We start from the raw sequence: 106,869 nt of genomic DNA, 5'->3' as shown, positions 1-106,869 counted from the left end.
TTTTGAATCATTGGAAAAATTCCCGAAAATGTTGGTACACGAGTGAAATTTGTTTACATGTTTTTTTCCACATTCCGACTTCGAAAGCACATGACCACACCAAAGTTGGAACAGCGACTGCACAACTGGGGAAGTTGGACTTTCCGAGGAGCACATGAGTGCACAGACAAACAGTTGCCTCACAATATGCAAGAGCTATTTTTGGAGTCTGGGTTAATACCATTCTGTTAACAATTGCCGATTCTCTCTGGATGTACAGTACATGCATTGTGTTATAGGCCGCTGACTGTTTTCTGCCTCAGAGCTGAGCACACATCTTCAGTTGTATTTTGCCTCATGTGGCTGCATTTTACCGGGTTGACAATGCTCCTGGATCCGTAGGTGCTTTAGTTGAAACTGGTCTGAAGCATTAAGAAGCAGGATATTGTTGTCCTTGCACCGGAGGTTGTATGTGTTGCTGCAACCAGAATCTATGAAAGAGTCTCCATCCACAACTGTTTGAGAGAAAAATATGACATCATAGACACGTGTGATCCCTGCATTTATTTTCTACTACAAATGAAGGCTAAGTGGGGAATCATGAGACTGAGGCACCTTACCTGATTCAGAAACTTTAAACAGAGAGAAGTAAACAGCTGATTAGATTTTGGGTTATATTATATAACAGCATTGAAAAACAACAAGAATTAGGTGAAAATCCTAATAAATATAACACCACATTCGATATGTTATGTATAAATGCAATAATAATATCTTATTCACCTCCTGAAAAAGAATACAAGTATGAAATCGCTTTTACCATCAAAGTAGAAGGCGTCCACGCATGTACCATGAAATGTAACAGGGGAGCAGTCATTGGCAGCCATCATGGACCTGGTAAAAAACAACATATCCACAGCTACTGTTGAGTGATGCAAACTTTTTAAAATTATTGCAGTTGTGAGGAAGTGAGGAAAACATTTTAACCGTAACAATGTTTCAAATCATTGCTCAAATCTGATAATGAATGTTTTACACCGTTTTGCCACAGTTCTGGGATGTTACAACCTACACCCTCCCTTAGATGTAGTTAGATGTCAGTAGAGTATAAAAAAGAAAGAATATTATAGGCCAACATCATTATAGCTATTTATTATTTTACATCTATCAAGAGATGGAGATTTCATGACCAGGAATTTTGGTTACAATTACAATTACAATCCAGTTTTATTGAGATTTGAACAAAGCTGATGTTTGCAATAGATCAATAAGAAATGACATAAGTAGAAACATGCACATTTAGAACCATAGCCAAAGCTTGTGGGTCAGTATTCATGTCTGTGACAATGTCCCAGTGAAAAATAGGTTTTACACAGAAAAGTTGGCAGAGTCTTATTGACATCCCACATGGAAGTGAGGGGCCATATATTCTGTGGTCTCCTCACTTGTCCATTTCGCTTTCAGCTCAGGATTTAAGTTCAAATAAAATCGAACAAATGGGCAAAGAACAAGATTTGTTGAGTGCCAGTCAGAGACATAAACCACAGCATTGCAATAGAGCTTGCCTGTCATTTATTTCCCCTGGTGCGTCTTTTCCATCATGCTGATCAGAGCCGATAAAACCTGTTTCTGCTGCTGAGTCATTTGACCCTGGAGGGAACTCTGATTGTATCCATCCTCATTGTAGACAGATGTTATCAGGTGTTACTGGATTTTTTGACCAGTGGAAACAGTTTTTTTTTTTCATCAAGATCCATGAATTCTTCGCTGGGAAAACGGTGGAAATGTTTAAATAATGCAATGTTGAAAAAACTGAGGAAAAGAAAACAATTCTGGATCTGCCCACACATCCACATCTCAATTTGTGGATCCTTCCACTAGGTCTGGTGGTAATCCATTCAGTTTGTGTAATCTTGTATACAAACTACAAACCAACCACCAAACAAAGGCGTGAAAACGTAACCTCCTTAGTGAGATCGTAAATTCCGTTGAGTGCCTCTTATCTTTAGCCATAAGAGCTTGTTTTGTGTTTTGGCTGCTAAGGCAGGTTTGATGAGTTTAAATCCAATACGGGTTCACTACTTATTTTGTCCAGCAGTTCTGACTGTGGATGTTTGGGTTCAGTAAAATCATCAGATCACATTTAATTTGAAAAAAGGCAACAAGGTCCTTCCTGAGGCTTCACACACTAGACATCATTAGCTAGCAGAAGAGTTTAAACTGGATGTGAAGAGAGATGTTGGTGTAATAACATGGTTGTGATGCAGCTGCACTGAGTTAATGATGAATAGACAAAACATCTGGAACTTACCTGTACAGATGCAAACTGGTGAGCTTCTTTCAGTCCTCTGCACGTTCACCTTCAAACTCACCTTTACAAAGAGAGACAAATCAAGACTTTCTGCCAAAGAGCCTTCAAACCAAAGTTATAGTGTGTGGGTGTGTCTTTGTGTGTTTATCTCCAAGTGGCTGTGAAATGCCGACATACTGTTTAATTATGCTTTCTCCTGGTCTTTGAAAATAGGTGTGAGAGACCTGTGACACTCATTGTGGTTAGTGTTTCCTGCCACTCCTGTGTGTGTGTGTGTGTGCAGTTTGTAGTGGAGGCGGGAGACGAACCCACGATTCCTCATCTGGTATCAGGTGAAACTGTCTCTTCCTTAATTTTCTGTGAAAAAAGTGTCCTGTTTTTTAAATCTGCCTATTCTCTCACTTCTCATGTTTCTCTTATGTTTTTTTACTTCTATACATTTGTTTATAGTGTGATAAAAAAAAGAATTAATGATTAACTAATGACTCCATATTGTTCATTTTAATTTAAAATGTATTTTGAAGTATCCACCCCTTTTCCTCTTATTAATTCTGTTTCAATAAAAATAACTTTATTTATACAGCAATTTTATATAAATATCATAAAAAATAGAGTTGCAATATGCTGTGCAAACATAAAAACAGAAAAAAGGGGAAAAGACAGAGAAACGGAGCGAACCAGAAAATAAAGAATAGCATTTATAAAAATCTATAAATTCAGTTTTGGCTCTGACAGTGCTGCAGTCCGCCACCAGAGGGCTGAAATACGCTGAGGGAACTAACACAGTGGGCTCTACACCTCCCTTATATTCTTTAAATGTCTTCTGAGCTAGAACAAAAATAAATGCCTGTATTGAAATGGCACAAATACTTAAGTCCCTTTAAAAGCCATTGGTAAATGGTTTTGTATTTATATAGCGCTTTTCTAGTCTTGAGGACCACTCAAAGCTCTTTACAGTACAGTTTTACATTCACCCATTCACACACACATTCATACAGTGCATCTATTAGCAGCACTTTGTTGTTCTATGAGGGGCAATTCAGGGTTCAGCATCTTGCCCAAGGACACTTCAGCATGCAGATGGGGAAGACTGGGGATCGAACTGCCGACCTTCAGGTTGGAGGACGACCGCTCTACCCCTCAGCCACAGCCGCCCTCATATGCATCAGCGCTCCATTGCTGTGTTGAATTCATTATTCACTGTTTTGTTCTGATATTGTTTATCTGATATTATTTGGCAAGTATATATATACGTGTGTGTATATATATGTATTATTTTTCTTTTTTCTTACGGTATTGCTCAAGTTCCTCTTTGTGTTTCTATAGTTTCCCATTGTGGTCCCTGTTGTTTAAAAAACAAATAAAGATGCAAATTCCTGTTAAACTACATCAGGCTACATTTTGGAACCATCAGGCTGATGGACATGTATGTAATGTATTAAAACTCTATGTATCGGTTAATTTGTTTTAAATGTTTCTTTGGATTCACTCAAATCAACCTGGACAGCTTTTGTAACAGAGTTTTTGCTACTAATTACTGACAATTACTATTTTATAATAACAGCGTTCTTTAATTAACATCAACTGTCTGTCTCCTCATATCTTCACGTCTATGGAATGGAAACCGATGAACATAAGATATTTGGTTGAGAAAGTGGCATCAACTGTCAGACGTTGAACTCCACAGTGTTAGAGTAGAGCATCTGAATGCTTTGGGGTTTCATATGGAGCACATTACCTCATCTCATGGGTAGTGAGGCCTGATGCAAACATCCAAAAGTAGCACAGCTCCCGTTCTATCTGTGACAATTTTCCTGCAAAAGCTGAAGAGGCTGTGACCCTGAGCCTCAGAAAATAACTGAATGAAGTTAGGGCAGAAGACGTGTGCACTGATGTCTTTATTTTAAGGGGAAAGAGACAGATCAGTTGGTCACTCAGAGATCAGACTTCCTAACAGGATGTTTGGAGATTCTTCTGAGGACAGAGCAACTTTTATGAAACCACCAGTACATCTTTTACACTTTCACACTGGCACAAACAAGAAAATAAGAAAAAACTAATGTCTTCATGTTAGTATGCTAATTAAACTCCCAGCGTTTGCACAAAAAGATGATGACGTTGCACCAGTGAGAGAAATATCAGCTCTTGAGTTCAGGGCGAAGACTATCTTATCAATGACATATTATAATCTCTAACACCTTGTCAGACAGTGGTTTACCTCTGTCTGACTTCAGCCATGAGAGATAAGAAGCCCCATAAGGACAGTCACCGAAAATTCAAGGGGTCATATAGAGTATGGTGAACTGGTACTGACAGAGGAAGTTCCTTTTCATCAAGCGTTGCTTCATGAAGCCACAGGGTTTCAGCGAGGTCTGGCCTTCAGTGAATCAGCGCCCTGCGGTGTGGTCCTGGATAGTGGACACTGCTGACTCTGATGCTTAAAGAACCAATGACCCCTGGTAACGTCATTGATGTGTGTGTGTGTGTCCCAGCGCACCCTGAGATCTATAACACACACCTCTGTTTTTGTGCAGAAAACCAAAAGATAAAACAACTACTTTTTATCATAATAACCTTAATCTAATTTGAGAGATAACTCTGTGCAAAGGAGGCATTTTACAACCAAAATGTCAGAAAGGAAAACACACCTGTAACCGTGATAACAGTGTAATCTGTCAGGACAAGTTAACCATACCCTATACGACCTCTGGAATTTTCACTGACCTGCTTTATGGTTTTCTATCTCCTTTGACTGAAGTCAGCCAGTTACGTTGTTATATGACTCAGAAATTGTGAAACAAACCTCAAAGATCCACCAGCAGCTGGTTCACAGTGAAAATCTTTATTCACCTGAGGGTTCAATATTTTCAAACCACAGCAGGGGAAGTGATTCAGGGGGGGCTGATTTTATTTTAATACATCCCAGCTGAGAACAGGAGGATCTGGGGCTGTACATTTTTATGAAACTATTAATAAACCCTGTTATTTTAATTGTGTCGAATTTCTATCCCTTTCGGGCTCCAACCTGCTCTCTTTATCTGCGTGATGAGGTTCCCTCTGGTGGATGGGGACAGAATAAGGCTCTGTTGTACAGACGGGTGGGATCAGGAGCAGCCAAGAGCCTCTGCCCCTGTGCTAAATGTCCTTGTTGGAACATTTGTGAAATATTCCTGTCATGCTTGATTTGTTAGGCAGTTTTTACATCTGCATTGCAGCTTAGGGCTTTACTGGGACCAATTGGGACTGCATGCAGTCCTGGCTTTTGATTGGTTAAATGGTTAACGTGCTACCTGTGTGTGTTTCGTAAGTTTTGTTGAAGCTACGGAGCAGAGAGCACATCTGTCTTTGACTGTGTTCCCATCCATGGTCCTTGAGTGATTACTGAACAAATTTTGTTTGCTAACAAATTATTTGCCAATAATATGGGTAGAGAAAAGTATTTGGACAAAGGATGCAAGATAATGTATTCTGTATTTGTGCATATGTATATGGAGATATGAAATAAATGTACATATGTATACGCAGGTATAGCATACAATATAATGAATTTAAAAATAGTATATGTAGCCGGTCTGGCTGACACTACAAACGCTGCGTTGAGTTGTGACTTGCGGTGAATAAAACCAGCACAGCTGCTCTCTTGCCAGCCATGGGAGGATTTATTTTCTGTTCAAAACACTAGGTTTTCAGTACAGCAACTTCACAAAGCGCAAACTTTTTTATCACAAGTCTTCATAATATCCCTTTACATCTATTTTCCAACTCCCTAGCGGAACGGTTTTATGGATTTATATTGAAATGCAAACATGATTTTAAATATACGGTGTGTATAAAAAGTATATTGTTATAAAACAACTGTAAAAATCTAAATTATTAACACAGATCAAATTGACATGACAAAATAACAAAAGGGGAGCACACATACCTGTGTGAATCACAAGGTCTCACATAACCAGGTTTCCATGCACATCTTTAAAGGAAAAATGAACCGCACGAAAAACCATCTGTGCTCGGCTAGCCTATAGCTTCAGACAGCTAACTAGCACGTTAGAAAAAAGTGCTGTACACGGTATAATAAAGACATACACACACTGTGTAAACAATGACCAGTTCTGTGACCTGTACGGAGTAATATATGTGTGCCTCTTTTGAATTCAGCTCGGTTTCACCACGTTTGAACACGCGATTGGACCGAGCAGGCCGTCCTTACCTCCCCTCAGCAGCACAGGGCGCGAACTGAGAGAACTAGCGCGAATCGACAGGAAATGGCGTCACGAGAAGCAGAACATGACTTAACAAAATAAAGCTCCCCACAAGAAATGTACATAAAAACAGATATATACATGAAAAACCACAGCAAAGCATGAACTAAAGTGGATTTTTGGTGAAATATAAACTAATTACATTAATACATTGGTTACACCTACATAGGTATCATTTCATAATAATCGACATTCATATGGAATAACAAGTGTATATGTGTATATGTAATAAATATAAAATATACAAGTTTACTACTTGAAGGAGGGCTGTTTTTGCAGGGCTGTTGGATTAGACTGTATTTAAGAGCAGTGCTCCTGATGAACTGTCAACAGAGTGTAAATGTCCAGCAGCTGTTTATAGGGTCAGATTTAAGATCTCATGATAAAGCCAGAACACAGATATTGATATTGACCTTCTTCACCACAACATCAACACTCACTTTTTAAACAAGAAGGTAAACCACGAATGTTTTCTCTCACCGCACCAGCCCTCGATACCCCCAACTCACCATCTGACTGCTCACAAACACGAGCGACAGTGTGTCATCGAGCCATTGTACCCTTGTGGTTAATGGAGGCTTGTAGCACTGGATTACCTAACCTTTATGGTGGTCACACATAGTGGCACAAAACCTAAGCCAACACTGAATTCAAAAGTTTGGGCAGGTTGAAGATAATACGTGTTTAGAGTATACTGGTGTGGCGGGGTCTCTCTTAAAACTCCTCAAAGAGTGAGACAACACAGGCGTAGTCGAAAAATGTGGTGTTTTCAATTTATTCACAGCCGGCTCCCCAAGGTGCTCGTGGATATATTTACAAAAATATAAAACAAAATAATTTTAAATCAAAACGACAGGAAAAATTCTTGTCTAACTCTCCGACTTTATCTCCTCTGTAACCAGATTCAGACTCATCCTTGCAAGGGCTTGAAGCTGCCCTTTTACACCTTTAGCCCCTCCCACTGGGCTTAATTACTAATTCAAACAATATTATGGGCAAAACCAGTGCTTGGAAACAAAAATAACAGGTTACAATGACGTCTTTGCATGTCACAAAATATATCCTCTTTAAACAAATCATTACTTTTGTGAAACAAAAGGTATCAACTAGAAACAGTCCAACTCTAACTAATTATCATTAAAAAAAACCCACAACATTAAACTATTTAAACTGACAGGAAGTTATGCCCCTGTTTAATCCCTCGAACTTTACACTGACGGCGAGACGAAGGTGCAGCGTCCCCAAACCGCTGGTAAATCAGCGTGTGTGTGTGTGCGCATGTGTGTGTAACCAAAATGCGGAGCTGACGAGTGCGCACCCTCGGTCGCCCCACAGCTAAACAGAGTAAATGATGGTTAAATAGCGACAAACTAGGCACTGAAACAGGAAGCGTGAAAATGTTTGTCGGTGTGTGTCTGGGTGTGTGTACCTGTGTGTGAGTGTGTTTGCGTGGACCATCACTCCGTCACAACTGGTTAATCCTTTCAGGTTTGTTTGTGGTGTATTCCCTCAAGAATTTCCAATCATGGGTTCCAAAGTTGTGGCCCAGTGGACCAAATTTCCCTGTGAAGAGATTGTTTGTTAAGCACCTTGCCTCCAGCGGTTTCCACCATAGAGCTACTATGTTGGGTTTTCCAAAGCACTGCAACAAGAGGCGCCGGGCCTTTCCCTCTATTTTCTGCTTTACTTGTCTGTGGCAACAACAAAATAGCCATGAGGATGAATTAGCTGTCCATGAAGCACCGCATCATGATTTATCAAAAGCACCTTAAGCTGATGATAACACTGATAGTGGGATTTCCGACTTTTTATATTTTTAAAACTATTCCTCACCAATAGTTCAACACATGAGATGAGTCTCATATCTGTCTGTGCAGTAAATATGGAGGTGCAAGCAAAAGTGGGATTAGTTTAACGTATAGCATTTACCTACACATTGAGTACCAATAGCGCAGACTGAATATTTATAGAGTTACAACTTTTTTCGTTGTTCAGACTCTTTAGAAATTTGAGCTTTATATCAATGGGTTTAATCAGAAATAGAAATGACTGTATCGGAGATAATGACCTTTGAAAGAAACCACATAGCCACAAACCAACAGTGTTGTGCAAGTTCACACCTCTCATGAACTAGTTCAAAGTTCAGTTCATACAAGTAAACATGAATAGTTCACGTTCATAGTTCCCCATTTAAATTCTGAACTAGTTCATAGTTCAGTTCATTTCATAGTTTTAAGGTGGAAAGTGAGAATGAAAGACTTAACTTGTTTTTTTAAAGAAAACTTTATCCATCACTACCCCTTGCCTTAAACTGTACTTCATATGTATCAATTCCTAAAAGAAATGTTTTTTTAAATTTTGTTTTAATTATTGCTAATTTTGCCTGTTTATTTATTCATACCCTGCACGAGTTTGTCTACCTGTTGCTGGGAAATCATACCCTTGAAGGCTGCAGACAATGTGGTTTGGGTCATTTGGGGCTGTTGGCAGGGGGTCTTGGTCTTTTTTTGACTTTCAATTACTTGGAGATAACTTTTTAGGCTAGCTGGATGCTTCAGCTCCACATGCCGTTTTAAATTAGATGCGGATGAGGCTGACGTCCGGACTTGCTTTTTCAGCGCAGGACGACACAATTTGCACAGAAAGGTGAGATTTGTAAAAATCCCGCAAATAATAATAAGGTGCATCGGATGTAGTCGCTGAGTCTGCGTCTCTGCTTTCACTCACTATATGAGACCGAGAGCTGTTGTCTTGGAATACGTTGCTTGTTTGGACTACATGTGCGTGCGATGAATCATGGGTAACGTAGTGCGAAGTCGAGTTAGTTGGTTTAGGTTAGGCTACATCGCGGAAATTTGACGGGCACTGAGCAACGACATGGTGCAAGCATTCGATTTAGACAGCGTCTCTCCTCAGGAGAAGGAAAACACTCCGTAACGTTTTAGCTAGACCTCAGATAATATGAACGTGTTCACCGTTCAAATTCATTATTTGTCATTAAGCTGCGTTCAGTTCATCGTTCTCATAAAAATGAACGTGTTCAATGAACGCGTTCTTTTGAACTCGTTCATGCACAACACTGCAAACCAATAAAGTTTAAAAGTAACTGGAGAGAAACAAAATGACCATATTGAACCTTTTGTCAAAAAGCCTTTGCAAGGTGATTGAAAGGTACTGTACATAGCTATTACTTGCAGAGACATTTTTTGACCCCATTTAAACCACAAACCATCATTTTTACATTTCATTTCTATGACAGAGTATTGGGGGCCATATTGAAGGGGGAAAAAACTGGGATGTCCAGAATAATTTCATGATATAATGCGCATAAAGTCGTAATATTATGATTATGAGAATAAAGTCTTGACTGAGAGGAAAGTCTTAGTTTTATTAGAAGGAAGAATCTCATAATAATTTTTCACTTTAAGTGGCCTTTACCCTCTGTCGTATATTTCTGTTCGTGTGTAGATTAATAGATTAAAAAAAATTGAATAATATAATGTGATGAAAATTGAGATTTACTGAGTGTATATTTTTCGAACTTTGGAGGGAGATAGGTTAACTGTTAAGCTATAGGCTAACCACCGGCTGACCTCAGGTCTTTACGTAATGCTCAAACATTACACCGCTATCCATCTTCTCATCTGACACTGGGAACAAAAGTAAATAAACATGGTTTAGAGTCAAACATTATTAATCACATTTTCTTTAATTATTATAGTCATTAAAACATTTTCTTGGGCTTTAATGGCTGAACAATTTGTAGATATGCATACCCAGTCGCATCTCAAAACATGTCATAGCTGCGTGTAATATTTGAATGCCCAAACTATGTTATAAAATGACATTTTTATCTGAAAATACAAGGAATGTCGTCCATGTTTTCCTTTTTGGGAAATATGACGGGAATATGAGAGTCACGTGACGTGGGCACAGGCCAATGCAAAAACAATGGGCAGACAAAAACGTAGGCATCTCACAAGGCCAAATTGTGAACTTACTACGTTTTGCCTAGTGGACCAACATAGCTATTACACGTTTTGAGATGAGATACTATACCTTCTACGACAATGTTGTGCTGCAATATGGATCCTGGTTTATCATTCACCAGTAATTAGCTGATTGTTGCTATGGTGTCAGCTTTCTGTTTTACTTGATATTTCCAGCAGCTGTTTTTCTTCAGCTCAAGACAAGCAACTCTTTGATCCTTGTTGCATCATGGGTATTTTGAGCTCATAATGTCCCAAATATATCATAGAATCGTGTTAAAAAATGTATAAATATCACATATACAGGGTTAGGGGGTTAGGGTTTTAAACAATTTAAACTCAACTTCTTTCTTTCTCAGCTTATGCAGAGATGACCAAAAAACAAGCCAATGCTTGACTATACTGAAAAGGCTAGAAACAGATAATACTTTTTTTAATACTAAAATAATGTTGCACATGTTATCATACAAGCAGAAGCATTCACAAGATTATGGAGCTGAAGGTCCAGGACTGATCATCCACAGCCTCAACACTGGAAATTCTGCAAATGTCCTAATTATGCTTCTCTAATTGTGTCCAATCCGTAATCAGTGGTCTGATTTCTGCAGGGCATGAGTTGTTTTTATGGGAATTTCCTAGCTGTGCCACACAGAAGCTGCTTGAGTAGAAATGAAATGCATTAAGTTTTTATTTTCAAGGGAAATTACCTGAAACTAAGTCCAGAGGTTGGGAAGTTACACTGAGGTTTTTCTTACTCTGACATTTCATTTTGCTGAGGTTTTACCTGAACCACATACCACAACTGTTTATCACAATGCATAAAGCTTAATAATAATAATAATAATAATAATATTTGACCTATTACCTATCTATTAGCTATTACTAATTAAGTGAGTGGGAAAGGAGACTGATGCAATGCTATGTATTGATCATGTATTAAATTTATATGAATTGTGGCGAATTGTGATTTGTGAATATGAGCTATATCAATACAATTTGATTGAAATTTAGAAAGAGAACTTTCAGTTTGTAAACTTGAGACGACATAGAAACTGGTGCATGTAAGGGATAGCTTGATATTGGTATGAGAACTATGCTCAGCTACATTCTCATATTAGTTCAGAATAAAGACTGAGAACAGATAGAAGCATCTAACCTGGCAAAAAGGTGTAAAAACAACATTTTGTGATTTTGCAGTTGGCTATTTTTGGCCAGGAACAGTAACAATCCCCAATACCCCTTTAAAATGGAAAAACACATTTATACCTTGAACCTCATACATTGTTTGTTATTTTTCTATAGATTAGGCAAAAAATAAACAACATTTAGAAAGTCTAGAAGTGCTGACAGGTGGATTTGATACCTTTGGACAAAGTTTGACTAAGGGAAGATATAAACTCGCTAACATTGCCGGTTTGTGCACATGTTGGTTGCCTGGCATATTCTGTGTCTATTTGAAGCATTGGTTGTACACCAAGAATTAACGCTATGCAAACTCGCGATGTGACATACACACAGAACAGTAGAGGGAGTGTTAGGGCAGTATGGTGGCGAGTTTAGAACATAACCAAAAAAAACCTGCGGTAATTTTCATCTGTACGATGTGTTATTGCCACTGCTCAGTAACAAACATGCAACTCAAAATAGCTGGGGACAGTTCTATTTTAGAAGTTAATGTGTAAACCTTAAAATAAATGTAAACAAGGCTATTCTGTCTGTGCATAGTGGAAAATGTGGAGTAGAACAAGCAGTGATGCTATAAGCTCCATCGCCTCGAGCAGTGTAACCACATGTGTTCTTTATCCCAGTTAAACGTCAACATTTCATAGGAACAGCAACTAAAAACATGTCAAACATGGCCAGGCACAGACCTGCCTCAAATCCAAGCATCTGGATCAGCTACAATCTGATGTCATCTGTTTTGTCTATACAGTGGCATGACAAAGTGTGTGTCATATACTATGGAAATATAATGTGATCTAACCTTCTTGTGAGTCACAACTACAGACAACAAGTTTGGACACGTTTTTACACGTGCAAACCTTTGGTAGATCAGGCCCATAATGTTCAATGGTGTTGATATAGATAAGACAAAGTAAGAGCTGATAAAGCTATATGGTTAAACAAGAATGAACTGTGCCTGTACGATGTTCTGTCCTGTCAAGTAATGAAACATCAAGATAAACTGTTGAACATGAACTGGCCTGTAACCACTCAAACGAGTCAAGATATGCAGATTAAATATATAATCAGACCTACTTAATTTGTCTATTAAAGAATATAATAAACAATTGAATCAAATCAGCACGTGAGATTTTTGTGAGGGCACAAATAATAAGAAAAACCAGAATGGCACTCAGTAGAGCTCATACCTTCACCAGGGCCAAAAGTGACCTTACATTCGATAATCCAGCTGCCCCAAATTTCACACAATCATAGATATCAGTTACTGAAATTTTGATTTATAAAAATCTTGATCCAATAATTATTCTCTTAGAAATCTATAAAAATGGCAACAAATGCTCCATCTTACAGTGTTAAAGAAAGTGAAACATCTTGGCTCTGCCCCAAGAGTTAAATAGTTCTTTCTTTGCCCATATCCGTCCCCTTCACCAAGCTTGTGTGTCATTTAAGTTTTTATACATTTTCTTCCCAAACATTCAACTTGCATTCATATGACTTGATGAAACAACACAAACAAAAACAAAAAAAACACAAAACAGTCAGTGATAGCCTCTTAAACTGCAGAGGAAAGTCAAAGTAACAGTATTTCAAATAATTCCAGATATAATAACATCTAGCATAAATTTGCTCGCAATCTTTAAATTTAAATTTCCGTTGTGCATTGTTCAAAAAGCAATTCCCCCACAAAGTTAATAAAAATGTTCATGCACCGGGAATTATACGGTTTGACACGCAGCTATTGGGTATATTGCTAATGTTTGAGATATATTTAAAAGTAGAAAAAAATTCCGAAATATTCCAGAAATAGAAAATGCAATAAGAAAAACAGGCAGATGGTGTGTTCGATTCCCTCCAAGCAACTTATCCTAGTTTATCTACCTTCCCCATCTCCACAAGTCTGCCTGCATTATTTACCATGACAATGAGATAACTATGAGGACAAAATAACTACTTGAAATGAACTATAAATACAGCCGCGGTGGTTTTTTCTACTTCACGGTTCAATGAAGTGATTATCTCTCAATAAGTTACTGTACCACTTGTATTATCTTGTGATGACAAAGTACTATTTTTGAAGCCCTTACATAAGTATGAAATCACGGTCTGCTTTATCTGACTGTTTGCAGGGGGGCGTAACAGAAAGTAGGACAATATAAAGCAAAGTGCCAGTCTGGGAGAAACATCAGCGCTACAGGAGGAGTGTGTGTGCAGGTCTTCCAACTCCGCTACATACTCAAGATACAAAGCTACAGCCATGAACTCCATCACACATCAACAGAACAACTGCCCAGGTAAAGATTTGATTGTACCAGCAGCTTTTACAACTTAATGTAATACCAAATATTTGATAATTGTGCCCTTTGCTGTATATGAGGAAAATTTGACTGTGGTTTGCACTTGAACTTTTCCTCTGTAGCACTCAAGAAATCCAAGTCTCGGCAGAAAATCAACCACTTCACAGACGTGCAGGGGCTGCCGTGCATTGAGAAGATCGTGAGCTCGGTTGCGGACACCCCTGATCCCATCAACACCGACATCATCGGCAAAATCCCAGAATGGATCAATGGGAGCTTCCTGAGAAATGGGCCTGGGAAGTTCGAGATCGGAAACCAGAAGTGAGTCCAAATGTATACATTTGGGGGATGTGAGAATAGAATTTCTCATTTGGGATGTTGGGGGATATAAATATAATTGCCTTGACTTGTGATCCAGTGCAGCCACTACCTCACACAGCTGCCTCATTTCTCCTGTTCCCTCCATTCTCATCAGGTTCAACCACTGGTTTGATGGTATGGCTCTACTGCACCAGTTCAAAATATCTCACGGTCAGGTGACTTACAAAAGCCGCTTCCTGTCCAGTGACAGTTACCAAGCCAACAAGGAGTGCAACCGCATTGTAGTGTCTGAGTTTGGGACGGTCACCATGCCGGACCCCTGCAAAAACTTCTTCCAACGCTTCCTGTCAAGATTTGAGTTGCCAAGTGAGTTTCTTACTGAGATGCATGAACACAAATATTTTGATGCAGTTAGATGTAATAAGACGTGACTGTGAAGAGACTTTACTCCCACATACATAGAGTCATGTAAAATACATGATTGTACAGTGAGTTGTTGTTGTTGAGGTTGTGCTGTGTTATTAACGTTGACACCTTGCTCCTCTTCTCTAGAGCCCTCAGATAATGCCAATGTGAGCTTTGTGACCTACAAAGGAGATTATTATGTCAGCACGGAAACCAATATCATGCACAGGGTGGATCCTGAGACACTACAGACAACCAAAAAGGTAACACCAAGGTTAATGTACTTGTACCGCATGACTGTGTATGAATGATTTCCAGAGGCATATCTCTGACAGCTAACTGTTTTATTGACAATATAACTGAGTTTATTGCAGGGTTGCAGGCTACTGTCACTCATTATATGATATAGATATCTTATCTAAATTGAGTTAGATCTATCTTAACATTCATGAATGTGTTCCTGTTAGGTGAACTGGAGCAAATTCATTGCTGTGAATGGAGCGACAGCCCACCCTCACACTGAGCCCGATGGGACAACATACAACATGGGGAATTCGTACTCCGCTAAAGGTATTTTAGGAAACATCACTCAGTGTGTTCACATGGCATCATTGGAACCTGTGCAGTGAGAGACGAGGGTGCAGAACAATACTACAGCTCCCTGTGTCTGTGGAGACCTTTAGAAAGAAACTTCATATATTATCTGTGTTGACAGGAGCGCACTACAACATCATCCGGGTGCCTCCAACTAAAGAAACAGAAGATGAAACCCTGGAGGGAGCCACAGTGCTGTGCACTATTGCCCCTGTTGACAAGAGTAAACCCTCCTACTACCACAGCTTTGGTGAGTAAAACCAGAGTCTTCATTACTTGAGCTTTGACTGTACATTAATTTAAAGGAGCAAGATTCACTATTTGTGTATTCTACAAATCTGCCTGTTTAATGTGATTAAATTCAGAGTTTCAGATATCCAACATTCAGTCACAGGTTGTCAGCTCAGTTTCTAATGTCACAGCAATCCCTGGCTAACTTACCTAAGAATGATCTTGGTACTGCAACTAGCAATTGGTTTCATTATTGATGAATGTGCAGATTCCTTTTCTTCAATTCCAAAACCCAAAGATACTCAGTTTACATGATGTATGAAAAAGAAAAGAGGCAAATCATCACATCGATAGGCCGGACACTGAGAAACTGGCAATTTTTTATTATTTTTGGGGGGATAAATGGCTAATGATTACTTAACTTAATTGTATATTACTCGATCTACTTATCAATTGCTTAAGTTCTTAAACGATCCATGTGAGTTCTGTGCAGCTCGGTATACATTTTGAGAGAGATATATAGAGAGAGAGAGCCCTGGTATCAGGGGAAGGTATTTTCTCAACTGTGGGTTGATCTGTCGATTCTGAATCATGCATTCAGAATTTTGAATAGTAGAGACTAATATAAATCTTTTTAATCCATCACAGCAATGTCTGAGAACTACGTGGTGTTCATTGAGCAGCCCATCAAGATGGACCTGTTAACGATTGTAACAGGCAAGCTGAGAGGAAAGAGCATCAGTGATGGCGTGTACTGGGACCCATCTCTCAACACAGTTTTCCACTTGATTGACAAGAAGACAGGGAAGGTAAGTCTCTAACCCACCCCTCTAAAATGCAGTCTCTTGTAATGTACATCAACCAAAAGTGGGTTGCTTTCATCCGTCTCTTCCAGGTGAGCTCTGTCAAGTATCTTGCCAAGCCGTTGTCAACCTTCCACCAGATCAACGCATACGAGGAGGACGGCTTCTTGATCGTCGATATGTGTGCTTCAGATGATGGAGAGGCAATCTCTAATTACAACATCCAGAATCTACGAAAGTCTGGAGAAGCTCTTGATGAGGTAAAATGCCACAGTCAACAAGCTGTACCTTCAATGCTTCCGTGACTTTTCCAGACGATGTGTAATGTAAATGTTGTGTTCATGGTTAGTTTTTGGTCTGTTAGTTGGTTTGCTGAAAAGATTCTTATCTCCTCACCAGGTGTATAACACCTTATGTAGATCGTTCCCACGGCGTTTCGTGCTGCCTCTCAATGTCGACCATGATACACCCTATCACCAGAACTTGAACCGGCCCAACACTACAGCCACTTCTATAAGAACTAACAAGAAAAAGGTAGGCTACAGGATCTACACTTATCAACACACAGTTTATCATTTCTAGGTCAAGCGTGTCTTTGATAGATGTGTAGGAAAAAAGTAAGATATGCCAATACCTACTGATAACACAAAAGAACACTCGGTATCTTAAGACGGTTGGTTGATAAAATGGTATCACTTACACAAAGGATATGAAGTCTTGCAAACATACAGGTTTACGAATTTATGGCCTTGTACATATAGTATGCTGCATAAAGCTTTCCACAGTATCACATATTCAAACTCATTGAAAACATGGCCAGCACTATGGATGCACAAATGCTGTAGTAATACTGCAAACTCCACATCTAATATTTGTTATATTTATAATATTACCACAGTAACCAGTAAACCAGCCAAGCCTCAAATCTTGACAATAACAACTTGAAAATTAGTCCCCTCGTACCCACACTGCTTTTTCTTCTTGGTGCAGGTGTTCTGTACCCATGAGGACCTGCACGGGGACGATCTTGACCAATATGGTGGTATGGAGTTCCCACAGATCAACTACGGCAAGTACAACACTCAGCCCTACCGCTACTTCTATGGCTGCGGCTTCAGACACCTAGTAGGAGACTCACTAATCAAGATGGACCTCCACGGAAAACACATGAAGGTGAGTCCCTCAGATGTTACCAACTGTAAGAGACTGGCTGTGATACATATACTCTTACCTGTATGCAGACTATATGATACAGTTAGAATTATACTGTAGTATGTCAGCAAATACAATATACCAAAATAAAAGGGAGATAAATGATCAATAAGATGGCTTAAAATTTCAAGACTCTAAAAGAAAAGTAAAATATGCTAACAGCCAAACTGCAAGACTAATGAGTCCTGATTTTCTGACAGGTGTGGGAACAACCTGGTCTTTATCCATCTGAGCCAATCTTCGTACCCTCCCCTGATGCCACGGAGGAGGATGACGGTGTCATCTTGTCTGTTGTCATCACCCCGAACAAGGTCAGTCAGGTTGAATGAAAGATTTTGGACAAAGCGATCATTTTCTTTGTACCTCAAACAATAGAATTCCACAGTCACAATTATAAAGGGGTCTAGACTAAGCTCCCTTGTTTCCTCCCAGCTTAATGATGACTCAGTACAATCATACAATCAGAGTTTTTTTTTTTAGGTGGGATAGGGGTATACAATAGCAGAACCAAGGAGAGTGTACCATATCTATGTTTACAAGAAGTGTATCTCTCGATTTACAGAAGCCCAAACTGGTACTTAAATATATCAAGTAGAAAAATCATTTTAAATGCACACAACTGATTTCTGGAAATCTTCAACTTAAATAAATCTTAACCTATCTTTTGCCTTTGTCTTGTAGGAGAATAGCACATTCCTCCTGGTTTTGGATGCCAGGACATTTGAGGAGCTGGGCCGAGCTGGGGTGCCTGTCAACATTCCCTATGGTTTCCATGGAACATTCAATGCCACAGCATAGACATGTGGGGAGGAAATAAACGCTAAATGCTCTTCCAAGCTCACATGAATAGAATTGATGGCAATTGATTGTATACAATGTAAATATTGTCCTTTAATGCTTCGTTTATATCTTTGTACATGCAAATTTACGCATGTATGGATGCAGTTTCCTTGTGTTGTTATCAAAAATGAAAAGCTATAACAGCAATTATATGAAGCTGTTCTATTTATGTTGCACCATGTCACATTTACTTTCACATTTACCGTTTTGGCTAATGCTTTCATGCAGAGCGACTTCCAAAAGAGGGACAACAGTAGTGCTTCACAACGGTAAAACCTTATTGCAAGCACTAACTTCAAATGCTGCTCATTAGACAAGCTTAGACAAGCATTAGTGACATTGGCAGCCGTGGGTATCCAGTGGAGATCGATGAGCAGTGGAGTGACATGTGCCCTATTAGGCTGATTGAAGACCTGACACGCCACAGGATTCTGGACCATCTGTGCGAGTTTCACTGTGCAAGACGTGAGTCACACCAGAAGGGTACTGCAGTAGTTGAGGTGAGAGATAACCATGGCCTGTGCAAAAAGCTGGGCAGTATACTGAGTCAAGGGCTGAGCTGCAGCTCTAGCTGCCCTGTGGAAGTCTATCACAGATAGTAGAGCCATCTCAGTGGAGTAACCACTCTGACATCCTTGATTTGGATCAAAGTTAGAGAAATTCTGAGACCAGTTTGAAAAGTATCCTTTCAATAGCCTTAACAAGAATGGAAGAAACAAGAGTGATCAATAGTTTGTTTGACCCTGCCCAAGTTGAACTCGAAAGAGGTGCATTGGTTTGGAGGCAACAGTTGAACAGATTTCAATTTGATGGATATTAAGAGGCAAGTTCCAAGTTCCAAGTTCTGGGCAGAACAGACATGAGTTATGGGAGAATGTGTAGCAGCGTTTTCAGTTTTGATCTGTTCTTGACTTTACCTTGGGTCAGAAGATGATATTGCTCATTCTATATCACACAACAGCAGCACAAAATCTTGTTGTCCTGCTGCCCTAACAACAACTGTCTGAAACTTGCAGTGATAATGCATAATTCATGTTTAGCACAGAGTACATAGGAATATCAATAAGTAACACTTACCTTACCACTGCAGCCTTCACACTGCTCATAGGCTTGTCTTGATCTTTAGGATGTCGTGCTTATCTATGCATTTTTGGTATATTTCAATAATTCATACGTTGGGATTATTGAAAATGTTATGTATATAAAATTAAAATGTATACTAAAAGTATTAAAAAACTTTATTACTTTAACACAGTTTTTTTGTATTTCTGCCAGTCTACAAATGTTCAGGTTCAGTTCACGGTCACCACAGACTCTTGTCATTCCATTTTGTAAGAATAAGAAACTGATAAGGAAGCACAAACGTCAAGTCAAGTGCCACATGTCAGAGTAATGAATGGAATAGTAATGGCTTTTACATTTCCTAAAACATAAGACTGTTAAAACCATCTCAATAAAAATCTCCACTTTAACATCTTATATGCATTTGTCTCATCCTTGCAACCAATCTTTACTTCTTGATGGTAGACATTGATATTTAATCAAAGTTTTCCAAAATAAGCACTAACTCTAGAATTAGTTGTTGATTTCGATTTATGAGGCTGAGTCAACAAGGTCTTTGGCACACTTGCCCCCTCTGCTGGCCAACCATTGTACATGAATACAGTTTACATAATTAGAAAGTGTTCATGTCAATAGAGACTCTGTGCCTCTGTTCTTGCATTGTTCCCTTTTTCCTTTTCTATTTGGTGTATGTGTGTTTGGTGGAGAGGGCTTTTCTCTCAATCAATGATGACAATATATAAAAAATGTTAGGCACTCCTCTTTATTAACAGTAATAAACACACTGTGAATACTGAACTTTAGTACTCTATAAAACAGAATGGCATTATACTATACATCACAAAATGTAAGTTTTGTGTGAAGAATAAATAAATAGTGACATTGAGATCATTTGTGTTGAGATTAGAGAGAATAAATACATTTCTATTCAAAATGAGTTTCTATTTTAACTCATGACTCAATAAACTCCTAACAGAAAACATATATATTAGTTTATTATTAAAGTAATGCTAGACTGTATGTAGCACGGCACACTGAATGTATAGTTGAGCATTTATAATAAGACATACATACAACATATGAACTGCAGAGGGCACATGTACAGGACACAACTATACACAAAAGAAAACTATTCCTCAGTAAAATAGACTGGTAACATGTAGCTGACAGCTCTGTGATTAACCCTGCAGTTTATCAGAGATCAGAGCTAAAGTTAGCCTCAGATGGGTTTTCTTCTCTTTCAGATGGGACTCCAGGTTTCGAGCTTCGGTCAAAATACCCTGCAGCTTTTTCATCTGTGCAGTATCTGCTGTAGCTCTCTCACTGGAAAAAAGCATAAACAGTGACAATAAATTTGGGTTACACTGTAAATGTAATAGTTAGAAAAAGCAAGTACTTAAACTCAATTAAAATGGTTTGGGTAACATTATTAAAAATAGCAATCTAACAGAGGTCGTTCAGAAGTGCGAGTGCTCCCACTGTGTAATGACAAAGCCGGAGATCACTGTTACAGAGCTTGTGATCAGTTCACCGATGAAGTACAGGAAGAAACTAATCTTGCACCAAATTCAGTGACTAAACCATGTGTAGCGACCTCTGGGAATAGAGGTCGATCCTGATTACTTTGTCCGATCTGCTCGCAAAGAGATTCGCCGAGATCCAGATAATCACAGCAATCAACGAAATGCGGTCAACAAAACTCAACCTCTCTCAGCAAACCACACAGGTGAGCTGGTGCTTTTGTTAACTATGAGTTACCACCCATATTCCCCCACTGTGATCACAATAATAAATCATCTAAAAAAAACAATAACAAATACCAATACCAGGCCATAAGGATTATCATAATATTACCACAAAAATAAATTCCTAGTGACTACTGTCATGGCTTTTACACCATGTATTCTACAGCAGGGGTCAGTAAGTAAGCAATTTTTTTCTTAACCCTTAAATGGCTGGTCAGAACATCAACAAAGGCTAATTCAAGGAATTAGTTTAAAAACTGCTCCTGGAATTAGTGACAGACTGTTACAGAATGTTCACTGAAGTGATTGAGGGTCATCAAATTGTATTGTGCTGTCAGAAATAAACAGAGCCACAGTTGTGAGCCGGTGTCAAGGTTTTGTGCAGCATTAAGGAAAAGGCTTGCAAGTAATGACAAAATCTTTCCTGTCTTTTTTCATCAATTTACAAAAATGTCTGACGTAAGACAGTTGGTAAATGCAGATGTTACGGAAACCAGGGGCTAGTGTTGTGCAGTGAGTAACTCCCTGACACCTTAACCATACTACAGATGCAAGCACCCATTTGTTTTAGCGGGATCTTAACTGCAGAACCCTGGCTCCAAATTAGCAAAATGGCCATCACTCGTACAAGTGATATTTTGGCTTCATTTCTGGATAGTAGCAAGAATAATAGACGTGTTGTCCAATTTTATTGAGTTTTTGCAAAATAAAATAAAAATAACAGTGTGCCTTTACTTTGTAGACAAATCGCTAGAGAGGAAGAAATTCTATGAATGTTGCTGCCATGACAGAGATTGGCCAGTTTTGGCCGGAGGGCCGGCTGTTGCAGACCATGGCAATATAGTAAAGTTTATTAGCATTGATTTCAAAGTGCAGGCCAAATGAAACTGTGGTTGTTATTCTAGCAAGTGAGAAATATGACTTGTTTGTGTTGTGGCAGTGAAAGGTCAGGGGATCACAGACGTTGTTAGAATTAGACTTCCACTTTATTCACCACAGCATTCTGTCCTCAACAAGAAGTGCTGAAACCTTTATCTACAGCACAGAATTTCAAATAGAAAGATTGAATTTGAGTTATTACTATGCAGCTTTCATCTCCTTGACTTTATTCCTAAATACGAATCAGCATCTCACCAGAATATTTATGTGTTTTCCTTCACTTATTCAATGTTTCACTGTCAGCAGTTTTCAGATGAAGAGCTCATAAGGAAGCATAATGAATATTTATGGTTTATTAGTAGACAACAGAAGGAATTCAGATTAACTTGTTAGATTATGACCTACCGTAACACCTCAGAAAATTGTGAAAGCAGCATGCTGATCTCTTTACCTGCACCTGCAAGGAGAAATGCTGAAAAATTCATAAAAACATCTCAACTTGACAATGAATTGCCATTTCATTCCACTTCATTAAATGATCATTATACATTTTTGTCAATATTTTATTCATGTGAGTTGACAATAACTAGGTGTGGTCACTGGTCAGCAGTTCAAAAATACACCCCCCCGGCCAAATATGATGGCTTGACAATATGATTCTGAATACTTCAATCAGCTCAGTGAAGAGCCACAAACACATGTCAGCAACAATTTTAAGTTCACTATACTTGCTTCACACCTCTCATAGGCAACATGAGTTTGTGGATCACTCCCTTTTAACTTCCTGTGACCTGTTGCTTGTATCAGTAGCAGTGAGAAAGCAGTTTGATGCTTCTTTCATTTGTTTTGGAAACATAGTGACTGAATGACGTTGCACATACCTGCAGTTGTAGCCTCAAAAAAATCTGCTGACTCTAAAGTGGGGAGTCTACAGCGAGGTCGTTTCTTTTTTGGTGGAGATTTGTCTCGATTTTCAGGTGTACGTGCCATCTATTGTAAAGAAGAGATTAGTTGCACTGAAACAATATCTATCTATCTATCTATCTATCTATCTATCTATCTATCTATCTATCTATCTGTATGTCTGTTTCTGTCTATCTGTTTCTGTCTGTCTGTATAATCAGTCACAAAAGTAGCAGTATAAATACTTTGCATTACTCTATCCATTAATTGTTCTCTGTTTTATTTTCTTATTACATTCAGCAGGTAATTTTCTTTTGGATCCCATTCAGCATCTCATCAACTTATGGGTAACTCATTAACTGCTGTGATCATTTCTTTCTTCCACAACATATGCAGACATAAAATCTGAAATGAATCAAATATTTTTCTCTTTATCAGCTGATACTCTTACCTCTTGGGGTGTTGTCTGTTTGGGGCCTTTGCTGTCTTTTATTGCCCTCTTGTTAAATGCTGGTGCAATCGGTTTTGCTGCCACTGGTGTTGTTTCTTCCATTGTGTTGTTATGCTATTGCAAATAAAGCACTAAATTAGACATGACAACCATCTGTTAGTGTCTCAGTAACATCAAAGAGTGTTACAATATACAGTAGTTGGCACACAATAAGCCTATGCAGCACATTTTGAATATTTGTAAAAACTGGCTAGTGTCAAAAGTAATACTTCAAAGCAGGATCATATTAAACCATGTGTTCCACTGACTAACAATGTTTCTTATTGTATTTTGAATTTTAATCTGATGATCCCTCTCACTCTGTTGACTACCAAAACACCAGTTTGTTACAAACCATTAGGAGACAAAGGGGCCCAGATCATGGTCGGGAGGACACACTGTTGTTATTGCCCTGCTTTCGCGTTTGTGACTGTTGATCTGGTTACTCAGAGTCTGAAATCAACTTTACTGTCATTTCTTCCATATGTCCAGGACATAGATGGAATCAAACGCTGCTTCTCTCAGACGACCAGCGAAAACACACATATACACAAGCAAACAACCAGTAAGAGCTAACACACAACAAATAACAGATACAAAACAATGGATATGAGCTAAAGAAAAACACAGGCGAAGCACGCTGTGAGGATACAAGGCGCAGGTGAGAAAAACTGCAGTAAATATTTACAGTGCATGTGGAGTAAATAGTGCATGGGTGTGTACAAATGTTCCAATAATGTTTCGTCCACAGAACGAGTAATTAGCAGCAACTACCGCTGTTCCAACTGTTGATCTGGTTACTGATTGTTATGGAAACATTGGCTGACTGTGACCTGGCTATGTTTCTTAATACCAGCCTCTTGGTCAGACACTTCATGGTGGAGGGTTACTTGCATATTGACTCACATGTGGCTGTTGGCTCACATTATGGTACAAGATAATATTTCTCTCTTGCCTATGTTAAGTAAAACCAGCTGGTTTAACGTTTGGTTTGTTTTTGTCTTAGTGTTACAACTGTGTGTAAATAATATAACTGCTGGTGTTTTGGTGTCTAACACATAAACAAGCTGTTACCAAACTGACTTTACCCACATCCAGCTGGTTGGTCCACCATTAGAGTGTGTTTTCCCCTGTGAAATGGGCTAACTAGCAAACATAAAGCTAGCAGCAAGTCAGAAAGTTGAATGCTAAGTTAGCAGGTATGCTAACCTCTAAATTACCTGCCACAGTACAAACAGAACTGACCAAACAAACGGTAAATGACGTCTACTTACAAGACTTAGGTCCGTGTGACGGAGTTTAAATGTCATATACTCATTCGCCTCAACAAATATTGATTAATTATTAGAATGTGAACAATCACAGATAATCAGAAGTGATTATCGATCCTGGAGCGCGCACCAAGCAACGGCCGTGCTGCATTCAAGGCCTCTCGTAAATTCAGGCCTTCTACAAGAGCAGGTAAACTATCTCTATTGACCGATGAATACATGTCTCTGATTGATTAGATTACAGAACGACTCGTTACACACACTCACCTTTTGATGTTGTTAATATACAAATGAAAACGGTCTCTTTTAATGAGGGTAGCACAGAGTGAATGTTGTGGGTTGGCAGTGTCATTAACCCCCACAGTCTTAGGGGAGTAAATAAATATGTAACTGTCTGAGACAAGTTCATGAAATAATTCATTTTGTATATTTCACATCATAATTACATAAGCATTTGAGTTCATACTGGCATTAAAAAGGATATAAAATGTAATTAATACAGAAGTGTTACCAAAGATAAAAATGTGTTAATTGTATACCATGTTAATGGAATATTGGTTAAAAATCTAATGCTGTTAAAATGAGGTTCACTTCATGTGTATTGTAAGTAGTCACATGACCATAGTCAGAGGTTATATATACGTTTGCAATATGGAATATAGCTAACATGGACACAGAGAGAATAATTACATTCTGCACATGGTTCAAGAGGCGCACACTGTGACTGTATTTCATTGTTTGTGTGAAGTACTTGTTTAAGTGACTGTATTGACATTATGGATATTTTTGGACATGATATTTAATTTTGGCCCATTTCTGTTGTGCTGACATGTTTATCTACAGATATCAGCTTAAGGGACTTTCAGAAAACTATGGAGAGATGTATATTTGAAACCTTTGTTCTTTTATTTTATTTAGATTTTCACGGATGAGGAAAACGTAGCGAGATAAAAAATATATCTTCAAAAGACATGTATGTTACGTGGCTATTATTTCATTGAACTGTCGCAGCTACACAATACAAAGGAGGATTAGACCTGAGTAGACAGCAATAAGGTGGTGGGTTTAACTGCAGATCAATACTGCTTCCTGGGTTAGGGGTTAGTATAAACCACAGAGTAAATTTAACTTATAATGATAAATAATCCAAATAAAAAATGCTGTGTAGTTTAAAAAATGAGAAATTACAAGGTCAAAAACTTGATGATGAACCAAATATTGATTGTGAATGTGGATGACTGTTGATTAAGGATGCTGAAGATCCACATCAATAATAGAGAGGTAAAATATAGACTTGAGTCCAGTAAACACAACCTCAGCATGACCCCAAATGACAGACATGACATTTTGACCCGTCATAGCATGAAAGGCACAGGTGATACATCCATCATCCATACAGTTTATCCTTTGAGGGTTGCAGGGGGGCTTGAGCCAATCCTGACATTGTGTGAGAAGTGGGTTAATAAAATATATTTGAGCAAAATAAGTAGTGTGCACCATGGTTGTTTATTTCCATCTTAACACTGCAGTAAACGAATGGCAAAAAAACTGATTTAGACAGTGTGGCAGTGTCTGTGATGTCACAAACCTAAGAAACCAATCCTGTCATTTTGTGGGTGGGGCTCAGCAGCTGGAAAAGGTGTCTCAACTGCAGGTGGCGCTGTGAGGGTGGGAAGACAGGGAGCAGTGGTGGGGCCATTTTAGCATATTCACAAATCCCAGAATTAGAATGTATTATTGGGGTGTTGACGGTCATGTTGGGAGCTGAGTTTGGATAGTGGTGGTGGATCGTGATTGTGGTGGCAGCTGAACATGGACTATGATGACAACAAGATTGATTGATATAATACATCTACTCACATACTCCACCATTACCAACAATAACTCCTCCATTTCAATTGTCATTGCTGCTCATCTCTATCAGACATTATTTAGTATACTCTTATGTATAAATACCCCCCCCCCCCCCCGTTAATAGGGTTTTTGATAGTTTTTCCTTACTCTTGTTGAGGGTTAAGAACAGAGGATGCCGCACCTTGTTAAGCCCTATGAGACAAATTGGGATTTGTGAATATGGGCTATTCAAATAAAAATGTATTGATTAATTGATTATTCACTGTGTGATAATTTCAAATAACTGTATGTCTTTTTCATTGCTTATAATCTATTCATGTTGTTGGGGCTGGTGATACATAGATGTATTTGTTGGCATGTGTCTTATTTATAGGTTGACATATTGTGTTTTGTCCCTCTGTGTGCAACGTTTGAAAGGGTCTCTTTTTTTCTCTCGTTTTTACATTGTGTTGTTTCTCTTTTGTAGTCAGTGTGTGTGTGTGTGTTGCCTTTGAACTGGAGTCTCTTAATAAAAGACAGAAGTGTGTGGAGCAGAGGGGGGGGGGGGGCATGCGGACTGCCGTTGTCAGAGTGTGTTGGAGAGGGGGAGGCTCGTCCTGTCTGATTCCCCCACGGTGTGTGAATGCAGCAGCAGCCTGTAGAAGGAGCTCTCTCTGCTAATCCAACACCAAACGTACACAAACATGGCGATATCGCGGGCGGCCAGGATGCACTCGTCTCTTCGGTGTGCGCTGTATCTGCTCGTCCTCGGGCTCGCTGGGATAAATTCGTCGACCCTCCGTCTCCACCCGGAGCAGCGCTACATGCTGCCTCAAAACACAGGTTTTTTCACGATAGAGGCTAACGCGGATTCCCAAGACGGAGGCGGAGGTGGCGCCGCGGCGCCAGCGCTGCCCGTGGCCGACCGTAGTACCTCTGAAGGCGGGTCGGACTCGGGTACCTACCCGCAGCATCGAAGCCGCCGGAGCCCCGGTGACCCGGCCATGCCGAAGGTGTACGGACAGGTAATGTAAAGCATCCCGGTGATACCACTGTTCACGTCAGGAGCGAGGGGTTGTGCAATAGAGCTGGCAAGGATGTCTTCAAGAAAATTATGCAAGCCCCACTGTTGTTTTGAAGTCCCATCATTTCTTGCACCTTATTGTCACTGTGTTGTGTGGAGGGAGAACATCTAAGTGTCTCCACCAGCCTCACAACATCGAAGCCAGTGTCAGACAAAGCGTCTCGTGTGTTCACCTGGTGTTCCCAGTGTAGCTGTACAACGTTACACTTCAGTAAACATGCATTCAAATGAACGGCAGCTCGCACACCAGGTCCCCCTAATGGCAACCTGTCTGTGGCGGTTCCCTAGGTGAACACAGGCAGCAGGGTGAGAATGAGAAGGGGGAAATGGAGGCCGAAGTTCCCAGCAACCCTGTGGGATCGTGCACAGGCGTCAGGTGCTGTGCTTCCAGGTGTGCGTGTGTCCGCCTGGGAACGACAAAATGAAACGACGTGTTTTCGCAATAGAGCAGTCGCGCTCAGTCGAGGGGAGCACCGAGGGGAGGGTGGTGCTGATGCTCTAGGTGAGCAGGTCTGAGGGTGCTCTCTCCTCTGTCTCAAGAGGACGAAGAGCTGAAACCAAAAGGAAAAGTTTGTGTGAAGATGTCAGTTTTCATGACATGGAGCTCGGCTCTGCTGAATCATCTCCGACATGCACTGAGTCACACCTCTGAGCAGCTGGCTGGCTTCCTTCTTTCATAACAAGTTTGTTATTTTGGAGATGCATAGTTTTTGATGGACAGAATGACCAAAATTTAAGAAAGCAAGTTGTAAAGTGCAAGTTATGATTAAAAACAACACATTTGGATTTTTAAGCTCCAATGAATGTTGTTTTTCCATGATTGATTAAGCTGAAAATCAAAGAATAGAACATATGCTTCTTTCTTAAAGCACAAAAAGACGGTCATCGATAAGACTTACTTCTTTTTTTTGTATTGCTAAGGCAAATTGTAAGTTGAAATTTAATACATTAGCTGAGTATACTTAACTTAAATATAAAGAAGTGCAAAACTCTAAACTAATTCACATAATAATATCAGAATAAAACCTAACCCAGATACAATAATTTAATTAAGCTCAGGCACCGAAATGAGTCATAGTAATCAGTGTTTTGTGGGGGGGGGGGGTACTGGCCGTGTACGATTTCCGTACCCAGCCCTACACCTGACCAACCATTAGAAACCTAATTAGCAATTTCTCCCGCTTGAAAACCTTGAACTAACTAAATATTAGACATTTTTTCTTGATACATTTGCTAAATGGTGACAACAGAGTTAGAATTGCACTTTCATTTGGTTTGGAGACTCAAAGGAGACAAATGAGGAAAAACAATGGACAAATTGAAAAGGTATAAGCTAAGGTACTACAAAGACACGTGATCACGCAATTCCCATGATGCATCTCATTGATGTATTTGGCTGTCCCATATCTTAGTTACACAATTTGTTACACAGGCTTTCTCTTGAAGTTCTTCGCTGCTACAATGGATTCCCGTCAGTCGGACTCCTTAGAGGCCGTGTATGAGATCAGTGTAGATCTGAAGGGAAGGAAATTGACGTCTAGTTTCATTCCAGTGTCAGAATGAAACTGTGACATGTAGAACGGAGGTTGTTTGAAAGGTAAACAGATTGTCATTAACCCAAATGTAAATATTCATGTAGGCTCAGGGCGTGTAGCTACACACTCAGATTCTTCCGCCTTTTTACATGCAAACGAATTTAGATCTCTTCTGGTTAAACAGCTGACTACTGGTTTAAGCCCAGCATGCTATTTTATAATATTCATTGTTGCTTCTACTAAAATAGTTATGATAAACAATTTTCAATTTGATTTGTTGGTAAAGTTGACAACCACCAGCCTCTCCTTTTAAAACAATTATGAAGAAGAAACCTGTTTGTCTGTATCAGTCCGGCCCCCTTGTGCACTATATGAATACACATGGGCTCTGAGGTTGTGGTCTGCCAGGTAAAGAGCCCAGACACGTCTTGACTGTTTGATAAATAATGGCAAAAAATGACTGGCAAAATATAATAAGAGCTGCATTGAGTGCACAGACAGTGGACATCCTCAGCAGGCAGACTACTTCAGAAAACACCGGTAAGAATAACAAAGTCCACCGAAAGCGGCATTTTCCATTCTCAACACAGACGTTGAATGAATGAACAAACAAATGAGTCAGCGAAAGATCTTTATTTACATTGTGCTTTTTACAGTGGATTATTTCCAAGACACACTGCAAACAAACAGGCAGGGTTGTCACAGTAACAGGCCTCTCTCATATGAGGAAAATGTAGCCGTGTCTTAGCTTCACACGTTCTCTTCACAGTTTAAAATCTGAGTGAACGCCTTTGTATTCATCATATATTGAATATTATATATTGCTGTTTTGCCATTTACCAGTGTCACTAACTCATGTCAAATATCCCAAAACATGATGTAGGCCTACTGAAACTTCTTTGTTTCTCCACATCATACATTTTAACAATGGTTTATATACAACACATCTTAAATCATACCTGTTTACTGTCCTTAATAATAAATAAGTAAAATATAAGTTTTAATGATTGTTATTTACAAACGTCCACCAGGAATAGGTTTTAAATATTAATAGCTGTTTACAGACTGTGGGCTAAGAGTTACTCCTATTTCATTTTTTTGCTCTCACTTGGCATGCACAGGAAGGATTTGCTCGAATAATAGCTTGTCTTCTAAACATGTAAGCAGTAACATTGTTAAATGTAGGATTTAACTGCACAGCAGCTGTTAGTAAAGACAACAGGGTCAGCAACGCTTGTAATTGAATATCGATGTTGCATTCTTTACTATTGGAGACTAATACAGGTTGTTTTATTCCAGAAGAGGGTCATGTGATAGGACCCTGACAAATCAGCAAAGTTTACATCATGACCGAATCAGCAAGCAGTTTTGAGCCAGTCTACACTAAAACATAGCCTTGGAGTTTTCGCACTAATACGGGTCCAGCAGCATTTCCAAACGTTTCAGTATTAGTGGCTCCAAAACTCTGGAGTAGTGTGGTCACCAGACGTTTTCGTAGCAGTGTTGATGTGTTTTGAAGTTAGAATTTAATAGTATGGATGTAGCCTCTCTCTCTCTTCCTCTCTATTTCTCACCACATTGGTGGCCTCTCAAAACATCCATTAAGATTTTACCCTCCCAGGGGCTTTATGTGTGAACGCAATAACCGCGTGAGAAACCCTGGAGTTTCTGGCAACTTTCTTTGTCTGACCCCCTAGTATAAAGTCCACAGAAAGTCCAGAGGAGATAATGGGAGAACACAGCAGGAGATTCTCCGCAGGATTCACCACAAGCAAGTGGGGGTGTTGATGATGTTTCTATGAGCCGATGCTGGTTTCGATGTGCTGTTAACAAAACATGTGATCTCCGCAGTTGAATGTGTAAAATGAAACCTCTGGACCCAGAGGAATTCAGACCAAGTTCTCTGGAGATTCTCTGAAGGTCATGTCTGATAACTGCTATACAGTTCTCAGCAGGTAGGCACAGCTGCCCTCGTTGTGCATCAGATACACATGATAGCATACTGAGTGCATGTTCACATGCCAATCACAGACATTTTGAGTTGTGAAAGTAGGAAAACCTAGGCACTTCTAAAAACAGAAACAATGGCTCTGCTCAGCCCTGTTCTGACCTGGTATTAACATCAGTAGCTGGTGATCACATGTGGAAAGCTCCCAGTACCTCAGTTCACACGTCTCCACATGTGACCACACGTCCCCGTCCACGCCTGCGATCTGAGTGATCAGATCTCCAATGAATCCTCAACGCGTCTGAGGACATTCACACCTGTAACTTGCAGCTGTCCATTTGTGGCTCAGTAATCCATGACAGAGTGACACAGTGAGCCAGCACAAACCGTCCCAGGACCCTGAGACGGAAGCAGCTAAAGGCAGCTGCACACTAGAGGATAATCTGGCCGATTTTAGACCCAATTTGCCCGTTCTGACAATCGCAGGGGTGTTCCTGACTGGAGGTCACTGTGTGCCCATTATCTGCCCAAATAATCCTGAAGTGTGGGGGGGTTTACAAAATATTCGTAATGCTACCGATTGAGTTGGAGCCTCCCCGATATCGAATCAAACATATTTGATATTTACGATAATTGGCTCAGACAGAAACCCAGCGAGAGAGCGAGCTGACCAGGAAGTTTCACCAACTGGATCTTGTGGACTTGTATACAGCTGTGACTAAAAACAACAATAAATTTCCAACTCAGACATGACTACATCCATAGTTTATTTTTTTTTGCTGCAAAACCGAACACACGACGTCGGTCCTCTTCTATATTTGTGTTTCTTCTGAAGTCACGTAGTCAGGAGTGTTCCACACTCCAGTTCAGAAGGTGGCGGTAGTGGGCCTAAAAGTTGTTTGCCAACCGCCATAAAAAAACAGAAGAAGAAGATTTAGAGCGTTTCTCTGAGATTTCAAATCTCTGGAATCGCCAGTGTGAAATTGTTTCCTACAAATGGAAAGTGTGTGGCCTGAAGTTCTGGCCAAGTCGTTCAGTGTATGTGTTCTGAAGAATATAAGAAAATAAATCTCTTAAATATGTTATGTCTGTGGTCTCCCACGTTTTTTCAAATCAGTCCAATTACACCTGTGCCTTTCTTACTGTGACATGTCACTGCTGTGAAACAGACCTACTTACCACAGGTTAATACTGTTTGAGTTTTAAATACCTTTTTTAAATGAGAGATTTCAATGTGCGATTTTTAATTTGCAAAATATCCTGAAAACATGTTTTCACTTTGTTATGATTTCTTATTAAGGTATGGGCAGTACATGTAAATTTAAATGAAATCCACAACACGTTGAGGGTGCAAAAAGAAAAGGTGACCTGAACTCGATACTTTTACTTCACAATAGATACAGTTGGTGTTCTAGCTAACAGGAGCTAACTGGCTAGCTGAAGAGAGGCACTGAGAGGAGAGGGCGACACTGACACTGCTGTCATTGTGACTATTAAGTAAAACTAGTCCCTAAGAGAAGTTCATATTTCTATATCGTACATTATTTATTCATATGATTATTTCCTAATGTACTTGTTAAATATGGAACATTTTGGGGTTTGACCATAGAGTTGAATCGACACCTGTCTGAGAAGTGAGTCATTTTATAAATGTTGAAGGTGTTTCATTGTATCATGTGGAAAATGCCGCTTTAAGCATATCATGGTTGGCTGAGTTGAATGACTTAGCTTTTTTATTTCATTAGCTGTATTTCCCCTGTTTAGAAATGTAAGAGTGGTGCTCAGTTTGCTGCAGGAGAGGAACTTCCTAATGAAAAGTCAAACGGCTTTAAATCCTAAGATCTGCTGTTGTTTCACCAGCTGCTGCTGCTGCTGCTTTTGTTGTTCAGAGACAGTGTCACGGCTATTTCTGGTGTCCTGGTGTTACAATTACCCCTCTTAATCACCATGTGCTTGCACTAATGTGCAGTGTAAATAAACAGTAAGAGGCCACACGGAGACTATGCACATCGTACTGTACTATTCTGTTCGGATTACACTGCCTCACAATTTATGTCCAGTGTTTGCTGCTAATGTTTAAGGGTTATTTATTGTAATATTGTAACTGAGTGTAGTACAGGGTTTTTGCAATATCCAGCCTTTTTGTTTGGTGGAGTCACTGGGTTGTTAGTGTCTAGTTCTAGATACAGCAAAGGGTCTGAATACACAGAAAATAAGAGAATCCATTTTTAACTTTTGATATGTTTTTTGAATTTAAAAAAAAAAGTGTTTTCCCTGTGTCATTATGGGATATTGAGTGTGGTGATGTTGAGCAGCTGGTCCAATTATCAGAAGGTGGTTGATGTCAGCTGATGTAACCCCAGTGTGTAGTTACATTTTCGAGAAGGTGTACAATGTAAGCAACTTAATGCACAAACGTAAATCAAGACTAAGTTTACCAGCGGGTTTCTCACTGTCTGCTGTGTGGACCTGGTCATGTAGTCGTATTCTACAGTGTTTTCTCTGAACCGGCTGCTTGCTGTGGATCAAAGCAGCCCTGATGAGAGCTGTGACACTGAACCAAAACAATCAAGTTGCAGAACACTGAGCTGGAAGATGCTAAAAAGTCCCTAAAGGGGACCTGAGGGTGTCTGTAGCCCTGTTCAGTCCTGGTCATCTGATCACAAGTGGACAACATGAGGTACGTCTTTTCACACCTGGCATTAAAATGTGTCTTGAATGTCTGACCATTTGTGGTCGGATCGCGCTACGTAGTGCAAATTAACCCGACTGTCAGTCGTGTTCGCGAAAATGAAATTAAGTTGTTTTTACCCAGATTGGGTTTATAGATGTGTCTGATGACAATGTCTGTGGGTGTGACTTTGTGTTGGTGCAAGCGAGAAAGAGAGCGTGTGGAGTCAGAAGGAACTGAATGAATGAATGGGTGCAGCTATGAGGAAAGATTTTAACAATTTAGGAAAAGTATCAGTCAATATGTGGTGACCAGTGTTGAAGAATAGGAGAAGACCTGAGTTTGGCACTGTCCAAATTCATCCATTACGGATGTCAACACCAGGTCTGAACAGGGTCTGCGATAATTCTTTGTGTGTATGACACTAATTGCAGCAGATATGTGATAAGAGCATAGTTGATTTTACATGGTTTATCGACAAAGAAATCCATATTAGAATAGAAGGTGTCATCGCGATCTTTGCAAAGTTCAGTGTCAAACCTTCACTCAAGTTTTGAGATTGAAGTTGGAGACAAAATACAAGAGCAGCACACAGATCTTCACAGACTGTGACTGTGTGTGAGTGAGTCACAGTTTATAGGTGCAGGTTGAGTGGTTGTCATTCCCAACTGAATGACACCACATCACCCAGAGTTGGAGCAGTGTGTGTACAGCAGCGTCAATCTCCCAGAAACTGCACGCTCATTCTGTAATCCCTGAACTTGGGCTAGTGGCACAAAAGGTGTGTGTGTGTGTGTGTGTGTGTGTGTGTGTGTGTGTGTGTGTGTGTGTGTGTGTGTGTGTGTGTGTGTGTGTGTGTGTGTGTGTGTGTGTGTGTGTGTGTGTGTGTGTGTGTGTGTGTGTGTGTGTGTGTGTGTTGTACACAGCACCTCTTACATCTACATTAGTTCTTGCCTCTATTGAGTTTGTGCAGTGACTGTCAGGATGTTTCAAGCATAGTTTTTTGATGTGAAACAACCTCTGTCCACTACTCATTCAGCTGTAGAGAAGGACTTGAATATAATATTTACCATTGAGTGCCTCTATTCATCACAATAACAAGCCTTCCATTAGAGCCCTTTAAACATTCAGTGTCATCCATACAAGCATATGCCAGTTTTTTCTGTCCTCAAGTTTTATTTGGTCTCAGTTTGTTAACACTGACTAAAACCTAAATCTGCTGTGACGTTGTGCGGAGGACAGTGAGGTCAGTGAGGACATTGGCTCGACCATGCAATCCTCCCTGTCGTCAGAAATACAATGGTGGCTAACGGCACAGGCTAACTCACACATGCAAACTGTGCGCAGCGTCTGGTCAGAGCGCAATCAGCCCTCTCTGCCTGCCAGTCCTGCAGAGATGATGTCATTGTTGTGCTGGCCGTGATGTCCCCTCACACCCCCTTGCTGTTGAATAATGAAGAGCTGAGGGGAGGGTGGGGAGGGAAGCTGCTCTGTTCCACTGTAACAAACAAGAGAAATTTATTGCAAATTATGAATTTGTGAAATATTTATCAGAACTATTACCATATCTAACTGAACCACTCATTCGTTGAAGGGGCTGACCATCGCCTGAAAGCAGTTAGAGTATTATGACTGTAGGAACACAGGAACACAGCTTTTCCCTCTACAGTATTTTTTCCGATAGTCTATCGATTAATTGATGATTGTTTTTTCCTATGATAATAAGATGATAACTATATATAACTCACTATCAGAACTACAATGTTATCAAGGTAATCTGTAAAATCTGCAACCTGCTTCCCATTGAAATATATTGGTGGAACAGCATGTGTGCGGTCTGAGCCACAGACAAGTGAATTTTAAATCCTTGATTACAAACTAGTTTGCTGTCCTCTTTCCACGAATACGACAAACTTTGCTTTGCGCTCCATAAGAGTAATTAACATGATATATAATTTGGATTGTGATATTAAAGACAAAACGGAACATGACAGTGTGATATTGCTGCACCAGTACAGATGCTCTTGTTTGAACAGAGGAGACATTGTTATTAAATAGAAGGAGAAAAAAAAAGAATACTGTGTTAGATGGGAATCCCTCCTTCACGAGATATCTTGCATCAGCTGTGGTGTAGGCTCCTCCAATTTTGCTGCCTTGCTTTTATTTGGAGCCATTACCAAAAACTGCCAATATCGTGGGCTGGTAAAGTGTGAGGTGGAGTCGCATCTGTGCTAACACTTTGATGGGCTGCATGTCCTTCACTGGCACATATCTATTACATCGTTTACAGATAGGCTGTGTAGGATCCTTAGGCTCACCTTTGGCAGCTGGGCAAAACCCATAATATTCCCGAAATAGGAGATTTTACCTTTTTCTTTGCAACTACTTTCCTCCATGTTAGCATTTCACTGGCGTGCTGTGAGGTAACTCCCCCCACCCTCTTGTAATTGTCCCATAATGCTTTGTGCTTGACTGAGTAATTTAAGTTTGCTGTTTTATGTAATTTTCAGTATTTGTAATATGTCAGAACATGGTGGTTTATGTTGATAGTTCTAAAACTCTCATTTTTGTGCTGCTAGTTTTACATACATTTATATAGTCATCTGATATACTTTGTGGGGTAGCTAACACTGCTTTCATATATGTTGACTGCTCCCTGGCTATCGGCAATCTCCAATAGCAAGATGCACATAGATGCACTCCACGAACGTGTGTGGTAAAACTGTACTGTAAAGTGCTATTTGCTGAAGACCTTGATTGATTTGCAAATGTCTCCAAATCACTTTGGGGTTAAAACCAGACAGTGAGCTCAAGTCCTCCATGCTTACAAAGTTGGGGTGATTCATTGTTGACAGTCATCACAATGTTAAGCCTGGTAGCCCCGCCCCCTCCCCCCATTGCCTTTAAACACAAGACTCTTGTCTTATAGGGATATTATGCCAGTTAAACGGCAAAGATAAACCAACAAACCATTGATCTGATGGTCAAGGGCTTTGACCCATCACCCAGCCCTGCTGCCATTAGGTTATCAAAGTGCCATAGGGGTGGACAGGAAGGAGAGGAATGCAGCAGATAGCAATAAAGTAGTTTCCTTATCTGCGGCCAAAGTCGAGCCAAATCAAGTGACCTGAATGCATCAATGAATGTCTCTCAAGAATCTTTTTTTCCTGAAACCACAAAACTTGCCCTAGAAAGGTTCAAATAAATGAATTCTACTGGCTGAAGATTACTATGATTGTATGGCAAAAAAAGAGTCAGAAATGCAAAGTCTTGAAATAAACAGAATAATTGAACCACTCCTTCAACAACCTTCAACTGTACTCCAATAAGCCTGTATCATGCCTTTTTACTCACACCGTCCCATGGCAATTATTGTGCTTTGTGAATATTTAACACCTCAAAAACTGTTTGGTGGGGGTTTAAACTGTGCCGTAAATAATCAATATACATTACTGAGGCATGCATAACCGATGAAGATGCTTTTTTAATTGTTGTCAGGAAGCAAACTGAAACCCACGTTGCTAGACAAGTCCGGCAGCTTTTTATTTGGATACAAGCACAAATGAGGAATGCAGCCAGTTTCTCTGCAGCATGTAATGGCTTGTTAGTGAAAAGCAAAGCCTGACACAAATAAGCATGTAAAGGGACAACGTTTGCCATATAAAGTGATTGAAGGTAGTGATGTGTATGCTGGTAAACCAGATCAAGAGCATGAAAGGCACCGATCGCATTGGTTGAGTGATGCTCTGGGAAATTAGTGTAAAGTGCAGGGTAGGGACAGACCTCAGGCCTTAATGTTGTGTAAAAATTGTGGTGGAACAATGAAATTCAATCCTAAAAAGGTATAGATGGCTAAAGTAATGAATGCGTTGTAGGTTTTAATACTTACAGGCAACTGTGGAAGGTTTTTACTGCAGCAACTATTTCATCTTTTGTCACTTTTTAGATTTCATAATATTCATGTACTGTATGGTCCCAACCTCTTGTCCTTAGCAATGTTAGTTAGTCCTTCCAGCCCAATATATTATCCTTTTATTTTTTGTATATGTACAGTAGATTAACATTAAATCCTGCAAATTGTGCTGTTTTCCTACAGCCCCCAAATGACTAAATCCTTCTCTTTTCTGAGTGAGAGACTGAAAGTGTGAATTTGATGATGCTCTGACTATTTTAGACTGAATTTACTAATGCACCCATACAAATCAGCAGTTCTTCAGTGTAACTACACTTTGAAATTCCTAGTTCTCGCAATGTGTGTGTGTTGTTTGTGTACGTTTGTTGGTTGTGTTAAACTGAAGGGTGTTTCTAATTGTTCTTTATATCAATAACATATTTCATGGATATTTCCTGAAAATGAATGATTGTCTTTGTACTCAGCAGCTCTTAATGATTGACATAAATGTGCTGTGAGTAACTGAGGGTAACACTGGTCTTGGTTATAGCTCGAGCTCCTCAGGCTCAACGGCCCTAAAGTGTCCTTCTGCGCTCTACCTGGCTTCAAGTAGTTACGGTGGACTGGGGTCCTGTTCGAGATTTGTTGGACTTCGTTGCCTCTTTGGAAGCAGTTTGATTCTGCACTCTGTGGAAGAAGACCATTGTCTCTGTGTGAACTGTTGAGTATTTAACTATTGTGTGAGGGTATTGAAATACATTGGTAAGTCAGTCATAGATGTGCTACTATATTCAACTTTTTGTTTTAAAACATTTTGTTATAATTAAGTATGAGAAGATCCCTTTTTCTCACTTGCGCCCATGCCCCCCAAAATGTCTGTGCACGTCCCTGCTGTGGATTCACAAAGAGTTGGTCTAACCAGACCTCTGGAGCTCAGTCCTCCTCCCTGCTTCAGGCTCTAGGCTACATTAGCCACCACTAGCACAACATATCAGAATTTCTGACAGGACTGTCATAGGCTGAGATGTGTGTTGTGGTTGGAGGCTCCAGGATCTGAAAAGGAAGACAATACATGGAATAAAACAAGGATATTTCTGGTTTCCTTCTTTAAAAAAAAGCCCATTCAGAGCCTGACAGTGTTATCGGAGCGCAATGCTGAACTGGTGCAGTGCTCTTTGAAGTAACCTGTATGTATTGTCAGTCCAAACTCTGGAATAAACTTCTGACAATAGTCTTGTTGATTGTGACAGTGTTGGACGACATCCTGCTCTCAGAGATCTTTACTTTATCAAACTATTAATTATTGATGAATTAACCTAAATTCATAGGTACAATTGTGGTATTCAGCTCAGTCTCGATTAAATCAGTCTCATTAATTATTGACCACACATTTTGGTATTTTGATTAATAATTAAAATAAATGGAAGCTATAGCAAAATGGGTTTGAATATAGTTTTAAATATATTACAACCAAATCTATAACCCTGATTAAATAACAGTGTGATGGGTGAGAAAGAGAGAGGGAGCATGCATCTGCAGGAAAGGGGTGTGAGAGCAAAGGATTTTGAGCATGAAAACATGGACTTTCCCGCTTCACCTCTAAACAAATCTTTCTATACTAACTCGCTATCAACTCTGAGACCCCAATGCTGAAATGCACTGTACATGTGAGTGAGAAAGTGTGCCAGAGCGGTCTCGACACCTATTCTTTCTTTTCTGTCTTTTCTATTTCTCCTGCATTGCTTATGAGTTTATCCTCAGTTGATGAACATGACAAGATTATCTTCACATAAAAATGTGGCCCGTGGTAATATAAGAAAACATGATCCTGTGGTCTTTGTTCTGCAGGAGGTCATGGGGAACAGCAAAGGGATTGAAATGATTTAGTGTACCTGTGGGTTTTATTTATAGATTAAGTTTATGAGTATGAATGTTTGATATATTGTGTTAGATATATATACAGACAGATATGGATCATCAATAGATTACCTTTTGTAAAGAGCTCTTCTTGAATTAATGACCACTCAGTGCTTTACATGACAGATCACATTCACATAGTGTCTCTATGTCTAGCGCTCGGTCGATCAGTCATGCATCTCATTCACATGCTGCAGTTTTGTGGCTCCGTGTTTTGCTCAAGGACACTTTGGCATGAGGACTGGACAAGCGAGGAATTTAACCATCTCTCTACCTCCTGAGCCAAACTGCTTCTGCACAAAGAGCTGTTCACCTGTTTATTCACAGTTCAGTCAAGCTCCACTCAGTTAACAGAACCCTGAACTGGAGAATCAGTTGTTGTTGCCATTGTTGTGAACATGCCCATGAACGCTGTTGTTGTGACGAGTCTCAGCTGCCAGAGCGCTGGTAGCCTGTTTATTCAAATGTATTAATTTGGAACATATAATGTGTCCAAATCACACCAAATAAGCTCTGCACTTTCCTTGGCCATTAACGTTGCACATGCCATGTATGAAGCCGGAAATATATGCGGTTCATAGGATATGTGAGCCAGAGGCAGACAAAGAGATTTCTGTTTTCTTCCCAACATGAATTTGGTAGCAGTAGAGTTTGATACCAAACCCCAAACAGCAGGGATTTATGGTACACAAATGCTCCTCATCATGGTCCTGATGTGGATTGGACCTTGTTTCTTCTGCCTCCATTTTGAGCCACTACTTACTCGTGAACAGAGCAGTGACTTGCAACGAATGGATTCTCGCAGCTGCAATATGCTGCATCCTGGCAAATAGAATGTACCTCCACAGTCATCATCATTGTCTTAGATTCATCCGTGATGGTCTGCAGGGCAGCTGGCGCTTTTTTTTTGCCCGGTCACATCGTGGCCAATGAAGCCTAAAATGAAGAGATTTACTGTTTCAACACCTTGGCCTGACAGACAACCCTGGCTTTTACTCAAGCAGCCCTGAGGGAGACAGAGGAGGCGGAGCACAGGGCTGATTACTGAAGCAAGAGCAGGTTGTTTATCAGTGAAGCTGACTGCATGACTGCGACTCCTTTGTTAGAAGTCATGTAGGAAAAGGTAAAATGTGTGTCTTGTTGGTAACATACAGTCAAATCCTGCAATGATGCTGGCTTGTTGTTTTCTGGCAACGTCTTCAACACCATGTCAGAGGAAAAAGCCACTCATATCGTCACTCTTATCATATTTGTTGTAGTTGAGTTGTTATATTGTCTGTAGTCTAACCCTTAAAAGAATAGTTCACACAAAAATATGAATTCACTCATTATCTACTCACCACTATGCCGATGGAGGGGTGGGTGAAGTGTTTGAGTCCACAAAACACTTCTGGAGTTTCAGGGGTAAACAGTGTAACAGCCAGGTAGCAGCCGAATGCAATACAACTGAAGATATAAAGGGCTTATCTTCAGACTTAAGAATGGAAATGACCCTGTTTCGAGTCGAATATGAATGTCGGGGCTTGCAGATACTTTGATGACACCACACGACCCTAAAAGTCCATCAGAAGTGGCTAAGCTAGTGGACGTTAGCATTTCTGACGGTCCCTGAATGCACCTCGTTGGAAGATATCTGCAGACATTAATGCTTTAAAACTTGGTGTAAATGTTTACCCCTGAAACTCACCCACCCCGCCATCGGCATAGTGGTGAGTAGATAGTGAGTGAATTATCATTTATGGTTGAACTATTCCTTTAATGATTTCCTACCTTTGTATGTGTTGTTGTTGTTGTATTGGGTTATGGATTTTTGAGGACTCTGTGGATGGATATATTTATGAGTTTGTCTGTTCATCAGTGTATTTCTCCTTTTACAGGTGACTACTCAATGCTGGTACAGAACTGAAAAATCCAAACCTTGTTTTATTAAAACAGGCCCAGCAGTTCTTACCGTTCTACCAGCAGCTATTCTTAACGGCTGAAATGTTTCAGAATGAATATTTTATTTAACTCAGTTTCCAAACGCCCCACATTGCCAACATTTTAGTGCTGTCAACCACATCATTGTTGTGATAGGGGAAGTTACAAAGCAGAACTGGGTCGGACGTGTCTGATCACAGCTGACAGGGGTAGCAAAGATACTTGTTGTTTACTCCGCTGGTAGGAAAGTGCAGAAAAGGGCTTTGAAGCAAAATAAGAGAGTCCTTTTACAGGCCTGCCTCTCGGAGAACCATCAATAAAAGATAATGCAAGGAAGGCAGTGTGGAGATGAGATGGCAACGCGGTGACAATGAAAAAGATGAAATAGCCCATTTCTTCTCATTGATCCATGTCCCCGATGGGAGGGAGATAAGAGTATGTGTCAAGAGCAAGCTGCTGCATTAGCCACCATATACGTACATGGAATTATATACATGAAATGTGACCATATGCATAGGCACATAGTGATGGAGCTTGATCAGCCAGATGTTTATATGGTTTGGTCGTTTTCTGTCTTATGTCTTTTACGGTCAGCTAATAAAAAAGCATAAAAAGACTGAAACATTAAATCGATCCTTCCAGCAAGTATTGTTTGTGTAGCTCATTTTTATCTGTCATAGAGCTCCATTGTTGTCCACAGACTATTAAAACATCTACGAGCCTCACTATTGCACTGGGTGACATTTATTTTACTATCTTGTACACACACACGCACACAATCTCCTCCAGTTTGAGTTACATTTGCTATGGATCACATTAACTGATTCATAAAATTACCATGCCTTTAAAAAAAAAAGGAAACAATGTGTTTGTGATATGTTTTAAATGGTAAATAGACTGCATTTACTGCATTTAAGTGTTGCTTTTCTAGTCTTATCGACCACTCAAAGGGCTTTACAGTACAAGTCACATTCACCAATTCACGCAGACATTCAAACACCGTTTCTATACACAAAGCTTTTTCTATCGCACATCATTCACTCATTTCAGTGTCCTCCCCACCGATCTTCTGGCTAGTGGATGACCTGCGCTTACTGCCGAGCCATAAAGCCGCCAAATGTTTTGCATTGTCAGTAAGAGCTAGTGGACTTTGCACTGAATGCCATAGATGGAGTAGGCAACATTTCCATTTCTGTTTCCGTTTCCATTGGTGAATATAAGATAACACCAGCCTTATCCTTTAACACTGTGAATATAGTAGTTGGAATTTTATTGAGACGCGACATTCAAAGACTCTTCTTCACTTTCAGTCTCTGAGCTGTAATGCGGCTTTAAAGCGAGCCTGTGTAGCATTTACTGGCTGTGGCTATGAAGTGGCAGCTGTGGTCTATTGTTGAACACTAAAACATAGTGTAAGTAGAGAATGATATTTTCCTCCAAAAGCTAGATCACATCAAAAATATTTTATTTTTTGTAAATTAAATTTTCTCATCCGCAAAGGGAAGATGGTTTTATTTCTTCTTTCAGATATTCCTTGATGGCCATTTGCACAACTAATACTTTTTGATTTAATCCTAAAAGGATGAATCCATTAAATCCTAAATTTTCAGCTTTTTCTTTTGTTATGGTTTCTTTCTTTTTCCAAAAACTTTGCAGTAGAGCTCGGCTGATATTTTGGCTGGCTAACAATGGTTAAAAATGACAGTATGATTTCCCCACTTTCAATTTAACAATTATTATTATATTATTATTTGTTATTATGATTGTTGTTTTTTATGTTTACAGATAAATAATGTAGAAGGTATTAATGCATTTATGTTTATAAATTAAAAATACAAAATATTTATTTTCTTAATTAAACTTCTATACATTTGGTTTGATTTGTTTTCTATTTATTCATAATTATATAATAATTTATATAGTTATAATTATATTATCATGTGTTTTTGATAACAACTTAAGAATCTTTGTCTGTTTTCTTTTTAGCAAAGATTAATCTCACATTGGTTGGAAGAGAGGTTGTGTGCAGTGTTTCCAATCTGGCCTTTTCCCTGACATGCATATTTACTTCCACCTGTTTGTGTCCTGCAGGCCAACCTGAATGACTCCCATAACCAGATGGTGGTCCACTGGGCTGGAGAGAAGAGCAACGTCATTGTAGCCTTGGCCCGAGACAGCGCTGGAGCCACGGGGACCAGAACCAGCTCTGTAATTACCCAATGCAAAAAAACAGAAACAAGTTCAAACTAGCATACTCATGGCTCAAACATACAGTGGCTACAGCCTCACGTACAGTTCATGCTCTGTCATTGATCTAAAGCTCTCTTGTGAACAACAAGCGCAGCAGAACGTGACACTTGTCTAACTTGTTTCTCCTGTTGCTGGTGATGTTATGATTGTTGAGCCTCACATTAGTCATGCTCACGAAAAACATGTTCATAGAAAAATCTCTTGCACACCTGAATGTTCTTCATGTCAAGTGCACGGGTGGAGCAGAGACAACTAAAGAAAAGGAAGAAATACCACCAGCACATTGTCTACACTGTATGAACATTTCATATAAAAGCAGACAGTAGATGATGTGCGGATGTTTCTTCCTCTATTTCCTTCCTCCCCCATCTGAGCTGCTCTATACTTCTCCAACTTAAAATAGGCACTGAAATGGTTTCACTATGGCGTGTTTCTAAGTTCAAAATTACATTACATTACATTTCATTTAGCTGACGCTTTTATCCAAAGCGAGTTACAATAAGTGCATCAACCATGAGGGTACAAACCCAGAACAACAAGAATCAAGAAAGTACAATTTCTTCAAAAAAGCTAAACTACAAAGTGCTATAAGTAAATGCCATTTAAGTGCTACTAAATTGTTAGTTTAAAAACCAGTATTAATTACTTTGGAAGCAGTCATTTTGTTTGATAAAACATTTTCAACTATTAAAGGTTTACTTTCCATGTTTTTCAAACATGCTTCCTGCTTATTTTAAAAATGTTTGACTACCACGGATCAATCATACTAGGTAATCAAACGTGGATAACACTACCATATCGGATTTAAAGGCCAATATGTGTCAAACATAACATCCAACCAATGGACTGGATCATGTGTGAACTCAATTGTAATCAGACCATAAAGACATCATTTTTATTTAAAATTCAAAGGATTTTTCAATTAGACCTTGTCTCACACATATTTAAATGTAACTTTAACTTTAGAAGCCAAAATGTTTATAACATTTGACATTTAAATATTAAATTGTCTCCTCAGAAATGAAGGAAAAGCCTGTTCATCTGTTTAGTCACAGATGAATGGGGTGATTTCACATTTCAAAGAGAGCTATAATGTGTGTTTGTTTGTCCACAAGAAGTAATAGAATTTAGGGAATTTCTTCAAATTTTGATCAGCTCTCAGTTCGACTCAAAGATTCACTGATTAGATTTCAGTGGTGAAAAGTCAAAGTTATCTCATATGAGTCTGGAAACTGCGCTGGTTGGTGGAAGAATACAACCACAGGGCTGTAATTCTAGTTACTCATTATCTAAAATCACTATTTTGCTGCAAAAACAAATTGTTCAGATCTAATCTATATGCTGAAATGTAGAGCCATGGGTTATGTACAGATGTTACTGATAATCACATTTTTTTTTACTGTGCCTTTCTTTGTACTCAAGGTCACCTTACAGCGCATGCAATTCTGTATTAAAACATAGCATCACCAGCACTGCCAGCACCAGGGATAAAACATCTGTAAGACAGACACTATGTGTTACCTGAGAGACGACAAGATGTAGGTGCTGATCACTTCCTGTCTCCATTGTCTCCAGGTCTACTTGTCCTATGATTACGGGACCACTTTCACGCTCGTCTCAGACAAGTTCCAGCTCTCAGGGCCCAAGTTCAAGGAGGGCAGCAAGCAGGTCATCTCCCAGTTCTGCCACAGTCCTGCAGACAACAGGAGGGTAAGTCACAGCCTGGGACCAGTGGCTAAGCCAATCAAAAAAAGCCATTAGAAAATACAGGCGACATGTTTTATCTCCATATCAGAAGTAGTCTCCATCTACACTAACACACCTGAAAACACATATGATTTGATGTTTCTTTAGTATCCTACAGTGATGATACCGAATTTAGTTTTTATCTAGAATTTTTGTAGTCTGTTTGCAAAGCCTATAATACCTCACATAGTTTCCATGGCTCATTGAAAGTTAGTGAATTTGAGAGAAATGAAAACCAAGGCCCTAAAGGTATTTGAAAATACATAAACAGGCATGAGTTATTGAAAGTGCTAAATGTATGTCTTCAATCCAAGCAAATTGAGTTAAATGTATAGATTCGAAATAGGTTCTACATATTCTACACATTTATATATTCTTTATTTAATTTATACCTATATATTCTGCTTGTGTTTCATTATGGGAAATGCAGTATCCAGTGTCTTTGCAGAAGTACCCATAGCAAGGACTATAAGTCTCTCTCTTTTTCTAATGTGTGTTTTCTGTTGTGAGTTCCACAACATGATGGAAAGTAATACTGAAATGCTGGAGCATCCATTAATAACAGTAATGCTACCCTACGTCTTTTTAAATTTCCCATTGGTCTATGGTGATTCTGCCTTTACTCAGTGAAGCTGCACCGTGCCCTGATTATGCATCATTGAGAGGTTACTGGGAATACAGTGACACAGCACATTAAAGCCAGCTGAGAGAAGTGGGATTAGTACACTGCAATTACCTAATCAAACTTTGTAATGAGACTGGGGAATGCACTCATCGCGTAAGAATCTCTTATATTTTATAGAATATTTTTGTCAAATGAGTTTAGAAATGACAGCACGCAGTATTTCTGTCTGAAATGTCTCATGACTTGTCTGTGTGTGTGTTTTCTTCCTCTACAGTACCTTTTCGTAGACTCCACCAACAACTACCTCTGGAACACGTTTGACTTCTGTAAGAGCGTCCAGGGCTTCTCCCTGCCCTTCAAACCAACAGACCTGCAGCTCCACAGCCGAAGATCTAACCTGGTGCTGGCCTACGACAGCTCCCACCCAAACAAACAGGTACAGACCGCTTCTGTCTTCATGGGGTGAAGTCTAATCTTGGTATTATTTATAGGTGCACTGTCTTTGTGCTTTTTAATGTATTGTGGTAGATAGCTAGACAGCCAACATTCGCATTAACAAACCACTACTGCAAAACATATACCTACATTTATTAATGTCGGAATAAGTTAATTCATTGTCTTGTTCCAATGAATTCAAGATGTATTCTGCTCCTCCTGAGCTTTTCAGCACGGTTTGATTAAGTGCTTTGTGTTGAGTCTGTGGTAACCAGGAAAAGAGATGATTGGTTGCTTAGATTTTTGCATGTAAGCTGTTTTGGTTTCGTTGTCGAGTTCAAGCTCAAAAGTGCCAAATGGCTCGCCAGTGTTCTTGTCACAAGTGAAAGAGCCAAAGCAAAGGAATGAGCTTGACCTACATTTTTACATTGCACCCCCCCTTCTTCTTTCTCACTTCTTCACCCTCTCTCCCTTCCTTCCCCTGCAGCTGTGGAAATCAGACGACTTTGGGGAGACATGGGTGTTGATCCAAGAGCATGTGAAGGCCTACTTTTGGTAAGAGAACCACTGATCACAGAGGTGCTGTTCAGACCTGGTATTAAGATCCGTCTCAGGTTATGCGATCACAAGAGGACAACTCTCAGTTCATCGGTTCACACCTGGTATTAGAATGTGTCTCCAGTGACCGCTTGTGATCGAACCTCACATTTTGCTCATATGCAAAAGAACATCTGCATCATTTCTGTTCTCAAAGACAAGTGTTTTTAGTTTACAACATCACACACATCTATTGTCATTGTTAGTGTGTTTGTCAGTGTGTGTGTGTGTGTATGAGAGAGAGAGAGAGTGCGAGGCAAGGAGGGGCTGAGCTTTTATATGTGCACTAGAAGTCTACACTAGAAGCCCCAAGTAAAAGTCCCAAACCCTTGTCATGTGGTAGAAGAGAAGATTTGCAGCATGAATGTGCCACTGATAAATCTGAAGAGAAGATGTGATGCATTCATGTCAACATGGAGCAGAATGTCTGAGGAAACTTTCCAACATCTTGTGGTGTTTTTAATAAAGTGCTCAGTCAGTGTGGATCAGTTAGAGGATCTACGCCAAGTTAAGAGAAGTAAAGTGTTTTCTTCCCTTACTACCTTGTAGATATCAGATGACCTTTCCCTTTAAACACGACTGCATGACAGTATAAATGAGGAAATGGATTGTAAACGTCTCTGTAAACCACTTCCAAAATTATCTTTACCGTGACTATATTATTTTGCAGTGTGCAATGTTGTTGCAACAAAGACGCTGTGAGGTGACAACTGGTTTATGTTTTAACTAAGACTAAATTACAGTTTTAATACATCTCCTCTCCAAGAGCCCCTGAGGAGCAACAACCTTACAACCTTTATTCAGTTTGTGCACAGCAACTTTCAGAGACACCTCTTCAAATTGCCTTCACGACACTTTGCCCCAGGAGTTCAAGGGGGAATAATTGGTACTTTTGAAAATGTGACACATTGCAGATAGAGTCATGCAATGTTTAATTGGCTACATATATTCACGTAAAAGCGTGACAGTGACCTTGCAGCTTCAATCATATTTTAATTCTTTATGTTTTGTGAAACACAACACGACTCACTGCAGCCAAACTGAGTTTGATCAGGACTCTGTGGGAGAGATCTGAATTTCAGCATAAACAGACCACTGGTATTTGCCTCTGAACCAGAGAAAAGAGCAACCCTGCAGTGAATTAAAATAGTTTTAGATTTAATAGAGTTGTATAGTCTGATTTAACCTCATTTGATAAAAGCCAAAGGATAGCTTATAGGACTAGAAGTAGATCCTCTGCAAACAGAAAATGAAATCAGTGACTGCATTTCCCCTTTCCCCATCAAATGCTTCAGCACTCTGCGTCTGTTACTTTAAATTCAAATGAAAGCAGTCGCGGTACAGTCCTGCAGACTCAGAAAAACAAGGGCTCGGGGAAAATGAGGACACGGAACTGGGCAACCCCATCACACTGCTCAGATGTGTGTTGATAAATTTATTTAGTATTCAGATGAATAAATGTCTCCCACCTCTGGTCTCTGCATGTGCGAGTGGAGCTGCAGGTCAGTGGTTTCATGGAGCTGCAGGTCTCCTTCACTGCTGCTCCTCAGTGAAACTTAATTACTGATTGCTCTGTGAACGACCTTCTGCCACTAATGAAAACACAGACACACAGACTACCTGGACACACCAACCTTCACACCTCTTCATGTTCATTTTACTGTGGAATTGGGCACCTGAATATCATTGTAATAGAGTGGAATCCAACTCCTTTTTTATATTAGAAGAAGAAGTGTTGTCAGCCATAGAAAACGGCACAACAAATTGTATTCACAGCAAACTCTGGACTGAAACTCAAATTTCTGTAATGTGTGTTGTGTGTGTGTGTTTATTTACATAAAAGTTGTATTGCAGTAAATAGAAGACAGTGGAAAAAAAGCTAAATGTTCACCACAAAATTAGAAGTGAATTTATAAAATATGTAACGGAAATGTTCTGAAAACTTCTCACATCAGTAGCAGGCAAAATATCCATTATCTGAAATAGTTGAAAGGAATATTTGTTAGTGCACAGTAGTAGTATCACCCCCTCAAGAAATATATTTATTTTGAATAGTATCCCCTACTATCCACAATACTGCTAAATAACAGACAAATTCAGATGAAAACATAACCTCATTGCCAGAGGTTAACAGGTGAACTGTCCGCTGATCAACAGGTTGAATGGTCGTTGATATCAAGGCAATGAAAGTAATTGGAATTTTATGTGTAGATGTAGATGTAAATATTGTATTTATTTCGATGTAATAGTACATGTGAGGTCACAAACTTTTGGGCCTGCAAATTAACAAAAACTTGACTGTTGGCAGTTCAGTGTAATAAGGGGGATATTTTCCTACAAAACCATTTCAGTAAGACACTGAACAAATGACAAACAAGAGGCGGAAGGGTGTTTAAGAGGCGAAATATAAAGGGGCATAGATGAATTCAAAGGAAGGGACAGAGACAGACTGGGAATAGCTCTCCAAGCACTCTCTGCCCAGACAGTGTCCATCAGCTGAACAGGGCTCTTTGAGAGAATGCCACAGAGGCAGCGCCGAGCCAAGACACTGCTCTCTCTGTTCGCCTCTCAAGACTCTGGAGGAAAACACACTGATTTGGAAGGCAGAAGAAGCCGTAAATCGACTTCATTCATTCTGTCCGATTCTCTGCGCCGTGGCTTTTGAGCAAGCCCAGTCATAAATAGTTTGACCATGCTGTTTGTCAAGGTTGACCGATAGACAGATATTTTCAGTTTAATAATCAGGTCGCAGTTGATGGTCGCAGACATTTATTTTCTTGAAATTTGCCTATTTCTGTAGCAGAAAATGACAAGGACACTTTGTCAGTATGAAAAGCTTCTGAAACAGCTCAGTGAAGGCCAGAAACATTCAGTTATTTTAGGTGGTGTAGAAGCCTCTCAGGAGTTCTTGAAAGTTCTTCAAGCTGGAACGATTATTTACATGTTGAGCAGCCTGTTTCTAATAGTTAATCTCACACACCTTATTTTATATGTTATCTTCTGATCCAAATACTGCAGGTCAAATGACTGAAAATGCCACCTCTGACATTGATGTGATGTGATCCACAAAAAAAAAAAAAGAAGTCTTACTCAGTTGTATTTGTTGAAACTGTGAAACACCTGTGGTTGTACATTGTTGTTTCAGAGCGACGTGTATTCTCTCACAACTTAGACAAGTCCGGACCACAGCGTGCAGAGAGCACATGACCGACTGTAGCTCAGTTGAATAAGCAACAGCTGAAGAACTGCCTTTGCTAATTTAATGGTCAGCATAGGCTGTGATTATTGGCATTGCAGTGTATCTTTTTTTGCATGTCTGAACTCACAACTGCAGCAGATGTTGCAGCAGGATGTTGCCCTTTAGAGTATACATGGTTAAGTGTATGAACTTCTCTGTCTTCTTAGTTTTGGAGGCAAAAACAATGTGCTCAGTCCATTCAGTCTGCCTTGCTCACTCTGAGCTCAGCCCGCTAACCCTTAGGAAATATTGTACATTTTAAAATGGACATTTTCTTTTGAATAACCTGTGGTTGTCCTATTTGCTACCAAGCTAACTTGGAAGATCAGAGTGCTATTGTGACTGACTGACACTAGCGTGTTCCCAGTGTGTAGCTCACTAGCATCAGTAGTTTGTGAAGGTGTTTAAAGAACATCAAATAGCAATATTGTGTGGCTAGATCAATGAATATATTTACACATATAAATGATGAAATAAATATGAATTGCCATGCACTTCGGCCCACTGTCATACTTTACATTAGGCAATCAGCTTGATTATTGTTTGCACAGAATCTATTTAGACGACAGAATTAAGTGATAACATCACAGCAGCTTTTTGGTGATGAGAGATAAAGTGCTGGCCCATGAAGAGAGAGACAGAGGAGGATTTCCTGTTGAGTTTTGGTGGTTTGCATGGATGGAGGAGGGGTTGTTGACATTCTTATGTAGGCCTACTTGTACTCCATTAAGTAACAACTAAAAACACTGTTTTTGGAAGGTAGCAAATGGATTTACATAGAAATATGCAAACAAAAAACAAAAATGACTGTGTAAAAAGAAGAGTAAAAAGAAGAGTTGGCCGGCAAACATCTTTTGCCTCCCTCATCTGCCCTTGCTTTTGCAATGCCTCTTCTAACATACTTCCCATCCTCCCTCTGTTACCCTTTCTCTTCCTCCCTTCTCCCACCATCCCAGGGGTGTGGAACCCTATGACCCCTCCACCACAGTGCTGGTCCAGAGACACGAGCCCCAGGGAGTCTCCACTATTCTCAGCAGCACCGACTTCTTCCAGAGTGAACAGAATCGCAGAGTGATCCTGGAGCAGGTGGACAGCTTCCAGCTCCGAGAGAAGTACATGTTCGCCACCACCACCCGGGTAAGAGAGAGAGAGACGTAATTTGTTGGTAAATATATATGAAAAGTGTATAGTATATTTTATTTTGATTAAAATCAGTATGATGTTTACAAAGAATGTTTTGAGCATATAAAAGTATATGACCTCAAAATTATAACAATCCTAATTACAGGTTAAAATTCTACTGATGAGCTTGTATGATCATAATTTGTGTTTTGTCATTTAAAATCTGCTTGATGCTTGCTGTTTTGTATCATTGTGGGAAAAAAAGGAATTTTAGGACATTTAAGTGTGTAGTGAGAAGCCATGGCTATTTTAATTGTATAGTTATTTTATCTAAATAAGCAAATAAACATGTAGTGGTAAAATATGAAGTTGCAGCCCCGGTTAAAATGATGTAGCTACAGTGAAACTCCTGCATTGCTAGCGTTGAGGTAATAGCTTGATATTTTGGATTTACCAAGTTAGGTACCATTGTATAGACACAGATAGCTGTTCTAACTGTGAGTATCTGGCGGCTCTTGCTATTATTGGAGACAGAGGTGTTGGGCAGATGGCTACAATGTTATTAGTTACAACCCAAACCAACTTTTTGTCTGTTTGTTCCTCTATGTACATATTCAATGAATTAGATCAAATGTGTTTATTATTGGTGAGTTGATTTGTGGCATAGTTTTTAAATTTGAGAGAGCTAGACTCCCTCTCAGTCTGTATGCTAAGCTAATCATACCACAGCTCTAGCTCCATTTCCTAAATGTTATTTAATGACATAAAATATGAAGTTGAAAATCAGGTAATACTGCTCAGTAACCCTGTAAATTTAAACTATCATTAAATTTGCAAAGTGAAGTATGGTCCTGCTAAAATAAACTCCAAAATGATTATACATGAAAAGACAGTGTTTGTACATAAGTATCTATTTCTAATGTTTCCGATCAACTTAACTTGACATTTATATATATATATACCATATTTAAATAGAGGATATTATAATGTTGGGATGAAATTATTTTTAGTTTAGGAACTGAAAACGTCCGTGTTGTTCGCACTGAGAATAGCTGGCACTGTTGAACAGCGTTCACTGTTACAGATTGAATCTTGATCAGGCCGGCCCACGAATCCTTGGCAGTACTTCTGAGTAAAAGCAAAACAACTGAACTGGAAAACGATAAAGCTGGAAAGTATTGGTGGTAGGAGCTGGAGCAAATTAAAAGAAAAAGCCTGGGTAATCTTTATATTTTCTTTGTGTTGTCACTCCTTATTTCTCTGTATCGTTGCAGAGCAGCTTTCCTGTGGTTAGATGGTTATCGTTTCCCATTCAAAACCCTATTTAAGCTGCACCAGGCACCGGTTGTGAGAAATGTAATGTAGCATCTTAAACGAGGCGTTTCCTGCTGATCCTACTGTGCACCTACATGCATTTTTAAAAGCCGACATTGTATTACAGCAAAGTGAAGCACTGTAGTGAGTAACCACTTTCGCACTTCAGCATATTCTGCTGAGTGTAACAGATGTTAGATCAATATTTGGCTGGAGGCAACTAGAAACACTGTACGTTTGTCGCAGTTAGTCAGTGTTTGGGTAGTGGAAGCCTCATTTAGGCAACTGACACATGGAGCCGAGGGTGAATATGATTAGGATCTCACCTCCTCCCTTGTTAAACATGCTGCTCTGGACAGAAATGCTTTCCTCCTTGTTGCATGTTGGCTTTGCCGCGGGTTGACTGCAGCCTGTGGCCATCAGCAAGCAGTTGTTTGTTAAGAGAGTTCAGCTGTGAAGGATTTGTCTGTTCCCATAATTCAAACCAGACGGTCGATCATCAACCATTCATGTTGTTGTGATTCAAATCAGTAATGACCTGCATCAGGTGTCACTGCTATGATTAAGTAAATACATTTGAATACTGCTTGTGCACTTTCAACTAGTTACATGATCTGAAGATGCTGAGGAAGCTGTGCTATGTGGCCTGTTGTTTTCAAGTGACATGGGTTGAGAAAGATAGTGATCTATCTGTGTCATCTGCAAGTGCATGATCTGTGCAATGGAATTTACAGTGAACACAACAAGAAGGCATTGTACGACAGGGTAGATATAACTATATAGAACAATATGAAGCAGCCACAATCATTTCCTGTGGAGGATGTGGTAAGATCTAATTACTACTGTTCAGTTTGTCATTACTACCATAACTATAAATTGGAAAAAGCATATAGTGATCACATCTGTCTGGGCCAAATAAAGGGCTCTTAGCAAATGAATATTAGAATCTTTATTTCTCTTTGAAATGTAATGTAACTGCTTGCTGCTGTGAGAGAGCAGGCATGATATTTACCCTCTGTAAATGTCCCAAGAGGCCAACAGAGCAGGGATGGTAGGGCAAAATAATGTGCTGTGCCACAGCAGTGCAGGAAGATTTCACATTGCAGGCGAATGTGCGCAGGAAGTGCACACACACACACACACACACACACACACACACACACACACACACACACACACACACACACACACAGTGAGCTTATGTTTAGAGAGCAGGCAGGGATGGACTCAATTGGAAGAGAGCATAAATATATTACAGCACGCAGAAGTAAAATGTATTTTTGCACATGTTGCACAATGCACAAGGGTTCTTAATTACAGTAATCAAAATTGTTTTGGAGATTCTTTGTACAGAGATTGTTCTGTCCCACTCGTTTTCATCCAGTTATGTGTTTGATCACTATAAGTAGTTTCCACTTCACAAAACTCAGGTAAATGCAGGTTGAGATGTAGCTGCTGCACAGTAAACGTAAAATCGAGATGTTTTGGCTTCACGATTGGGGAGCCGTTAAGTTATCCATCTTTAAACACAGTCATTGGTCCTGCATCAAGGGCAACCATGATGATTTCTGATCAGGATTGCTACACAATGAGAAATAACCTGAACAAAGTTACGTGACCGTAATACCCGACTTTTTGATAAATAATCGCTTGAATCAATTATGCTGCAGACTAGATGTGTCATAGTTTGCGTCTCCTGGTCTACATTGATTTTCTTTCTTCGTGCAACAACTATTTCAGGTATATATATCAAAAATAGTTTAGATGCTGGTTTCACTAAATTAGGGGACTGTAGTTTTGTGATGAGAACATCATCAGACCTGTTCTCAGTGTTGGAGAAAAACCATCAGTTCATTGTTTGACCAAATAATCCTTGCAAAGTCCACCGAGTATTTTAAATCTATTTCATGGTCTTCTCTCAAGTGGACATTTTTCACAGATGATTTTGTCAAAATTGAGTTTGACTCTTCATACAAATCTTAGTTTATCCAAGTTAGCGCTCATTCCAAAATCTCCCTTATCACAAGACAGATAGAAGCTCTGTGCTATATTAAATCCAAAAGTGTGCAGATGAGAGAACAAACCTGGAATTAGCCTGTGACCTACTACAGATGATGAGATAGGCTCAGAGGACCAGAGGGCAAAGTAAAGCTGCCAACACCTGACTGACTTGTTTGTCTGGGTTTTCTCTCTCTTGTCTTTGCTCTTAAATGGTCATTACTAAGCATTTCATCAGTGCTCCATGTTATGAAAGACATCAGCAGGGAGCACTAAACATTAATGATAGTATCCAGATGAACTCAGAGACTGTAATGTGGACTTAGCAGTTATCAGAGATGGATTCAGGGACCCAAAGATGAAAGATGGTTGTTGATGAGTGCTCACATTTACAGTAAGTCAGACCTCAAAGTAGTTCTGTGCTGCTGTCTTTTTTTCCCCCCCTTTTCTTTCATCAACATAGAAAAACATGTTGGTCTGAAACTGTCACAGCTTCCTGTTGTGTTACACCAGTAACTTGGATGGCAGTAATAGTTCAATAGAAAAATGAAATGTATTGCTTATAAAGGTTCTTCTTTTCTAGGCTTATCTCGAGTCTACCAAAACAATTTTTCTGCTGATGTGTACAATGTTGGCACCATTCTGAACTCAAACTCTGTAGGTTATTCACTCCATCCCAATGTGGACCAAAAGTGACACCTAAATGAATGAATGTCTGTGATTAATTGAACATAAAAAATAACTTTTACATTGAGCACAGTAGAGCTTAGATCAAGCAGAGTCAGCAGGACCTGATTGAATGAATGCGGACAGCTATGAGGAAAGATTTGACCAATTTTATAAAAAGTATCAAACGTCATGCAGTGATCAGTGTTGATATTGTGGAGGGGGTATTTGCTTAGGCTGCATGAAATGTATACATTTATGGTAGATATTAGTTGACCTTGTCATTAAAATCACAACTATACTGTGGATTTCAAAGTCTTACTCTCTTCATTCCCAATTAATGTTGCATATTTAATTTATTGGGCTTGGTCCAGTTGTATATATTACCAGTACTGTCTTTGTGTATGCAGATTATGTAGACTAAACAAATATTTCAACCTATGTAATACATATCCCATGTCATTGGGTTCATATATTGGTTCTTTTAGTTCTTTAGTATAGTTAGATTTTGTTCACATTCATACTCGGTCAACAGGGAAGAAACTGCAGCTTTCTTTTTTCTACATATTCTACCATTATTTAGACAAGGAGATGTCACACATATAGCTGATGCTGCAAGAGCCTTTCCTGGACCAGGGGTAGGATGTTCTTCACTGGCAGAGTCAACCACCTCAATCCAGCAGGGCAGGTGTGGGACTGACTTAAAATCCGACCAAAGGTTGTTGAGGTCTAGCAGAACGTGAGGTAGATGATATATTGTGTTTCTTTTGATGACTTATATCATAGACGTGAAACAGATTCAACCCCAATTGTTTGTTTGGAATCAAGATTCTTGACCTAAGTTTCGAAAAACTAAGCATATTGTTTTTATCCACTAAAAGAGGAGAGCTGTAGCTACAACTAACAACAAGTGAGTAACACACTGGCTCTAGCTCACACATAGTCCCCCCACACTTTGTTCTCCTGTCTCAGGCTGACTAGACATACCAGCACTTAAGCCTTATTGGCCATTTAGTTATTTAAGAAAAAATGTCTATAAAACTACACTGCCCTGCTGTTCATGATGCCTTCATTTGGAATCTATGTATTTGGGATCGTCTGCCGCCTGCCGTCTGCCGTCTGCCTTCTGGGAGTAGGGAAGTTGTTGTTTCCAGACCTTGACTTGAGGGGTTGTGGTGCCTGACAACTATTTCAGCTATCTGGGAAACAGTTCACCGGTAAAGCTTTGTTGGTGGGATTAAGACAAGCCATCACTTAGGCAGCATAGCTAGCCAGCTGCCTTGCAACATTCATGAGCAATAGTGATAGTGAAAAATGATGACAAGCATAATCCTATTTTAATAGGATTAGAATAATGGAATATCACAAGGGCTCTTGGCAGTGCCGAGCTGCTCAAGATAATTAAAGAGCCATAAATGGAGGGTTATATCTAACAATAGGGATCTTGAGGAATAGAGTACTAATCAGACCTTAAAGACCCCAGCCTTTGGTCCCATCACTGAGACCTGGGGGAGAGAACTGCTTTAATAGATGTAATGGGGGTGTTGATAAGGCCCAACCCTGCTCTTCCCAGTTACTGTATCTGTTAGTCATACTGTATATTCCTTCCCATTTCAATCACAGATTCTCTAAGTAAAAGGTATGTGACAGAGTAAAAACAAGAAGTGGAGACTGGAGGAAGGATCAAAGTGGAGCCAATCCTGTCAATTTGCATATTATTGCACCATTTGGTAGAGTTGAAGCTTCGAATTTGATATAAAGCCAAAAACTTGAGAGCTGAGCCAACAACCCACCTTTTCACACTGTTAGTTAGAGAGGGTAGAAGAGAAAACCAAATAAGTTATACAGTGAATGGCACATTATCCTCTAACAACTCAGTCTGAAATTTATAACCATTTACCAGACCTCAAGAGAGAGAAACTATTACTTACATGATGAACTGCAAACTGGTTTGCTGTTTGTTGATGTAGTACTCATAGGGGAGTGTTTTCATCCACTATTCTATTTATTTTAAAATGATAAAACTATTAGCATGAAATCATCTACAGAGGTGCTTGACATCCGCTTGAGCAGAGGGATTGCATTGTATGAAAGATGAGACGTGTTGACATTATAGTGTATTACAAGCTTATCTGAATAACAGCGTTGTCAGAGGTGCATTCAGCCAGTGGATCATGAATATGTAAGATGAGTCCTGAGATATGGGCTGGGATAGAGCAGAAAGGCAGCCTCATTGCCAAAACTGTAAAGTACATAAAGGTCTGATGGGATTCAGTCTACACCAGGGGATTGAAACAAAGCACTTGGCCTCAGAGGTTTGACTCGTGACATTTCCAAATCATTGCGGTGTAAGTGCAGGTACCTTTTGTCAGGATAAAATGTCAGCCTTAAATAAGAGGGGTTGGTGAACACACGCTCCTCCTCTCGGCTAGTCATTAACAAATGTCACCCTGTTGCTGTCTACAGTGTGGGACTGGAGCTATCTATGGCTTTGGAGGTTACAAGGAAATATACAGGATGCACTTGACAGTGAAGGTAGAGAGGTTTATTCAAGTCTTGGAAAAATGTGTATGATTTTAGCACAAGCGCCAAACAATGTAACAAGGGTGACACATTTGCTTAATTTAGGTTTGAGCAACTTGCACTATGCTCAAATCATAATGTAGGGTGTGGGGGCGATTTGATAGCCGGATGGTTATGCTGCATACCACATGGGCACATGCCTTGAGCAGCTGGTCCTTGGTTCTACTTGCATGCATGTTACTGCATGTTATTCCCCTACTTTCTGACCTTGATTCCTGTCTAACCTTCACTATCCTGTCAAATAAATACATAAAAATGTATATAGATATATTTATTATTTTCTTTTATAAATAAGAATGTAGGGACCACTACATATGCGTGAGGGACTGCTAACACATGCAAGGTGAGTCATGAGACAGCTGGATGGAGACAGCTGAAGGCATCAGTAACCTTGGTAACCTTGCCAGCCTCTGTACTTGTACTATAAGATAGCACATGACTTAACAGACCTGGAAACATGATACAACCCTCTACAACGAAAAGGCAGCAAAACTTGTTAATCAACCTCATTTCTTTATTCAGTTTTGACAAAGCAGTGCCGTATATATTTGATTTGCCTTTGCCACAGCAACTAATGCAACCAATGCAATGATCAAGAGAGAAAGTTCAAGTCTATTCAAATAGAGCTCTATCTCTAAGAAAAAGTCTCCCAGTTGCTATGTTTAGGTGGTCTGTGTAGAGAAGTATCGGATAACAGCAACATGGAGCCAATTTAGTGAACTGAAAAGCAGAGTAGTGTGGAAAAACTTTGGGAAGTTGGACACGAAATGCATACTAGAATTCTTGGCTGTCTGTGTGGTGTGTTGGCTGACACAGTGAGGTGGGAGTTGCAGTAGATGATAAAGGCTTCAATGAGCACTTGGCCACCTCCCTTGAGTGGAAACAAGAAATCACTCATTTTTAGGCTCATTTCACAGAATGTTGAAGTATACGGATAATTTCAGGTAGGGGCCTTGACAGTTACTCCAAAAATATCAGCAAAGCTGTTATGTGTGTTTTGACAAAAGGTGTCTGGCATCATCAATATAGCAGTAGTAGGAGCTTTGAGTTGAGTTTATGACAGGACAAGTGGCAAGTGGCGCTGTAAAGAAAGGGGCCTAGTATGGAGCCCTGTTGAACTCCTGTAACTAGGGTGTGCATTTCAGGCACCCATCTTTAAATGTGTTGCAAGCAAGAGAAGGTGTCCCTGATGGTCAGATTTCAACATTGTTTGTGAATACTGATAAAACGTCACACAGGGAAAAAATAATTCTAGAAGTAAAGAGAAGAAAATCTAACTTTAGCAGCAGGTGTTGACCTTTTACAAATTTTAAAAACATTTAATGTGAGATTATATTACTCGTTGTTCATCGTTTAGGAATACAGCTCCAGGTGTCTCATTGTTTCTGTTGAATTACATTAAATACATTAATTTCAGTGTCACTGGGATCACTGAAAGGGTAGAGATTTAGAGACATTTATATTTTTTAATTAAATTGAATGTGTATCAAGAGATTATGATCACAGTGTAGCTCACTTACAGTTGCCACTAGGTTGCAATCTGTGGTTTCACTGGGAAAATATATCATCACCGTGCCCCTTACATGTGTAAATACATCGTAGACATTCTCCTGTCCAACTTTCACTCTTGACTCATAAAGTAAACTGAGCCGAAAACCTTAACTGAGTTACAGTTTACAGACTGGAGGAAGAGAACAGCTTCCTCAACATCTAAAATGGAAAAATACAAAGTACCTACTTACATTTTGTTTTCTGACCTTTTGTCATTCTGTATATACTTTTCTGTCTGTGCTCTGTGCCTCCAATTGTACCTCTCTCCATTCCTTCCATTGTCTCAGGATAGTTTCTGCTTTGCTTTCACATCACACCATACAGTCAATGTGGGCACTACAGTGGACAAATCAATAGAGCGGATGGAAAAGGCTGAACTGCTCTAGGGATGCTTAGGCAGTCAAGAATAGACACAGATCTTTCCAAGGCCCATGCACACATGCACAGGATTTCTTTTCATTTTTAAAAGTACAATGAAAGTTGCTGAAAGCAGGTATTGTGACTTTCAATAACTAAATGGTTTGTTAAAAAAGAAAAATCAAGGAGAGAAATGAACTTCAGCACTTCCTTGATTCTTGTCAGGTTGAATAACCCTCTGAAACAGCATCAATATCAAACAAAGCAATACAGGTTGATGCTTCTTTAGATTCATATTCTGCACCATGTCCAGAGTTACTTAATGTGTATTAGGTTCTATAGTCAGTTTTAATTTGGTCCTGGCTGCAAACAGAAAAATATCAGGATTTGCTAAACTCTGATCTTATCAACCATCTTTTCAAAACTTTCACTGCTTAGCTGTAGTTAAGATTAGCAGATCTCAAAACACTTTTTGCAAGGAGGGATACGTGTTTTCACTATTGGACGATTGTATCAACCTCAGATAATTAATACCAATTAGATAACAAGCAAAAGCTTTTTTGCTTAAGATTGTTTGCAAAAATATTTTGTGAATCAGCTAAATCTTAATATGACATGTTAGAAAATATATATTTTTGCCCAGATGCAGACAAACAACTGACTCCTTCTCATGTTTGTATACTAAACATGAAGCTAGAGGGCTGTTTGCTTAGCTTGCCTAAAAGTTTGAAAGCTGGGACAACAGCTAGCTTACCTCCGTCCATAGGTGAGCAAACGCTCCTACCACGTCTTTCAAAGGTCACAATTTAAGAAGTTGCTTGAGCGTGGATTTCTTTTAGCTTCAGACAGAATAAAGCTATTAGTTTCCCCCTGCCTCCAGGCATTATAAGCTAACCATACCATCTTCTGGTTCTAAATCAGTATTAAACAGACAAGTATGAGACTGGTAGTGATATTCTGGCTCGTGTTAAAATGTCACACTGCTCTATTATAATTGTAAAAGTGAAATATTATGCAGTTCATGTTATTATCAGGTGTTGTCTATACAGGCAGAGCACATCAGGGGATCCCACTAAAACGTGTATAGTTTCTGTGTGTCTTCTGCCATCAAAAGTCGGGTCACTGAATGTTAGGTTACTTTAAAATGTTGAAATTCTGGATTCACTAGAGGAGTCTCAATTTGATAAAGTGATTCAGTGTTGAATGCAGGTTTGATAAAATGCTGTACAACCTCAACGCCATTTGTCAGACACTGAAAGGCTGATATGCGATTATTAAAATATGAAGTGGCCATTTGCATTCCTCTAAGTATAGCACATCGATGTAATTCTAACATCCCAGACAAAGTAAGTGTAGTGGATGTGCTGCTCAGCTCTTTGAATTCCAGACTCTGAATTTCCCCCTGGTCTTTGTCTCTCCCTCTGTCTCACTCTCTTTCCGTTTCTCCTCCTGTTTCTCTCTCTCTCTCTCTCTCTCTCTCTCTCTCTCTCTCTCTCTCTCTCTCTCTCTCTCTTGAGTGTGTGTTGCTGCTAAAGGCTCGAGCAGGGTGGTCCAAACTAATTCAAAGCAAAAATATTGAAGCTGCTCAGCTCTCTGTAATACATTTCCCTTACCATTTACATTTATAGCTGGGAGAGCAAGGAATGAGACAGAAATAGAAAGAGTGGAGAGTATGTAAATTGAGAGTCGAGATTGGAGCCTCAGGACTGGTTTATTCACAGGGAGGAAAGCAGACGTATTTCTTCTCTTGCTATAACTATAGATTTGAAGAGCTTGGACAAAAGGGTCTGAGCAGGTAGGTGTTAACATAGTTCATACAGTCATAGAAATACAAGCCAGTTTAGAGGGTTTAATTCCCCTTTGGAGGTCTGTTGTGAAAATGGGAAATCATGCAAATAATTTCCAGAATTCGAACATTTATGGCCTAGAATTAATGTAACATGATGTCGGTGAAGTGCACAGTCCTCTGAGCTTGATTTGTTCTTTGTGGATGATAAAGGGTCTGGAGGAAAAAAAACAGTCTCGGGCATCATTAATCTTCTCTTTCCTCAGCATGTTTGAGGAAACCGTTCATATATAGTTTTCATTTTGGCCTGAGGTCTTCATCCACCGCCTCTAGTTAGAATGACGTTTTCCAGGGCTGAAATGAGGCAGAAAAGCTTTTGTTTTGTAAAAGTACACAGTGAAGCTCAAGATCACCCAACTTATTTAAGAATGTGGTGTCTGGTCTGATGTTGAAATCACGAAGAGGAATCCACCAAGGTTTCACTTCCGACCGTCACTTCATTCAAATACATTTCTTGAGGAAATACACAAAAGCATTTATTTTAAATTCCGTTTTAACATCTCAAAAGAGACCGATTTAAAAGTAAACCTTCAAAGCCTGATACACCCTGAATTGTATATAGTGTCAATATCCAGAACCACTGAATCCTACACTATCCATAATACCACTCAAAGTCTTTTTTGTGTGTGATGTAAACACTGTCTTTCAAATGTCACACGAAAGGTTGGTGTTGTGGGTGTGGTGTATGGGCTTGTTAAACTGGCGTTAGGTTTTAGGAGGTGCATTTCTTAAGACTGTGTTTAAAGGGTTAGTGTGCAATAAAGAATATCTATTAAAATATATTTATGATTTATTTACAATTCGTAAAAGGAATAGTGAATACACAATGAGTGCACAAATGCTTAGAAGGTAAAATGTACTTATGTCACACACAAAAAGTGCTAATGCTATGCTAATGTACAATATCAGAGACCAAAGACCAACAAAGATAAGAATTCCTAAAAAAATCATATTTAAGTCTCTTTAATCTACAAACTACTCAAGATAACTTTGATGGTATAATACAATGCAACATACATTGGATGCAAAGTATTGCTTATGATGAGAAAGTTGATTTTGATGTATAACATTGCTATGATTGCTTAAAGGAACCCAAAAAAAGCCAATCGCATATAATTTCTCTCGCTACAAATAACCTTTTTAAATGTTTTTATTCCTATTTTTTTTATATAAGATTGATGTTATCTCTAAGGTCAACCCTGTGATATTCCTCTTACCTGAATTTCCCATTTCAATTGTCTTTGTATATTACCAAATCATAACATACTGTAGCGTCCCCGCCTCACAGACGACACGGAACTTCTTCTCTTATTTGTAACTTTATTAAAGTCAACCCGAACATGTCACACGTCTTGTTCCTAACTCCGACACTCCTAACAACAACTTCGTCTTCTTCACTCCCCTTCCTCCTTCACCCCTGACCCGCTAACAAACCAGCCAATGAGAGCCTGTCATCCCACACAACCCCACAGCCATTGGTCTAGAACTGTCACATGCCCCACCCCGACCTGTTCACTGACCCTCAGGACATCTCAGAACTTATTTAACAGTGTACTTAGCTGAACATAAGTCATAACGACCACATAGCAGTCAAACAGAACATAATCCTAACTACCAGTCCGTTACAATACATTATCTCAAGGCACTTTACAAACAGTCCTCTCTTGTTATAAGAAAAATATGTGTTTTCAAAATGTGTAAACTTGTGATAGTTTTGACTTTTGATAGACAGCTATTTTACGTGTGCTTAATTTCTAACATCCTCACTTTATTTAAAAGCGGCACATCACATTAATCTTGTGAGTGTATCACTCCACAATGGTATATGTGTCATTTACCCATCACTGTACATTCAAATGGTGGGTAGTTTACTCTCAAATGAAAATCTGAGTCACATACCTAAAAGAAATGTGGAATATATCCCCAGGACTCCGATTAGAAGGTTGCTCTGTTCCTCCCTCCCTCCCACACTCTCTCCCCCACATACACAAAGGAGATATGCTCAAGTCGTCCACTCAGCTCGCTCAACGTGCTTGTAAATTATGAAAAATCAGAGCACTGCTCCTTCCTGCCAGTTTCCTATGTATTTGCAATTGTAATGAGACTCTCTCTCTCACACACACACACACACACACTCACACTCACACTCACACACTCACACACTGGGAGATCCAGACAGAAAAACACTGTCAGGACAGTTCAGGTAACAAAAGTCTCCTCTGTCCACAGCTTCACTTCCCTGTGGACAGCAGCTCACACAGGACAGCAGTGTCTCATATCAAAGTGACAGCACAACACCCTTTCTGGTTAATCAACATCTTGGTGATTTCCCCCCAAAAAAGATCAAATTATATTTCAATACTTGAATAGAATCAGTGGATGTGTTCTAACTTACAAACTTTTCCCTCAGGCTGTGTTCTGATTCCAAGTTGGAGCTGACAACAGAAGTTGAGAGCATGCTACTCGATTGGTGGCCTCTAGAATGTTTAAATGGTTTGACTCGTGATGAGCAGTTGAATGAACTTGCAGTCTCTTTGCCTCTCCAGAAACTGTTTGGCAGCCACGATCCGTCATCTGTTCAGCTCTGGGTCTCCTACAACCGCCAGCCGATGAAAGCTGCCCAGTTCATGACCCGCCATCCAATCACGGTGAGTCTCCCTCTTACATGTTGACTGATAATTCAGAATTTATGGAAGCATCAAATGTTAAAGTTGGGCTGGGCATCAAGCATCCGAACCTTTTGTTACAGACAGAAATGTTTATCTGCAGATGATGGAACCCTAACCCTAACCCATAAGTAATGGAGAAATTATCTAAAGTTTAAATTTATCAGAAAATGATTCCCTTTCATTTGATATCATATGATCAGTGATAACATGTGAAAGTCACAATAAAAGTCAGCAAATTAAGTCATAGTAAAAAAATGCATTTTCGAGGTAAATGCACAATATTGTCTACAGACAAGACTAAAAGTTTATATATCAAAAATAATTTAGGATTATATGGTAGGAATGATGTCACAATGATGTCTCTGAAGTCATATAGTGTAGTAATACATAATCAATCAATAACATAACAGACACCATCTACAGCTATAGATTAACCAATCATTTGTCATTATATGGTGCAAATGGCATTATGAAAGGGCATGATGATAAAGTTAACATTGCCTGATTGGGGTATAATATACAGCGGACGCTTTTTATTGTACTTTCAGATCTACTTTATTTTGGAGGAATGAGATGTAAAATCTAAAGATTTATTTGGAGTTAACATGATAGACAAGATTATGTTCCCTAAAAATGATCGAGTTTATGACCATTAAACCATTCTGGAGTCATAGATGAGTCAAAGTCAGTGTCTACATCCACAGCTCCTCAACTCCTGTCTGTTCCTGAGCAGTTCGGGTTACTTTGAATAAGCAAACAGTGAATGAGTAACCTGTTTTCCTTCGAAGAAAAAAATGACACAACTGACTTCCTTATATCCTAGACAGTGTACAAGGCATCCAGTCTTTTCACTTTGTCTAATCAGGTTGTCTGTATTCTGACAGTTGGTCAGTGACCTCATCATGCCCCCCCACAAGCCCTCACTCTTGCCCTCTCTTTCCGACAGGAGTACTACATAGCAGATGCATCGGAGGACCAAGTGTTTGTGTGTGTGAACCACATAAACAACGCCACACACCTCTACATCTCAGACACACAGGGCCTGTCCTTCTCTCTGTCGCTGGAGAATGTGCTGTATTACAGTCCTGAGGGCTCCGGCAGCAACACACTCATCAGGTGCAGTACACACACACACAGTTACACACACACACACACACACACACACACACACACACACACACACACACACACACACACACACACACACACACACACACACACACACACACACAGAGAGACAAACAGATACAGACAGATACAGACACAGATACAGACAGATACAGACACAGAGACAGACAGATACAGACACAGATTATCTCACATTTATCAAAAACCTGCCAGGCTTGTTTGAGTCAGAAGACTGCCAAACATAACCTCCACCAAGGAGCCCGTTTGTTTATTGGTTGATTTGTATGCAAGATTATGTAAAAACTTTGAAACTTGGTGGCGTTATGGCTCCAGGAAGTACACATTAAATCTTGATCCCGGATCTGGGTGCGGATCCAGGAGTTTTTTTTTTTAACACTTTCTTTAAAATTGCAAGATGGGGCGTTTTAAAAAAATTTCTTGATTTCTCAGAGAATAATTAATGGATCTTGACGAAAGAAACAGGCATGTTTAGGAGACTGAGTGTGTGCATTTTGGTGCGGATTCAGATAAAAATCTGAATCTAGTGAATTTAAATGTGGTTTCAGAAGGACTGTTAGGCTTTGGCGTAAGTATGCACCTTACTGAGTGACATCCTAACTAAAATAACTGGGTCTTCTCTTTTTGGCTACTTTTATTCAATACATGTGGAATTGAAGTTCATGTACAATCACTTCCATGATGCAGATCTTTTTAGGGCACTTAAAAATAAAGTGACGATGCTTTAAAAAATATGTCCCTGAAGCACAATGAAGGAACATTTTATTTATCAAATGTATTTGTTGTCAGCCTTTACCTTTAAACCAAATCCTTTCAAATTTGGTACAAGTGGACGTAAACATACAAGATGTCCACAGAATGAACATTTTGAAAGTCCTCATCTCTGATTAATATTTAACTGTCACTTACACAGAGGAGGTAGCATGGAAAGAAGTGTAATTATCGCTGAGGGGTAAATCCTTACTCACACTATTTGGACTCACTGATCCACACACAAACACAGCATTCCTCCCCCTCCTCCCCTCTCTCTCACTCCCTCAGAGTTCTCCAAATGAAAACCACAGATGTCTATCATCAATTATACAGCACACAAACCTTGGCTTAAAACTAGCATTCCTCTCTTTTCAACCCAAGTTTGTCCAACTATTCTGTAACCCAGCTAATGTTTTTTCGTGCAATCTAGTCCAATCCACAGAGCTCCCGTCAGGAGGAGAGCTGAGATGTGGCACACCACGAAAAGACAATTACGTTTTAACCAAATAACTTCTATGTTATATCCATTTTGTTCATTTTATTTATTCAGCCAGTGCAGTGGCTGTTTAAAATGTGCATCCAGCTTGCACTCTTCTTGAAATCATCATCCAAAACAACTTGACACATGACACATGATGTTTTATTTATGTTATTCAGACCTCTGAGGTGTAGCTACCAGGTTAATTAACCTGCATGTCTTTGAACTGTGAGAGGAAAACCATGCTGTCAGTCGGATGGTTGCATAGGGTTTATATTGAATATGTATTTTTGATGTTGTCTACAACATTGCGCGTCCTTGGCTCCTCAGTTAAACACCCAGGAAGTCAAGCAGCTGAGGGGTTATTGAGAAAATCAAATTGCAGACAGACGTACAGACAGAAGCCGTATTCAGACATGACCTCGAGAGGAACTCCGGAGAATTTACTTTTCACACACGTAGAACGCAGCCGGAGACTTTCTGCTCAGACACGTTCACAACAGCAACAAATCCTCCAGGATTAAGGTGAGGGCTGGTGACGCAGGCTGTAATGTATTAATTTTGCTGCTGAGATCAAATGTTTTTATTTACAGCATAGCAACACAGGCATAGTTTCTAATCACCACAAACTCTTGACATCTTCGTTGGTGACTTTTTCATGTGTGGCTCCTCCTTATCATTTGGAGATACTTTGTTTCATTTAAAAACATATTAAAAACTGCTTCAACCCACCCACTGACTCTCTGTGAATCCTGCGGAGGATCTCCTGCTGTGTTCGGCTCGTCTGGACTTTTGCGAACCTTTTACTCGGGGGCAAGATGGAGAAAGTCCGGAGGATCTCCGGAGGTCAGTGCATGTCTCAAAGCAGCTAGAGAGACAGACTGACAGACAGACATGCCTCAATTAAGAAGGTGAAGAAAGCAACGGAAGTGATAGGGAAGAAAGAACAAATATAAAAGCTGTATTATCAGCAATGTGGAAATTTGCCTTTGGTATCATTATAAAGATATCATTAAAAACATAAAACACAGTATATGGAGTATGTCAACATATTTTCTAAACATACACATTCCTACACAAGTTTCCATGATAAACTACGTCACACTCAACTACTGTATATTGTGCAAGAAACTGCAGTGAAGTCAGGAGCACCTCTGGACCTTAGTTCCATTTATTACCTTGACAGCACCTGGGACAAAGGATTTCTTTTAGATATTTCTATTTCCAATTTGTGATCTATAACTTTTCCCTGAGGGTAACATTTAAAATTTACTATAGTACAGTGTATGAGGGGGGTCGTTAATAATTCTGTCAGCTTTACTTCTTAGGAGTTCATCATATTCTCTACATAGCTGCTCTTCCCTATAATTTTGGAGGCCACATTCATTATTTTCTGCAGATTGTTCCTCCTCTCCCATTCACAGTTTGCGGAATATTTTGGCTCACTCCAAAGTTGTTGAGCTTGCAAGTGGAGGCGTATTAAAAATATGGTCGGCATCTTTCTGGAAAGAAATACTGCTGATTATGTGTGTACAGAGGTATTTTAACGTTGCAACCATTTGTGCTTATTCATTATTGGCTGCATTAAATATTTACATACACTACAATACTATATACACAGACAAACAACCATTCAAATGCACATCTATACAGACAATTTAGAGTCTACAATAATCTTGCCCCAATATGCATGTCTTTGGACTGTGGGAAGATGGTGGAGTACCCTGAGAGAACCCAACTAAAACACGGGGAGAACATGCATCACATTCATATACAAAATCATGTTACTTTTATAAACATAAGTCATCAGACAAGTTCTTATCTTGCACTTGTTATACTTTTATATATTAATAATGTTGTATAATTTGTTTAAGTTTGGTTTGAATTAATTACAATGTTAACCATACTGACAAAGTGAAAACGCGCTTTTAGTAATTTCTCAGAATGTTTTAAAAATCCAAAACGAAATTCTCTCATTTAAAGAAAATTCAGACCCTTAATTGTGGCACAGTGGCAAAATTCAACTAATTTAGACATGGGAAGACATCAGTGTATAAAATGTAGCACAATTCACACTGTATGCTCGGGTAAAAACCAAGCCATGAAGTCCAAGAGCTCTCTGTAGACCTCTGCAATAACACTGAGGTGAAGCACAGATCAGAGCAAGTGTACAAAATCAAATCTGAATCTTGTGTTAAATGGATGAAGTTTGGAAACACCGGGTCATGTTTGATACAGGGCTTTCTGGGTAAGAATGGCATTGGCTCGGGCCGTGACTGAGTACCCAGTGGTCACTCCAACAAGTCCTCTGCAGAGAAGAGTATAGTTTTTTGTTTATTCTTCTTCATAATCACATCCGGAAGATTGTGTGTTTTATTTCGGCATAAGCAATGTTGGCTCAGGCTGCCTCTCAATTACAATTTTCTTTGTTTATACGACCCTGTGTCTTCTCCCATTAAAACCAACTGTGGACCTTTGTTTGCTTTTCATCCTCATGTAGATGGGGTAAACCTAAAGTAAATTTAAATTATAAAATGCTGATGAATTAAGTTAATCCCTTTCTATCTTCTCAGGGGTCAAAGGGTTGGTGGTTCGAATCCAAGTACCTCCATCCCGCATGTCAAAGTCTCCTTGGGAAGAGACATTGAATCCCCAAATTGTCCTGACGGCTGTGCCTGCATTGTGTAAATGGGATTCATGATAGAGAAGCACTATATAAGTGATTTGAAAGAAAGACTTGGTTCTTGAACATAACAGCAAAACAAATACACCCCTCTCTTCAGTAATCTTTCAGAACACAAACACAGCATCCAGAACACAGTGGAGTATAAAGGAGCGAGTTAGTTGTTTAAATAGTTTTAGAAAATTAGAGTGACAGAAGAGAGCAGTGTAGACTTGTGGCTTCCAAGGGAGATAATGTTACCCGACGAAACATTTTGAATTATGCATCAGTCCAAATAATCCCACTGTGTTAGTAAAGATGTCTTTTTTAGGTCTTCACATATTGCACAGTCAAAAAACTGCATGAAATGATCAAGTGCAAACAGCGATAATGACAGGAAACTGTGACCGCACTTGCTTTCACAACAGTTGATGCTGAAAAACTAACATGCAGAGTGGACATGACTGCTCTATTTCCCAGAGCCAGCACACCTACTGGCTCTGTGAGACATTGCACCCCTACCGTCAACAACCTGTCAAAGCAGAAACAGAGCAACATCCATATCCTTGTCCCTGCCTTTAATGGCCACTCTCAGGTCAATGCACCATAGTCGCACTTGCAATCAGACATTAGTGGGCCAGTGGATTGTTGAGAGGGACATCAGATTGATGCAGTCTCCACCTTTCAAAAGCCCTGCCTTTGTTAACAAAGCTCTTAGCCCTTGTCTGATCATAGCACTTATTTCTACCAATGACCAGGTGGTTATGTTTTCACCCCTGTCTTTGTTAGCAAGATTACACGAAAACAACTGAAGGGATTTCCACGAAACTTGGTGGAAGGATGTGGAATGATTCAGAAAATAAACCATTATCTCGATCAGAATGCTTTCTATAACATTTTAAGATATATATATATTTTTTTACATTTGAACAGTTTTTCCACGAAATAGTTCATGTATCTTGATGGCACATCAAGGGAACTATTCTACGAGTGTGTGAAATGTGGTACAGCTTGATCGAATTCAAGGGGCCTTGGCAATACTCACTCTACTGAGTTCCATTCTAGTTTGAAAATGTTTGACTATCTGACCTCTTTGGCTATACTTTAGGCCAGTGGTCACCAGCCTTTTCGAGCCCAAGATCACTTTTTAATTCCAAACTTAAGCCGAGATCGACCATTACATTACATTACATTTCATTTAGGTGACACTTTTATCCAAAGCGACTTACAATAAGTGCATCAACCATGAGGAACAAACCCAGAACAACAAGAATCAAGAAAGTACAATTTCTTCAAAAAAGCAAAACTACAAAGTGCTATAAGTAAATGCCATTTAAGTGCTACTAAATTGTTAGTTTAAACTTGTATTCAAGGTATAGTCGGAAGAGGTGTGTTTTTAGTTTGTGGCGGAAGATGTGTAGACTTTTTGTCCTGATGTCAATGTGGAGCTCATTCCACCATTTAGGAGCCAGGACAGCAAACAGTCGTGATTTTGTTGATATCTTCCAAAAAACCCACTTAGGAGGGTCATACTTATTATTTTTTGCAATTTCTGTTAAAGGCTGAATGTACAAGAAATAAATATACACAAAGAAAGGCAGTTGTGCAATTCTGGATTCCATCAACAGAAATGCTCGAGTGCTTTTATTTTGAAAAGGCATACAGAAAGTGTTGCAACCATTTGTTTGTGACATAAATTCATCAGATAACCATTAAAAATCAGTTGAAAGATCATCTTCTCTGTTTATTCTGCTGTGAACCACAATGTTCATCTCTCTATGACACAAACGTATTTACATCACTTCCCGAACCCGTTTCAAAGTAAAAGCACTCCAGCGTTTCACCTTCTGAATCCACTCATTTGTTCCAACGGGGCTTTGTTGTTATCGACAGACCGAAAGATGCGCATCTTCATACCGTAGAGTCCTGACATTTACTTTAGTACATGAACCAACTTGTTCTTGAAGGAAATGCAGGAGATAAACCTGCAGCTCCGGCGCCAGTAGCGGACACACAGCGGGTGAAAAACAGACAACCGACAAACAGCTGATCTGCGGCGCAACGACAGCCAGTGAGTTCAGAGAGTTCGGGGATCGACAGTGAAGACTGCGAGATCGACCGGTAGATCGCGATCGACGGGTTGGCGACCACTGCTTTAGGCCATTATTCAGTCCTGACAATACAATTGTGTTGTGTACGCCACCATCATGCTGCAACCAGTTCTTTCCATTCACTCATCTTAATGCATCTGGGTCTGCAGGCCCAACGTCCCATTCAAAACATCCTGCTAATAGGCTCAAATAGTTTTTGGTTTCAGCCACTTTGTTTGTTTGCTATTTACAGAGCTAGGGCAGATTTTTTTGCCTTTTTTTTTTTTCTCACACACACACAGCACAGGCAGCTAGAAGGTAAAGGTATCAGTGTATTGGATAACGATTACTTACTCCACTTTAAATTTGTGAATTTATCAGACACTGTGGCACAAAGACACACAATTGTCTTTTATCAAACAAAGTGTTGCTCCCTGACTTAATATGCCCCCTCTGTCTTTCAGGTACTTCGCCAATGAGCCCTTTGCAGACCTGCATCGCCTGGAGGGGCTGCGAGGCGTCTTCATCGCCACACTCATCAACGGCTCGGTCAGCGAGAACAACATGAGATCTGTCATCACTTTCGACAAGGGAGGGACATGGGAGCTGCTTCAGCCACCATCTGCCGACAGCCTGGGAGGAACTGTGGACTGTCAGGTGCAGTGAAGTGATTAGCGGAACAAAATAATAAGCCATAGAGCGAAATGTTTCCATCACAAGACGTAATTCCTCAAATCTCACAGCCCTGATTAATATTTGTTGGTTTTTATTTAGCATTTTGTGCTCGTATCAAATATCCACAACTCAATCACCAAAGCAAGTCAGACCACCAATATTCTATTGTCCGCTCATGAAGACAACGTGATGAAGGTCTTATTGTGAGTTTATTACCTCCTACTGGTGAAGTATGAAAGATAAGCTGAAAGCTCTGCCATCATAGAGATAGACAGCTCTAACTTAAAAATATTGTGATCCTTCTCTGAAATCCAATATCAGCCCAATTTATTGGCAAAACAATATTTTTTTTACCTTACCTTCTCCATTGAATAGACATAACTTGACCTCCTTCTGATTTCCCAGTGGAATTGTCATCACACAGAGTAGAAACTAAACAACACCATGTGATCCTTCTCTCCTTCAGCTCAGTAAAGGTTGCTCTCTTCACCTGGCCCAGCGCTGGAGCCAGCTGTTCAACATCCAGCTGAGGAGGATGCCCATTTTATCTAAGGACTCGGCACCCGGAGTCATCATGGCCACAGGTGGGACAAAAAGCATCCACATCACAGATATGAGTACTTCAACAAACTTAATGTTATAAATCTAAGCTGTTTAACCCATGATTGGATTTTCAACCTACATATATTAATCACATTCTTCCAATTCTGCAATACTTTGAAAGAAAGAAAATTCTAACTATTGCTTATCTCTTAAGTCTAAACAGATGTAGCAACTTTAGCTGTGGCCTGTTTTGGGTTGTGCACCCACTTCCTCTTGTTGTGATGACAAACAAATTCGTCCTTGACAGTAAACAAGCGACAGAAACCTGCAGGTCTTCCTCTGTGGCGGTCGCACCCTTTCAACAGGAAACGTGGTTGCACTTCTGCAGAACTAATACTAGAAACTTCATCTTTACTGTGTCAGTGTTTTGAGGGTAGATGTAAACAGGCGACGTGAAGTGTCCTAAGAGAATGAGAAAACCGCTTCAACGTGTTGCAGACAGAAGTCCTCAGAATGTTGTAGACTCTCCCTGCAGTTGTCCCTCACAGCTGGTGGACAACATTGATGTCTTGATGCTCTTCAGTGTCTGGGAGGCTGCTTTCCCTCTAATTAAATTCTTAGTACATAAAGAGCATGGAGAGAGAGAGAGAGGGGAGGAAGGATGGATGGATGAGTGGCAATCACTTGTTCCATTCGATTCATTATCACTCGAGAACAGATGGGCAAATTACTGCTGCAGCCCCCAGAGGGCACTCGACGGGTCACACACACTCATGAATACAGGCAGGCACGTACACAAACCATACAATCAGGTGTACATACACAACCTGAACTAATCCATCTTCTACATGCTTGATTAATATGTCAGTTTGAGGAAATTAGTGTGAAATTAATATACTTTTTTTATCATTTTGAAAACAGAGGGTTCAAAAATCGGAGAGCATTTTTCCATATACTGTATTTAAAAGCCCCAGACAATACCCAAACCTACACACGTCATACAAAACACTGAGAGCTGTGACAGCGCACCATCACTCCTTTGTCTGAGTCATGCGGGGGTGGTACTTCGCCTTTCTTAACAGCTGGCCTGCAGTTTTATTAAACTTTCATAAAAAACTCTGCAAGACCACTTTACTTTGTTTTGTTTTTTTTGGCAAGAAGTCTTTTCTTTTGTCTTTTCCTAATTCTTGTTTTCTCTCTGTTCTCTTTAACTGCTGTTTCTTAATGAAATGTCAGACAGTGAAATTTATTTACAGCCAGAAGGATTTAACTTTTTATTGCCTTCCTTGCTTTGTAGTCTTCAATAAGCTTAATTTGATGATGATGATGATGATGATGATGATGATGATACCACACTTTACCAGGGTGGTATTAGCCAGCTGATGAGCAGTGCCTGGTGTACACCTCTCGTAGTGTTTAAGTTTATAACCGGAGGCAAGCGGCAGCTGTGGTCAGAGGTGTTGTATTTTTTGGTTTTGTGTCAATCTGTGGAACATTGTGAAATAGTGTGTTTTCTACATTTTCGTTTATTTCTCAGAGAATAATTCATGGATCTTGACGAAAATAATCGTACACGTTAAGAGGACTGATATTTGTGTGTGTGCAATTTGGTGCATATCCAAATAAAAATCTGGATCTAGTGTATTTGAATGTGGTTTCATATGTGATCTACTGAGTGACATAGTGTCAGAATCAATGAAACTAGAATTTGTTGGAATCTGGAATTTTATTTCTCTCACTGAACAAATGCAGTAGACATGAACAACAAAGCTTTACAAAGTCAAATCAGTTGTTTTGAAAATTCAGTACCACAAAGAAAATATTATTTTTTATAATCTAATTGATCTTTTTATGTCTTTCTAAGCTACACATGTTATTATTTTGGGCAGACAGGAATATAAACTGGAAATTGACTGCTTGACGGAGGCGAACAACTGCGTGGTGATAAATGTCCTCGTTGCTTCAGACTACAAAATAATTTTCCTCATACTTTCAGTCTCGCCATTTGGCAAGCTCCATGCAGGCACATGGCTTTTACTCCAAGTGGCGTCTCTGCGAGTATAAAGGCCTGATTGATGGAGTACTGCTGAGATGGTCGTCCTTCCAGCAGGTTCCCTCGTTTCCGCAGAGGACTTCTGAGGCTCTGTCAGAGTCACTGGCCTGGTTACTCACTGTGGCCAAAATGAGTTCCTGGAAACACTCAAAGCTTTAGGAGTGTTTTTATAACCTCGCTCTGATCTGTGCCTGCCCACAATTTGATCGCAGGTCTACAGAGAGTTCCTTGTAATTCTAGGATCACCAGCAGGTCAACATTAATTCATCCAGCAGAACATCTCAACATCCACTGGATGGAATGAGAAAAGATTAGGCTCATATTTGTTTTCCCTCTGGGGTAAACTGTATTTACTTTGGTGATGATATCACAAAATCCCACAAGTGGCTTCCACCATCCAGTACTACCAGACACATCTCTGAACACTTTCACTTTGCTCACAATGTAAAAGCCCTTTTGATAGCACCACACTCTCACTATTTTTACACTTTAATAAAACTACAAAGGATCAAAAACAAACCTAGGATCTAAACTTGTACTCGTCTCACAGTTTGGTTTTCTTAACGATGAACATTACAGTTGGTGCCAGGAGTGTTAAACCAGGTCTGCACCTCTAAATGTATGAAGTATTTCATAATGTGCACCTTTCAGGCTGTGCGTGCTAAGCACACTAACATGATATACTGGATGTAAAAGAATATGCCTCACTATTTATACTATCCGACACTAAAAGTTGTGTAATTAAGCCAAACTGCAGCATCGAGTCTTTTCAGCTAGTCGAATGAAGTGCACGGCTTTGTAGATGTTTGTAACCTGATCCAGTCAGTCGCCACTTAGACTGCTTGAAGCTGAACTTCGTCACACAGTGCTCAAATTAGTTTTCAACAAAGTTCAAGATGAAATTCTTTCATATGAATATCTAACCAAACTAGACGAGAAAGGCAAAAGCATTTGGAATTTAATATGGTCATACCCTGGAGGCAGTCGTGCATGTACCAGTGCAAACCTGATTCATGTTGAAGTCCCAAATTCACAGAAGGAAAGACGACAGTGTTCATTTTTAGCCTGATTTAATTACTTCATCACTCGCATTAACTTAGCTGTAGACTCTGAGCAGTTTTCTGAAATCAAAAGAAACTGGAATATTGCTTTCTATTTCTGTGTGTTTGATTTGTTCAGTGTGTGTTTTCAGCAGAGGAAAGTATTTGACACTGCATGAAACAGCCACATGCATGAAAAGTTACAGAAGTGAAGGCAGTGGTTTGACTTCTTGGGTTACAAATTTTCCAACTGTGAAAGCAACAACAGTGGTCACATCAAGTCTGTACTATTCAGTGGGAAGCCCCTGTAAAGCCCGTGTGTGAAACGTCTGTTTCTCCTCTGATTGCAGGATCTGTGGGCAGGAACTTGGCCAGCAAACCTAATGTGTATGTATCGAGCAGTGCCGGAGCCCGATGGAGAGAGGTCAGTATAAAATCTGACACAGATGACAAGAAAAACACAGCTTGCTTGTCTGTTCGAAGGGTTTTGAAACGTTGCAATGAATTTCACTTCAGTGCCTGCAAGTGTAGGAAAGCATGAGAGACTTCTCTGCATTCTTGCCTTAATTTCTCTATAATTCTTGAATTAGTTGCTTATAATTGTCGAATATTCTGAATAATTGATTGATTAATTTATTGTTTGATTTATTAAAAAAAATATGTAAGCGAGAACAACCACTTCTCATTAACCACAACTATTTTAAGGATCTTTAAAGCTGGAAACAAGCTGGAAACCCATTTGACTTCATAAAGTTAATACACAATTGACATGCATTAGGTTGAATAGAAATATTGATTCACGCAGCTTAAAATTCTAAAACCTTAACGATTTAACATTTTTTAATTTATACTGAATTTGATATTTCCATGTAGACTCACCTTAGTGTTCTCATTTACAAATGACCAGTATTTTAGTTTGCTTGGAAGATGATGTGTCTAAATTAAAGATGCTGTTTTCCAAAAGTTGATAAGACTTTAAAAACCCAATGAAATGAATTTCCTGTTAAAAAGTGAAGCTGGGAGGTGGAACCATACATTTTTTTTCCGGTGCTGTTCTGTTGAACTCATCAAGGAAGTCAGGATTGTCTTCAGAATAGCTCTTTCAGATAAATTATGTATTTAAAAGACAAAATATGTCATGTCACAGAGAAATAGTCCTGTGGCCTATTATGCACAGTATGTTCTGAAAGTTAACTCTCCATGCTTCCTCTAATCCAGGCACTGGCAGGCCCTCATTTCTACACTTGGGGTGACCATGGTGGTATCCTGATGGCTATCGCACAAGGAGGCGCCACCACACATCTGAAGTAAGTCCAAATGAGGTGTTTTTTAATATTCTCCCAGTGGAGGAAGTCCATCTAATGTGAGCTCAGAAGCCGAATCTGCCATTCGGTTGGTTTTAGCAAAACAACAGTTTCAAACATAAAAACTAGAGAGGCTGGAAGGTTTCCACCTCAAATCCCCAAACAACTTGAGGGAATCTGGAGAGTGAAGCACATAAAGCAGCACAGGCCCCAGCGGACATGCTCATAAATAAGCAGGAGCAGATTGTAAGAATGTGAAGCAGCTTGATGTAGAGGGAACCAACAAAAATAAACCTTAAGTGAACAGAAGTGTAATAAAACAACTTTATGCCAACAGTAACACTGCAGGCTTCACAGGCAGGTGACACAATATATTTGCTTTGTTTACATGCAGAGATGATTCAGTTTTCCTTCCCCTGGCTACTCACTAACTGGGTTTGGTTTAAAAAACAAAGGATGAGTTAAATATCAGCCTTATCTCTGCCAGGTTCAGCACCAACGAAGGGGAGACTTGGACCGACTTTCAGTTCTCGGAGCGGGAGGTGTATGTTTACCAGCTACTGACGGAGCCGGGGGAGAAGAGCACCATCTTCACCATTTTCGGCTCCTACGCAAACCAGAGACACAGCTGGCTCATCGTTCAGGTCAACACTTCGGACGTTCTGGGTAGGTTCTAGAGCGAGGACGACGTGACGTGTAGAGAGAGGAAGGTAGACAATATAGTGTTATTCTTCTATTCTTCGATGATTGGTTAAATCACATCAATAGCAACAATATTAAAGCATGACTGATTTGCATTGTAACCTATACAGTATAATCAAGCTACATCGTCATAATGGGAGATCTTCTCAAAAATAGAGAGAGCAATATCGTTTAACACACAATCACAATTCAGGATTTGAAGAGTAATCTCTCTCTTTAGAATATCCAGACTCAAACCAACCGATGGACCTGGTTGTTTGTAGCTTTAAAAACACCAAATTACATTAGGTTTTGTTATGCTACACACGTCCCAACCTTTGCTTTGAAAAATCTCTGAGTGTGCAGAGCCAAACCACTGCCACACTACTGCTGTCAGGTCCTTTTTTTGGCACCAGCACCTTTATTGAATAGTTTTTTAAGAACATCACACATTAAAGAGACCCTATGACAGAGACGTGATATATTTTGGGCCAATCAGCACAGTGATCTGGTAGGAAATCATTCTGTTGGTTTGTGAATGTAGCGTGGATCCACCTTTTTAATGTAGACCAAGTGTTGATGTCTGAAAAGTAGATTGTGGACTCCTTTAGGATCATCAGACAACTGCAGCTGTTTGAGATTTTTCCAGTTGGTCACACTTGTCACTGCAGTTTGCAGTTGGAGTTTGAATGTGTTTTTGTGATATTCAGCAGCCAAAAATGAAAAGCAAAAGAAAATCTTTACCATGTAGAAATTCATTGTGTGAGAACTTACAAATATTAAGCTTAGCTTAAGTTCAGCTATGAGCTATGACTCCAGTAGCAGCACACACACTTTGACAGAAAAGCCGTATGAAGTAGAGGCTTCTCGCCTGATGGTCAAGTCCCGATCTTCCCGAACTGCTCGACCTGCTGGCACAGGTGGCTGTCTCAGTCAGTGGTTCAAACACTGTGTGAAAGAGAGAGACAGACGAGGGACAGGAGAATACTATATATTACTAATAAGTTGCTACTAGTATGATGGATTATTATTATTGGATTAATACACATATTCTCAGGAGTTTTTTCACAGTTGTTAAATGTATAATTAAGGCTACTATACGTATATGTTTGGAGGAGAAAGAAAATGAAAGCTCCTTGACAAATGGACCACCAGAGATCTTAGCAAGTAACTTAAGTTCCATGTCAACATCAAATATCTGTAGCCTTTCTTCTTTTCTCCAGGTGTTCCGTGTTTAGAGGCCGACTACAAGCGCTGGTCTCCGTCAGACGAGCACGGTAACGAGTGTCTGCTGGGCAGAGAGATAACGTTTAAGAGACGAGCTCCTCACGCTACATGCTTTAACGGAGAAGAGTTCGACCGGCCCGTCTCCATCTCTAACTGCTCGTGCACACGCCAGGACTATGAATGGTTAGGGACTCGCACAAGCACAAAACATGCACATGTGTCACTGAATCCCACTTTCATCAGTTGTTGTTGTGTAGTTTGTTGTTGGATAGCAAAGTGTCGAACCTCTGCATATGTGTTGTTCCCAGTGAATCGGCTGAAAGGAAACAACAAAGGTGCCATGAGACAGCATCTAGAAAAGCTGTTGTAAAAATATATACATAATGAATATTCATAATGAATTGTTAACTGAATCACACTGGTTTATCTCCACCTCATACTTCACGTGTCCCATTGCTGTGAAATCCCAGACTCAGGTGTTTACTATTCATCATGATCATCCTTGAAATGTCTCCACCTGACAAATTCACTGACATTTGTTTTTTAACTCAAACACAGAACTTTTTCATAACTATATGAGTTATAGTGACATATAGCCATATAGCCACAAACCATTCGTTTACGAGTCACAAGTGAAGAGGATTGTTGATACAATATATATAGAGATATGCATTTTCTCATATATACTGTATTAGGCTGCATAAATATGTCTAATTATTATTACATTTATTTACAAGGCCAAGGCCCAACGGTCCTTCAATTCAAGCTAATGCTTTAATCGAATTTCACACACTCATAGATATCAGTCCTCTTAATTTATTTAATCAAGATCCCTGAATTATTCCCTGGGAAAACAGTTAAAATGTCAAAAAAACCTTAAAAATACAAAAATGTAATGGGTTATGACCCAAATTGCATCCTTACAACAAGTTTCGTGGAGATCCTTCCTGTAGTTTTTGTCTAATCCTGTTTACAAACCAAACGACAAACAAACGTGAAAACACAATCTCATTGCCTGAGGTAATAATTGGCAAACAGCTCTTTAAGCCAAGAGGAGGCAAATTCTCTCACAGCACATTATAATGACTTTGCACAAATGATTATAAGAGCTGAAAAAGAAAATCTATATTCATTAGCTCTAATGTGTCTGTGACTTCTTGTCTTATTAGAAGTAGATGGAACTGACTGGCTGATAGCTGACTCTTTCATTTCATTTAAATACTGGCAACACAATACATTACAACCCAAGCCCACTCTGCACATTTTGATTGCTCCCATCACAACTCATCAGGAGTCGGTTTTGAAATGCACATCAGGCGCTGCCAACAATCCGAGGTCAGAAGTTAACTGTGGTTGCTTCTTCTCTTCTTCTCTTCTCATCCTCCTCATTTTCCTCTTTCCAGTGACTACGGCTTCAAGCTGAGTGAAGACCTGTCTCTGCAGGTGTGTGTGCCGGACCCCGAGTTCCTTGGTGACCTCTATGCTCCTCCGGTCCCGTGTCCTGTTGGTACCACCTACCGGCGCAGCAAAGGGTGAGCTCCAGTTATCTGACTTAACACTTGTCGAATATGCAGACTTAATGTCAGCTGAACCATTAACCATTGAACCATTAAAACAACACTGAGGTGAGTTAGAAGGTTAAATCTCATTTTCACCATACCATAGTTATAAGGAAATAAAATTATCTGTTTCTACCGTGTAGATTCCTTTCTACTTGTTTAATGCAAACAAGCGTTCGTTCTCCTTAGATTACTGCTATTAAGTAAGAACATGTTTGTTGCTGCTGCAGCTACAGGAGGGTTCCAGGCGACAGTTGTAATGGAGGAGATGTGGAGTCGAGGCTGGATGGAGAGATGCTGCCTTGTCCTGTCGGAGGTAAAACTGCACTTAATTCGATTTTTTTTTAAAAAATTTAACAGAGCTCTTCGCATGGAATGACACCCTTTGAAGTTTTCTAATACATTTATTGTATTTGAATCATTGAGGCATTCCCTCTCTCTTAAGAAAATGTACAAATAATGAAATCCTTCATTTTTCACTCACATGTTTTCTCTATTTCCTCCTTTTCTTGCACATGGACAGAGTAAAGTCTGATACCAGCTGTTTTAGCGTTTACTGCATTTAAAATTTCTAAAAAATTGCCATTGAATTTAATGTGCTGTTACTTGTCAGCAACAGACTAATTCAGATGGACTTGTACATTACCTTTATCTATCCAGGAATTACAATAACTAAGATAAATCACACTAGTTACAAAGTACAAAAGTAAGTCTATTGTGAGAGAAGATGTCATTTTGATTGAAAACCTCTGGTGGGATGAATGTGAAAGTGAAGATTTTATGGTCTGTGTTCGAGTAAAAGCGAGTCAATAAATTAATCTGAATTTGGATAATTTATAATCTGAAATTCTATATTGTTATTGTATGAACAATTTCTATCACCAAAAAGTATCTCACATCATGGGAAAATGTTGTAAGAGATCATTTAAAATTGATTCAATCGTCCTGGTGTACTGGACAAACTACAACACTTATCAAACATGTTTGTTAATGTGTGTGTGTCTGTGTGTGTCTCTTCTCATCACTCCTGTCTCTTGTGTTCCTGCAGAGAGTAACGAGTTCATCCTGTACGCGGTGAGGAACTCCATCCACCGGTACGACCTGGCCACCGGCACAGACCAGGCCCTGCCTCTGGCCGGACTCAGGGAGGCTGTGGCTCTGGACTTTGACTATGACAAGAACTGTCTTTACTGGGCCGACATCTCACTGGACACCATACAGGTGAGTTTTCAGACATGAGCTTCAGAGAATGTCTTCTCAACTGGATCCCGACTTTCCCCTGAAGTTTGCCTGTCACACATGAACAACGCAGCAAGAGATTCTCCGCTCAGACATATATATACAGAACACAGAAATATATATATTGGGGTTTTATTAGTTTTTTGTTTTTCCATTTCTGCATCTGTTGTGGGTTAGAAGTGTCATCAACACATTACTCAATCGCGGTGAATCATGCGAAGGATCTCCTTCTGTGTTCTTGGCTCATTCGGACATTCTCCAGGGTTTTTACTAGCGGGCTGGCTGGAACTCGTTTATACGAGTTCAGAGACCTGAGGAGAGCTTGTTTATCAAACACAGTTTTGCTCAAATGTCAACCTGTCCAGATGGAATATTCTTTGCTTATGAAATAAACATGACTGTTACAGTTCAGCGTTAATGCGCCATCTCTCATTTTCCGTAACTATACACAAGGTTTCACACGTAGGGTCCTGTTGACTGTCTCTCTTTCTCCCGCAGCGTCTGTGTCTGAACGGCAGTACAGGTCAGGAGGTCGTGGTGAGGAAGGACCTTCAGAACGTAGAGGCCCTGACCTTTGACCCCATCAGCCGACTGCTCTACTGGGTTGATGCTGGAGCGCAGAAGATTGAGGTATGGAGGTGTTGTGTATGTGTTTGTCCATATACAGTAAGCAATCAGCACAGATAACAGATAGGATGGGCAGTACAACAATATCAACAATCATCGCAGTATTATTTTCATCAATAGTATTTTAAGAGAAGTCCAATATATATCCATATGATGTTTATGCATAGTGTAAGCACAGTGAGGAGATATAACACAGAATTGTTCTACCTCAGATCTGGAAAATGTTTTGTTGTTTAACAAGTGTTTGTCATAAAGAAGAGTTTAAACCACAACCTTCACTCAGGAGCAAAAATCTGACTTTAAACTTTAAAGGAAATAATGGTTATCGCAATAATTATCGATAGCGACTGACCAATAACCTGATACAAACGTTCTTCAATGAGATCATTTTGTCCTTCATCCAAAGGTTATGTGAGCTCCAACTCTGAACATGATGAATATATACAATATATACACTTCACTGTTGTTGTGTTTGAAGGTCTCTAACCCTGATGGAGATTTGCGCCACACCCTGCTCAATTCGTCTATCCTGGAACATCCCCGTGCTCTGGTTCTGCTTCCTGGAGAAAGGTTAAAACACACACACACACACACACACACACACACACACACACACACACACACACACACACACACACACACACACACACACACACACACACACAGTTTTTCATTTATTACTGGCTTTATATTCGGTTCAGCAAATTAATTAATTCACTATTCTCTCCTTTCTGCTGTTTCTTATTAAAGGAAGATAAGGTCAAGACGCTTGTATTTGTGAGGAAGGAGTCACTGTACTCTATTAAATCAAATCTTTAATCAACCTTTATTATAATAAAGAAATATATAATGTTTCAAACTTTATCACAAATTTGGAAACATTAACAAACAGGTTAAAGTGTCCATTTAATGCTTTTAGATAAAGTTAAATTACTTCCAGTCAAATTCATCCTGTCAACTTCCCACAGTCTGATGTTCTGGACGGACTGGGGGGACCGAGCCGCCGGTGTTTACCGGAGCTACATGGATGGAACCAATGTGTCGTGCATTGTGTCAGATGGTGTCCGATGGCCCAATGGGATCACAGCTGACGACCACTGGCTCTATTGGACCGAAGCGTACAGCGACCGCATTGAGAGGGCCAACTTCACCGGGGGCCAGCGGAGCGTCCTCATGGAGGGGCTGCCCCACCCGTATGCCATTGCTGTCTTCAAAGTAAGCCAGTATAAACCATTAAACATCTTTTAATCTGCTTACAGTTTTGTATAAGACAAAGTTGGTTTACATCTTACACCAAAAATGTAATGAAACCAGTTTTTTTTAGCTTTAATAATTCTCTCTGTGTTGAATGATCATTTTAGAATGACCTATACTGGGACGACTGGTCCAGAATGGGAATTTTCAAAGCTCCAAAAGCTGGTTCCCAGAGCAATGAGCTGATTGTTGGCAGACTAACTGGAGTCATGGACCTCAAGATCTTCTACAAGGGGAAGAATCGAGGTGAGGAACAAAGCTTAACTGTAAAAATAGGAATAAGTAAAATGTCCAGTTTCAGATACAAATGTATGAACACACACTGTCTTAGTTATGGCTAAGGTTAAAGATCACAATTATCTACTTTAAGAAATGCTGTATTAGTATCCACACTATCTTGAATATGTCCACCAGGTCATAACGCCTGCGCCGACCAGCCCTGCAGCCTGCTCTGTCTGCCTCAGCCCGGCCACAGGCACACCTGTGTCTGCCCAGACGGCACTCCCACTGTGACCATGCCCAACGGTGAGCTGCAGTGCCAGTGTCCCTCCAACTACCAGCTGCAAAACAACACCTGCGTCAAGACTGGTGAGACTAAAGCAAGTGCTGCAGGATCATTGTGATCATGTGCAGTGGGATACTATGTGATCTTGTGTCTGTTGGAAATGAGGCTTTCGTGTCAGAGGGAAAACTGGCTGATGAATTAGTTGTGTGCATTTAATCCTTCTTTTCCTCCAATCAGAGCATAGCTGTTTACCCAACCAGTACCGCTGCTCCAATGGCCGCTGTATCAGCAGCATCTGGAAGTGCGACAGCGACAATGACTGCGGAGACATGAGTGATGAGCAGGAGTGTCGTACGTATCCAACAGCATCACCTTGCTCACAGTGTTGGGGGGGAAAGGGGACCACACATATTTATTTGTCTTTGTTTGTGTCCTTCTACTTTAAGCTACTACAACATGTGACCCATCCAACCAGTTTCGCTGCGTGGCCTCAGGATCCTGCATCCCCCTGGCCTTTAGATGTGACCACGAAGACGACTGTGGAGACAACAGTGATGAGGACCACTGTGGTAAGATACGGTGCTGGCTGGTGTCAATTCTCTGCGCAGCTGTTTATAGCCTCAGCAAATATACACTGGAGGTGCTGACAGACATGTTACAATAATGTTACGTATGTTATGTTAACATGGTGTTTTTTTGTAGATGTTAACAAACAAAAGTGGAAAATATTGGACTCCATGAAATAGCCACATATGAAAAGTAAAATCTTGATTCGGTGAAACAGATGACATCATTTAAAAATATATTTACGGGAGTACTTAAATATTGCAATAAATTCTGCTTACAGACCGTTATGTGGACATTTTTTGTGGTTTGTTAACTTTTCTCAGAGTCTCACCAGTGTGGCCCTGGGGAGTTCACGTGTGCACGAGGAGTTTGTATCCGTGAGGCGTGGAGGTGTGATGGAGACAATGACTGCAGAGACTGGTCAGACGAGGCCAACTGCACAGGTGACTGACACCAGTCTAACACCAGTCAGGAGGTCTAACACCAGTCATGAAAAGAGCCATTTTTATCCACAGCAAAGTCACAGTATTTAAACAAATAGTTTTGCACTTAATGAGGTACACATCCACTGCCTTTAGATCTGCTGGTGCAAATGCTTCACATCACTGCATGATCAAAGAAATACTATTTACATTCTAGACCAAATGTGTGAAACATCGTAGTACTGTTATCACCCTCAACCTTATTATCGCTCTGTGTTTGTCCCTAGTTGGCCACCATACATGTGAGGCCAGTAGCTTCCAGTGTCACACAGGTCACTGTATCCCACAGCGCTGGATGTGTGACGGTGACGACGACTGTCAGGACGACTCAGATGAAGACCCTCGATATTGTGGTGAGTCAGCAACACACACAATTTCACACATACTCAACACAAGGCGTCCTGTCAATGGTAGTACTAGATGTTCACTTAAAATGTGTTATTGTTGTTCTCTATAAAATGTATTCAGAATTTATTGACATTGGCCTGTATTTCTAGAACTATGTAATTTGGGCTATTGGTCCTTAAAGCTATAAAAGCTGCGGTCTGCGTCACCTCGACGCTTAGCTACATTTTTGGGGAGTTGCTTTTCTTGTAGCTGTTTTTGATGTAGCCATCAAAAACAGCTACAAGAAAAGCAATGGTTCTCTGTTAGCGGTAATATTTCATTTAAATTGCGTGTTTCAGATGGAACTCGGTGTAAAGGCTTCCTCTGCTCCAATGACACCTGCCTGCCAGCGACCGCACACTGCAACGGCATCCAGGAGTGTCCAGACGGCGCTGATGAGCACAACTGTGGTGAGAGATTACTTTAGTTTGGAGGGAGAGACATGATAGGTCAAAAATCATACCCCTCCTCTAAGTCTTAATTCAGCCAATTATAAAACCTAAACATAGAAATAATACACATATATTTAGATTCATTCAGTCTGTCTTATACACTCTTTACGGAGACTATTGTCCTGTACAACAACAATAACACGGCACGTACAGTTAACAGCATTTAAAAAGAGTCATCCAGTGATACATCAATAGGTATAAAGCAAACAGAAACTGGTAATAGATAAGTGAGCATACATTTAATCGTGGCAGCTTGGCAAAATGTAAACAAAGTTAATATGGGAGATACACTGCTGTCAGAATACATTGTAATTATAGGGTACATATTCAAATATGTAGCAGTCATTTTTTGTGTTGCACGTATACTGATACAAGAAAAGGTGTCGCGATACCCAGCCATTAAAAACGTTACAATACTATTATAAGTATTGATACTTTATGAATGATGCCCGGGGCACAGCGGCTGCAGAACGGCTGGATGTTGCTGTTGTCAGTTCACACCAGCTGCTGATGAGCCTCGGTTCTGCAGTATAGCTGCTACTGTCAGCGCTGTTTTTACACAGTTTTTATACTGAAGATGACCATAAATGTGTGAGTAAGTGTGTGTGTGTGAGAGAGAGAGAGAGAGAGACTACTGCCCATCACCTAAAGTTCTTTATGTTAACTTTTAATATAACTACAGCCTTTTCTGAGGTTTCTGGTATAACTACAGTATTTCCTTGAATAAAAGTTGTCCCGTGTACTCAAATAAACACCAGTACTATACAGTATGAAGCCATGCATCTTCCGCTGCAGCAAAATATTTCACATTAATGGCTTTCACTCCATGCAGGCGGACCTGCTGCACCACCCCTCACCATAACGCTCCAGGGATGTCTGTGTTGTTGTGAACGCTTCTGAACGCAGAGTCTCCTGCTGCGTTCTTCATGTGTGAAAGTTGTTCATGTGTGAAAAGTGCTTTAGTCAATTGCTGTCGGTGGACCATGAGTCATTTTTGCATTTTGCTTTGTTTCCTCTCACCCACAGACCCCCTGTGTACTCGCTACATGGAGTTTGTATGTAAGAACCGAGCCCAGTGTCTGTTTCAGTCTCTGGTTTGTGATGGGATCAAACACTGTGAAGATGGATCAGATGAGGACGCTGGGTATGCTGGATGTGGTGAGGAACACTCAACGTGTCTGTACTGTAGCCCTCCACTGTAGCACTGTATGATCCTTGGAAAACCCCAGAAAGAACTTTTTCAACAAAGCAGATCCAGACATGAGGGCAACATGATTTCACTTTTCCAGCTTGCTGTAAAATATACAGAATCTGTTTATAGAAAACACAGTTTTTCCATGTTTATTTACTTAAAATAAGGGACAGGATCTAAGTCTGCAGTTCTCAAAAACTCTGCATCTGCAGCGCTTGAACTGATGTTTGCCAAGAGCAGCACTGACACTGCACAGTTAACAAGAGAAGGAGATGTGTTTACACTGGGCTTGTCACACACCTGTGCACCTGAACAGTGACTCGTTAAATCAATGTTGTGCATCAGCAGGGCGTGAAAGTTTAAATCTGTTTACATTTCAACCAGTTATACCAGCTGCTCTGTCTGGAACTTATTGTTTTCTTGGGCCCAAACATGTTTCATCAGTATCAGATCATCTGATCATATTTCGCTCTGATTTCATTCATTTAAACCGACTGGAACCAAAATAAGACATGTGGTTTATAACTTGTTTATGATAAGTGAAGGGAAAAAGTAGACAATATTGTTGATTAAATTAGGATTTTATTTTATTTATATTATGTTTTCGGGTTGTCTGCCCGTAAATTAAAACTTGCTTTCGTACACGCATCCTGTTTTTGCGAACGCGATATTTCCCAGAAAGTCTTGAAGGAATTTCTTCACACAAATATTCACTTTTGGTAGACCTAAGTGAAAATCCAGATCCAGTGAATTTAAACGTGGTTTCATAAGGGGACTGTTGGGCCTTGGCGGAGGTATGCATTCTACTGAGTGACATTCTAGTTGTCAGCTGTGTCATTGTGTATCATTACCTCGCTGTATTCTATCTGTATTTATCTGAGCCCTGTTGTTAGGAAGCTGTTGCACCAATTCTGTCACCTACGGATAATGAAATTGAAAACCAGTCATCTAAATGCGCTTGTGTGTTTCCTGTCAGCCACATCGTCTGAGTTTGGCAAAGTGTGTGACGCCTACACCTTTCAGTGTGCCAACGGAGTGTGTGTGAGCCTGGAGTGGAAGTGCGATGGCATGGACGACTGCGGGGACTACTCTGACGAAGCCAACTGTGGTGAGGGAGGAAGACTTTATGCACAAATATTAATTCAATGGATTACACTGTGTGCATATGATATTTAGTTTTACTAATTAGTCCTAAAATGGAGAGTTGTAGTTGTCTGATGCTAACAGTTGCTCCGTGTGCTGCAGCTGCTCCCACTGAGGTTCCCGGCTGCTCGAGGTATTTCCAGTTCGAGTGTCGAAATGGACGCTGTATTCCCACGTGGTGGAAGTGTGATGGGGAAAACGACTGTGGGGACTGGTCTGACGAGGCCCAGTGTACAGGTAAGCCTGCTTCTTTTTTAATAGCAACCCTTGGTTTGACTCAGTTTTCGATCACTGCTGTAGTTTATTTGAGGACATAGAAGAAGACATGTTCAACCCGGGCCACAGAGTGACGGTCCACTGATTTACCCCACTGACTGCTTAAGAGCGCTGGTTTATTCAAATTTGTATCAATATCGAAAGTATTGCTAATAAGTTGATATATGCAATCCACATTCAGACAGACAGACGAATGTTTGGGCAATCAGTAGGTAGATGTTTGGATGTTAGTGGTGGCTGCCTTGCGCATTCTATGAACTTCTAAATAATAATTTGTATACATACATATATCAGTATTTGTCGTAGTCACTGCGTTTACATGCATTAAAGTATCCCGATTATTATCTGGTTTATGTGTAATGTAAATGTCATATCCCCGTTTCAGTATCCTGGAATAGCCCCTATCCTGGTTTACTACCCTGGATACTGGTGCATGTATACATTTTATTGTTTCTGAATGCTGCTGACTGGTGCTTGTGCTGTTGTTTTGTCCGGCCTCAAGAACGGTTCAACTGTGACACACTTGTGGTAAAAAGATGCTCATATGGACATTTTCTCACTGAATTTCATAATGACGACCCGATTCCACCAGGCACGGCTGCCAAATGTTTATCCACTATGCCCTGGTTCTCTGTGGTGGCAGTAACATCACCACGCCAGCCAAAGTGTTTCATATTTGCTGTTGCTCTCATCTCCCATAAGGATGCGAATTCCACAACGTGATGTTGGCATTTAATAGAGCTTAGCCCACTTTAAGCCATTGCTGCCTCATTTTTAATAGCATCCATACAGGAATCAAAATTGCCGGTAGGCTGTGTTGTTGTGGGTGTGCTTGCTTGCACACACAGTGATAAGTAAGTGGGATACTTGTATTCATCATGTATACAGAGATATGAAGAACCAGATTTTCCCATGTTCCATGTAAATACCACATCCCGAATATGAATAAACCAGGATAAGCCTCATAACCGGGATACCAGTGCACATCTAAACACAGTCAGTCATAACTATATTGGTGTTTTTACTACCCTTACGTTACGTAGCTCTCTCTGTAATAATTTTCTGTTTTGGAAAAAAATAAATAAAAAACACCATCATTTAACTTTAATATCCACCTTTGCAGGCGGTGTTACTCCTCACACTGTGGCCCCTGGTCCCTCTACCTGCGCCCCCAACCGCTTCCACTGTGTCCACTCTGGAGCTTGCATCATCAACACCTGGGTGTGTGACGGCTACGCTGACTGTCCCCATGGCAGCGACGAGCTTGGATGTCCCACAGGTACCAACTCTGCCGATGGGTATCCACTGGTTCCCTCATAATACATGAAGCTCTTTAACGTGAATGACAGAGAGGTGCCAACGAACATCAGCCTCTCCCTCCCACCTGCACCACCACTTCCACTCCCAGGACAGGCTTACTAACATGTTGAAAACATACAATACACATATGTTATTATAATGAACTTCAAAGGATAAAAAAATAAAACAGAAAAGCCCCGTCATTAAGTAAGAAAACGGCAGCAGTTTCTACAGGTCATATTTTTGTGATTTCTTGATAAATGTATTTATTTTTGGAAATTAATTGTAGCAGCTTAGCAATATATCTTAATTAAGCTGAATAAAGACCCATAAACCAATAAGTTGATTAAAACACACTTCTGTACTTTGTCTTTCTCTGAGAGCAGTTAATGGCAGTGTGACGCAGGCTCCAGTGCCCACCCACGCCTCTCCAGCTCCCGGCCGTTGCAGTCGCGGTCAGTTTCTTTGTCGCAGAACCCCGCGCTGCATCCCCGACTGGCAGCGCTGCGATGGACAGCTCCACTGCGAGGACGGCTCTGATGAAGCCCACTGCCGTGAGTCTCACCGGTGGTGGTGTAGAAAATGTTTTTTAAATATAAGGATGCAGGATGGATTCAGATTTATATGTATATACATATTCTGTGAATGTGAGTCTAATTCACACCATTAAATCTCCTGAGAATAATTTTAGATCAGCTTTAGTTTTTTTTTTTGTAGGATAAAAATGACCAAACTATTAATGTTGAATGATAAAAGAAACTTGCAGCTTTGTGCCAACTTGTTTACCTGACATATAAACTGTATATTATGGTCAGGAGTTGGCAAACCCAGTGACATATTTTCCTTTCCTTTTTTGGGGGGAAATTCTACCTAAACAGAATGTTGTGAGCAGAATTAAACAGAATTAGTGCAGCAGAGCAATGACACTAGACACTGGAGTAAATCTACCGCACACACTCTCTGTAGAGACTTTCACAACAGACTAAACATATGATCTGGCTCAGACAACAACATGTCTGAGCTGAAGCAGTTCTGTTAATAGAATGATTAAAATGTTCTCCTGAACTTAGTGCAGCTTTGATCTGAAGCTACTAGAGTGTGGCTACCTGACCTGAGCCCTCAACGGATTTGGACAACAAGTTCGAAATTATATTTGGCTTCAGGTCAGATTCAGTCATTTTGGCTCTACTTAGTTTTTTATGCTGCACATGCCTGAAATCTGTGAAAATATCCGGAACCGATCCGGTTCGGACTGAATGCCTGTCCGGTTCAGGTCAGGCTCGGCTAATATTCTGTCGGGCTTGGTTGGATTCGGCTAGCACAAGTGCTCGTTTTGTATTTAGCTTAAATGTATAACGTCTGTTTGTTTTTCATTAACATAAGCACATTGTGTTTGTCTGTACTCGGGAAGAAAAACAAGTAGTTAAGGAGTCACACACTTTTTCTTGAAACTGTACAGTGTAGTATATCAGATGCAGACAATGCAATAATAAAAATACAATCTTTTCCTCTCTCTGTTTCACCTCCCGTGGCTGTTCAGCCACCCGTGGGCCTCTGTTCTGTGCCAACGGGACTCGCTGTTCTGATGGTGAAGCCTGTGTGCTGGACAGCGAGCTGTGTGACGGCTTCTTGGACTGCTCCGACCACAGCGACGAGGACAACTGCACCTGTAGGTCCCCACTTTTACGGTCACCATGACCAAGTTAATCAAACTTAGCCCCTGGACATGTTAGATGATGCAGATGCTTCATGATAACATACTTAAAAACATCACACATGAACCATTAAAGCTGCTGGTCGTTAATGTGTCAATGTGTCACCATGCATTGTAGTTTAATAGCGGTGCAATGTTGCCATCTACTGGTTGTTAGTGTGCACTTGGGTTGTATGCCACTAAACTCATTTAACTCTCCTCCCACCACCAGTGGACACCCTGGCTTACAAAATCCGGAACCTCCAGTGGGCACCAGACATTTTAGGCGCCATCACTCTGACCTGGTCTCGTCCCAAGAACCTTCCCCTGGATTCCTGCTACTTCCTTATCTACTACAGGTGAATCCCTCTGCTACCAGTCTCCTGATAATGTTGAAGTTCACCTGTTGAATGTTTCTGGAGCTTTCTCCCACTGCCCAGAATACAATGCTGAGCAATGCTCCCGGCACAGTGCCGTGTGTCGCCCCTGCTGCCTTCATGTCTCTCCTCTCTTGTTTCCGTCTCCAGACTTGTGGGCGTGCAGCAGTGGACCATCATGGACACTCACAGTAACAAGACCAGCTACAAACTGACTGTGCTGAAGCCAGACACCACCTACCACGTGAAGGTGCTCACTCAGTGTCTCAGCAAGCTGCACAAGACCAACGAGGTGATCCCAGTCAGGACGCCAGAAGGAGGTGAGGATCACGTGACCGATGTACAGGAGGCTGGTTTACTGTCAGTGACCTCAGTATTTTCACTTAACCTCTATGAAATCATATCTGAAATCGTACTGGTCGATATCATAACCTTTTAGCTAAAACCAGGACATTGCTGTCACTTTTCACCTTATTTCAATAAAGTAAACACATAAAAGTACAGAAGAAGTCACAGCTCTAGCACAGGATGTGGAGTTACATTTCAAATGAAGATTATAAACAAAATAGACTAAATATTTTTTACAGCCTTTGAATTTATAGAGAAATCTGTCAATGTAATTCTAGCCTGTTTCATCAGTGCCAAGAAGTCTGGCTTTTTACCGGTACATTTATGATTTTGAAATTGAGAGCTCAGAACTACTCGCCATTAAGCAACAGAAAGGGTTCACTTGTTATCCCTGTCTCTAAATTACAGGGTTGTTCAGGTAACTGTGACAGCAAATAATCAGCTCTGTCAGGTTTTGCAGAGGGAACATGTCCTCTCCTAATGTCTCTTGATTTTGTTGTTTTTCTGAGAGCAGGAAATAAGAAGACTCACTGTGGAGTTAACTATTGTAGCATCAGAAATTGACATGTCATTAGTTCGATGTAGTTTAACACAAATCAAACCCATTTAGTGTGCTTCTTCTAATCGATACTTAATTTATAATGAATGTCTGTGTGTGTGTGCGCCTCAGTGCCTGATCCTCCCCGGAACCTGCAGCTGTCCTGTGATAACGGTGAGGATGGGACAGTGGAGGTCTCCTGGAGTCCTCCTGACAAAGGACACGGCCTCATCAGGGAATACATCGTAAGTGATTTTCCTCTGAAGAAACTACATGTCCAATTAGAGTCCGAATATTTAATGAAACTAACGATACTGTCACCAAGACTGACTGACCCTCAAACCCTGATACATTTAAGTCATTGCTTAAGACTCACGTCTTCTCACTGGCTTTCAATTCGAGTTGAGACCTTCATTTTATTTGCTAGTGTGCAATATTTAATATGAATGATTATGATGTTTAACATTTTATTGCTTTCCGTAATTTCTATTTATTCTTTTTTTTTATATATAGTGGGTTTTTTTTGTTTATTTGTTCAGCACTGGTTAACTGTGGTTGTTTTATATGTGCTGTATAAATAAACTTTTGACTACACTGTGTTCCTAAAGGTTTGTAGGAAACTATTTGAGCTCCTGTATGCTTTTCTTTGGTGTGTGTGTGTGTGTGTGTGTGTGTGTGTGTGTGTGTGTGTGTGTGTGTGTGTGTGTGTGTGTGTGTGTGTGTGTGTGTGTGTGTGTGTGTGTGTGTGTGTGTGTGTGTGTGTGTTCAGGTTGAATACAGTGAGCGTGGAGGTCTTGATTGGACATCACAGAGATGCATTACAACCAGCACTAAGGTGAAGGAGCTGCAGCCAGACAACCTGTACAGGTTCAGGGTAAGTCACTCATACACACACATACACACACTCACACTGTTCTGTTACGATCATAAAACGGTGAGAAACCTATGATTTCCACAGTGGTGATAGTATCATGCACAGATGTGGATGTTTCTGATATGATGATTCTCAGGTGGCAGCAGTGACCAGTCGAGGTGTGGGGAACTGGACAGAGGTTAAATCCATCACTCCTAAGAAAGGTAACTCGTCCATCTATCACACAAATACAATTTAAACATCTGTCCAACACTGTCCCCTGCTGGTGTTAGGTAGGTATGTCAGGTTGTGCAGGTGTGCTGTGCTTGGAGTTACACCAGTGTTTGTAACTTAAACTGTGATAGTGGGACTGCTGATGAATCTGATGGTTTGGATCTCAGTGCACAAAGCGTGTCCTTTAGGGAAAAGCACAGAAATAGCCTCACCACATAACTTTAAAACCGCTGGCAGCTTCCTTGGGCAAACCGCCGACCACATGTTTTCACTCCTCTCCCAGCACAATTAAAATGGTCAGATTAAACCACAAGGCTAAATAAATTCACCACAGTTCATGGCACGATCATCAAAAGTGCTCTTAACCTAGATTAATATTAAGATTAGTTGGCCATCATAAATTCTCAAAGTGAAGATTGGTGAATAATAACCAGGGGAAAAACAAAACTCCTTTTGTGTCCAATTCCACATGATAATTTACAATTATTACATCACAGTCGTGGCATTGTCATCACTCTGTTCAGATTAAATTAAGTCACATTCAGTTTTCAATCATTAATTCATTCACATTACTTTGCCTCACAAAAAGAAATGTGCTCATTGGAACAAATGGAATGAAAATCTGTTCACAAAGATTCTGTCCTTCATTCATTCATTCATTCAAAATACTCTAAGATTTCTCCAAAGTGCACTTTGGGTTAATTTGTCCGAGTTTATGGATGATTTAACTCTTTAACTCTTGAACCTTGAACATATGATGCATTCTTTTAAAAGCTGTGATTGGTTGATCGAAAAAATGTAATAAAAATTCCTTAAATCTCACTTCCCGGTTTTTACCTTGAAGGCTGAGATGCTTTGGGAAGAAGAATCTAGTCTTAATTGGGATGGGAGACATCCTCAGAAAGAATAACATTTTCTCAATAGGTGCAAACTCTTTGTGTGAGGAGGCTACGAGAATACAGCTGCTGGAAGGCTTTTAATGTGAAACTCATGGCGGTTTAGTTTTCATTTAATTCCTCTTTGTCCTGCTGCAGCTCTGCCTCCGCCCTCTGTGATCGCTGACAGCATCACGCCTGACTCCATGAGTCTTTCCTTCAGCCTGAACTCGCAGTACGATGTAAGTCTCTCTTTAAAATAACATCTCAGGTCGTAAGATTGTGTTCTGTCTCTGTGTGTCCGAACATGACTGATGGTTCCCTGTGTTTCTTTAAGGTGAAACAGTACATTGTGATTCTGTCGTGGCAGTTTGACAAACACGTCAAGGAGAGCAAGAACTTCACAGTCAGAGAGGGGATTCTCAAAGGTACTGTTTAATGGCGATGTGTCTTTGTCCAGATACTTGTGCACTTTCAATTTCAAGTGACCCAGTGACACCGACTATCATCTCAATCCAGTCATTCCCTGTGTGCTGCCTGTTTCCAGCTGCAAATCTGACGGCGGGAACCATGTATGAAGTGGCTGTGTGGGCTCACACCAGCATAGGAGACAGTCCCACTGCCCTGTCCCATCATCAGACCGCCGGCACGCAGCCAGAGAGACCCTACCTCAAAACCAGGGCTCTTAATCAGACAGCTGTGGACTGCACCTGGACCCTCAAAGGACCCCCCGCTCAGGTACAACACTCACCATAGATATATATACATGTGATACAGTAAAAAATAACTAGTACATTTGAATATGGTGTGCACCTGCTCTTTATGTTTTACTACATACTCAGTGACTACACATCATTTAGCCTATTAGGGCCAGTTATTTACACTGAACCATTAAAAACGAATCCATTGAAGACATAAAATGACTTGATAAAAGTGTCCAATGAAAAATAAACATTAAAATTGTCACAATTAAATGAATAACATACATTAAAGTATTTTTATGCATTTCTGCAAAGCTGATAACTTTATTTGGAGGTCAATGATGTTCCTAATCAAGACAACACTGAACTGCAACACACTTCCTCTCGGTTTTGATTTGATTTTATAGGGAACTAATACAAGTATAAGAAAAAACTACAAGTGCACTCACTACCTCTGCCAAGGCCCAACAGACCACATATGAACCACATTTATGAAATAAAAATGCTGGATGGGTTCTTCCCTGGCACATACTGCATTCTTCCACCAAGTTTTGTAGAAAATCCTTGTTGTAGTTTTTGCATAATCCTTCGAAATGACAAATAAACATAACGTCCTTGGCGGAGGTGCCTATCCATAGTTTTCCGAAAACAATGTTAGAAGGTCACAGAACAAAAATCTCTCCATAAAAAGAACTCTTTGTACTTTGACTTTAAACACTCAGTGCTTCAAAAAGGCAGATATACAGTGAATACTATTTCAGCCTCTTGTCCACACGTGAACAGCGTTGCGCGTCATTTAAATGGCGATTTTTACAAATGCCTTCCAAAGTTACATTTTCTTTAACTACGGTTTCTGTTTCTGTGTACCTGTGTGTACATGTAACACCAACAATGCTATATACTGGTGAGCATGCTCACAATGTTCTTCGCTGGTATTCGATGCATGGGTTGTAGTCGTTTTAGTGTTTTTTCGTCTGGACAGATATTTTGTAAAACTTGGTCTTGGTCTTCATATAAAAACGAAGGGGAAAATATCCCTTCAGAAAAATATCCGCAGTAATGAAGACCAGGATCATATGTTCCATCTCTGTAATAAATACTTTGAAAAGATTTGATCAAGGACCAGACCCCATCCACAGAACCCTTTTACTGATTGCACAAGTTGACTTTGTTTTATTTGTGGGTTGTGTGTAGATGTATGGTGTGTTTTATGCCACCTCCTTCCTGGATTTGTACCGGAGTCCTCACCTGGTCCGCAGCACTTCCCTCAGCCTCACAGTCACAGTGGACAGTGATGAACAGTATCTCTTCCTGGTGAGTCTTTTGAAATCCTCTACAGACTATTTCACTCCACTTAAACATCTGCTGCCTCAAAGTCTGGAGGTCTGCATCCTGGTCTTTTTTTAAATTTGTGCTGATACCATTTTCATATTTAACTGACGCTTTTACTTTTGTGCAGTAAAGCTAAATCCAGAGACGTCTGGGCAGATGTCTGAACCCCCAAGAGTCTCACATGAAGTCATTCACATCTCTCAGTCACTCTGTTTTCACACCAAAGGGGTTCGGGCTGGCATGAAGCCAAACTTGTTCCAGCAGTCAGGGGGTCTGAACAGAGACGTCTGATTAAAGATAAAATGGGGGGGGGGTGGGTGAAGGGCTAAATTATCCTCAGTCTTTTCACCTAACAAAGAAAAAGTCAGAGCAGAAGTAGCAAATTATTCTGTGTCAGGTTCGCGGATGCAGGTGCTAATGGGAAACATGATCTGATCTGCAGCTCTGCCACAACCTGTCTGCTGTGGAAGGAAAAGTGAACAGCTGATCATGACTACATCAGTGAAGACAGATTTTAACATCATGTGCTTCACTACACGTACAGCTTTAAAACCATGGCTATTACTCACATTAGAAAAACAATATCACATCAGAGTATTCAGCATTTTCCATTTGAATTTGTTATGAAATACAGCAGTTCCTGTTCATACACACTGTAAAATGACCCAGAAATATAAAGTGTGGATTGAATACACCAAGTAAAGGTGGAGTTACTGAGTCTGGGGAGTAACTGTTCACTGCTCCTTCAGAAGGTCCACCCCCCCCACGTTCATCCACGTGCATTGCCAAAGTGCACCATGGATCTCAACAAGTTGGAATTAGCCACCACAGACATGAGCATTAACTGTGGACAAATCCAGCCTCTGAATTTACACAATCTACAATGTGTGTTTCTGGCCCTTGAAGAGGCAGACAGTCAGATATACTGATGTGCACACACAGAACGTACAACTCGCTCACTGTGAGGAGATGTTGGCAGAATTTACATAAGTGTATTGAATTAATATTGCTTACCCTGCCTTTAAATACTTTAGATCATTAACATTATCAATCAATGTGTGTTTTTATCTACGAGACCTCATCCATGAAAATGTAAAACTAAATGTAAGATTTCAACATAATTGTTGTTGGATCACATTGTTGTTTTTTGCGTATATTTGTGTCTGGTGATGTTAATGTGGAAATGTTGTTTAGGGGCTAAATAAAATGAGGCATTATGGGAAAATAAAAAGCAGCATAATAACAACAAACATTGGCATTACAGACATTTTAATACAGTGGTCAATTTTAAGTGAAGGGTTTTCCGTCCATGTCGGTGTCATTGTAGAATAGACTAATTATATAATTAACAGGTAATAACAGGTCACGTAGGGGCATCGTCATTATTGGAGCAGAAGTCATTGAATAGGTGACTGGGAGCATCAGCTTGCCTCGTTTGCATCACATTATTGTACCGTTTCACTGTGGTGATTTCTCTCACTTGTCTCTTCTCAGGTGCGTTCCGTCTCACCCTTCCTGGGCCCTCCCTCTGAGTACTCTGTGGTGAAAATGATTCCCAACGAGAGGCTGCCACCCAGGAACCTCCATCGTGTGCGAGTAGACAAAACACAGGCCACGCTGAAGTGGCAGCCGCCTTATGACGCCCCAAACACCGCTCTGGTAAAACACTGTCTCATGTTACTGTGATGATGAATACATGATGATAAGCATCAGGAATGTGATCAGGAGGGTGTTTCATGACCTGGTAGAGTTGAACAGACAACAACAGATAATCTGATAGGCAAATGCTGACGTTCACCACTGTACTGACGAGTGTCTTATCGGTAAACCTGTCAGGTCTTGAACCCGTTTATCCGCTTATTTTTATCTTTGAAAATGTCCTTCTCCTTTACACCACACTTACTGTGAGCCTCCATTGAATATGTTCTCAGATACACAAGACATGATGATATAGTGTAAAGTGCCACCCCTGTATTTCTCACCCATCAGGGTGATTGAAGGTTTAAGCTCTGCCCAGTACTTTTCCCTGATGGTCCAGGTCTCTTATTGAGGCTGCACTGGTTCTGAAGTTGATGATATTGGGGCAAAAACATCCCCCGACTTTCTAGTATATGTTTCAAGACTGTATTTCACGACTCCTCCAGCAGGTTTAGCAGCGAGTTCTGGCATCCCAGAATCAGCATCTCAGTGTTTGTCTAGCCTGCTCATTTGTGACATCAGCCTGGGTTGTTTCAGCACGGCTCACACGCAGGACACACGCCTGTGAGGCGCTTCACACGCAGGCAGTGTGGCCCAGGCGTTACAGTGGATGTGTAGTTGGGCTTGAGCACAGGGGACAACACGAATCTTCACTGAACCTTTTTGTGGCAATTGACGATGCCACCGGGGTCTCCCCACAACAGCCAGAGACAAACCATTCTCTTTTCATCATATTTATTTATATAACAGGCGCAAAACATAAACTCAAACACTAAACATAAATTTTCCAGCAGTCTTTGATAGTCTTTGACACGATCTAATCATTTGTCAGACTGGATGGATTTCAACTCTCAGCAATCTGAATCTGTTCTGTTTTAGTGAACTTGACCTCTGTGTGTGTGTGTGTGTGTGTTTCTTCATGTATCTCTAGACCTATGCAATCCACGTGCGGGACGTGATCCGTAAGGTGGAGCTCGATTACAAGGTGACCACACCGAACAACACAGTGGAGTACCTGCTGAAAGGCCTGGAGCCTGGAGGACGGTACAGCATCTCTGTCCGCCTGCGCAACATGAGCAAGGAGGCCAGCTTCACTCTCAGCACAGGTCACACACACACACACACACACACACACACACACACACACACACACACACACACACACACACACACACACACACACACACACACACACACACACACACACACACACACACACAGAGCTTCTCATGTCTTTTCTGTCTGAGCAGTAACTATCATACAGCTTGTCATTGTGCCACCATGTTAATTAACTCAATAGTGTTAATCACTGTTAGTCAATCTAGAAAATGTACTATTACCAATTTTGTAACATGTGTTAGTGTTACATTATTTTACGTAATTCATCAAATATGTCACATCAAAGTGCACAACATGATGCAGTTTGTAGTATTTGTAATACTTTGTACTCTTTCATGAGCTCCCAACACACTTAAATACAAGCAGTAACTTTACAGAGACAATACAGTGATGGTCCAGTGTTGCTTAAAGAAGTATTTTCTCCTCTGCTGCAGTTCCTCTTGCTGCTCCTGAGGCCCTGAAGATTTTGACAGAGAAAGACCACGTGTTCCTCTTCTGGAAGAGCCTGGCTGTCAGGGAGAAGGAGTTCAATGAGAGCAGGGTGAGACACTGTTGTTTTACACAGTCTTCTCACATTCTACTAAAGGCCTGCTGGACTTTAATACAGCTTAATGATATGTAATAATAATGATCTTGATGTTAAGGTTTTTTTTTAATTGTTAGTACTGCGATTTAATCAGCAAGCACAGTAGTAGAAACAGAAGTGTTTTCATAAGGACAGATTTTCTGCCCCATTCATTTATGCTCCTTTTGTCCTCCTCTGACTTTCTTGGCGTGATCCTCACAGGGGTATGAGGTGCACGTACATGACAGCATCACCAACCAGACGTCCTACCTGGGAAACACCACAGAGACCTACTTCCGCATCAGCAGCCTGCTGGTGGGCCACAACTACACTTTCTTCGTGCAGGCCCGCTGCCTGCTCAGCGGTCAGCTGTGTGGGGAACCAGCTCTGCTGCTCTTTGACGAGCTGACAGCAGGTACTGCATCTACAGACTAACAGCATGTTGTAATGTGAGCTGTAGCATAAAGGAAAACAAGTGTTTGCACAGTTAAATACTGTGTGTAATGACGGTGAACCTGATTTTTCCCTTCATGCAATTAATGCTCCTTTCCTCTTGCCTAGGGACCAATGACGCCTCCCGCAGTGAGGGCCACTCAGGGGACATGGCAGCAGTGGTAGTGCCCGTCCTCTTCCTGCTGCTGCTCGGAGTGTGCGGCAGCTTGGGGGCACTCTACCTCCGACACCGCCGGCTGCAGAACAATTTCACAGCCTTTGCCAACTCCCACTACAACTCTCGCTTGGGCTCTGCCATCTTCTCATCAGGGGATGAGCTGGGTAAGACTTTCTACTTTGTATATGGTCATCCAGGAAAACAGTCAGAAGACATCAGTAGGGTCCAGGACCCATCTGTGTCTGATCACTAGGCTGGAGGCTGGTCACTGCACTGGAAACTCCCACTGGTTGCTCAGGTTGCCTCGCAAGTGTAGAAGGTGGAGATTCTAGGCAGATAAATAAATAGAAATGTCACTGAGGGTTGGAGAGAAAATCACTCACTAAACTTTAGAAGGCACATGTAGTTTCCCTTCACCCACAGGAAACGGCAAAAGGAGAGAATAAGATTAAGAGGTGAACGTCCATGTGTTGTTTGGATATACAAGAGAATAGATGGTCGACTCCAGAAGCTTAACATATAACAGAAACTCCCTTCATATGCTGTGTTTCCATAAACATACATTTTAGCGCATTTTGAAGTATTGCATGAGTAAATAACCAAAAAAAGAGTAAATGTACTCATTGGGAGATTGAAACGTCAAGTCACATGACTGATCAGCTGTTTCCGCTTCTCGAGAACAAGAGGAAGCTGGTAACAGAGTAATTATAACTTGCCCTTGTAGATGGCCAAAGTAACTTGTATTGTTTCTCCATTTTTTTTTACTTTTCATTAACATTGCAACATTGGGCAATTTTTAACATTCTAGTTAATGTTTCAGGGTTAAATTCTCAGGTCTTTTTTTCCTTTTATATTTCGACTATAAGAACTAGACAATCATATGTAGGATTCTTCGGCCTTGGCGGAGGTATGTGCTCTACTGAGTGCAAGTCTTGTTTTTTACTTTTGCGTCGTTTCAAAAGTTCACTTCAAATTTTCTTGAAAATGTATTGGTAACGCGGAGAGTGACTCTAATTAGCAGTCAACATGATGACTTGGATTTACGATGCTGCTCATCGGTCCGTCTGTGTAACAAAGCGCCATGAAAAGGTCCTAATATTCTGCTGAACAATTTAGACACACTTAAAACTTTGACTGTTACCCTTTGTGCTGATACAGAAACAGTGTGGAGGGGATCAGACACAGAACAAATCAGTTTTTTTAAGTAGATTGATTTTCACTTCTCGTGGTTGTCAATAAAAAGCCTTAACTCAAACAGCAAACTTGTCGTAAACACTCCTCTCTGTTCTCTCCTCTTCCTCTCCAGGTGACGATGATGAAGATGCTCCCATGATCAGCGGCTTCTCAGACGACGTTCCCATGGTCATCGCGTAGCAAGACATCCCTCCATTACCTGTTTATCTCTCCGCCCTCCTCCTCTTCTCTTTCTCTCTTCCCCCACCCCCCCATCGCTCCTCCCCCCTCCCTCAAATAACAGGAAACATGAAGAAAAAAAAGGAAAAGTGTAACAAGAGAAAGAGATATTTTTCAAATATACAATGCACTTTTTTTGGGATGCGCAATAACTTATTTTTTATAATACTAAATATATATATGTATGTTCGGGGTCAAAAAAGACTGGGAGGAGGACACTGAAACAAACTGTGAAGGATTTGAGTTTGTGGAGGAGGGAGAGAGACCCTGTTTGTGATGCAAACTCACTATCCATAGGAGCGGTTCACTGCTTAAAGCCAAAATAAGCATCCAGAGACTGAAATATAGAATGCAAAAACATTTTAAGAGTCACTAAAGATAAAAAAAATACATATTTAGATATGGTATATGCTGTATACAAAATGTACACATAGAAACGGTCGGAGCAGTAACTGTTACATAGTTTGGTATTAGTACAGTGTGTACTATAGCAGTGTATGTAACAGTGGTGCCCAGGGTGAGAGTCGGATGAGTTAACTGTGGATTATGTTTCTTCATTTACTGAATCTCAATGTTTGGGAACTGTTCTTGTAAACATATTTAAACAGATCCATGACTGGATTGACCATTGGCACCTTGTAGTGTCCCCATAGATCCACTTTTTTTTACTCTGTTTTCCACCACCAGCACACTGTTCTATGTCTGTATGTAGAGGCAACACATGTCCCACGATATGATAATATTTCTGGCTTTGAGGGGGAAGGAATCCCTCACAGCATTGCCAAGGTCCTAACTATTTGTAAATATTGGCTTTTAATATGTTCTCTCCTTGTAATGCTGTACCATATCATTCTGTAAAATGTGTAATCTTTTTTTTTTTTTTTTTAATCATTCAGGACCACAAATTATTGCCCCCAGCATTTTGCCATAGCTGTAGTCGTAGAGGAAGTGTGTTTGGGGTTCTCAGGGAACTGTGTCAGAGCGGACACCAGCGCAGCACCACCACCATCACCACCACCACCATGGCTTAGGCAGCACTGTCCATCTACTGTTGATTAGGTACAGAAACCTCTGAGGAGGTCAGGATCAGCTGTGGGTGGAATGACTGGCAGGTACACGTCATTGTCAGTAGTGATGATGAAGAGTCAGGTTTGGAAAAAGGTTGAAAGGGCTGATTCACGCAAAAATACACTTAAATACGTGTTCACATACCTCTGTTAGCATGTAGTTGTAGTTTGACAGTTTTAAGAGATCTGTCGCTGAGATTTCTCGTGCTACATGTACATCTCTTTCTAGAGACGGTTATCTTTTGCCAAAAAAAGTCGCCATAAAATCGAAGGTTCACCACTGATGCATTTGCGCATGTGTGACTGGGGCCTTGTTGTGCAGTCAGACCTGATTTTACTTTGAAAGCTAGTGAGGGCAGGCTTCTAAGCATATCTAGTGGGAGCTAGCACGGCTAATAGGCTAACTCTTAACCAAACAGCTTTTTATGAGACAATATGATTTTAATTGTGCAATACTTACTTTTTTTTGACACTCCAGCATGCTGTTCTGGCTTCATTACTGGTATAACTTCAGTATGTCAATAAAATCCAGTTCAAGGCTGTTTATAAACAGTCTTTTGTAAAAAACGCTTTTTTATAGATTATAGGGCTACAAATAACAATATAATTTTCCATTGATGACATATCCTTGTTTTCGATCATTCAATTCATTGTTCGGTTAATATGTCACAAAATAGTGATTGATGTCTAACCGTAATTTGCCAATGCTGTTGTGACCGGGCCTTTCTTCTTTCTTTTCTATTCACCCTCATTCCACGGGTGTTGAGGCAGAAATCTCAGAGACCGATATCTCAAAACAATGAACTATAAAAGAAAATAATCTAGATTGTAGGTCCTGTGTGAGAAAACATACTTTCTATTATTTGGTTAGCTGATCTGTCTATATCAGTATGTACGGTCACACTGTTGTAAGTCCATTAATGTCTAACTCAAAACACATTTTGGAGAATCCTCACCATTGTTCTCCCCCCCCCCACCCCCCCACCCCCACCTGACTCTGCACTATAGTCCATTAACTGATTTTTGTGTTTTGCTTCTCAGCTTGAGCCATTAGAACTGATGGTGTTCTGCTCTTATTTTGTTTTGTTTGTCGAGATGTCTTCATGAATGTATTTTATACTGTATCTATACTTTCCAAGGTACTGTCCCAGCTCATAATGCTACTGTCACCACCTGTGAGGTTTATGCACACTCCCTGGTTTTGTCCTGGCTCCAACGAGTTTGTAAAGCGCCCATTCTACTGAGGACAACACAGGCTTTCTGTTGTTCCTCTGTAGACTGGCTCTTACAACCTTCAGCGCTCACATCATTAACCCAGAGCAGCAAACCTTTTCTTTGTCAGGTAGAGCCCAGAAAATTCCTGAACCATATTTCTTTTCCCCATCTCATTCTTCTCCCCCATCATTAACCCCCGTCTGTGCTGTAACATGTAAGGTTTCCTCAAGGCTTGATTTTCAGCTCTTTACCCTGTTTTTCACACATTTGGTCTGTTTCTTGGCCTTAAAAACAGATTCCTCTGGCATTGATGCTGTTTTTTGCTCTGTGGAGTTTCTGACTTTGTGTTTTGCCACATAATGCCTTATTAGAACACATTTGGTTTTTATGTAATGTATTGTTTTTTGTGATAGAACACAAGTGCACATGCATGCCTACACAGTCTCACACACACACACACACACACACACACACACACACACACACACACACACACACACACACAGACACACACGCACGCACTACCCATACATCAGGCTAAGGAGGCTAGAGAAGAGGTTGGTGTCAGGGCATTCGGTTGTCTTTGTCAGATCACTGCTCCTTTCTGTGTCGGCTGCTGTAAGCTGCCACTTAGTCTGGTTTTAGTCAGGTTTTACTCATGTACAAAGTACGATTATTTGTTATTATGTGATGGTTTGCTCCCCTCTTGTCTTAATGTCAACTCTTGTCAAATAGTTTGCTTCAAAATGTCGTTTGGCACAGAGGACAGTTGGACTTGGCCGTGTCTGAAGATGTTAATGTCTCGCTTGCTTTTCTCGGAAGTTGCAAGAAAACTGAGATGTTTGGAGAAACAGTGTGAGGTGTTTTAAAAACCACTTATACTGAAATAAAGTTGCTGGAAATGAAACTCTGTCTTGTCCTTCTTTTGCGCAGTGCCGGAGAGGAGTTTGTAAAGATACAGAAGTGAGATAAACCATTTTGTCTTGTTATTGAGGTATGGATGAATATGTCATGTATGATGAAAGCACAACTTCACAGATGTGAACTCCAACATACAGTTGAGAAATGACACGTTCAGTCATGCAGTCATGAAGAAAACAGTAGGAGGTTTCTAAATAATGACCCTGAAAGGTCCTCTGGTATGGAGGCTGACAGGTGCTGTCAGAATAATTAAAGTCTGACAGTGTTTGATTATAATCAATTAATAAACTGACAAGTCAAACAATAAAGTCATTCATTAGGATGATTTTAAATAATGGAGTATGAACTGTAAAGAAATCAGTATTTGATACAATTTATGTTTTATTTATTTTCTCATTCTGTTTTTGAACAATTATTATAAACCAGAATAATAACTTTAGTTCCATTTAAAGTATGGACATGGGATCAAACATTGGATTCAGGAAGGACATAAAATATAACTTTTTATGATACATACAACATTGGGATAAAAGAGATGATTTTCTTTTAAAAGAGAAACTAGAGATACAATAAATAATTAAGAAGCTACTGTCAAGATAACACTAATATGGTTTGGGAAGAAGGAATTGAAGTCATAGTGATCAACAATGTCTGAATGTCTGTCTATTTTGTATTTCTTCAACATTTTCATTACCCTCTAATTTCTAAATATTTCTCCAAAGCTCAAGAGAAAAATTCATACAATTGTCACAATTCGCAAGTGTAAAATAGAAGTTACTTCTTATTTCTTGCAATAGGTATAAAAAAATTCTCAGTCAGTAATCATAATGTATTTTGTGAAGGATATTGAAATGAACTTGTTTTACTTTGTCTCTGAGTTTGTGATCACTTACCATTTTTATCCAGTTTTGTCACAAGCTTCAGTTTTTAGTTATCGTACAAATATTCCTACCAATTCTATGGTGGGGTGAAAATCATAAACGGAATTTTTTAAGAGGAAGATCAGAGGTACAATAGTTCCAAGTCATTTTTATTTAACCAAAAAGTAGTATTAAGATTGACAAAAACTTCAATCAGTGCTGTCCTGATAAGTTCAGGTTGCG

At 40.1% G+C, this 106,869-nt stretch overlaps 2 protein-coding genes across 3 annotated transcripts; both read left to right on the top strand.

Annotated features, from left to right (window-relative positions):
* The first annotated feature begins 13,833 nt into the window (after positions 1 to 13,833).
* bco2b (beta-carotene oxygenase 2b) lies at positions 13,834 to 18,887 on the top strand. Its single transcript, XM_034604789.1, has 12 exons — positions 13,834 to 14,017; positions 14,143 to 14,341; positions 14,496 to 14,707; positions 14,894 to 15,009; positions 15,214 to 15,316; positions 15,462 to 15,590; positions 16,220 to 16,380; positions 16,467 to 16,634; positions 16,774 to 16,908; positions 17,365 to 17,547; positions 17,787 to 17,897; positions 18,268 to 18,887. The coding sequence occupies exons 1-12, from the start codon at positions 13,981 to 13,983 to the stop codon at positions 18,382 to 18,384; spliced, it is 1,671 nt and encodes a 556-aa protein (XP_034460680.1). The 5' UTR covers positions 13,834 to 13,980; the 3' UTR covers positions 18,385 to 18,887.
* An 8,279-nt stretch (positions 18,888 to 27,166) lies between these two features.
* sorl1 (sortilin-related receptor, L(DLR class) A repeats containing) lies at positions 27,167 to 104,197 on the top strand. Of its 2 annotated transcripts, none has more exons than XM_034604157.1 (48): positions 27,167 to 27,634; positions 43,668 to 43,784; positions 45,402 to 45,536; positions 46,472 to 46,633; positions 47,120 to 47,187; positions 51,424 to 51,604; positions 64,451 to 64,552; positions 65,520 to 65,689; positions 72,167 to 72,359; positions 72,844 to 72,961; positions 76,364 to 76,437; positions 77,232 to 77,320; positions 77,805 to 77,983; positions 79,222 to 79,408; positions 80,629 to 80,757; positions 81,015 to 81,100; positions 81,833 to 82,005; positions 82,522 to 82,653; positions 83,129 to 83,220; positions 83,619 to 83,865; positions 84,012 to 84,150; positions 84,319 to 84,492; positions 84,647 to 84,760; positions 84,856 to 84,978; positions 85,300 to 85,419; positions 85,686 to 85,811; positions 86,145 to 86,255; positions 87,324 to 87,455; positions 88,466 to 88,597; positions 88,735 to 88,869; positions 90,032 to 90,187; positions 90,594 to 90,761; positions 91,748 to 91,876; positions 92,133 to 92,259; positions 92,428 to 92,597; positions 93,296 to 93,408; positions 93,933 to 94,037; positions 94,174 to 94,240; positions 95,285 to 95,367; positions 95,463 to 95,553; positions 95,673 to 95,863; positions 97,021 to 97,140; positions 98,653 to 98,817; positions 99,788 to 99,962; positions 100,410 to 100,516; positions 100,763 to 100,955; positions 101,102 to 101,314; positions 102,457 to 104,197. In XM_034604157.1, the coding sequence occupies exons 1-48, from the start codon at positions 27,314 to 27,316 to the stop codon at positions 102,522 to 102,524; spliced, it is 6,702 nt and encodes a 2,233-aa protein (XP_034460048.1). In that variant the 5' UTR covers positions 27,167 to 27,313; the 3' UTR covers positions 102,525 to 104,197. The 2 variants fall into 2 exon arrangements, with proteins under 2 accessions (XP_034460048.1, XP_034460047.1); XM_034604156.1 differs by having other exon boundaries at positions 27,226 to 27,634; positions 90,591 to 90,761.
* The last annotated feature ends 2,672 nt before the right edge of the window (positions 104,198 to 106,869 follow it).

The sequence above is a fragment of the Hippoglossus hippoglossus genome, chromosome 13 (assembly GCF_009819705.1).
Source record: "Hippoglossus hippoglossus isolate fHipHip1 chromosome 13, fHipHip1.pri, whole genome shotgun sequence".
Taxonomy (NCBI): Eukaryota; Metazoa; Chordata; class Actinopteri; order Pleuronectiformes; family Pleuronectidae; genus Hippoglossus; species Hippoglossus hippoglossus.
Note: the sequence above shows the minus strand (reverse complement) of the source record. Positions and strands in the feature narration are given on the sequence as shown.

What these genes read in the sequence shown, in the direction of transcription:
- bco2b (XM_034604789.1), top strand. Translation starts at nt 13,981, where the DNA reads ATGAACTCCATCACACATCAACAGAACAACTGCCCAG. An exon ending in TAAGAACTAACAAGAAAAAG is followed by an intron (nt 16,909 to 17,364) that starts GTAGGCTACAGG and finishes TTCTTGGTGCAG; the next exon opens with GTGTTCTGTACCCATGAGGA. An exon ending in TCCACGGAAAACACATGAAG is followed by an intron (nt 17,548 to 17,786) that starts GTGAGTCCCTCA and finishes ATTTTCTGACAG; the next exon opens with GTGTGGGAACAACCTGGTCT.
- sorl1 (XM_034604156.1), top strand. Translation starts at nt 27,314, where the DNA reads ATGGCGATATCGCGGGCGGCCAGGATGCACTCGTCTCTTCGGTGTGCG. An exon ending in GTTCTGCTTCCTGGAGAAAG is followed by an intron (nt 83,221 to 83,618) that starts GTTAAAACACAC and finishes AACTTCCCACAG; the next exon opens with TCTGATGTTCTGGACGGACT. An exon ending in CTCATCAGGGGATGAGCTGG is followed by an intron (nt 101,315 to 102,456) that starts GTAAGACTTTCT and finishes CTTCCTCTCCAG; the next exon opens with GTGACGATGATGAAGATGCT.